The following is a 124,080-nucleotide window of genomic DNA, read 5'->3' on the forward strand; positions in this document are numbered from 1 at the left end:
TTGAGTGAGAGCCAGAGTCTGGAGAAGGGAGAAGGCAAGTTGTTTGCATTGCAACACTTGTAGCAAAATGGCAACAAATAGGAAAATTGCTTCATTAACAAGAAGGACGGTTAACTGCACCTATTTGTGCCTTGGGCTGTGCTGAACGTGCATGGTTTCTTGCAGAACTGTGGAAAATAACATCACTTTTAGGTGACTGAAACATTTCTGGTTTTAAAAAGGAACAGCCTGAGAAATGCCTGCCAATTGCTGTTACCAGCTGATAGGAGAAAATAAGATGCCAAGCGGGATTTTGCTCAGGGAATTCTACACACTAGTTACCTACAAAAATTAGGGTCATAGGCATACCTAGTCAAGCTCTTTCCTCTGGTAGCTGGACTTCTATTATTTGTTTTTATTGAGGAGTTTCATTGGAAATAAAACATCTGCTTTTGTTCCACACCCCACCTCCCTACCAACTTACAGTTACTGAAGTTGGCCTAAAAATGGGAATATATTTCATGTACATTTTTGCCAAAAAATGCCCCTCTTTTTCATTGATAACTTGTGAAATTAAGCAAATGTCAGCTAGGTCTAACAGTTACGTTAATGGCCTGATCCTCTTCCACTGGTGTTCATGACAAAACTTTGGGAGAGCAGCATTAGCTCCCAAATGGTGAAACTAGCTTCCTCCCATGGTGAAACTAGCTTGCCAACCAGTACGTAAACCGCAAGGCATACTTCTCAATGGTGCTGCAAGCACTGGTGGATCACAAGGGATGTTTCACCGACATCAACATGGGATGGCCGGGAAAGGTGCATGACGCTCGCATCTTTAGGAACTCTGGGCTGTTTGAACAGCTGTAAGAAGGAACTTACTTCCCAGACCAGAAAATTACTGTTGGGGATGTTTAAATGCCAATAGTTATCCCTGGAGACCCAGCCTACCTATTGCTCCCCTGGCTTATGAAGCCATACACAGGCAGGCTGGACAGTAGTAAGGAGCAGTTCAACTATAGACTGAGCAAGTGCAGAATGGTGGTAGAATGTGTTTTTGGATGTTTAAAAGCTCGCTGGTGCTGTTTGCTGACTAGGTTAGACCTCAGCGCAACCAATATTCCCATTGTTATTGCGGCTTGCTGTGTGCTCCATAATATCTGTGAGAGTAAGGGGGAGATGTTTATGGTGGGGTGGGATGTTGAGGCAAATCGCCTGGTGGTCAATTTTGAGCAGCCAGACACCAGGGCGATTAGAAGAGCACAGCTAGATGTGCTGCGCATCAGAGAGGCTTTGAAAACCAGTTTCATGACTGGCCAGGCTACAGTGTGACAGTTGTGTGTGTTTCTCCTTGATGCAAACCCCTTTGTTGATTTTAATTCCCTGTAAGCCAACCACCCTCCCCACTTGGATCACAGCTGGCAAAGGAAATAAAGTCACTATTGTTTTGAAACCATGCATTCTTTCTTTATTAATTAAAAAAAAGTGAAATAACTGACAAGGTAGCCCCGGGTGGGGTAGGGGAGGAGGGAAGGACAAGGCCACATTGCTTATTGTAGCCACACTACAAATCAAAACTGTTTGAATGACAGCCTTCTTTTGCTTGGGCCATCCTCTGGAGTGGAGTGGCTGGGTGCCCGGAGCCTCCCTCCCCTCCCTCCTGCGTTCTTGGGCGTCTGGGTGAGGAGGATACGGAACTTGGGGAGGAGGGCAGGTGGTTACTTGGGGAGGAGGGCAGGCTGCACATTTAACTGTACAACAGTGTGCATAATTTTCATTTAACTTGTCTGGATAATATTTATTCAAGCCTAGACAACTGAAAAGTAAGGTAATTTGATTGCTCAGGTTTAAGGAATAGATTACTACTGTATCCAGATGTGAGAAACAACAGACCAGTGATTCTAGACCAAAAAAAGAAAAGGCGTCAGCTCCCAGTAACCTCCTCCTCCCTGATCATTACATTCACAGTAAATCTTTTGAATGTTGAAGTCAGTTTAAAGATTTGTAGTTTAAACTTTTGCCAACCCAGCCTTGCAAAAATTTTACCCCCAAATAAGCTTGAAAATGAATGTTGTCAAAATGCTGACTGCTCAAAAAAGCAGTGTTACAAAGCAAAGCTGTAAATCATCCTTACTGGGAAAAACAAGGCCAAGAAGAAAGGAAGCAATAGGTCTCAGTATGGGTAGCACGGGGATTTGATGCCTGATACAGTCTATACAGGATTTTCAGCAACAGTTACTAAGCCAAAACATTAGATAGTCAGCAATAAAGAAATGCATGATCTGGCTTGCAAGGCTTTCTTCTCTCTACCTCCCCATTTCCCCCCAAGCTAAATGGGTTTTTCTCTGCTTTGACTTCATGAGAAACATGTAATCTCCTTGACCCTGAAACTGTTTCTCTCTTTTTTTCTTTTGCTACTTTGCTTTTCTTTAGTTAGGGTGACTGATAGCCTTATGTTCAATTACCACTTTGACACTTACTCTTCCTCCTCACTGCAGCAGATTTAATTTATTGATATATAGAAATATAGCAAATGGCCAATCAACTCACATGACAATATCAGACAACTTATCTATATTTCAGATGTGTTGCCTACTAACAGTAGGTTAGCAAAAGTATTAGTTATTACCTACATAGTTCTGTTGGTGTGCATAGTTACCATAATATAAATGGAGAAGAACATTTTTGAATGGAAGTCACAAGCAAAACAGTGTAATTATGCGGTCACTTTTTCAAAAATGGCTTCTAAAATGCAGGCTCTATTTTGTGTATGTCCAATTTTCCATCCATCAAAAGTTTGTACAAACAAGATGCCTTCATACGTGCCACTTTGGTATTTAGTATTAGATGTCCAACTACCTGATTTGTATGTACAAATGCAGTACCCCCAAAACCAATGTTTTACTTGTGAAAAATCACTTGCCCAGTTTTAGAGACAAGATTAAATCCCCTTAAAAAGAACAGAATTTGGCCTATTACATGTAAATATCATCACCAAACTGTCAACTGGCTGTTCCTTTCATCTCACTGGTAATGAGCTATTTAATATTTTCTTTTTGTAGTGTTCACATTTTATAACATTTGCTTGTGAAATTCAAAGCAATAATCAAATATATTAAGATTAGAAAGGTGCAAGGAAACACCTTTAGTGAGAATTATCCTTCTGTTACAGAAGACTGCAAACATCGTGGGGTTTCTCAGAACATTTAGAACTAGTTTTGAAGAAATGAAAATAATGTTTTTATAACAAACTAAATGAGTGAATGTTATGGGTCATGGGCGGCGGCAGGGGGGGGGGGAGGCGAGTCTTAGTGCTGGATCCCTTAGAATGCCTCTTGGCTTTGCATTTCTCTCTAATGCTCCTTGGTTTTGTTCCCAAAGCTACATCTGTCTTTTTGTTCCAGGGATCAAGGAAAAGCTATTTGTGCCCCAGCTCCAACTGCTTCCTCTCCTCTAGTCCCTAGAGTTCTCTCTGTCCTGTGCAGGTGACTATATTCCCTTAATTTTTTTCACTATTTCCTAGTCCTTTACCATTGAATGTCAATGTGAGTTAAGTGCCTAACTGCCCTTTGTGCCTTTCAAAATCTCCACATTGTGCCTGTGATGGGGTCCTTCCAGTCACAATGTCCTGCCCCTTTCCCATAGGCTCAGTGCATCATCCAGAACCATTTATAACTAGATTACCCTTTGGTCAGCCTCTCAATCTGTTTTCCTCTTACCCGCTACCAAAGACCTTCATGCTATAGTCAGACCTTCAGAACTAAACCGCGCTACTTTACAAAGCCTTGATGCTTCACTGGGGACTTCTGACATCTTTCCTTCTTGTCTCACCAAATGTCTGCTCCCACCACCATGCCACATAGCGAAGGCTAATACACTTCAGCCCTGGGTTTAGTTTTTACTTAGAATGGCTTGTTATTTAAAGTGGGGGTGCGCATGAGTCTTTATTGCTTGCTTTATGAGTTCTGACTATACCTAACTTTTGAAGATAGCACCTTAATCCCACTCTTCCTATCACTTTGCCAAACAACGATGGACCTCACATTTCACTCCTCTTTCCAGCTTGTATCGCTACTCTGGACAGACATATTTCATAGATATTGATTCCCACTTTTAGGCAGCCACACTTGAATATGTTGGTGTATATACATGTTAATTGATGGCACTGACTTAGTATTTTAATAGCAACACATTGTGTAATTTACAGTGCAGTGGCCAGCATGGGGGCAAAGGAGCGTGAACGGTACTGGAAATTGTAACTAACAACAGTCTAGTTAAAACAACAGTCTTGGGTTTTTTGTCTGCTTTCTACCAGTCCAGAAATTGTGCAGAGTTCTCTTGTTAAATCTCCGACTATGCAACACTGAAAGATCCTTGGATACTGAAATTGCTGAGTACACACTAATGGTGCCACAGTGTCCTCGCTCTGTGCCAAAGCAAATTTCTGAGAGTTACGTAATTCTCCTCCCCAGCATCTGAGTTAGGTAAAAATGTTCCGCACATTTGAGTTGCTGTAAGAGCATGTAATCTGCAGGGTTCTGGAGTTTATCAGAATTCCAAGGCAGACATCATGGCATCGGATTTCACAAAGCCTTCCTCCCAGAGCATTAGCCAGGTTGGCTTGTAATGCTAATTCCCTCACTTATCGTCACTGCATTAGCTTCTACTTTTGATTTCTAAAAATATAGTTCAGCCTCGAATGAAGCACAAGATGCTTCTTTCAGTGGGGTCAGCAAAGCTTACAGAAGGTGAGGACCAAAGAATAACAATTGAATTTCACTAACGGTGATTTTAAAAAAGTCTGCAGTGCCCTCTTAAGAGGACCAAATAACTCCTTGAACTCCATAGATCCCCATGTTACAATATTCAGAGTATTTTACTTCAGGAGTCTGAGCATATACTGTTCCTTTAAGACCTACAAACTCTAGCAGTGGATCCCTAATGTCTTCAAGGCAGATTTTTTTCTCATTCGTAGATTGTTATAATGCAGGGATAGGCAACCTTTGGCACGCGGCCTGCCAGGGTAATTCCCCTAGCGGGCCAGGGCAGTTTGTTTACCTGCCGCGTCCACAAGTTCGGCCGATCACGGCTCCCACTGGCCGCGGTTTACCGCTTCAGGCCAATGGGGGCTGCAGGAAGCAGTGCGGGCTGAGGGATGTGCTGGCTGCCGCTTCCTGCAGCCCCCATTGGCCTGGAGCGGCAAACCCCGGCCAGTGGGAAACGCGATCGTCCAAACCTGCGGACGCAGCAGGTAAACAAACCGCCCCGGTCCGCTAGGTGGCTTACCCTGGCGGGCCGCGGGCCAAAGGTTCCTGATCCCTGTTATAATGTGTATAGCACACGCAAATACAAACCATTCAAATAAACATTACAGATGGGCAATCAATATCCCCAGACTGCTGCCACTCAATGCTTATTCATTAAAACCGAGGTTAAACGGACGCATCTTGTAGCATGCCATAATGGACTCTGATGGATTGTGAGGTCCAGAGATGGCCTGGATCCAGGCCCACCTGTCCCCTATTCATGAAAAGCTCACCTATGGGACAGAGAGCAAGGTTATCTCAGCTGACAACTGTAATATTAGCCAGTTGGTATTTGTGGTGGGTTAGGAATGGGGGATCTTTCAAATGTCTCCATCAGCTTCTTCATTCGGAGACACCTTTTACTGGCTGCTAACAGCTTATAGGGGACTTCTGACTAGCTGATCTGGAGAATAAAAGTGGGATTTTCAAAAGTGCTCAGTATTGCTTCTTAATTGGAGTTTTACCATTGACTTCAATGAGAGCAGAATTAAAACAACAGTTAATGCGTTATGAAAATCCCAGCTCTTAAAGATAAATTTCCTCTTACACTTTTTAAAAAGATAATCTCAGGAGCCAAGTCTTTGAGCATTTACAATTATGCAAAGTTTCAGCTCTTGTTTTCCTTGCAGGTCATCTCATTAACTTTAGATAATCTGTTTATTGGTGAGGGAGTGATATGGGCAGGGGAACATATAGACATTTACTGCTATTTAATCTTTCAACAAGCTTGCTCTTCTCTGTGTTTGCTGAGATCAGAAGATGGGATTTGGTTTAAACAAACACAGACTATGTTACTGTAGGCACCTTCCTCTCCCACTCAGGAATCAAAAGTGGCTTTTTATACACATCATAATCTCTTACCTAAGAGTACAGAGCAATCTTGACTCTGTGTGGGAATCTACTGCTTCTCTCAGTGACTGCCTCCAATCTAAACACTGGTTTGTAAATTACACGCTTACACCCCTACCGCCTGGAACTTCTTCCCTGTCCAATGCATCAGATGCTTATTCCATGAAATCTTTCCTTGCTAATTCTTCATGCATAGCAGTTTGTTTTATTTATTTACTTACACAAACAGGCCAACCTGCACTACCAAGTGCCCTGTGTCTGCCACATAATGTTTGTCAATTTGGGGCAGGAACCACGTCTTCTTCGTTTGTTCTGCACAGTGCCAGTTACTATACAGTAAACCAATCCTGAAGGCCTTATGCAGCTTTTACTTCATTCTTGTGTAGGCAGATTTCCCACTGAGCAGAGTGACAACTTTCCCTGAGTAAGGATTCAGAATAACAAGTGAGGGCCCAGTTTCAAGGAGAGGAAGTATATTTATCGCCGATTGATTCTGTCAAGTAAGTCAGGTGGATGGTATGACTGGAGATGGAAGACTGCAGCGATACAAATTTATTGAATCATTACTTAAATATGGAAGGGAGTTTATATAAAGATTCTTCTCATTAAAGGAAGAAAAATTTTTTTTCGCTTACTTTGACATTCGATACTTCAGGTTGGTGAAACGTGAGGTTAAGAATGTCATTTAAATCTTTTCCTCCTGCTGACCGATCTAGGCAGAACTACCTGATGCAGAGCAGAATTTGGCAGGTATGTTCCAATAGTTTATTGGTTTCGATGGACTTTTAGGCCACAGCAGCACAAAAGGGCTGGATGGGGAAGGACCAGCAATAAAATGGTTATTAGTAAAAGAAGTGATCAGGTTATATAATTAAAATGCCTTTCTGTAGTACAGGGGTGGCCAAACCGCGGCTCATGAGCTGCATGTGGCTCTTTTACAGTTAAAGTGCAGCTCATGGAGCCCCCCACGTCCCTCCCCCCATTCTCCACCTACCAGACTGGGGGAGGGGTGGGAGCTCGGGGCTTCTGCCCTGTTGTGGGGCTTCAGTCCCGTGGGACATGACTGACTGGGCTTGGGGCTTCAGCCCTGCCAGGCACCTCCTGTGTGGCTGAAGCCTCGAGTTCCCCCTTCCCACAGGGCTGAAGCCCCGAGCCCCAGCAGGCATGCCTGGCTCTCAAACTTCTGAAGATTATTGTATGTGGCTCGGACAGTCAGTAAGTTTGGCCACCCCTGGTAGTTAGATCATCTGACCGGGAGTGAGGATTCCAGGGTTCTATTCCCAAAATGTAATGGATCTTAAGTGCTTTGCTGAATAGGGATGGTTTGAGTAATTTGGTGTGTTGGTGCCTATTAACCTACAGTGGCCACACCCTTTAACTACTCCAGATCTGTGTCCATTGAGACTCCTTGAGGTCCAGAACTGATCAGGGTGTAAGGGAATTAGGGAGCAGTTATACACCTAACTCACTGAAAGTCAGTGGGATTTGGGCATCCTGCTCCCCTTAATACCTTTGAAATTCTCCCAACCCATATACGCTTTACTCATAATCTCATCGTGTAGATTTGTCATTACATGTGTTCTGATTGCTAATAGGCTGCGTGCAGTTAAATAGATAGATGTATCAATGTGTTAAAATAAAAGGCCAGACACAGAATGAAATCATTCCAGTCTCCATGAGAAATGCTTCTCCAAGAAGTTAAAAAATGGGGAAAATAGTATGTTATCATGTGCCCACCTGCAGCAGAAATAATCCTTGGTCAGAGATGAGATGCACGGGATATATACATATATATGGTGATACACAATCTGTGGTACATTGCTGTATGTGCATGCACCCAGCAAAACTCAAAGGGGCTACATTACCCCAAATCAGTCTCAGTTAAAATATATATATATATATATATATATATATATATATATATATAAAAATCCTATGGTTACAAAGTTTAAAAGCCAGTAATGCAAGGAAACCAAGATCATGGGCTACACTCTGCTTTGTGGTTTTGAGGGAACCACATCGTTCCAGAATTCCTGCCTTCAGCATCCCAAGCCAGAAATTTTAAAGAAGATCCAATTCACTGATAACTGCGGTGAAAAAGACACTTCCACACGATTGATATTTACAATTTATACATTTTTGGAGGAAAAATAGTTCGTTTCCATACTCACTTCATTGCCCATGGTTAGTAGGAGTATTCTGATTGCTTCCCTCTAGAAAAGCCAATACACTGCTCTTGGGGGATCTGGTCCTACGAACTTTGTATATGCGTAACTCCTGTTGAAGCTTGGGGTGGTTTCACATGTGGAGTTCCTGCTGGATCTGGCTCTTCCTTTGTAACGTGCTTGAGTATAAAATACAGATAATTTTTCTTGTGCATATCTGAGGGAATGTAGTATTGGTGAGAAGAGCTGGACTGACGGTCCTGGGAGCTGAAATCCACCATCCACACAACACTTACAGCCCAGACATCAGGAATACAAGCATCTCTGCCCTGACCTGCCAGTCTGCCAAATCTGACATGGAAAGGTGGCTCACAGCGTGAGAGAGAATTCCAGCCCTTCTATTGAGTCCGTGACCTCCCTAGTTCAGTTGCTGACACAGTTACTAATGTCTGTTACTTGTGATTTCTGTGATGTAGCCATTCGGACTGAGACCACCAAACATAACATCATTATCAAGTCAGGTAACCCACAAGGAAATCCCCTCTCTGTCTTCTATACCCCCCTTTCTGTATCTTACACATATATATTTTTAGAAGCTTTTTACATAATGTCACAATCTGTTATCCGAAACCCTGTATACAACACCATTACCAACAGCAGTACATGCAGCCTCAGCCAAAGACGGTTATGTTTGGGACATTATTTTAGTAAGAAAATACACAACTTGGCAATTTTATATTTTTAGAAGGATTTAAAGAAATCTACAAACCTGAGATGGCTTCCAAAGTCATTAACTTGTGCTGGATTTTCCAGGTAATGCCCTGGACTAAGCTCAAATACAGTAACTCCTCACTTAGTCATTCCGGTTAACGTTGTTACGTTGCTGATCAATTAGGGAACATGCTCATTTAAAGTTGTGTAATGCTCCACTATTACGTTGTTTGGCTGCCTGCTTTCTCCACAGCTGGCAGCCTCCCTGCCCTTCCCCCTCCCCACAGCGCCTCCCGCCCACCAGCAGACCCTGCAGATCAGTGCCTTCCCCCTCTTCCCCCAGCCTCCTGCCCGCGGCAATCAGCTGGCTTGCGGCATTCAGGAGGGAGCGGGGAGGAGCGAGGACACGGCGTGCAGGCTCCCCCTCCCTACCCTACCTCCTGAACACCGCATACCAGCTGATTGCCCTGGGCAGGGGGGGAGCCTGTGCGCCAAGTCCTCGCTCCTCCCTCCTGCCTCCTAAACGCTGCAAGCCAGCTGATTGCTCCAGGCAGGAGAGAGGGGGGAGGAGCTAGGACTGGGCGCGCCTCTCCCCTCCCTCCCCGCCTCCTGCCCGCAGCAATCAGCTAGCCTGCGGCGTTCAGAAGGGAGGGGGAGGAGCGAGGACGCAGCGTGCGAAGTACAGGGGGAAGGGGGGGGGAGAAGAGGTGGGTCAAGGGTGAGGGCTTGGGGGAAGGGGTAGGGTGGATGGGCCAAGGGTTGAGCCCCCTGCCCCCGGCAAAGTCAGTGCCTGTGCTTGCAAGAATAGCAAGAGGAGCAGCCGGACAATCCATCCTCTTCCACTCTCTGACTCCACCACCTCAAGCGTCATACTCAGCAGTGATAATTGTAGTATTAAATTGTTTCTTTAAAATTGTTTAAAACTTATACCTGTATTAAATTGCTTGTTTAAAATGTATATAATGCCTTTTGTCTGGCAAAAATTTTTTCCCTGGAACCTAACCCCCCCATTTACATTAATTCTTATGGGGAAATTGGATTCACTTAACATCGTTTCACTTAAAGTTGCATTTTTCAGGACCATAACTACAACGTTAAGTGAGGAGTTACTGTAGTCCTAGAACAGCCACGTAATTAAATAATGTAAAGTTTCTAGTCTTGTAAAATAAAAGGCCAGATTGATTACTTCCGAACCTTTAAATAAAACCAAACTTGTTAGGACATTCATCAGGGTCACCAAAAATTAGAAGAGAATCTCTCAAGTTCTAATGAATAGTGCAGCTTCCTCTCATAGGTTTTTCATATCTCTGATTGAATCATCTGGATCTCCCCCATTCAATGCCCAGAATCCTTCAGACATCAAATGAGTCCAGAGTCCCTCTTCCAGATGTGCAGCCAGCCCCATAAAGGGTCCAGAAACTGTACATATGCACAGTTTGTCTCACAGTCCCAGAAACCCCTGTTGCGTCCACAGTGATTCTCTTGACATTCTCCTCTCTAGACAGAATGGAAACTTGTGCAGAAGGATGCTCAGCATGGAGGTATGGGGAAGACATAGAGAGGAATGGGGCTTATGGGTGAAGGTGTTATAGTTGAGCCAGAATTGTAGTGGGTTTAAGAAAAGAAACAGTAAAAGTAATTTGGGTTTGAAAGAGAGGGATGGGTCAATAGCTAGTAATGGGTAGGAGGAGAGGCATGCAGGGCATAGTTTATATAGACAAGGAACTAATAAGACACCTACCACGCATCACCATGGTCATTTTACGTGCATGTTGTAGCCCTCTCTCCAACCTTCTGTAAGTTCTTCAGGGCAGAGGCCATGGCTTCCTATATTTCTGTACAGTACATAGCACATTTCTGGTTGCTCCTGTAAAACAGATAGTTAATAAGACTTGGTCTACACTTAAAAGCTAGCTCAATATAGCTACAGCTCTCAGCGGGGAGGGGAGGAAATTCACATACACCCAGTGCTGTAGCTTTGCCGATCTAACCCCGGGTATAGACATAGCTAGGTTGACAGAAGAATGCGTCTGTCGACCTACCTATCATTTTTCAGGGAGGTGGAGTTCCTCCAGCAATGGAAACACCTCTTTTGTCACAATAAGAAGTGTCTACAGCAGCATAGCTACAGCACCATAGTTGTACTGCTGTGGTGCCGTACTGTAGATGTAACTTAAATCTGCAGAATCTCACTTTTTGGTTATAATCTTTTTCAGTCAAAGAGGAAATCCAATTGGAGCCTATTCATGTTGCTCCTTAACTGATGGTGAACTGAGACTGTGGGTCAATTTCAGCCCTAAAATAAGTGAACACAATTGATTTGTACTCTGTAGAACTTGCTTACACCTGGGCAAAATTTGCCCCACCGTCACCACCAGCTGCTGAGCCTGGTACCTATGCAGCGTTTTGGACCAGGGAACAATAAATTAGGATCAGTAATCAAAACCTATTTTTTCGTTAGGCAGTGCAGTGAGCTGCCTCTAGGTAACCAGTTGGCCCAATGGAAATACACTTTGATCAGCTTGATTTGAATCATCCTTCCTTCCCAATAAAGCCTACATTCACCTCTTGCCTAACCAGTTCTCTAAAGCGTGGCAGTTGCCACAGCTTGAAATATAATCTCTGTATATTTGTAATAGCATTAAATCAAATATGTAGCTGCTGTTTTGTTGAAATAATAAAAGAACATCAGTGGTTTATCCTTCCATTAGACTTCAGTGGCTGCAAAAGCAATAAAGATTGTACAAGCCAACTGTCTGCTTTTCTCTGCTCGTGTTGATTCCTCATGCATAAGCCATCAGCGTTAAGGTCTGTTTGTGTGACATGGACTTTATAGTGCCATATACAAACTAAAGAAGCTTACCCCTGGGTCTGATTGAGAGGCTTGATTAGTATTAGGTTTATAATTCAGAAATAACATGAGAGTGTTTTTTCACATTGATTGTTTCCTTTGGACCTTTGCCGTGCACTGTAAAATGTGCATGGAATGCAGCTGTTTCAAGAATCAGCAGTTTCTAATCTGTTCATTCTCTGCAATCTTGATGGGTCTGGGGTTGACTCCCATCAGTAAAGTCACAGCACAAGGCCTGCAGTACTTGACTACGTGACAAAGGGTGAGATTTTTAAAATCACTCATTGTTGGCCTAACTCTTCCTATTGAGATCAATGGAAATTTACTATGGGAGCTGAGTTAGGCCAATGCTGAGCATGTTTGAAAATGCCAGAATGTTGCTTGCAAATATGCAAACAAACTTCAGCTAGACTCGGACTACAACATTTGCATCTGATCTTTCCTAAAGTTTGGAGGTGTTCTGAATCCATGTGGGCCCACCTCTGAAGCATACAAGATTTCATTGTGGTTAAATCAGTTTCTCTCCATTGCTGTTCCTGAAGAGACATTTAAGTGAATGTTTCAGGGGTTTGTTTGTACAGTTTAAAGCTTTTGTGCAAATTGATTGTGATTCAGGATAGGGACAGCTGTCATTCAGTCGTCTCTATGGTGCCCCACCAATGTGTGTCAAATCTGACCTGAAGGCAATCCCTCTGGCGGTGAAAGGGAATGCAGTCTCCATGGCCTAATTCCATCCTTGGCCTCTCCTGAGGCTGCCAACAGGTGCAGATTGTTCTGGTGTGTTTTTTAATTTGGACATAATAGGCACTGCACTGAGATCACTAAAGTTCTCTCTGCGTCCACCAAACAGCCGTCAGATGGTAATGTTTAGTCACTGTGTGTCTGGACTAGATTGAACCTGGCAGTTTAGAGATGAAAAGGCTCTTCTGTTACTAATTGCCCGAGCCAGGCAATCCCTCCAGTTTCCATTTGCACTTGTGGGCTAAATTACGTCAGGTCCCTGCACAGGGGAAGACACAGGGCCAAACACAAATATAACCCCTGCATTCAGGAGAGTGCAGGGACCATTCCCTCCGGATTCCACTAGGAACACCTGGCATGCTGGAGAGGGCCAGGGAAGGGGTTGCATAATTACACACACACACACATACACACCAGCCAGTGGAGTAGGCTGACCACTTGCAGAGAAGTGAACGACATCCTGTGAAGGTGCCCAAATCCTGTGGTTCTGGAGCCTTCTAAGTAGCTACACAGAGAGTAGTAGCGAGCATCCTGTCTGCCTAATCAGGAAGTATAGGAGGCATTCTGGGAAGAGTGCCTTCCAGTGTTTCCCCTGACATCCCCAACTCAGAGCTGTGTCCCAGCTGAGCTCCAAATCAAGGTCCAAATCTGGAACCCTTACTCACACACATCATCAATGGGAATTGCAAAAATCAGACCCCTAGAGAGCAGCGGAACATTTTTTAGATTCACTCTTAAAAATGTGTGAGTCTTTTCTAATACTAGTGATTCTGCAGTTTTAGTTCCTCTTGCATGATCAATGTAGCTCAGTTCCAACTTGGCCAAAGCACCCACCTCTGGCATCAGTTAAATATTTACATTCCCCCATTTTTATATAAATTGTGCTCTCTTAGCATATGCTTACAGTATATCCTTGTATTTCAAACCTCTTTATAAATTTGGCTGTTTGTACATGAATCAATGTCAACCAATGTAAAATCCTAGGTGAGAGGTTGAGGCCATCAAATGTGCAACATATACTGCTTTGTCATAAGCAGGCAATAAGTCCTGCTGAAATGTACGCCTTGTACCAAAAGGATATGGTATAAAATAGAGTGTGTTTACACTAGGGAGACTTCTGTGTATTTAAGCTGTAATTGTTTCAGGACCATTCATTAATTCATGAGCTGACATGGGTACGTTTTTTTCCCTCCGCTACGAAAATAATCATTATGCTGAAAAAAAATGAATTTGAACATTGAAAATATTTATTGTAATTTTCTTCACAAATTAGCAGTGAGTCTAATTGTAGATCAGCTGTAGCCCTGTCCACCTCAATCATCTGTGGTCCCTCAAGCACTGAAACTCAATGAGCTACAGTATTCTACATTTGGGGTGAGGGGAATGATTTCTTGTTTATCTTCCCTATAATTGGCTAGGATTTATTTCTTTTAAATTTTTTGTGGGCAAATTTAGTGCTGTGGTGCTGACATGAGCCGGGGACAGTGCAAGTAGGCGCAAAGCACACCTCTGTCAATGCACTTCAGCCTTGGCCTGCAGGCATACTTTCTTTTCCAGTCCTGGACCTCTCCTCTGCAAACACTGCTAATTGTATCAAAGCGTGCACTGGTTTTATCAGGTGGGCAAATGGGGACTTTTCAGATGTTATGGCAGCAGAGTGACAAATGGCTGCAGCAGGAACCAAAAAGGACACACATCTGGGTGGTGGTAGGTGAGGGGAACAAATCCTTTATTTAAAATAATAAGCAAAACACTCATCGGTCCATATTGGGTATGGGCTGATGTCAATTTCAGACTAGATGTGAATTATATGGGAGTAATTTCACCTCTCTGAAACTGACTCCAGCCCATATCCAATATGGACTGATGGATGTTTTGCTTATTTTAAATAAAGGGTTTGTCCCAAAGGTGTACCTCACAGGAGCTGGTGGCAGGGCATTGTCAGTGATGGGTCCATGTTTCAGAAATTCATGCCTGCCAGAAATGTATTGAAGTATGATTGTAGACACATGTGCACACAGTTCATGTCTACAAAGACTCATTGGTGAGCTCTGAAATCATAGGCACTCGGACAATTGGCACATTTCTTTTCTCTTTTCCCTGTCTTTAAAGCTGTGGGCTGCTGGAGAATGGGGCATTTTGCTCTGAAGTGGAAATGTTAATGACCCCAATGTAAGCAGTGCGCCCAAGTTCCACAGTGATTGTGACTCGTAAATCCATATAACATAAATCAATAATGATAACCTGTAATTAATAACCCTGATGAAAAGCATGTATTAGCTCAGTATTTAGGATCACAGGAGTAGATTCATAGATTCTAGGACTGGAAGGGACCTCGAGAGGTCATCGAGTCCAGTCCCCTGCCCGCATGGCAGGACCAAATACTGTCTAGACATCCCTGATAGACATTTATCTAACCTACTCTTAAATATCTCCAGAGATGGAGATTCCACAACCTCCCTAGGCAATTTATTCCAGTGTTTAACCACCCTGACAGTTAGGAACTTTTTCCTAATGTCCAACCTAAACCTCCCTTGCTGCAGTTTAAGCCCATTGCTTCTTGCTCTATCCTTAGAGGCTAAGGTGAACAAGTTTTCTCCCTCCTCCTTATGACACCCTTTTAGATACCTGAAAACTGCTATCATGTCCCCTCTCAGTCTTCTCTTTTCCAAACTAAACAAACCCAATTCTTTCAGCCTTCCTTCATAGGTCATGTTCTCAAGACCTTTAATCATTCTTGTTGCTCTTCTCTGGACCCTTAGAGTACTTAGAGATAGAATAGACCTGTTAAATGATTGGTAGGTATGTCCTCCTCCCAGGGAGTGATCTAGCGCCCCTGACAGAACATATGTTCAGTAGTAAACTGATACTACATTTGACCTTAACCAAAGGCCACGTTTCTAAAAATATCTAAAGTAAATGATGATATATACATGCCATAAACAAATCTGCTGAAATACATCAAGGTACTTTTACAGTTATGAGTATTGTGTGTGTGAGTATTGTGCAGCAGTTACAATTGGTTTTCTCCGATTGCTAAATAACTGACTGAATATACCCTGACTCTAGTAGCTTTTATGGAATCAGGTTTAAAAAAAAAACAGATTTTTTTTAGCTGCAAAGCCTCATCCAGCAGGTAAAACTTCCAGGACAGGTGTTCCTGGGGTCATATTAAGTGCAGTGGGCCAAATTCTGCCTTTACAGTCCATCTTGGGGCCAAATTCTTCTCCAGTGTAACTCCATGGAAGTCATAAAGAATGAGAAAGCAGACCTGTAAGCGATTAGGCTGGGGTGTTAAGTGCATTCAGCACGTTGGTTTCCTGTGCATAGTCCCCAGGACAGACAATTTTGTGATGCATCATCATAAACAAACACTACAATTCATCCGTCACCCAAAACAGTAGCTTTAGGCATTATTGATGGTTGATTGTAAAGGTTCATAGGTAGAAAGGTTGCTTATTGTATACATAATCATGACAGGTCCAGTGGCACTGATAAGATGCTCTGATAGATTTAATCTGATGTGGTGTAAATGGAAGTTTGTAACAATTAGCCATACTGCACTAAATTAGAACATCTTGTTGTGCTCCTGGTTTTAAGTGTGTTCTCTTGATTATATTTATATTATAAATCCACAGAGCTGGAAACATACGTATCTATTGAAAGGTTTCCCTATGTAAAGTTAGTTATTGATATACCCCACACCTACACAGCAGATAAGTAGTAGATAGATATGTTAAACATTTTAAATCTTAGCATTTTGAGCAAAATTAACCATTTGAAAGCTTCCAGACACCACTGTCACATCATCTCTTTTCCTGTCTGGCCAAAATTATACGAATGGCTTGAGTGGTTCTTGAATCCTATTAACTTAAACTCTTCTTTTTTAAAGACATTTGCTGGATGGAGGTATCGATCCTAAGGCAGTGATACTCTTTGAGGACAATAGTTGCCAGCTCTTCAGTAGGGCTAGTAAAGCATATCTGTCAAGACTTGCTTGTGCAGGACTTTGGCTAAACAAGCATTTGCGCTTAGTTCAACAACAGCATAGGAACCAGATGGGAAAAGGGGACCTACTGTAACTTTGACATTTTGCGGAGAAATGCTGTGGTTCGAAATAGCTCTTCAGCTCAGGTCTGTTCACATCCAGTAGAGGATTATATGGGACTTGTATGCTTTTCTCTTTCAGAATGTTTAAAGGGACATGATCAAGGTTAGCAGGCCTAACCTCACCCCTTCCTGTGCCCAAGTATGTACATGGAAAGTAGAGCCTTTTGCCGTGAAACAACTTACTTTTTAAAGATTAACTTTGCTATAAATGAGGTTTGCTGCATTTTTGCATACCAGAGTGCACAATAGAAGGGGGGGGGGAGAGAGCATGTGCTAGAGGGGCACAGTGATGCCCTCCCCCCCATTGGCCAGCTAGCCAGGAGGAGGAGAACTGATTGGTCCCTTGCTCTCCCCTTTCATTAATTTAAACCACAGCCAAGGCCATGAAGGCTGGGTGTCTTCCTTAGTTATCTCTCTGCCATCTCCTTTTCTGTCTTTCTGCATTCTCTTCACCCCCTCTTATAGATGCAGAAAATAAGGCACAGCACGGAAAGGACTAATTAATTTGGTCACAGAGGCAGAGCCAGGGGTAGAACCTGGAGTAATTTGTGGTGTTGTCCTCTTTCTAATGGACCAGTCTGTCCACACCCACTCAGTGGGCCTACTCATGATATTGAGCACTACAGTGTGAGTAATTGTTGCTCATGACAAGAGAAAGGGAGGAGAGTGTGTGTGTGTGTGTGTGTGTGTGTGTGTGTGTGTGTGTGTGTGTGTGTGTGTGTGTGTGTGTGTGTGTGTGTGTGTGAGAGAGAGAGAGGGGGGGGGGTAACCCTGTGGTTTGAGTTCAGAAGGAGATTTATTTAACTTACAAAGTTTAATTGATCACAAAGGCTCTTACAGGGTTGACTTGTGTGAAATTCAGTCTACACACATGCAATATATTAATCAAATCAGACATTAGCCAACTTCTCTACAGGGAGTATATTTGAACACACCTTACTTGGCTTCCTATCAAGTGTGTATCTGACTGTAGTGATATCTCATTAACCAAAACCAACATTTTAATGAAAGTAAAGGTTTTAGCAGATGTTTATCTTGATATATAAAGGTAGATTTCTTCACTAATTTGAAATCATTGCATTTATAGATAAAATCTTAATGGTATAGTGGTTCTTTCGAGTGATCATAATCCATAGGTTGGCTTTTTTATAAAAAATCAGCTGCTGATATAGTTAAGATTTAAAGCAGGATATAAGAAAAAATAATTTTAAATACTGAGATCCAATAATGGAGGATTAATTTTTAAACTCTCCTTTCCATGTACAAATGCTGAATAATTTTTTTTAAATGGCAAGAGTGAGTGCACTAAGGCAGTTCGATACCCCAGACATATACAGGGCCGGCTCCAGGCACCAGCTTACCAAGCAGGCGCTTGGGGCGGCCACTTCGGAGAGGGGTGGCACGTCCAGCTGTTCGGTGACAATTCGGTGGACGGTCCTTCACTCCTGCTCGGAGCGAAGAACCTCCCACTGAATTGCCACCGCAGATCGCGATCACGGCTTTTTTTTTGTTTGTTTGTTTTGTTTTGTTTTGTTTGGCTGCTTGGGGCGGCCAAAACCCTGGAGCCGGCCCTGGACATATACCAGTATGTATTTTTCTCACACACAGCATAACATCTTTGATTCAAAATCCAATTGAGAATCCTATGTACGTGATGGGACTATTCAATTCTAGAACATCTTTAACATAATCCAATCTATACCTCAGGAACCTCAAATTCAGACAAATACAGGTCAGAGGAGCCTATGCTCTATTAATGATAGTGGTAATATAATCATAAAAATATGTCTAACTGGTGTACTGTAAAATCCCAAACCTGTAAAGACTTAAAATCCTGCATAACTTTGTCAATAGAAATAGTCAATGTGTAAAGCTGAACATGTGCTTAAGTGTTTGCAAGACTGAGGCTAAATCCATACACCCTCATCTGCATGCATACCCTTCTGGGCCTAGATCATGTGAAGACTGCAAGAGTGGTTGTATGCATCTTAGATGTTCATTTGAATTCAGTGGGAATACTCACCTGCATACGTTATTGTGAGATCTCGCAAATTTCTGGAGCCAGCTATGTCTATGAAAAATATTAAAATAACTGAGTGGTTACTGATTTTATTGTCCCCAAACTCCCTTATGCTCTGTTCTCCATTTCAGACACTCCTGGAAAGTTTTCAGTACCTGGGAATCCAGATAATTTCTCAGATCTCGAGTATGTTAAGGCCCAGTTATTCCCTGATCACTTACAGATAAAGAGATTTAGAGGAATGGTTTTTCCTACTGATTCTGTGGATTAAACTGAACTAGATGGAAGTAGTTCCCAGACTACTTTATTTATTTCACCCCATCCCAGGAAATACTTCTACAAAGGAATCTTCTGGCTTCCATCAAGAGTTTTCTAAATATATTTGGAGAGGAGAGAAAGCCAGGATCCAGATTAACAAACTTTGGTTAAGAAAGAAGAGTGGAGAAGGCTACTCATTCCTAATCTAATATTTTTAATGCTTCTGCATCTGAAGGCATATGGATAGGTGGACCAGGTGGAACAGAAAGTAATTGTGATAGGAAGAGCAGGTTTGTCCTTAGGTAGCTTTGATCAGTCTCCCATTCATGACTCAGGCTATGTCTACACTAGCACTTTTGTCGGTACAACTTATGTTGCTCAGGAGTGTGAAAAAACACCCCCATGAGCAAGATAAATTACACTGACGGAAGCACCGATGTGGACTGTGCTATGTTGGCGGAAGAGATTCTCTCGCCGATGTAGCTATCACCGCTCATAGGAGGTGGTTTAATTATGTCAACGGGAGAGCTCTCTCCCATCAGCATAGAGCGGCTACACGAGCGATCTTACAGCAGCACAGCTGCATCACTAGTGTAAATATGGCCTCAGTTACCTCCTTCCGTTAGAAACCGGCTGGCAGCACATCTTTGAAATTTGGCCTACAGCTTAAAACATCCTGTGTTTTGCAGGGTAGATATCTCTCCTCCCACCTTGATTTACAGCAACCCTGGCTTCCCCAGTCAGACCTTAGAGTGGTATATTCCACCATGTCTTATGGAATATTTTCTTAGCTACATTGTTTTTTTATGTATGTACTAAATGGTTGTGTATTCCCACCACATGTAGCTGCTCTGCATGTTCCTTTCCTTCAGATAAAATATTTACTTTAAACAGTAGTAATATTTTGCTCATAAATAGCATAGCAATTTTATTCCTGGGCTATTGAAGCATTTTACCCTGACCCAGGAAGCAAAAGACCCAAGAGGCAGAAATGTCTTTTAAAATTTGGCTTACAGTGAAGCCTATGCTGAGCAACCATCCAAGAGACGAGCTAATGAGAGCCTAGCACTGCTGACTTTACACCAGGGCCGGCTCTAGGTTTTTTGCCGCCCCAAGCAAAAACAATTTTGCCGCCCCTCCCCACCCCACCTCTGGGCTCTCACCCCCACCCCACCCGCACCCCCTGCCGCCCCAGCCCTGGGCTCTCCCCCTCACCCGCCCCCCCTGCCACCCCAGCGCTGGGCTCACCCCACCAGTGCTGACTCCGCCCGCTCCCCCCTCGCCTCCAGCCGGTCTGGCATTGGCAGGGTCGGGGTAAGCAGCGGGGCTCCCGGGCCGCGCCTCAGCCCAGAGTTCCTCCAGCCAGGGCTCCCGCCTCCAGGACCGGCTGGGACCTGGGAGGGCAGAGCCGGGGGACCGCCCGGCAGGGGGCTAAGGAGCTGGGGCAGGGTAGCCCCAGAGGGAGCGGAGCCCCGGAGAGCGGGACACGGGCCCTGCAGCACCCCTCCCTCTATGGCCCCGCTGCTGCTTCTGGCCGCCCTGCCGCAGTCCCTGGCCAGCTCGGGCCGCTTCGCCCAGCCCTGGCTGCAGCGCTGGGGGGGCGGCCGCCCTGCAGCATCTGCAGGCGACTCCGTGTGCCCCGAGGGGCGGCCCCCAGCCCGAGTGTCCCCCGCTAGGAGCCTGCCTGGCCCAGCTTCAAGGTGCAGGCACTGCTCCCCCGCGGCGCGAACCACAGCGGCCCCAGGGCGACGCGCTGCTGCTGCCAGAGTCGGCTCAAGGCTTTTGCCGCCCGAAGCAAAAAAAAAAAAAAAGACGGCCAGAATGCCACCCTTGAAAATGTGCGGCCCCAAGCACGTGCTTGGTTTGCTGGTGCCTAGAGCCGGCCCTGCTTTACACTACTCACTCCTCACCATAGATAGACAGGCCAAGTGACACACACCTTGCAGACGTGTATATGAAAGATTGGTCGCTGGATTCTCCGTCACCCGGTACCCTGGGGGAACATGCATTAACCTGTAAGCCAGCTGCCTATGAGTTCTTGTTCTAGATTTTTTTTTTACTCCTACTTTGGGTGAGGCAAGTATTGTTCACCCATGTTACAGATTAGAAATTGAATGGTCACACTAGATCATCCTGGAAATAGAACTCCACCTTGTAATATAATAGACACAAGTCACATCCATTCAATCATACTGCATTTTAAAAGGAATGGGCCAAATTATGTGCTAGTGTAGTCCATGCTAACACAGAGTAGCTTTTTCCCCCCTGTAGAGGCTGGGCCACATATAGAGGTTTGAGTTCACTGCTGTCTCTGTGATGGTGAGTCTGGTTCCTTAGCTCAAGTGGTAAAAGCCCATGCTTTAAGACCGTGTTTCCAGGTGCAGTCCCTGCAGACAACCTAAACCGGGTATTGTTACACTTGGCTGTTCTGTCTCTGACCCCTGGACTGCTCTGTTCCCAGATGCAGAAACAGAATGCTGATTCATAGATTCCAGTGTCCAAAGAGACCATAGTGATCATCTAGTCTGACCTCCTGTATATTGCAGGCCATAAAACTTCCCCACAATAATTCCTAGAGGAGTATCTTTTAGATAAACATCCAATCTTGATTTCAAAGTTGTCACCATGACGTTGGTAAGATGTTCCATTGGTTAATTACTCTCACTGAATTTGTCTAGCTTCAGCTTCCAGCCACTGGTTGTGTTATACATTTCTCTGCTAGATTGAAGAGCTCATTATTAAATATTTGTTGCCCATGTACATACTTATAAACCGTAATCAAGTCACCCCATAAACTTCTGTGTTAAGCTAATACCCAGCATTCTAAAGGCTATCTCACAAAAAGTGGTGTAACCCACTGGTAAAGTATGTCTTGGGTCTGCCTGTGATGGGTGGTCCTCATAGATAACAGCCTGTTTCCTCCACCAGTTACTCCTGTAGGTCAAGTGAAAGAGGATCTGAAGGTTGTGAATTCAAAACTTGCTGATGACCCTTATTGGGAAAATATACATTAATGTGAGGATAGTGAAATTGCTGAAATGCTTTTGAATGGCAAAACATTTTATTTAGAAATGAATTTCAATCTTGTGTTGGTATTTAGTATTTTTGGCATCTTTAGTGCTTATATTTGCTTAATAGGGGTAGCTGTTTCTGTTACGAGTAGGGTTGGTTGTAGGCAGTTGGTTGTAGTGTTTTCAGGAGACCGAGAGAGATGTATGGGAGGTTTTGCCTGTTGGTGCAGAGTGGAAGTTGCTATCTGGGTGAGCTCTGAAAAGGTCAGAACTTGATTTAATAAATTTGGTGTTGCCAGTTCTTGTGACTTTTTTTTTTTACTGCAAATTTCATGATATTTGGCAGTGTTCATAAAGCCCTAGTTCCTGGAGATACGTGATTATTAGAGAATCTCAGCTTTCATTTTAACAGTAAGTTTCTAGCTCTTTTGATTGTTGAGCAAAGCTTGAAAACATGACTGGAATGTGCCCCGAAGTCTCAGAAGCCAGAGGGCAAATACAAACCCTCAAAAATTAGGTCATATATCTCGTGAGTTTTAAACCAATCTCATGAGTTTTGTGGTGTGACACATGATTTTTGAATGCGTGGGGGTGGCAATATTGCCTTTCCAGAAAATAAGCCTTATTCTCAGAGGGTGTGTAATATTAGCACTGCTTGAGGGACTGGATACTTCAGGGCAATGCTAATGAGCTGCAGCACTTTTCATTTGTAGATCACCAGTTTGAATTAGGCCATCTCAGGAGAAATTAAAAGCTGTTCCTATCTAATGGATGACTGGCAATCTCTACATGAGATGAGTTGGGTGATTCACAGTTCCAACTCCCACATCATGAACTGAGCACCACAGATTTGCACTAATTGGCAAACCCAGAAAAGCAGCCATGGAGACTGAACTATCACTTCTACCCCAGAGGAGGCCCCATGCCCATCAGAAGAGAGCCATTTGGCAAAACAGTGCATGTGGGTTGTTTGCCTGCCTGCTGCCCTGTAGGTAAACAGAGGACTTCATTCACCAGGAATGAAACATTGGCTCAAGCCAATGTTTCTCACCAACACTAAATCCACACAATTTTTGGAAAGTTGAAGGATATGTGTATATGCAAATTACTTCAACATATGCAAATTAGCTCACTCAATAATTTGCATAGATGACACCATTGGGCAGCAAAACATTTGGCAGCTATGTTTAGGAGATGCGTGGCAGAGACAGAGCCACAGCCTGCAGTCTTCTAGCTTATGCTCAGCTGGGCTGGCAGGGGCAGGCCCAGTGGAACTACTGCAACGAGCATATTTTAGAGCAGTACTTAGGCTGCGGCTGCTGTAAACTGTGTCCTGGGCCATTTCAGCCTCTGGATCAGGAAAGTGAAAAGGTGGCACGGAGGTGCCTTTCCTCACCAACCACGCTCCTTATATTCACAGAATGTAAGCTCAGTGAAGGTGAGCACCTAGCTGGGGGACGAAAGGAATTCAGTGTAAACCCACTGTATTTTAAAAGGTCTTTAGGGGTCTTGAGTTTGCTTAGGATGGACATGAATTAAAACAACGTAAATAACACTTCAGTTCTGTGAGAGACAAGGGGAGGTGAGGTAATATCTTTTATCTTTCAAAAGCTTGCCTCTGTCCCTTCCACCAACAGAAGTGGGTCCAATAAAGATATTATCTCACCCACCTTGTCACTCTCATATCCTGGGACCAACATGGCTACAACAGCACTGCAAACTTCATTTTTGTGGGAAACAGGCATTTTTTTAATAACACTTAATATTTAAAATACATTGTGTTTGCTATATCCTCTGGCTGAATCGTTGCATTTAGTGCCACACCCTTCCATGGTTCTTCAAAGGGAATTGCCCTGGCAGGGGAGAGAGATGCTGGGGCAGCCCTGCCTGTAGGCAGCAGATCTGTGTCTGAGCAGTCTATTTCCAACAGCAAGGAAACAGGCTTGTAGCGCTCCCATTTTTCAGCTTTCTTTAGTCTTCCTCATTCTTGTTCCACTGCCTGTCTTGAGGTGAAGAGGCCTGGGGCATGGCTACCAAACTCCTCTGCCCTCCTCCTGCCCCCACTAATCCAGCATCATGGAGACAGAGCCTGTTTTATGGTGGGCTCATGTAGCTGCTGCTCCCTATTCCACAACAACTGTTCCTGCCCAGTGCCGCCTCTCTTAGGGCTAGTCTACACTACCCGCCTGGATCGGCGGGTAGAAATCGATCTCTCGGGGATTGATTTATCACGTCTCATCTAGACAGATAAATCGATCCCCGAATCGACGCGCTTACTGCCACCTCGTCAGGAGGAGTAAGTGCCGTCGACGGGGGAGCCGCGGCGGTCGATTTGCTGCCGTCCTCACAGCAGGGTAAGTCGAATAGGATACGCCGAATTCAGCTACGCTATTTGTGTAGCTGAATTTGCGTATCTTAAATCGACCCCCCCCCCCTTAGTGTAGACCTAGCCTTAGAAGCTCTGCCCTTTACTGGGATGTATGAAAGGAGGTCCCTGGAGGCTCCTTCAGGGAAGTAGCAGGGCTCCCACAAGCCTCTGAGGTGAGGCCTTCCCCTTGCTATGCTATAGCTTATAAGGGTGGGAAGGGGCCATGAGGGCAGCAAACAACCCTTCCAGGAAGCCCATCAACCCTTGTTTAGTCTGCAGAAGAGAAGAGTGAGGGGGGATTTGATAGCAGCCTTCAACTACCTGAAGGGGGGTTCCAAAGAGGATGGAGCTCGGCTGTTCTCAGTGGTGGCAGGTGACAGAACAAGGAGCAATGGTCTCAAGTTGCAGTGGGAGGTCTAGGTGGATATTAGGAAACACTGTTTCACTAGGAGGGTGGTGAAGCACTGGAATGGGTTACCTAGGGAGGTGGTGGAATCTTCATCCTTAGAGGTTTTAAGGCCTGGCTTGACACAGCCTTGGCTGGGATGATTTAGTTGGTGTTGGTCCTGCTTTGAGCATGGTCCTGAGGTCTCTTCCAACCCTAATCTTCTATGATTGGAACCCTTTCAGGTTTTATTGGATTTATTTTTGTTCAGAAGGCCCATTTGGGGCTATAACTGACCCCAGTCCTAACTATTTTTTTAACGGGGTCAACCAACCCCAAGCATTGAAAAATCACGATTCAGCCCCCCAAAACAACAAAGAAATGGTCTTCAAAGTCATGACTTTTTTTTATAAAAGTAATACATTTGGGATTTTTCCCCCCTCTATGTTTTGAGCCTGTATGGTGCCCTGAGGTCATGTTTGTGAACTTTTCTCTGCAACCGCGAGGGCTAGAGCTTGTCAAAATAAATTCAGTGAAACATTTTCATGTTGGAAAATGGTGCTTTGTCAAAATAGAAATTTTCAATGAGGAAAGACTGGGTTTCATTGGAATTTTCTATTCGGGGAGGTTAAAACAAAATGTTTTGAACAAAAATTTTAAACCGTTTTGTACTTTTTCATTCATTTCACAAAAAGTTTCGATGTTTCCCATTTGGGATAAAAATAAATGCTAAACTATTGGAATTTTCCACAGGACAGAAATTCAATTTTTTGCTCAGATCTAGTAAAAACATAATTTTTTTTTAATGAGAGCTGAGATTCTTCTCTAATCACATCACTCTGGGAGGTGGGGCATTCAGAGGAGCACCAACTATTGCAAGAACTGGCAACAGTGAGATTACAGCAGCACTTGAAACGAAGGTCCAACATGAGAGTCATATTAATGCTGCAACTTTAAAGAGGGGAATGGTAAATTCTGAGGAAGCAAAATCTTTGAGGCTGACTGGAAAAAAAAAATCCTTTTTCCCTTCAAGGACCAACGCATAAAGGAATAAACCTGAGCCATGAGAAGTGTTTTGGCTTCCCAGTTGCATTTTAAGTTTCCAGATGGATTCTGCCTAGTTTATATTATTATAATAAAGACACTGCTCAGTGCTGTACGTGCCTCACAGGCTGTAACTGTGCTAACCCTAATGACCAATTGTGCAGCAGCAATATGTATCTCTCAATACACTCAAGGCAATATCAGACACAAGCTTAGTTAACAACATGACTCAGAGCGCTTGTTCTCCACCAAACATTTATATATTTTCTGGGGATTAGGAGGAAACTTTCAGTGTTGCCAACTCTTGCAATTTCATTACAAGTCTAATAATATCTGGTGTTTTCTTAAAAATGCAGCTGCTGGAATAAGGTTATTATTATGGAATCTTGGCTTTAATACTGTTAAAAAAAAAAAAAAAAAAAAAGTACATTTCTAGCCCTTACAGCTGTGAATAAAAGTTTGAAAAGATGAACCCTAAATGCTTTGACATCTGAAAGGGGAATAGATGGAACCCAAAATGTATTATTTTTGACATCTCATTTTTAAGCCCATCTCATGATTTTTGAACTTCTGGGGGGCAGCAATATTGTTTTTTCCTGTTTGCAGGTTATCCCATAACTACCTCCTGTAGGATTTCATGCACCTTCCTCTGAAGCACTTGATACTGGCTACTGTCAGTGACAGGATACTGGACTAGATGGAGCATACTTATCTGAGTCTGTATGGCAGTTGTTCCTAGGTTTATAGTAGTTCTTTCCGGTTTAATCAACAAAAGTTTTTGTTTTTTCCCTCCTAGTTTGCTCTTCTTACAGAAGTCATTTAAGCTGTTAACATTTACACAACAAATGTTAATCCCATTTCAATTTGCTTATGTTGTCGCTGCACAGTAAGATGTAATCATCGGTATTTCTGAAAACATTCATGAGATCAGTTTTCACATGATCCCTAGTTTCATGGGTTGTTTGGGCTTGTTTTTTTGCTAATGCTCTGAAATGTAATGGTCACACACTCCTCTCCTATACTGTTTTGTTCAGTGCTTGCCTATATTATAAAGCTCAGACACTGGCCTGTGGAACACTCAAGACTGCATGTTAGTGATACAGTCTCCTCAGCTTGTATTGAGTGAGAAGAGTTGTTCTATGCTCTGGAAGGTATGTGACTGACCCGCTAATGCTCTGTGACCTATCAGCCCAACTCTTCTCTGAGAAATACAGTCGGAAATTCCCCCCACCCCCACTCCAGTGGGGTTCCTAAGAAGTGATGTCAATGGTGCAGATCCTCCTCGGATGTCTCTTCTTGTTTGGCAGGATCTCCTCAACTGAGGAGATACTTAGGGTGCCTACTAGTCCCAGCCTGAAGGGCTGACATCTGAAACGCAGCTGAATGTCCTCTTCCTAAGGAATAGGATGTGTCAATGGGGGGAAGCAAAGCACCTAAAACCCCTCCAATATCACACATATAAGCACCGATTTTGGGGAAGGGAGGGCTCATAAAGAGCACCCCAGTCTAAGAGCCCCAGTGTTTTCCTCTCTATTTCCTGCATGTGAGTCCACGAGATTATTGCCACAAGTTTACAGAAGCCTCTAGGCTCTCTGAGCAGGGATGACCCAAGGGTCAGGTTCCAAGAAGGATGGACAGTGGAGAGGACAGAGAGTAGCTCGTTTTCATGAACTCAGCCCACTTCCTTTTGAGCCGCATCAGATCCCTGCAGAGTGTGACCTAGCACCCAAGCCTGAGAATCAAGCTGCTGTGGAACTCCCCTGAGTGGGAGACAGGCAGGGGTGAAAGTAACTTAAAGGACTTACTGGTACTCCGGAGTCCTTAGGAGGGGGCGGGGCCTCAACCAGAAGAGGCGTGGCCTCTACCAGAAGAGGTGGGGCCTTTAAATCCCCGGGCACTTTAAATCAGGATTTAAAGGGCCCAGGGATGGGGCTGTGGTAGCAGCAGCTGGGAGCCCCGGGCCCTTTAAATCACTCCCGGAGCTACCAGCTGCAGAGGCGGAGCTTTAAAGGGTCCGGGGCTCCGCTGCAGTAGCGGCAGCCGGGAGCCCCTGGCCCTTTAAATCTCCGCCTGAGCCCCGCCGCCGCTACCCCAGGGCTCCGGCAGGCTCCGGGGCGGTAGCGGCTACCGGAGCCCCAGACCCTTTAAATCGTCCCGGGAGCCCTGGGGTAGCGGCGGCGGGGCTCCGGCGACTATTTAAAGGATTTGGGGCTGCGGCAGCCACTACCACCCCAGCCCTTAAAATAGCTGCCGGAGACCCGCCGCTGCCTCCCCAGGGCTCCGGGAACGATTTAAAGGGTCTGGGGCTCCGGTAGCTGCTATCGCCCCGGGCCCTTTAAATCGTCCCCGGAGCCTGCCGGAGCCCTGGGGTAGCGGCGGCAGGTCTCCAGCGGCTATTTTAAGGGCCGGGGCTGTAGAGGCTGCTGCAGCCCCAGATCCTTTAAATAGCCGCCGGAGACCCGCCGCAGCTACTCCAGGGCTCTGGGGACGATTTAAAGGGCCAGGGGCGGTAGCTGCGGCAGGCACCCTGGGCCCTTTAAATCGCTGCCCGAGCCTCGCCGCCACTTCCCCAGGGCTCCGGCAGCAGGGCTCTGGCGGCAATTTAAAGGGCCTGGGGCTCCAGCCACTGCTGGGAGCCGTAGGTCCTTTAAATTGCCACCAGGGGAAGCCGATCCATACCGGGGCGTACGGGCTGACTTTCACCTCTGGAGACAGGGACCATTTTCACCTCAAGATTGGCCCATTGTCTCTCAGTTGTTGCTGCCTCTCAGCTATTGCCATGAAAACCAAGAACTAATTATCTCAAGCAGGGCCGGTGCAACCATTTAGGCAACCTAGGCGGTCGCCTAGGGCACTAGGATTTGGGGGGCGCCATTTTCTTCGGCAGCAACCGTGGCGGCCGGATCTTCGGCCGCCCCGGTCGCCGCCGGCATTTAGGCGGAGGGAGCTAGGGCAGTGGAGCGCGGGGAGGGCCGCCTGCTGCAAGGGGGGGGGGGTGGCATGCAGGGGAACTCCCCGCCTCAGCTCACCCCTGCCCTGCCTCCTCCCCGAGCACGCCGTGGCTGCTTCACTTCTCCCGCCACCCAGGCTTGTGGCGCCAATCAGGCGGAGCAGGGGTGAGCTGGGGCTGGGGGGTGCCTCAGGGTGGGGGGTGGGGAGCTGCTGCAGGGGGGGCATCTCAGCGCGGAGGGGGGGAGCTGCCGTGGGGGCGGGCGCCTCAGGGCGGGGGTTCGGGGACGGGGGGGGGGGGGCGCAAGGTGGAAGTTTCGCCTAGGGCGCGAAACATCCTTCCACCAGCCCTGATCTCAAGGTCCAATACAGTCACTTAATGTATCTCTCCAAAGGGATTATCTCCATTACAGCCTCAGCTCTAAGGCTCTCTGAGTAGTGCAATTAGTGCAGGGAGGTGTATGGTGACCATGTTTGCTCTCAGCAATGCCATGGGTCTATGCAGTAGACAGCAGTCTGACATTGTATTCAATCAGCAAGACAGACTACTGTTGGGGAAGCCATGAGAGATTCAGAGAACTTGTCCCTAAAATCAGTATGGCATGGTAGGTACTGTATATATGGCAATTGATTATTAAATCTAAGCATTAACATGAATAATACAAGAATCTGGAACAAAGTCAATCTTAGGTTTAATCCCACAAAATCCAAGAAATTCAGACGATAGACTATGGCATCCTGAGGCAAATCTCTCGTGCTTAGGCTGTGCAGCAGAATGGAAGATCCTGTCATCGAGTCTGCGGCTCTGGGAAAATATTAATTTTACACACACACACACACACACACACACACACACACACACACACACACACACACACACACACACACACACACAAGCTAAGAGTGCACAGGGATGTACACGCTTGGCCAAAACTGCAGCTCGTGTAAATAGATGTCTCCACTGATTTAGGTGGAACTATGCCAACTTACATTAGCTGAGGATCTGGCCCCACTGAGTGTGTTTCTATCTTGTATATCTAGTTTAGCCCCATGAAAATGGATGACTTATAATGCCTTCAAATACTGTGTTTACATTGGAAATGCTTGACAGACTCTTAAATAAGCAGTGCTACCAGGTGGGCTTGTAAGAAAGAGGGTATTTATAAGGAAAGGGTAGTGGCCATATCTTATTACTTCGTGCATTTGTGTGAGTTTGCGCATACAATTTATTAAATAAAAAAGCCACTTAAAAGATGGAATAAAAGTAGAATAGATTTGAATATCTTTGTGCTGACAATTTTTATCCATGAAATTATTTTCTAGGTATAGAAGACATACTCTGTTTTGATTGCTTGGAACATGTTAACAGGGCAGTGTCAGAATACAAATCATATACTTTGAAAGAAATATATTCTTATCTATATTAACATCTTAGCTTCCTGATCCTGCCTTCTATTAACTGGCCCTACTGAAATCAGCTTAAGCTTGGGTGCACAGTGAATGCAGGACCATGCTTTGGGTGCACAATGAATGCAGAGTATTAAAACTGAAGAAGTATAGAAAGCTTGTTTACTTTCCACTATTTATTCTGGAAATTTCCTGTGTTTCAGTTTGGAAAGTGAAGCTGAATTCAGTTTCATTTTGTTGTTGTTCCCGCATGTATTAACCCAATCCCACAGTAATGCATCTCCCATCACCCTTGGGTGGGTTATCAGCAGTGAACCTAAACCTCCGGCTTGATCCTCTGACATTTCAGCTAAAAGAGGTGATTCTGCTAGCTCACAGGCTATAGCAGCCTCATAAACTCTGGACCAGCCACGCTGGGGGGCACACGTTGTAGGTGTGGGTTACACCCCTCCAGCTCTGATCCTGCTACTGGACCGGTGCAGGTAGAATCCAATAGTGGGCTCCAAATAGAGATGCAGTACTCTGCCCCCTGGATCCTTTGGGCAGTGGATTCACAGCACTGCATTGGAGTTTACACATTTTAAAAAAGGTTTCATTGTTTTAAAATGTAATGGACACATCTGTGTTCCTACTAGGGGTGTCTTTTTAAAACAAATTTTGGGGACTGAACTGAGTTGTCAGTTTTCTTTAGCAGGATTCTGTGTAATGTTGCTGTGTGCACGGATAGTATAAGATTTAAAAAAAGCAAATAAATATGAAGCCCTGTAGCAATAAATGAAAGAGCCGAGGTTACTGAAAAACATGCCTAGACGGTGTTAAAAATGAAGACATTTCAGACTGACCCTGCAAAATAAAACTTATCCAGAGTCTTTTCTTTTAAAAAAAATAAATTAGTAGTAGCAACTAGACTGTCCAAGAGCCATCTGAGATAGGATGTTGTTGATGCACAGATCAAGCCCTTACCCACGTGAGGAGGGATTGCTCTCACAAGTAGTCCCATTGACTTCAGTGGGATTATTTGCATAAGCAATGACTGTTTCTGTGAGCATGGACTTGCAGGAATAGGCCCCTTAGAAATGTTAATTGATGATACATTCAGCCACCTTGAAGCATGCTATGTTTTTCTTGTCAGAGTACTGGGTGTGATACTGTAATATTCCACCTCCACACAGCTAGAAGAGATGAGCTGAATATTTCCCCCAAAATGTGTTGCTTAATTAATATAAGGTCTCGCAATCATACATTTTAAACAATGACTGCATTGCAAAACAAAATTCCAGGCTGACCTTGCCTTTTTCCCTTGACCAGCACTGTTGCTCATACACTTCAGCATGGCAAGGTGCAGCATCCATTAGATTTTAAAAAAACAGTGGTATTCAAATTATCTTGTTCATAAGGCATTGTCTTTGGAAAGATCAAGTAATTCTTTAAATTAATATATTAACTGTTGTCTTTTTCCTCTCCTTTTCAGGAACAAATTTGTCAGTCTCTGCTGATTTAATGCCGACATCATCATGGAACATTTCAAGTGAACTAGACAAAGGTAAGTGGAGAGAGAAAACAGAAAGATGTAAAACCAGGCTTTACTCCTCACATATTCTTTTTGGCTTTCTTATTCAAATCAGTAAGTAAACGGGAGGAGAGTGGAACTAAGACAAACCTTTGACATTCAATTACATGCAATTCTGTGATTTTTGAAAAATGTTGGGTTCCTCCCCCCACCAACCAATAAAATGTTCCACATGGTAAAAATATTTCAAGATGTGAATTAAAGAAGTTTATGACCTGCCTGACATTTCAGCTGGTGGATCTTAGGATCTGGTCTCAAAATTAATCAGCATTGGCCAGAATCAGTTTGCCTGTATGTGTTTACTATGAAATTTCAAGACATTAGATTAGTAGAAGAGAAAAATACTTCTAAATGTTTGTAAACAGTAATTATGTGAGAGTTTGAACACACCGAAGGACATAAATTGTGAGAAAAGAAAGAAACGTATTTCTCATCCCCTTTCATTTCATGAATTATGCAGCATAGGTAATGTAAGCCAGATTGTTCAGCCTCTTTTAGTCTTTATTGGAAGCCTGTGACCTGCATCTTTCTGGACCAGTCTGGTCTCTGAAATACTTCTAATGTGATTTTATTTTTTTTAGGTGGAAATGGTAGAACGCATTTAGTTAAGTTTGCCTAACACTTTCATTTAAAGACCCTGTTTTCAGTTGCTTGTAACTTTGTCTAACTTTAATAATTTGGGTTGAAATGTCCTATGACAGGTGTCTGCCATTGCAGAGAACAAAGTTAGGGGGAAATATGTTGTTTTGCCCATTCTAAAAAAATGGTACATCTGTTTCATCCTCTTGTCATAGATGTACTTTTTTCCATACCTGTGAAATTCTGCCAAAATCTGACCACCTTAGAAAACTCTGAAAAATCACAGTTCACATATTCTCAGTAGAGTCTTTTTAGAGTTTGGCTGCTAAATCCTTCAACGATTCTATCTGAACTGAGCATGCTCCAGCCCCTCCTAGCTCCTTTGTCCTGGCCAGACTACACATGCATCATCCCCACAGAGCAACTGCAACTGTTAACTCGCAGTGCTGCAAGGGCTCAGCATGACTTTCCCTGCAATTGCATCTGAGAGAGAGATGTGCCAAGCAGCAGAACGGAGAGCAGGAAGATGTCTCTCATGTACTCTTAATGCTCCCACTGCTAGCACCAAGACAGCATGGAGGAGAAAGAAGTAGCCTTTGACTGCGATGCAGAGGGGTGAGGAGCTGGTGAGGAAGATGGGAAGAGCTGTGAGAAGAGGGGAGAAGTAGACTGGAACAGGAACTGGTTTTGTGGGAGGAGGAATGAGATGGGGCGAGCTGGAGAGGACATGGGTAAAATGGATCAGGCTTGTTGGGGGACAGATCAGAAGGCTTTTGTAAGCACTAACACACAGGATTCCTGTGTCTCAATATTCCTCAGCTGTCAGCAAATAGCTGTGAAACCTACTGGCAAAATGTGTCTTATCTCCCTCCAGTGGTTGATCCACAGAGGATGACAACATATTACTTTTCACTCTATATGCATCCGAAGAAGTGGGTTGTAGCCCACGAAAGCTTATGCTCTAATAAATTTGTTAGTCTCTAAGGTGCCACAAGTACTCCTGTTCTTTCTGCTACTCTGAAACATATTACTGTATCAGTTACCCTCTTAGCTCAAGTGGCAGAGGCCTGTGCTATAGATCTAAAACGTTCCACTGCTGATAGCCCATGTGAAGGTCAATATGGTTCAACATGGAGGAATTTCTGGGTTGGGTGGTTTGTTTTCGGGTCAAGCAGGCAAAAGTTAAGAAATTCCAGAACTATGGTTGTGTATGCAACCTTAATTTGGGCCCTTTGTGTGTGTATGCATTATGATACAGCCTTTATTAGGTGATCCCATACTATTTTGTTCCTTAGGACCCGTACACAGGATGGACCATGATCTGGGGATGATTCAGGGTTGTGTAGTGAAGGAGACTGTTGTCTGTAGTATCCCAGCTTTCTTGCAGAAATTGGAAGGTGTGTAGTGAATGAGGCACAGGACCGCAAGAAGAGTAAGGAGGGCCTTTGGCTAAGGCAGTTGAATGCTGCCCTGAGGAATTGGATTCTGTCCCAGTATCTGCTGCAGAATTCCTATCATGCTAAGCGAGTCCCTTAAACCAAACTTTTCACAGGTTGCCACCTCATTTTCTGTGCCCCCAACTTGAAATACCCAGGGTCTGATCTGCAGAAGTGCTGGGCACTTGCAATTGCAAATGAAGTCAATGGGTGGTGTGCTCGGATTATAGAAAGTAATTTAAAATGCTAAATACTCTGAAAAATCAGCCCCTGGCCTCATGGTAGATGCAGTCCAGCTGCTGGGCACTCAGAGTGGGTACCAAACTTAGTGGACAGTTTTTTGACTTTATTCTTTCTGTCCTTCAGTTCCTCATCTGTAAAATGTGGAGGAGGATACTATACCTAACTTTTGAGCACTTGACTTTACAATCTTACATTAAAAAAACTATGTTAAAGAACAGTAATAATGTATATTAAATTGAATGCTGCTTTTGCACAGACTCCAGAAGCTCATCCTCCCTACATGCTTCTGCAAAAACATATTCAGAGGGCAAAGTTCAGAAGCTATATGTAAAATAGAGTAAATTAACCTTCCACTAAGTTAAACCTAATCTACACTGGAGAACTTTGCCTAAATATTCCTACCATTGTTAGCCCCAATGGGAGAGTTTGTGTAGGCAAGACTCCTGTGACCAGAGTCATTTTTATCACTGTTTTGATTAGACTTTTCAGCTGGTAGCAAAAATAGGTCTAGCCACAGCCATTCTTCTACAGTAGGGTTAACACTGCTGAGGATTTTTTATTTTTTTTTAGATGTCTGCAGTGTGGATATGGCCTGTGACTCTCTTAGATAATTTACAGCCATTGTCCTGAGATTCAAAATTGATAGCCAGAAGAAAGTATATCATAAAGGTGTGGGCTACTGCCTACTTCACTGTACACCTACTTCCAGCTCCTCAGCGTGCAAGTTACACCAATTAGAGTCAGCATTTCCCGCTATTGCTGCCAACATTTCAGTTCCAACAGGAAGCAGTGGTAGGAGTGTTAATGTAGACAAGGCTTTGTCTGCTGCTACCATTTTGAGCATCAGGTCATTTTACTGCTCAGAGTAAGGTTTCTGTGATGGTGCTGAATGTGATTGGGTCCTGTCTACACTAGCGGTTAAACTGTTTTCAGCATTGTTTCAGTGGCACCTGTTAATAACATCCATGGCTGACAATGGGTAAAAAGTTCACTGTGCTAATCCACTTGGAATGCAACAGTTATCACCTGCTGAGGTAAATTCTGCATTCCAAGGGGATTACAACTTCATCATTATCCTCCGCTCTTATTGTCATTTCTACAGAACTATACATTTACACAACTAAAACATAGATTTACAGGCGTGGATTAAAACACATTTGCTGCCCCAAAAGCTTACAGTCTCAGAGCCTGATTCTGTAAAAATGCATGAGAACAAAGTAACACACATGTTTTGTCTTGTACAGGATAAAAAAGTTTGTTTTTTTTTAAATGTTAGCTACCATGTCCTAACTAATATGCTCTAAAACGCTAGTTTAGGTAAGGCAAATTGAACTGTAGTACATGCTAGTCAGTCAAGTTGAAGCCTAGGAGGAGGAAATTACATTTACACTTCAATTTCCACCTCACTAGCACCTAGGATTTCAAGAAATCAGCTTCCACCTGTCTTTCCTACAATCTGGCAGGAGATCTCAGAAGTCCCAATAAAACAGATTTTAAAGCTTATGGTTCCCAGCCAAGTTTACCAATTAAGCAATTGTTCCTATTAAGTGGTTCTTACTGTACCTACTGCTGCTTGGAAGTTAACATCCCTTGCTTGAATATTTCTTCTTTATTTTTTTTTTAACACAGTATTGTTAAACAATATTACAAAACTCAATGAGTAATCATTTTAAAGTTTTCTCCCAGCTTGCCGGCTTCTTCAGTAATTGACTCACAACTGAGCCTCGTTTAAGTTTCAATTTCTATTAAATAAGCCAAATCGACAGCATTAAACCATTGCCTGTTTATTCTTTTTAACAGGAAATGAAATTTAAAAGAGACGCAGTCACCCGTGAAGAGCTGTTGAAAGCAGCGATTGATGGGAGGGAGAAGGTGGTTTCTCACCAAAACCTTAAAACAAACAAACTACACATCAAAATAAAAATAATCACTTTTTAAAATAGCAGAATCTCAGCCAGTACCATTTTTTCTCTTTTCTTCTACCCTTCAATTATGGTGTGTTTCCTGCAGGGAAAGAATGTCATGAATGAAACTGCAAAACTAAAACGTGATCAAAAAGATATTTTATTTCAAATGAAAACTACTCTCATGCACACTTCAGAAAAAAGGACTTTGTGGTTGGGAGACAGCCTGGCTCAGGGGATCAGTAACAGGATACAAAGCCCTTCATCCCTTGGTTGCCAGTTCAAATATACTTGAGATGAGGAGTAGCTACAAGCTACAACTGTTGCGAGAGATGTCTGCATATCATAGAGGGCACTCAAGACTATGTAGCATAGTTCCTGAGGTTTGTAAGACCAGTAAAACTGCTTGTTGTTGTGCGCGGCAGATGGCTTCTTTTGTTCTGCAATCTGCTCTTTACATCAGCTCATAATGACCACCAGGTGAGGGCAGTTCAGTGTCTTAGGTGAAATAAGTTGGTGGTCTAAGTCCACCTCTTGATCAACAAGTTTGGCACATCATCAAATCTGGACTGTTGTAACATAATATACCTGGGGATAACCAAGAAGGCCATACAGATATACAGCATTTTAAATGTGTAGTAGCCTGGTTGACGAGGAGGGCAGGCCAGTGAGAATGCATTACGCTAGTGTTCCATACTACACTGTCTGCCAGAGAGTTTGGCCTTGTTATCACTGAGTGGTTGTCACCCTGCTTGGTACAGTAGCCTGAGAGGTAATCAGAAATGATCCCCAGTTGCAGAGGCAGAGACCTGCAAAGGAAAGAGATTTTATAACAAACAGGATAAGGTAGAGAAAAAAATATATATTGGGGGAGAGGGAGGAGAGAATGAGAAATACACCTCTACCCCGATATAATGCTGTCCTCGGGAGCCAAAAAATCTTACCATGTTATAGGTGAAACCGCGTTATATCGAACTTGCTTTGATCCGCCGGAGCGCGCAGCCCTGCCCCCCCCAAAGCGCTGCTTTACCGCGTTATATCCGAATTCGTGTTATATCGGGTCGCATTATATTGGGGTAGAGGTGTACTATCTGGGAAATGGAAATCAACAGTATCTAGGAAATCAGAGTTAGACCAATGCTGAGCACTTTTGAAAATCCTCCCATAGTGCATTTGGCACAATCTCAGAATCATGCTTTCCAACTAAGGTGATTTGTAATTTTGGGTAAGAGGAAGAATGTTTAGAATGGGAAGCAGATTAATGTGGGGCCTTCACACATACAGTCTAATTTTCCAATGCTGTTGTCCTTTCCCAACAGCCACACTCTAGCCTTCCTTCTGTACAGTTATAACAGTGCGGTAGCTTCAGTTTTCTTTGCCATAGCGAGGGATTGTTGTTCAGTTCAGGGGGCTGGGAGTCAGTGATTCTGTGCAAGATACTTAACCTTTCTGTGCCTTAGTTTGTCCTTTTGTAACACAGGAAGTGGTGTAGCAGGGCCGGCTCTGGCTTTTTGGCCGCCCCAAGCAACAAAAAAAAACGGGGCGGCCAGAACGGCAAAGCCAAAAAAAAAAAAAAAAACCTGCAGCGCGGCCGGAGCGCGGGTGTAGGGGGACCGGCTGGGGGGGGAGGGGGTGGGAGCGGGCGGGAGAGAGAGAGAGAGAAGGGGGTGGCCAGGGCTACAGCAGGGGCGCTGCCACGCAGCCCCTCCCGCTGCGCCGTCTCCTGCCGCCTGCCACGAGGGCTCCGCTCCAGTCGGCGGGGAGGGAAGGAAGAGGACTGCCCTGCAGGGCGCTCTGGTTCTCTGCACCGCCGCCCCCTACAGGGCGGCCGGAGCGGAACAAGAACAAAAAAAACAAAAACAAAAAAGTGTCCATGCCGCCCTAGGATTGGGCAGAATGCCGCCTCCAACAATCTGCCGCCCCACGCACCAGCTTGCTCAGCTGGTGCCTGGAGCCGGCCCTGGGTGTAGTCAAGTTGGAATGTGCTGGAACACTGTTCCGGTACTATTTCAAGATTGCCAAAGTAGTGGCCCATGGATTTTTCTGCTTGGATTTTTTTGCAGAGTATACCACATGGAGGACGCTATTTTGCAGAGCATGCTTTTCTTCCCCCAGTGGTGTAAATCTATTATCTGTAAATCTATTATCAATTATAATAAACAACAAACCCATAAGAAACGATATAATAAAACAAGCAGGCTAGCCCTATGGGCTACAGACTGAGTGTGTGAGGTCACGCTGCTGGGGGCAAGCCCACACCATTCCAGTACCTTCAGATTTAGGACTACATCACAGAAAAAAAGGTATAACAACACTCGCTTCCTGAGGTGATTGTGAGGCTGATTAATGCATGTAAAATGCTTTGAATGCCTCTGATGAAAGGTGCTGTACCAGTTTGAAGCTGGATTAAAATGGTGGCTGGTGGGGGTTATTCTCTCTGATATGCTCATCTAATGCCATGCCAGAGGCCTGGGGTCAAGGCTTTCAAAAGTAACTAGTATTTTGAGTGCCTTAGTTTTTGGGTGCCCAACTTGAGACAACTTGAAGGAGCCGGATTTTCAGCTGAGCACTCTCCCTCTGAAAACCAGGCCCCTTAAAGTGTCTCAAGTTGGGTACCAAAAAGCACTAGTCACTTTTGAAAGCCCTGGCCTTGGATTCTAAGCTCCATCTTGGCTTTTGGACCCACAGAGGTCATCTCACAATGAGGTTGAAAGCAGTCTGATGAAAGCAGTCTTCAAAGGAAAGACCCCTCAGAATGGGAAATACTTCACCATTTCTTAAGCAGGAATTCAAGAACCTGGAGGAGAAGCATTTTGATGGGCGTACGTTCCACCTTTCACATAGAAAATGAGTATGTATCTGCATAGGGAACATACTTTTTAAGACAGGCTTGGAAATTCTTCATTCCTGTGCCAGGCAAGATTTCCTACATAAATCCTGAGAAGCCTGTTAATTACAGCATATCTTTAGAACAAAATGATATTACTCCAGGGCAGTTCTTGTCACAATTACAGGTTTAAATATCACCCCTTTTGGATTTCTTCTAGCTTTTTAATTCAAAAAAGAAAAAAAAAAAGTCGTTAGTATGTTGTTGCAAGTTATCCCTTGCTGACAAGGCACTAACTCATGCAGAAATGACAGGTTTTTATGTAACTTTTTTTTTTTTTTTTTTTTTGGAGATCAGTATGAAGTAGAATATTTTCTCACTTGAATATAACTTTAGGTTATTGATGCCTTAGATCAGTGCTTCCCATCTCTTGACCTGGAGCCCCCTGTTTGATGTATCCATTTCTGGTCTCCAAAATGTACCCTTGTACCACTTCCTGGCTGAGTCTGACTTGTTTTTTGTCTCCTCTCCTTCTCCACCTCCCGATCAACAAGTTTGGTGCATCATCAAATCTGGACTGTTGCAACATAATATACCTGGTATGATGGATTTTTCTTTTCTGACCTACATTAGAATAGACAACGGATGTTGGTGACCTTCATTCAGCTGCTTCTCCTCCCACAAAATGCTGCACGCTAAAAAGGAAGAGCTGGCTTTTCCTTTCGTTGGATGCCTGTTTATTTAAAAGGAGAGAGAGAGAGAGAGGCCTGAATATGAAGAGGAGTCTGTCTGTGCCTAATACAGTAGGGGGATTGTTCAGGACCAATACATCCTTAGGTAAAGATAACATCAGTAACACTGCTAAGGAAGAGTCACCTTTGAAATATCCTGCACCCCCCCCCCTTAATTGTAGATATCATTTAACCTTTGCAGATGTTAATAGGAAAATTGGCACTTCTGAGCCAGTCACAACCACTCTATAATGGACCAGAGGGGCCACTGCTGAGAAAAGCCAGGCACTCCATCCCCCCATCCCAAGAGCCACACCTTCTGTCTCCACAGCACTCCCCCACCCTTGCTAGTCTGAAGACTGGGAATGGCTTCTCTCTGTTTTCATTTGTCTCCAGCCTCTCTGAGCTGTGCATTCCTCTCCACATACCAGCCGAGTATCCCATTGTGCAGCAAGAAGCCGGAGTGACTGCCACTTTCTGACACAGTAGAAAAGAGAATCATGGTTGGTCACTTTTCTGTTTTAAAATTACATAAGAATAGGTCAATAGCATTACTTGCTACAGAGCTTCTGCCCACAGAAGTGAAAGATCTCCAGGTACAATGTCCACGCGGGTAGCCATTAAAAGGTTTGCATTTATGAATCATCTGAGTAATTGGTCCATTCAGGCTGGATACTCCTCTTCTTCTCCATACTTTCTTTGAGATTTCTGCAGGGAAAGCTAATTTAGGGTGACGCAATTGGCAATCTCATTCTGCTACTCTGTTTCTTTCACTGAATGTGAACTGCATTTCTGTAGATCCCTGAATCCTTGAAGAGCCTTCTTGTGCACCCTGCCAGGGAATCATGGAATACCCCCTTTAAATGTGGGAAAGAGAGATGCTCATATAGAGCGTTCTCTCGCCCTACAGGTCTTGGAGGCATGATCGGGCCCAAAGTTAGTGATCAGTGTTGCAATAATATGGTGAATGTTTTCAGATCATTGACTCCTTGCAGTCCCAGCAGCTTTTCAGTTGTGTTTCCAATTTCCACAACAAAGCAGTGGCCTGTGACTTATGCAGCTGTTGTTTATCTATTTTTTTTGTATTTCATAGCTCATCTGTTTTGGCAAGGAGGTGTGAAATTGGACCATCTTGCCTGGCTTAGGAACCATTTTTATTTTCTGACTAGCAATGGGCCCAAGCCACAGAATTCAAACTCCCCAAAGTACAGAACTGTCCAGAGCTAGGGTTTTGTTTTCCGCACATTTCTGTCTGACAGGCCCCATTATTATTACTAAATTTTTATATTGTTGTGCTTAGAGGTCAACCAGATCGGGGCCTCATTATGCTAGGTCAGGGGTTCTCATACTGGGGAGGGGGTGACCTCTCAGGAGGTCGCAAGGTTATTACGTGGGGGGGTCACAAGCTGCCAGCCTCCACCCTCAAACCCTGCTTCGCCTCCAGCATTTATGATAGTGTTAAATATTTTAAAAGTGTTTTTAATTTATAAGGGGGGGTCACAATACAACAGTTTGAGAACCATTGTGCTAGGTATGGTACAGACATATAATAATTGACAGTCCATGCCCCAGAGAGATAATTACGTGATGGCAAGAGTCAAGATTTTCCATTGTGGCCAAAGGACATGCCACAATCAATCAACAGTTGGTTAATCTAGTGTGGGCCAAATCTTAGGGTCCCAAGGATCTGTGCACCCAAGGGACCCTCTATGCATTGTTCACACCCTCCCTATGAGGAATGGAGGTTCATTCATCTTTGTAGCAGTCATCCCACACTTAAGAATGAGTAGGAAAGAGAGAGGGAAGGGGAGGGAAGAGAGCAGGAGGTGGAGGAGGACATGTGCTCACTCCTGTTCCTAATGCCTACAGACAAGGAAAGTAAATACAACCTGATGCTGCATTAATTTTTCTGCAGAGCTCTCTCCATGCTGAGGATCCCTCTAAAAAGGGAGCCCCAGAGCGAGGCGCCAGCAGGGAGCTTGCTGGCATTGTGGTTTCAGAATTATGGTGGCCCAGAGCCAAGGCTGATGTGCAGGGCCTCTGTGTGACTGTAACTGCATTGCTGATGTGTACTTAATTTTGGGGCTGGACCCCTTGTGTTTTTCATGGTGAGAAGCAAACCCTGCTCACCCTACTGAAGAACTCAGGAGCGACTGTCCCCATGGCAAGTATGTACAAGCAGGGTCACTATCTGGCCATCAGTTTTTGCACCCTATGATCTCAATGAGAATTAGGCCTGAGTGAGGAATGTATTTAAAAAAAAATTGAGTAAGGCCTTGTGTATTTGGCTCCATATCCTTTGGGGACATCTAGATTTCCCCCCTGAAATATCTGGATATGAATTTGATTCACGTGATGAAAGGGAAAGAATTACAGCTTTCACATTCATGCACCATTTACCTTTTTATTTTCTTTTATTATCTGGGGATATTCAGTAAATCAAGTTCTCCGGATACATCTAGGGATTCTGATTCTATTTGTGGGGTCCCATTAGTAGCCAAAGCAGTAAATTACTGCTGCTGTGTTTGAAAATTTGTTTAGCTACAGTACATTAGCCCCTTTTGTTTGCTTTTCCACTGATGGAGTGTACATTTTTATTTGAGAATTTGTTTCTTGAATGTCTCATTTATGAATAATATAGGGTGTAAATTGTGAAGGCTGTAGAACAAAACCTAAAAAAGAAAGCACCCCAACTAGCATGCAGAATTCATCTTAAAGCCTTTCATAAAATGTTTAATTTGTATTGGGGGTTTTTTTAACCCCAGTGTGAGTAATGAAAGTCTGACCTTTCTACATAAGGTAACGATATATAATAACCTTTTCCTGGGTCATCCAGCTATCTTTGTTTGTTTGAAAGATTGATAGATCACAGGGTCAAGGGACGTGTTTTATTGTAAGTTTCTGTTCCAAATTTCCTGACATTTTTTTTTTTTTTTTTTTTTAAAAAGGACCTCTAAAAGGCAGAGTAGGGGCTAATAAGAACCAGATCCTAAAGTGATTGTATGTCAAAATGTCAAAAATAACAGCTTTTCTTTGACTCCATAACATTAATCTTAAGGCACATACCTTTACATACACACTGTTTTAATAGGTTGAGTTTTTGTATGTGACCATTTACTACAGAGTGACTTCTAAAGTGACAACAAAATCCCTTGATGGTTTTCAGTAGTTTGGTTTATAGCCTGATACAGACATTTGTTTACCTATTCCGAATCACTTCTTTGTGATTAAAATTAGAGATCTCCTACTTGTGTTGTAAAACTAGATCCTAAGTAAAGAAAAGCTTCATTTCCCCCTTGCTGGTTTGTAGTGTCAAAGTTATCACCAGTAAGGCAGCAGACCTTAAACCTGAAAGTTAACTTATAGAAGGAAAGACAGAATGTATATTAAGTGGGAGCTTTCCAAAGGCACAAGGGGCAGTGAGTTGCCCAACTCCTATAGAAAGCCCATGGGAGTTGGGCATCTTACTCCCTCAGGGTCCTTTGCCAATCCCAAGGGGTTTTTACACTATAGCATTTTGTTTTCATTTGTCTAAAAAAAGCAACCAAAACCCTAGATAAATATAAAAGTGGTATTCTGTATTAATTTTGAGCAACAATTGTAACATACACTGTACATCTAAAAGTCATGAAGCCCTGCAGAGCCAAAAAAACAGTAAGTGTGTCGAGAGATCCTTAGATGGTATAGACTACCATAAATAAGACCTGAAGGAGGAGAAAACAACACACAGCTCTAGAAAGTGTTCTGCATACAGTGTTACATACATGCTTCACTGAGAACCTTATTTAAACAAACAAAACTAAGCTGGGCAAGCACAGCCAGTAGTGAACTTCCTGCTGTCCCCTTGCAGCTTGTATCAAATATTTAAGCTCAGTCCTCTGGGCCTCTTTAACTCTCTGATATGTTTCAGGCAGAGTTGCAAAATCATAAAAGTACAGTATCCCTTCCTGTATTGCTCTACTTTTATTAATTTAAAACAACGGAGAGAGCAACCAGGACTCTTTCCCCCGCCCCTTAAAAAAACACAGCTTCTGCTGATCAGACCCACTAGTTTCGGCTGATCTCCTTCAAATATGATAGATAGGCAGATGGACAAATGAATGGCTAGAATTTTTTTTCCCCATTGAGAAGTATGCTCACCCCTGTTTCCACACTTCCATGAGAAATCCTGCTAACTCCTTCTTTAGCATAACTGGAATAATTTAAACCACGAGTTTATTGAACATATGGAACAAACAACAAATCCATCCAACACATTCAGACTGGGTGACTCCAGATTGTTGTATCTTGTCAGAGTAACACAGTTTTCATGTAGAAATTTCCACCAGTCTGGACTGATGAGCTCTGAAGTGTAGTAGTGCTGATGCATGTGGATATTGGGGAAGAACCAAGGTAGGAATAGCTCTGCATCCAAATGCAGAATATGATGAGACTAACATGGCTAATCCACAGTGTTAAATGAATGCCAGTGATGAATTCCAGGTTGTTGCTAAGAAGTCTATTCAACTGAGGCAGATTCCCTGACAGCCCATGATATGGCCAATGACCATAGTGGAATGAGCATTTACCAGTTTAGACATAGGATCTCTTTCTATTTAAGTTTTATTGATGTGCAAATGTATCCATCTTTTAAGCCCTGAGCGAGACACTTTGGGTACGTCTATACTTACCTCCGGGTCCGGCGGTAAGCAATCGATCTTCTGGGATCAATCCCGGAAGTGCTCGCCGTCGACGCCGGCACTCCTGCTCTGCGAGAGGAGTACGCGCAGTCGACGGGGGAGCCTGCCTGCCGCGTCTGGACCCGCGGTAAGTTCGAACTAAGGTACTTCGACTTCAGCTACGTTATTCACGTAGCTGAAGTTGCGTATCTTAGTTCGAAGTGGGGGGTTAGTGTGGACCAGCCCTTTGTTTCTCCTTATCATCAACCTACACTATAAACAAGAAATTCGTTTCTATGGTGCAACCAAGATAAAGCTTCATGATTAGTATGTGGGGCCAGTTTTCAGACGTCATTGATCAGGTAACTATTTTGGGATCCTAAATGCAGATTTGAATTTTCAAATCCAGAATTAAACACTCTTTTTCTGGCTCCTGAGTATGGAAATTGTTCTCCTCATCTCTGTCATTCTCTCTTTGAGTACAGGAAGTAGGATTTGGAGAGCAACTCCAAAGGGACATTTTTATGATGTATACAGAATTCTGAGCCAGCTTGGTGTATGGATCTTTCCATTGTGCACAATCCTAGCTCTAGGATACAGCATACTCTACCTTAAAAAAAGACACAAAGAGAAGGACAAATCAGGCAACCTTTCTACTCACAAAATGAACATAAAAGGGCCTAATCCTGCATTCCCGTCATACCCTAAACTTCTACTGAAGTCAGTGGGAGTTTTGATTGTAGAAGAAATGTAAGATCAGACTCTGAGAGATACATCATATACAGTGTTATTGAAAAGACTATCTCAGTGTGGCAGGCAAAATCCTTCACCAGTGTTATTGCTTTAAGATGTGACTTTGGAAAGCTAAGATAGAGTAACTAGGGGGTTGCAGTGAAGATTAACATTCCTTGGGCAGAATGGCAAACTTTTATTTTGAAAGCCACCTGGGCTCCACTTAAAGCAGTAAAATACATAAGAATTTATTATGACTGGGAAAGTCTCCTATTTAACCAAGTCAAGACATAACTGTGGCAACGTGTGCACGTTTTGCCTTTCAAGACACATACCGTGGTATATTTTGTCTTTGCACAATTACTTTTAGAGCACAGCTGTCATTATTCTATAACATCAAAACAGCACAAAGTTTCAATATAAAGGATACAAAACATTTAGATTTTATATGCAGTGTCTCCAATTTATGCTCTTGGAATTATGAAGATGATTTATGATGTGTTGTGTTTGCTTTGGCAAAGGCTCAAAACCAGAAATATATTTCAGGCTAAGCTCTGCTGATATTATCTCAAGTCATTTAAAAGTTCATTATAGGGCACCCGCTAGTGCTGCTATAGTAAAGGGTCTGTCAGCATTTTTCAAGGGTTTATAACTCAGCCATTTAAAAAAAAAATCTCTGTAGGCTGAAACTCGGCATTCAGGGTCTGGGCCCAGCAGCAAATTATTTTTACAGATTAAAAAAATCAAATAGAATATTTTTAAATTATAGGTGGGTTAATCATTGTTTTGAAATTTTCTACTTTCAAACCGTTTCCCTCTACTTCTCTCACTTAAAATGTTTTCAAAAATTGTTTTATAGGGTGCTACTCTAAAATACGGACAAGCTTTCATTGTGTGTTAAAGCTAGAAAAGGCAGAGATTAACTCCAAATATATCAGAATACTTTGCACTTGCACACTACAGCGCTCTTCAGCTTCAAAGTGCTTTACAAGCATTATCTAATTCATCTGCACAGTGTCTGTGATGCAGTGAGGGCTTATCCCCACTTTACAGTTAGAGAAATTGAGCCAGAGACCTTAAGGCTAGTTTGTTTGTTTGTTTTTAAAGGAGCTTAAGACAGGTGCATAAATCCCATGTGAATTTCAAGTGGATTTGGATGTCTAACTCCCTTAGGCCACTTAGAAAATCCCAGCGCAAGTGCTTCATCCAGTGACACAGAAGGCATCCATTCCGAGCCAGGATTAAAACTCAGGAGTTCCAGGTTCCCAGTTTTGCCGCTACACCATTCAGTTCTCACAAGCACAATAATTACTTCGCACAAAAAATTCAATTTCATTTTTAGTAGCTTCTCATGTATAGCAATGACACTCGACCTGGAGCTTCTCATGTATAGCAATGACACTCGACCTGGAGCATCTAGAGGGCTGCTTCATCACAGGAAAGACCATCAAATTAGCCATGGCACAACACGGCATTGTGCTGTTTGCCCCGTGAAATGCATTGATGTGTAAGAATATGGCATTATGGCTACATGTTGTCATCATCTGTGCACTGGCCATCATAATATTTTATCAGCACCTTTCAGCCTGCTGCTGAAAAGCACTGAAGGAGGTTCTCCTTTTAAAGAAGGGCTTCTGTTTGTAGAAAAGGTGAGATTAGGGAGGGCTTTGATGGAGGTGCAAAGGGGATAAGAGGGAGACTAGATGGTTTGAGAGATGCCTGAATTCAAGAGAGGAATTGAGCTATGTATATTAGTTGATCAATGCTCATTGAAAGAGTGGAATAGATGCAGCAATGTTGTAGGGTGGAGCAGGGAGGGAGTCAGTAGTCTAGAATAGATGCTGTGAGTCACAAGCCTCCTTAATAGGGCTATTAAACAATTGAAAAAATTAATTGTGAGATTAAAAAAAAAATCTTGATTAATCAGAGTTTTAATTGCACTGTTAAACAATAATAGAATTCCATTTATTTAAATATTTTGGAGGTTTTCTACATTTTCAAATATTGATTTCAATTTCAGCACAGAATACAAAGTGTACAGTGTTCACTTTACATTATTATTTTTATTACAAATATTTGCACTGTAAAAAAGATAAAAGAAATTGTATTTTTCAATTTACATCATACCAGTACTGTAGTGCAATCTCCTCATCGTGAATGTACAATTTACAAATGTAATTTTGTTTACATAACAGCACTCAGAAATAAAACTTGTAAAACTTTAGAGCCAACAAGTCCACTCAATCCTACTGCTTGTTCAGCCAATAACTCAGACAAACAAGTTTGTTTACATTTATGGGAGATAATGCTTATTTACAATGTAACCTGAAAGTGAAAATAGACGTTCGCATGCCACTGTTGTAGCCGGCATTGCAAGGTATTTATGTGCCATATATGTTAAACATTTGTATGTCCCTTCATATTTTAACCCCGATTCCAGAGGACATGCTTCCATGCTGATTACGGGTTCTGCGCGATAACAATCCAAAGCAGAGTGGACCAACGCACATTCATTTTCATCATCTGAGTCAGATGCCACCAGCAGAAGGCTGATTTTCCTTTTTTGGTGGTTCGGGTTCTGTAGATTCCACATTGGAGTGTTGCTCTTTTAAGACTTCTGAAAGCATGCTCCCTCTCAGATTTTGGAAGGCACTTCAGATTCTTAAGCTTTGGGTCAAGTGCTGTAGCTATCTTTAGAAATATCATAGTGGTGTCTTCTTTTTGTATTGTCAAATCTACAGTGAAAGTGTTCTTAAATCAAATAACATATGCTGTGTCATCATCCAAGCCTGCCATAACACACAATATATGGCAGAATGCGGGTAAAACCACGGAGCAGGGGACATACAATTCTCCCCCAAGGAGTTCAGTCACAAATTTAATTAACGCATTATTTTTTTAACAAGCGTGGACAAGCATCATCAGCATGGAAGCATGTCCTCTGGAATGGTGGTCAAAGCATGAAGGGGCATACGAATGTTTAGCATATCTGGCACGTAAATACTTAGCAATGCCGGCTACAAAAGTGCCATGGGAACACATGCTCTCACTTTCAGGTGACATTCTAAGTAAGAAGCGGCAGCAGTATCTCCCGTAAATGTAAACAAACTTGTTTGTCTTAGCGATTGGCTGAACAAGAAGTAGGACTGAGAGGACTGGTTGGCTCTAAAGTTTTATATTATTTTGTTTTTAAGTGCAGTTATGTAACAAAAGAATCTACATTTGTAAGTTGCACTTTCTTGATAAAGAGATCGCACTACAGGACATGTATAAGGAGAATTGAAAAATACTATTTCTTTTGTTTATCTTTTTTACAATGCAAATATTTGTAATAAAAAATAATATAAAGCAAGCACTGTACACTTTGTATTCTTTGTTGTCATTTAAATCAATATATTTGAAAATTTAGAAAAACATCCAAAAATATTTATAATAAATTTAAATTGGTATTCTATTATTGTTTAACAGTGCGATTAAAACTGCGATTAATCACGATTAATTTTTAAAATAGAGTTAATTTGTTCTGAGTTAATCACTTGAGTTAACTGCGATTGACAGCCCTAATCCTTAATAATGATTAATAAAAGAAAATGGGGGACACTCACCCACCTCGAACTTCTCCAGTCTGGCTAAGTTCAATAGTATAATGCCTTTAACATATACCAATGGAAGTTCTCTCTTACCATACCTCTCTCAGTAAGTAGGTACAACAGTGTGGGATTTTTGGAAGTGTTGTCAGACCTTTATTTTATTTTCACTTATAAAACTACTTTGATCTATGTGAAACTTTCATTACGAAATGCCAAGCCACATGAAAATTGCCCAGGTTTAAACTTTACTAGAAACTCAAACCTCTATTCAGGTTCACAATTGGTTGTAGCCTTGTCTGATTTATGGTTTGGATGCAAGATTTATGGATGTGAAGCTAAACTGAGTTAAATTCGGCAGATTCACCGTGTGTTTTAAGGTTAGTGTGATACTTGGGAGGGAAGAAACTAAGCACTAAAACAAATAGAAACCTTAGAAAAGGGTTGGACGTTCCTCAAAACCAAAATCACCGTTTTTTAAAGCTCTATTTCCATTTATAACTTCAGAATAACCTTTCTGTATCCTCCATATAACCAGTACTACATCACTGTCAATTATGACTACTACTTTGGTCTCTATACACTGATTCTCAAGCTTGTTGAAATCTACTCAACACTCACTTCATTCCTGACATCTCATGCCTTACTTCTTAAGAAACATTGTGTATATGGTATTAGTTGTCTGTGGCGTTGTCAGCAAGATGGTCACAAGGAAATTAATATTCCACTTTCTGACTGTATTGTATAGAAAGCAGCTAAATTGCTGCCTTTGAAATACAATGAAGAATTATATAGATCAGCATGGTATAGAAATGTTATATTGGATAATTAAATGTGGTTATTCAGAAATTCCATGCTATTAATGTGATTTTATTAAATGCAGATTGCAGTGAGAACCCAAGAATGTGTGAGCTGATGTAGATTACACTTCTGCGTTTTGTAAGATAGTGAGTCGAAAGTATTTCTAGTCCTGCAGAGAGGCATGCAGAAATGATTAAATATGATATTAGGCTTGTGTGGAGAACTGACTGGAAGTTGGGGGACTGAATCCTCCTTCCCAGCCCAGAGTCAGAATTGCAGAGAAGCATGTCTGTTACCCACCTTGGTGCCTACTCTTACCTGTGGGCTGGAACAGGGATTGCTGCCCCTTTGTACTCATTGCACAGGAGTTCTTGGATCACCATATCCATGACAGCACAGATCCACTGTTGTCTCGCCCAGCTCCTGTCAGCACATTAGAAGTTCACCTAATTGGCACAATGAGTGTGTAGAGATTTCCTTATTAAAATTAATAATGCCTAGGGACCAACCAAGAGCAGGGATCCATTGTGCTAGGTGCTGTACAAACAGAGTGGCGGTCTCTACCCAAAAGCGCTTACATTCTAAATAGTCTAAGGATCGGGGGAAGAGATGGAACACACAAGCAGAGTGAACAATGTTGACTGAAACGTCGTAATGGCGCCACAATTTTTGGAGGTGGTTTAGTTAGGAAGGTATTAGCTAAATGGAAAGGTGAAGGAAGGGAGAGGGGGCAGCATAGAGGGCAGGGGGTGAGACTGACGAGACTGAGTAACCACAATAGAAATAAATAATAATAATAATTAGTAATAGATTAAGACATATGTGTTCATCATTCCTGTGAAGCCAAAGATGGTATTTAATGGAGTTGTACAAACCATGTTGATCATTTTGCCAGTAGTCAGTATATGCTGCTTTACCAACCTTTTCATTGGTTTTTAATGCTGAGCTTAATACATGATAATCAAAGATTTTTTTTTATTGTAATTAAGTGGGTTTAGTGCTGGTGTTAGAGTGCAAACAAGGAGATTGAACTTTTCTGGGTATCTATAGAATGGGCACAGCATAAATAATACATCAGAAATTTCCCCACCAGTATGCTTCAGTCTTGACCTGAAAGGTTTATTCCCAAGTATACTTCTTATGGCTCATTCATTCCTTGGCCTAGCTGCTGAGACAGCTGACAGATGGTAATACCTTTTGGGCACTAGTGCCCAAAGTTGGCTTTGAACCTGTGACATTGAGTTGAAAGGCTGCGTATCCCATTACTAATACCCCAATCCATCTAGGTCTCTGATTTGAAAGGACTTAATTAAACCTTGAATACTGTTAACCAGAAGTAGTATTTTTACTGAAAGATGTTGGATAAAACAGCCCTTGACGGAAGAAGACAATGTTCACAAATGGATTAGAAAAGATTAACATGTCTCCAAATTTTTATTTAACATTCCTCATCTTCAGAAAATTAAAGAATTCTTCATCTTATAATTACACCTATCGTGTGAGCTACTTCAGAGTGAATCCTGACTTAAACAGTCTTTGCAAGATAATATCCTGAAATACCAAAATATGTCCCCATCTCCCCCATTTTGAATTTTGGCCTTATTCCTTAGTATACTTAAAGATTATAACACTTACAAAGTGCTTTGCAAACATTAATGAAGATGTATTTAAATCTTATTTTTTTTCTCTAAAATGTATGCTATTCTGCAACTCATTTTAAAATTGCTCTTTTTTAGGATCATTTCATATTTAGATCCTAATGCATAAAGCGCCAGATTTTTAGAAGAGCTAAGTACCCACTTAATCAGCAAACTAAATGGTCAGATTTCAAAAGAGTTCAGCCCATTGAGTGCTGGGCTCTTTTGAAAATCTGTCCAGAAGCGTCACACTGGGAGCTGTTAGGTGCTGAGCCCCTTTGAACATCTGGCCCCGGTTGTGGGCGCTGAGCACTTGAAAATATCCTTCCTGATCTTATTTGAAAATCTCCCCATAATTGTAAGGCTATGAAGTGAGGCAAGAAGAGCAATGAACAAATTACTGAATGCTTGTTATGTTGAATGAAGCAAAGTAATATAACACTGGGGAAAGCTAAGAGAGAGAGAGCTCACAACACCCATTTTTCTAACCACATATCTGTGCGGAGAAAAGAGAAGTTGCAAGTATAGTGTGCTGCTCTAAATAAGGCTAGGTCTACACTGCAGCGGGGGTCCGACCTAAGATACGCAACTTCAGCTACGTGAATACCGTAGCTGAAGTTGCGTATTTTAGGTCGGCTTACCTAGCGGTGAGGACGCGGGAAAGTCGACCGCTGCCGCGCTGCCGCCGACTCCGCTGCCGCCTCCTGCCGAGGTGGATTTCCGGAGTCGACGGCAGAGTGATCAGGGATCGATTTTACCGCGTAAGTCGATCCCCGATAAACCGATTGCTACCCGCCGGATCGGCGGGTAGTGAAGACAAAGCCTAAGATACATTGTCCCTAGTGAAGGCCCCTGAGCTTGTTCCTTTTACTACCACACGACGTTATAGTGGATATAATGCTGGCTGTGAAAAGCATGGCCGGTCTACTCAGAAGTGCTGAAGTTTGTCATTGTCTGATTTTGTTTACACTCATTTCTCTTCTGCCTACATAAGGCAAGAATGAGATTTCTTTAAAACATTGTTCTGTAAGTTGGAATTCATTGTTCACCATCTTTCCCTGTATTTATTAGATTACTTCTTGACTCTTGATGAGCCTATGAATAACATAACCACCACCCTCGGCCAAACTGCAGAACTGCATTGTAAAGTCTCCGGTAATCCTCCTCCAACTGTGCGTTGGTTGAAAAATGATGCCCCAGTCGTTCAAGAACCCAGGAGGATATCTTTTCGTGCAACAAGCTATGGGTCTCGATTACGAATAAGAAACCTTGATACTACGGATACTGGCTACTTTCAGTGTGTTGCTACTAATGGCAGGAAGACTGTTTCCACAACCGGCGTGTTGTTTGTAAAATTTGGTAAGATTTCTCTCCCTTCAAACTTTCTGGTTAAACAATTGCTTATGAAAATTACCAAGTGAACAACTCTGGAGACAACAGTCCTGTTAGCTGAAAAGGTTACACGGACCCCCGATTACTCATTTGAAGAACTCGGCAAATAATATGTATGAATAATTTATTTGATAACTTTTAATTTTTTTCATAAATTATCCAGATTTTCCTCAAATTTACTGTTTTTTCAAAAATTTTCAGTGAATAATGTCTGTGAATAATTCTTGGCTTTTAGATAATTCACAAATAGTTGCTTCTGAGGATGCGGTATTTGAAAGTCAGGCTATTTTGTTTGGACAAATACATAGAATTCTCACTTTTACAAAGCTCTCTGGTAATAACAGACACCTGGTATGTTTCTGTTTTCTGACAGGAGCAGACTAAATCTCATAATCAGATTTCTGGAGCAAATACTTAATATCAATTTGAAATATTATGCAACACTAATTAAAATTTGCTGATTCAGTGAGCATTCCTGCCAGTGAACTCAGTTGCTAGGATATTTGCAGGAAGTGCAGAAAGCGAATACAAAAGGGGTGTGCAAACAGTCAAAGGCCCTGATCCAAAGCCTGTTGAAATCAACGGGAATCTATCCATTGAGTTCAATGGACTTGAATCAGACCTAAAGAGAATTTTTTTAAAAATTCAAAAGAATATTCACACGAACAAATGATGCAGTATTCATCCAGTTATAGTTTCTAGGTGTTGCAAGTGCATAGAGCCCTGCATGGATACAAATTTGTATCCACAGATATAAATCTGTATCCACGGAGGTGTAGGGCTCTACCGGGAACTGCAGCGGGGAAAGGAGCAGCATGTCGGGCCAGCACCCCGCACCGGCAGCTCCTTCGGCGTGGCTGTACCGCCCCCAGTCCTGCGGACTGAGGTGGGCACCAGGCTCACCGGCAGCTGTCCCTGGTCATGCTCGTGTGTTCAAGTGGCTCACATGCTCCCAGACAGGAGCTGCTTCCATGCAGCGGTCTGTGTCTCCTCTTATGGGGGTGAGGGGAAGATATAAGACCTGGGGATTGAAAGGACTGTATTGAACAGTGTGCCACACAAGCATGGACTTTTGGAACAAAAAGTGTTAAATGGATTTCCTGGGGAAAGTCTAGGGAGAGGTGAAGCTATGCCCTGAAAAGGGGGCCATTGTCTGCTGATTATCTGTGATTACATGAGGCCAAGATCAAAGGCCCAAGCTGCGTAAAGGAAAGATTGAACTATTCATGGTGGTTCTGACTCTGAGACAGTTATGAACTTGTGACCACGGGGAAAACCCCAGTTGTGGGTTTTGAAGGACTGACACCAACCAGAGTCCAAGGCTGGAGTTGGGATGACCTTCTGTAAGCTTTTTAGTATGCATGTATATTCTTTTTTTGTTTTTAATGTGCTTTCTCTGTAATGCTTCACCTTAAGAATAAATAGGCTTTCTTAAAAAGAGCTGTGTGGTAACTTGTGACTGCTGGCAATTATAGCTATGCATAGCCTTTGGAGAGACAGCAAAGCAGAGATGCTGGCCTGTTGAGGCAGTCTGGCTTGCTGGGGCTATAACAGTGTAGACAGGGAACTCCGGTCAGGAGGGAGAGAGATGCAGGTTTTCACCCAAGAGAGGTCATGGCTGAGGATCCGGGAGCCTAGAGTGGGCTCCCTTGAGGGACCACGGAGCAGGAATAGATAGAGGTGCAGTGTCCCTAAACTGTGACATTTTGTTAGACAGCTTCTGATGTATGGTACAGTTTTGTCTTCTGCTTTTGGAAACTGAGAATCACCTGCTAAAATAAATAAACCACATTCCATGTGATATACCATTGCTTTCATCTTTTAAAAGGTTTGCTAAAACTTTGTGTTAGCTATCTCTTCATAACTAATATCTGCTGTTTTTATTCTGTCGTTTCACCAGGTCCCCCGCCAACAGCAAGTCCGGGATCATCGTAAGTTGTTTCATGTCTATGATACTGGTTTATTAATTCTGGATTTGAGCAGTCAAACGTTAACTCACCATTTTATGTGATAGAAGCAGTTATACATTCTGCTTAAATTCAGATAATATATAGTAATTTAGGATAACTGTATGATCTATTCCATAGGAACATTTTTCTATTATGATACTGATTCCTATTTCTTACACCAGACTCTTTTAATTTTCAACATTATTTTCTTTTATAAATGCTTTGGACCACATGATACGCTTAATGTTCTCACAGGAATCCCATGGACTTCAGCTGGCATAATGAGCATGGAATATGGGTAGAATATGGCCCGACTATGTGTTAGAGCCCAATCTTGCAAACACTTGCTACTGGGTGTAGTTCTTATTACCGCGAGTAGTCATACTTATTGCAGGGGTCAGCAACCTTTCAGAAGTGGTGTGCCGAGTCTTCATTTATTCACTCTAATTTAAGGTTTCGTGTGCCAGTCATACATTTTAATGTTTTTAGAAGGTCTTTCCATAAGTCTATAATATATAACTAAACTATTGTTGTATGTAAAGTAAATAAGGTTTTTAAAATGTTTAAGAAGCTTCATTTAAAATTAAATTAAAATGCAGAGCCCCCCGGACCGGTGGCCGGGACCTGGGCAGTGTGAGTGCCACTGAAAATCAGCTCGTGTGCCGCCTTCGGCACGCGTGCCATAGGTTGCCTACCCTGTACTAGAGGATGGTAGTAAGCACTATGCCTATTAGAAGTGTTCACTGGATGAGGTGCTTACACATGAAATGTGCACTTGGAAGTGGTGTTTCATTATGTCATGGCAACATTACATACTGGAACTTAGGGTATGTCTTCACTACCAACGTTCTAGCGCTGCCACAGCAGCATTTTAACATGCCTGTGTAGTCACGGCACCAGTGCTGGGAGAGAGTTTTCCCAGCACTGTAAAAAAAAAAAAAACCCCACGAGGGGAGTAGCTACCAGCACTGGGAGCGCGGCTCCCAACACTGGTGCACTTTCTATACTGCCACTTTACAGCGCCGAAACTTGCATCGCTCAGGGGGGTGTCTTTTCACACCCCTGAGCGAGAAAGTTTCGGCGCTGTAAAGTGGCAGTGTAGACCAGGGCCGGCTCTCCGGAGGGGCCGCCCCAAGCACCTGCTTGGTAAGCTGGGGCCTGGAGCCGGCCCTGGTGTAGACAAGGTGTTAAAGCCTGGCCCTGTAATTGGCTTCACATAGATGTACCCTCATATCTGTAGGAGGCGCCATTGACTTCAGTAGTTCTCACTGGCATAAGGATCCTCCCACATGAATCCAGTTATGGGATAAAAGATGCAAGTTGCTGATCTTGTGTTATTACCCTAACTTTTTCTTTTTAAAAAGTATCTTCAACTGTTCTACAGTTCTGAAGTCAAGTTGCTGGCCCTGTATTATGTGTACAGTTTATTACCTGCATGCACAGGGGGAATAAAGCTGAAACCTGACCAGTTGTGACATTGAGGAAGCTGCATTGGTTAAAAAAATAAATGTAAGAGTAACCAAAACAAATACACTAAACCACTAAATACATTTATTAGGGGTGTGAAATCTGGAGGCTGGTGAATGTTCCGTGTATAAAGATGATCAGGTAACTCTGTCCGTATTGCAGAGAATAAATGTGATTGTTGCAATCTAAGGAAAACAAGCCTGTAACCGCAAAATGACATGCTATGATGCCCTCTAATGGAATATCACAAAATGTGTCTTTGTCCTTCTTTCTGAAGGTAATTTAAATAAAAGCACCTTGGTTTGTTTAGGAAGGGAGAGCTTTTTATTTCCACTTAGACTTCTTTTGTAGCTTTCTAACCTTGAGGAAAGTACTGCTAAGTGCCTGTTAAATCCCAGTGCTGGGTAAGGTTGTGTTCCTCTGCAGTTCAGGAGACTTGATTAGTAACTTGCAAAGACACAATCTTCTGTACGTTTGTGTTGGGCTTCTATTGAAAAGAGGTTTTGCGGTTTGGATGAGTTAAACTGGGTGTCACTGTCTGGTGAAGAAAATGTGCAAGAAAACAGAGGTGAAGCAAAGAAAGAAGAGGAAGAAAGGCTAGCTTTTCACTCTCTTGGCCAGTCAGAATTTTAAGTGAAATATATTTGAGGACTTCTTCCAGCCTCTCTCTTTATGGCAGCTTCTATGCGCAGCTAGCTAAGGCCCTGATTTAATCACACTGAAATAAATGGGAGTGTTCCAACTGATTTCAGTGAGTGCTTACTGAGTTCTAAGGGACTAATCCAAAACCCATTGAAGTCTATGGAAGGACAGTCACTAACTCCAAAGTACATTAGATTGGGCACTAATTTAGGAAGTGAAAATTTTATTGTTTGCTCCTTAATAATAAAGGATTTCATTTAATTTTCAGCACACATGACCCATTATTTTGCATGTGTACAAATACAAAAGTGTTAAAAAGAGGAAATTAAAGAGAGAGTTTATTTCCAATAGCTGTTTTTTTATCTGTGTATATTATAATTTTGTAACCAAAAAATAAACTTTAAGGAATCACACCTCATCACCCCAGAAAAGTGTAGATTGACTCTTAAAGGGGATTATGCTGTAATACACATTGTGGAAAACATGAAATATGAACAGTAAATGGAGTGTGCTTTGTTTGTAGAAAATTTGCGCTATACGGAACTTAACTATGTGTAATTATTGGGGGAGGGGGGCAATCAGGGAAGATGCTTATTGAAAAGTAATGGTAAACTAGTAATCCATACTAAACTAGAATAAAAACCTCGACAAGGGGTCCTGAAGACAGTGGGCCAATTTTGCTGCCAATTACATGAGTGCAACATTTAACAGAATAACAGCAAAGTTTGGTTCCAAGAGTATTAACTTGATAACTAGGGGGAAAATAGTGTGATGAGAAAAATTAAGGGAAAATAGAGGGATAAAGTAGACTCCAAAAATGAAATCAACATTGCTTTTCTTATTATTTTTCCTAACATGTTTTTCTAGAAAATTATTTAATATATTCAAACATGTTCCTCTCATCGCAAGCAAGCAACTAAACAAGTCTGATAAAATTTGATTTAAACCAAAATGCTAGCTCCTCATTAGGGAAGAGCCAGTTTTAAAAGTAAAAGCACAGTGCATAAGTTAAGTGCCATGTCTCTTGCTTGAATCTGTGATCCGCAGAGGTAAAGAACACAGACACTGCAAATCTCCTGTACAGGGACATGGAGCATTTTGTCCAGGAAGATAAATCTTATGGCGGCATATTTGTTTGTATAGCAACAGAAATTGTCCTGGAGTGTCTGATATTTTGGTTGACACCTTCTTCAAAGACACATAGGTTCTGGAGTCTGTCTCTTCTGTGTAACATCCTTCTCCATTGATTGCATCTGCCCTCAGATTATTAAATTGGCTCACAACCATGAGGTTCTTTTAGAAACTTCACGGCTGTTGGATGCCCAGATGGTCATGAGTGTGAGTAATGCCTACTCCCATCTGTGACTGGCCAGAAAACTCAGCCCGACTCAGTTTGACTCAGAACTGTGATTTGGTAGATGATCTGTTTCCCTTTGAGTTAATGTGATATACTAGGGAGCGTATTACCTTGCTAGTGGAAGTTCTTTCTTCCAGATGAGACATAGAACTGAGGTCCTGGCTGCTTGGGCCATATAGATCACATGGCAGGAATTAGTCCTGAAGTTCTGGCCAAATTCAGTTTGGGTAAATGCATTCAGCTTACCTAATATCCCCATAGAAACGGCAGTAAGATTATATTCTTCTTCCCTTGCTGTCCAAAACGGTTGTGTAGTTAGCACATTTCACTGTATGTAGCGGTGATTGCGTCTGTGAATCAACATTTAAATTTGTAAAGTATTTTGGGATCCTTCTGGATGAAGAGTGCTATATACATGAAAGGTATTAATTCGTCAACACTTTAGTCTGATCTAATTGTGTTTCTCCCCTTACCCACAGTAACACAAGCTGCACTGGTAACAAAATAGATTGAGGATAGTGATGTGCTTTAGTGGGCATGTTTTCCCCTGTTGTCTTTATTTATCTTCCACAAGTGCCTGGTCATTCATGTATTTCTTTTGAGAGCAATGTTAAAAAGCCACATACTCAGCACTTTTTCTTCACATAATATATAGGTTCATAACTCTGCAGTGACGTGGTACCAAAAAAAGATGGCCCAGCTCTTGCATACGAATTTTAAAAAAGAGAGCTCGAAAACTCTTCTGTAAAAGATGGCAGCAGTAATAGATGTCTTGACAATTCATGCATGCTTTACATTGTTATTCTCTCTGCTTGCATGAACAAATTGCATTTTCACTACAGCTACTGCCAAATGCCTGTAATCATTCATTAAGTTAAAAAGTAAATAAATAAAAGAAACCCCAACAAGAACATACCACTGCAGGTTATAAGCAAACCAAGAAACCATGGTACTTCTGTGCTACGGCACTGGCAGTCCTTTCTTTCACGTTGTCTCTTATTTTAACACAGAGTTTAATGCTCTTCTTATTTGTGATGTTCTAAGGATACTGTAGCTGCATGTTGTAGCTATCTACTGTGTATACCCTGGTTTGCAAAAGAAACTTGTATTTCAAAGAGTTTAAAATGAAGGTCCCTTCTTTATAAATCAAGTATTATTTTAGCATTTACATAGTATCTTTCATTTTGAATGAAGGTACTTTGCAAATGATATACATGCAGCCACTGAAATGCAGCCACCTCTTGTGCTGGAGGCAAGAAATTCTGTCTACACAACACTGGATGTAGAAATGCCTACTCAAAATAAAATTAAAAAGTGCCAAAGGATCGTTGAGATACAAACAGAGCAGACAGGAAATTGGTTGTTAAAGACCCCTTTGAAATGCCTACATATGGCAAACTGCATAAGTGGGCTGTAGCCCACGAAAGCTTATGCTCTAATAAATTTGTTAGTCTCTAAGGTGCCACAAGTACTCCTGTTCTTTTTGCATGGACTTGATCTTTCTATGAACGGTGAAAGGGCTAGTCAGCCCTATCCTACTTTCAACCTGTGGTACCAAGGAATCTAATTACTTTTAAGCCGGAGCGTTCTTCCAGTGATGTCAATGAATAAACTGCCACTAGTTTAAAGGGAAGTATGAGCTGGTCCCCTGGTGTTTAGAGCAGGGGTTCTCAACCTTTTTCTTTCTGAGCCCCCCCCAACATGCTATAAAAACACCATGGCCCACCTGTGCGACAACAATTGTTTTTCTGTGTATAAAAGCCAGGGCAAGGATTAGGGGGTGGTAAGAAGGGCAATTGCCCAGGGCCCCACACCACAAGGGATCCCACGAAGCTAAATTGCTCAGGCTTCGGCTTCATCCTCGGGTGGCAGGGCTCAGGCCCCTGGGCTTCAGCCCCATGTGAGGGGTCTTTCGGCAAGTCTAATGCTGGCCCTGCTTGGTGGACCCCCTGAAACCTGCTCGCGGCCCCCCAGGGGGCCCGGACCTCTGGTTGAGAGCCACTGGTTTAGAGAACTAAGCATCCATTCTGACTTCTACTGGAAAAATTGTTCATGCATACCAACTTTCATACAGTTCTTTTTCTACTGAGTTAATGAAGAATATAATATAAAACCATACAGATTAATTCTTTTTAGGGCTGCCGATTAATCGCAGTTAACTCATGCGATTAACTCAAAAAAAAAAATTAATCACGATTAATCGCAGGTTTAATTGCACTGTTAAACAATAGAATACCAATTGACATTTATTAAATATTTTTGGATGTTTTTCTACATTTTCAAATACGTTGATTTAAATGACAATATACAATACAAAGTGTATACTGTTCACTTTATATTATTTTTTTATTACAAATATTTGCACTATAAAAATGATAAACAAAAGAAACAGCATTTTTCAATTCATCTCATACAAGTACTGTAGTGCAATCTCTTTATTGTGAAAGTGTAACTTACAAATGTAGATTTTTTTTTGTTACATAACTGCACTCAAAAACAAAACAGTGCAAATCTTTAGAGCCTACAAGGCCACTCAGTCCTACTTCTCGTTCAGCCAATCGCTAAGAGATAATGCTGCCCACTTCTTATTTACAATGTCACCAGAAAGTGAGAACAGGTGTTCGCATGGGACTTTTGTAGCCATCATTGCAAGATATTTACATGCCAGATATGCTAAACATTCGTATGACCCTTCATGCTTTGGCCACCATTCCGGAGTACATGTTTCCATGCTGATGATGTTTGTTTAAAAAAATAATACATTAATTAAATTTGTGACTGAACTCCTTGGTGGCGAATTGTATGTCTCCGGCTCATTCTGCCATATATTTCATGTTATAGTAGTCTCGGGTGATGACTCAGCAGATGTTGCTTATTTTAAGAACACTTTTGCTGCAGATTTGACAAAACACAAAGAAGGTACCAATGTGAGATTTCTAAAGATAGCTACAGCACTTGACACAAGGTTTAAGAATCTGAAGTGCCTTCCAAAATCTGAGAGGGACGAGGTCTGGAGCATGCTTTCAGAAGTCTTAAAAGAGCAACACTCCGATGCGGAAACTAGAGAACCTGAACCACCAAAACAGAAAATCAACCTTGAGCTGGTGGCATCTGACTCTGATGATGAAAATGAACATGCATTGGTCCGCACTGCTTTGGATTGTTATCGAGCAGAACCCGTCATCAGCATGGACACATGTCCTCTGGAATGGTGGTTGAAGCATGAAGGGACATATGAATCTTTAGTGCATCTGGAATGTAAATATCTTGCGATGCCAGCTACAACAGTGCCATGCGAACACCAGTTGTCACTTTCAGATGACATTATGAACAAGAAGCAGGCAGCATTATCTCCTGCTGTAAACAAACTTGTTTGTCTGAGCTATTGGCTGAACAAGAAGTAGGACTGAGTGGACTTATAGGTTCTTAAGTTCTATATTTTATTTTTGAATGCAGTTATTTTTGTGTACATAATTCTACATTTGTAAGTTCAACTTTCATGATTAACAGATTGCACTACAGTACTTGTATTAGGTGAATTGAAAAATACAATTTCTTTTATCTTTTTTACAGTGCAAATATTTGTAATAAAAATAAATATAAAGTGAGCACTGTGCACTTTGTGTTCTGTTTTATAATTGAAATCAATATATTTGAAAATGTAGAAAACATCCACAAATATTTAAATAAATGGTATTCTATTATTGTTTAACAGTGCGATTAATCGCTATTAATTTTTTTAATTGCTTGAGAGCCCTAATTTTTTTCTACTTACCATTTGTTCTGTTTCTCACATTTTCTTTTTTTAACTGAAAAGCTTGAGAGATTAGATTTGGTGGGGAAAGGAGCAGGGCCTATGGGACAACATGAGAGAGACTGACAACTGTGTGCGCGCATGTGCAATCTAGAACAGCTTCATTCTATTTTATCCCATGCTCGTCCCCCCAGGGCCGGCTTTAGCAGGTGCGGGGCCCCACGCCAGGACGTGAATTGTCTCGCACCCCCCCCCCCCGCCCCAACTGCGCCCCGGCCCCGCCCCGACTCCACCCCTCCCTGCCCCATTGGATCCCTCCCCAAATCCCCGCCCTGGCCCCGCGTCTTTCCCAAGCATGCCGCATTCCTCCTCCTCACCCCATCTCCCAGGCTTGCGCTGATCAGCTGTATGGTGGCGCAAGCGCTGGAGGGAGGGGGGAGAAGCAGGACGTGGCTTTTTTTTTTTTTTTTCCCCCCGCTCCGCCGGCAGCCCCGGACATTGCGGGGCCCTCTTAGGCGCGGGGCCCCATTCCAGGGAATCGGCCGAATCGACTTAAAGCCGGCCCTGCGTCCCCCAATATCAGAGTAACTAAGCCACCATTGCTGTCACTGTTCCTGGGGAAGTGTCTTAAAGTCAGTTGGAATTAGGAGCATTCAGCACCTCCTGCTCCAGCACACTCAAGGCTATGTCCTAAAAGAGCCTAAAACCTGCTAATTGCACAGAGCTGCTGTGTCTCACATTTGTTTTTGGGACAGACACATTTGGATAAATCCTCAGCCAAGTAAAGAGGCTCTAAGCCACAATTCTGCTCCCGGGATTGTGGGTGTAAGTATGCTTTACAGAAATGCATTATTACAACACTTCTTGAAATTTCTCTTAGTTTCCATGGCCTATTCAGTGGTCTGTTCCTTTAAGCACCTTTGAACTTTGCCACTCACTTAATCTTTGAGCTGTTTGGCTGCTGCTGTGGTAGAGTAGCAGACAGGGAAGAGACAGAACAGCTCAGTACAGCAGCAGACTTTGGAGACATGGCACAGCAGATTCCAGGAGATAAGAGGATTTAATATTTAAAAAAAAAAAAAAAAACTTCAGCCCTGGAAAGTAGTTGAATCCCCAGCCACCTCCCTTGTCAGGTGATTTTGCCCCCTGTTGTCACCTCTCATGGTTTCCATTAGTTGGAGTGATCCTTTTACAGTGGTTCTGATTATGTATTTTCTCACTCCAGGAAAAATTAGGAAGGCAATAGAGATGTAACACATTTACGCTGGTGTAACTAAGAGCAGATCTACCCCAGTGGAGTTTCATGGGTGTAAAACTGATGTGAGAGGAGAATCAGGCCCATTGTAATGAGCCCTTTCTCCTAGTAATCATGCTTCTGTTTCAACCTCTGTCATTTCAAGAGTGTAAATTGGCTCGGGACAGGAACTCCATTTTCAAACCAACAGATTCTGTGCAGAATGAAATTCAGTCAGGAACTAATGGTGCTGAGAATTTCAGCATGGAAAAAAAACATTTTTCATTTAAAATCAGATCAAATTTTAAAACCAATTAAGATGAAACATGCATGCATGTAGATGATTGTGATGAGGTTCATTTTAAGGAAGCTTAAAAAACACTGTATATATTTTGTGCAGAAGCTCTGCAAACTGTACAAAAATCACAGACTGCCTATTCCTTGGAAACTTTTTCTACAGTTGCATGCCAAGCACAGCTAAAGAAAGCCCTGTTATCCTGCCATGGCTGCACATTTTAACTTTCCAATGTGGAATTTTGATTTCATCATCCTGCAAACGTTGCATTAATGATGTGGCACCACTTCCACATATTTTGTAGGTGTAGGTGGCACACGGTTTTATATTTTGAAGAAGAAAACAGTCCAGTTTATCTGTATTATTAACCAACTCTTGGAACTGCAATGCACTGAAAAGACACAAGGGCACCTCCAAAAATTAAGTCAAATGTATATCATGCATGGGGCACCTTCTTGTATCAGCTTAGCTATTGAGAGGTTCTCCTATCCTTAATACATAGCATAAGGCTCCACATTAGCTAAACAAGTATTGTTTTTTAAATTTAACTGCCTTGGAGAAAAATAGACATGGACTGTAATTAAAGGAGGAATTGGGTCTTAATTTCCAACTTGTTTTGTGAACCCCAGAAATAGTTTGCAAAACCACAAACTCCATAGGGTCTCCCCATCCCTATTTTCTAATGATTAGTGTTTCTTTAGTTAAACATATCTGCAGTATCTTTGCTTTTACACAGTGGCTCTCTGTGGTTGGATGTCAGCATGGTTTTCTTCAACAAAAAATGCATAACCACTGGCTGGCATCCAGGTGGGGCTCGGCCAACTATGTACTTGATCATGCATTTCAAAGAGAAGCAGAGAGAATCATCTGTGTTGACTACAGAAGCTACTCTTTAAAGAAGAAAGAACACTGATAAAGAATCAAACTTCAATCATGTGCAAGAGGCAACAGATTAGCTTCAACTGACATCCTCATTCTGATGTTCGTCAGGCTCCCCAAAACTAGTACTTCGAAAACATCTGCCATTAGTGCCCCTCTTCACTTGGGCAGTGGATCAAGTGACATCGCACAGATCATCAGCTGATGAGGATTATCCAATTCAAGACATACAAAATACAGTAACTCCTCACTTAAAGTCGTCCCGGTTAATGTTGTTACGTTGCTGATCAATTAGGGAACATGCTTGTTTAAAGTTGTGCAATGCTCCCTTCTAATGTCGTTTGGCAGCTGCCTGCTTTGTCCACTGCTTGCAGGAAGAGCAGCCTGTTGCAGCTAGCTGGTGGGGGCTGGGTGGACCGGCAGCCCCCCTATCAGCTCCCCCTCCCCTAAGTTCCCTGTGCAGCAGCTGCCCAGCAGGCTAGCAGTTGCCGCTGTCCCTCCCCCCACCGCCATGTGCTGCTCCTGCCCTCTGCCTTGGAGCTGCTCCCCGAGACTCTTGCTTGCTGTGCGGCGGGGAGGGGGACTAATGTCAGGGTGTCCCCCTCCCCCCTGCTCCTGCACCCCGTTTACCCCATCTTCCATAGAGCAGGGGGGACACACGACAGGTCTCGGGACAGAGGGAGCTTGCTGGTAGCAGCAGCTGCAGTCTCAGCAAGCTGATCTAATTAACAGGCAGTGTACTTAAAGGGGAAATGCGCATCTCTTTCTCACACACACACACACACACACACACGTGTGTCTCTGTCTCTGTCTGCGATGCTGTCTCCCCTCCCTCAATTCCTGCTGCCTTGTAGACTGTGAGAGTTAACCCTTGAGGGTTCAGCCAATTGCTAGTTCATCATTTAGCAGTAAGGCATTCCCTGGAAAATATCCCACCCTCTGACTCCTCCACCTCAACCAAGCTTCACAATCATCATCACTGTGTAGCAGTATTAAATTGTTTGTTTAAATTGTTATACTGTGTGTAATATAGTCTTCTGTCTGGTGAAAAAAAATTCCCTGGAACCTAACCACCTCATTTACATTAATTCTTATGGGGAAATTGGATTCACTTAACATCGTTTCGCTTAAAGTCGCATTTTTCAGGAACATACAATAACTCCTCACTTAACGTTGTAGTTATTATTGCTGAAAATGTATCAATAGTCACTGTTTCTCAGTGACAGTGGAGACTTGAAGGGGGATTGAAGCCAGATCTTTTACAGCCTTAATGCACTGTGGTATAGTAGCCTGTATGTAAGACATGGGATCTCAGCTACAAGTGGAAAGTGGAATATTCTTGGCAGAGGCCAATAAAATATATTTATGCAATAAAATAAAGTGGTGTGAAAATGAAGACCTGAATGCCCGATGCTGAGAGAAGTCATGTTCTATTCTAATACATTACTTCATCTTAGTAAAAATAATACTCCCACAGCCCTGCCAATGTATGGGCGAGCCAGTGTTACCTGCTGTGAGAGTCCTAGTCACATAAATGAAACTTTCCCAGGGGATAGTTGAACTCACGCTTGGGAATGTGTTTGCGCTGGTGCACATTTCTTTGTTATGCCACTTCCTCCCGTTTCCTGTTGGTTTGTTCTTCTAATTCCACATGAAATTCCTTCTCCAGCACTCCTTCCCTTCCACCACCCAGCATGCACAGTAGTGTAATAGCCTATGCTTCCGCTATGTGCATTTTGGATAGAGGCATGTCCTTTGGCCTTTCTGAGCAAACTACAGTATATGAAAATCCCCCAGTAGGTATAATACAGTACCGAGGAAAGCATTCTTTGGTATTATAATAAGTGCATTCTTATTGTGTTTCATGGCACCTGTAACCATACATCTCCACTGGTTTTAGTGCAGTGGTTCTCAAACTTTTGTACTGCTGACCCCTTTCACATAGCAAGCCTCTGACTGCGACCCCCACCCATATAAATTAAAAACACCTTTTTATATATTTAACACCATTATAAATGCTGGATGCAAAGCGGGGTTTGGGGTGGAGGCTGACCGCTCATGACCCCCCATATAATAACCTTGCGACCATCTGAGGGGTCCCGACTCCCAGTTTGAGAACCCTTGTTTTAGTGGGAGTCACGCTGCTAAAACCCAGCAGATCCCTTTCAAAACACGGGGGTATTTTCGGTGTAAATTGTGCCCATAATTCAGAGAAAATTCTTTGCTACAACGGTCAAAATGTTTTCATTTGGAGTCTGTCATGAGGTGCTCTACTCTCCACAGGGTGTGCCTCTTTCTTGCGCTCAGCTCCACCCAGTTCAGAACCCCCTTTCTTCTCTGCCACCATTGCAGTTCTCCTTCTGCCCCCAGAGTCACACTGTGATTTGCCTTCCAGGAGTGTCTTTGAAAGTCTCTCTCCACTAGCAGCATCAAGCAGTCCTTAAACCCGCTGCCCTGACTATGTCACTCCCGTAGTGACTCAGGCAGTTGTCCCATTCACTGCCCTATGCCATAGCACTCTGTAGTGGATAGTAGGGGAACCCCGGCCTGCCTTCTACTCTGAGATACAGTCCAGGGCCCTGTAGTGAGCAGTTCAGGTCTGTAGCTACATCTACCTTATTGTTCTCTCCCCTGGAGTACTTCCTGCCAGGCTTCTCTAAGCTTTTCTTTCTCTAGCCTTCCTAGTCACACCCCTCTCTCTCTCTTAGGCCTGCTAGATAAACTCTTTCTCAGGGATTCCTTTCCCCCACTTCCTTCTCCCTTACCTTGGGGAGAGAGACGGCAGACTTCCTCCCGGTAGCCTAATTACTGTTGCCAGCCTCTTAGCTTTATGGAATCCCTGCCTGTTCCCTCATAGGTGAGCTTCCTTTTAATTAGTCTCCTCACAGCCTAAATCTCCCCCGTTCTCAGCTTAAATGACTGATTGGGTCTGCCTGGCCTAATTCAACTTTCTCAGGTCTGGTGTGGGGAATGCATCCCATCACAGGATCATAATGTGTTCATATTTAATGCACTGGGTTGAATTCTGCTCTCAGTGACACTAATACAAATCCAGAGAAACTCCATTGAAGCGTGGCTATGAGCAAAATGGGGCCACAGAATGTTTTTCATTTTTGGAAGGGAGATGTGATAAATATTTTCACATCTTTTTGATCTGAAATGTTCCAGTGGTAACTCCCCCTGTTGTGCAAATGAGAAGCCCCCCTGTCTTGGTGCAGCTGTTCTTGAGAGAAAGGGTACGAGAGAGAGGTGTATTATTTGAAGATGAATTAACCAGCTTCATGTAAATGAAAGTGGGAGTAAGGAGAGGAGGATAAATTACTGTCAGGCTTTGATGCAGGATCCCAAATTTCCTCAAGAAATGTGGAAATAGGAACTGTACTAGTTTCCACCCCACCCCAAGTACCCACATTTAACACCACATTTAACACCATCTATAGAGAAAAGTGTTTCTCATAAAAGCTACCTTCTTGGAGTCCTGTACCCTGTATTGGAAGAGGAGTTGCATGTTTATTTCTATTACTCTCTTGGCAAACTCAGTTGCATCTTCAGCAGCTGCTGATGTAAATGTACCATCACGCACACATCACAGTGAGGTGCTGTGAGATTGATACTAGGAAAATTGGCTGTAATTATTTCATCTTTATTATGAAGCTGACCCATTAGTTCAAAAATGACACTGCTGCCTGCCCACCAGGCCTTTTCCAAGCCATCAGATACATCGCGGAGAAAACAGACACAGACAGTAAAGAGCATGGCCAGATTTGAGAGGGTATTCAGGAACTATCCAGGTTTATTTGTGCAAATGGCAAGCTGCACCTGTTTTCCTTCTGGTCTCTCTGAGTGCACCACCTCAGGTGTTAGACTTCTTCAGGATGGAAGAATCGGGGGGAGGGCCTCTGCAATGGAAATATGGGGGGGGAGGGATCTGTGTTTCGACACCCTCAATGTCCCATGGAGGCAAGAGCGGGACCCAGCTATGTTTCACTCCTGGGGTGGGGAGGCAGAGATAAGAGTGTGACTGGAGGAGGGGCTGGAGCAGCCACTGCAATGCATGAGATCAGGCCAGCCACCAGGAAGCAGGGAGGACTCCCTGGCCCTGCCCAATCCAGCCTCACAGCCACCATGGGTCCTGGTGAAGACACCTGGCCCGGGGGAGGGACAGGAACACTTTAGACAGCTGCCAGGGTGTGGGACAGGACATGACAGTGTCACCTGGAGGGGGTGGTGGCAGGTGGGCTTTGACACATAGAATGCCAGCTACAGGGGGATGGGAGGGAAGGAGTGGGCACCAGCCACCAAGGAACTGCCATAGGAAAGTCAGTAGGAACTGCTAGGACCTCCCTTCCCAGCTTAGAGCTGGCTGCCCTGGCTATACCACCTGCTTATCACCCTCCAACTTTTTTGACTGTGTAAGAAAACGTTTGACTGTAAGGAAACACATTTATTTAGCTTCTATCTCTACCAGTTGCCACAATGGAAGCATATTATAATGTTTGCAGATCAATGCAGATGTTATCTCTGGGGAATATAGTAGTGGAGGGTTCTTAGGGATATGGGGAGGGAAAGGAAATAATGTGCTAAGCAATTTGTGGTGTCTCCTTCCTGGATAACGTCGGTGTTGTCACCTAATGAACACAGTGACAAGTATAGCTAAGTGGGCCAAAGGGCTGGCTTGTTGAAATTGACAATCAGTCATTTTTATATGAGTTTTCATATAATAAACTTTAACCTTGTCCGATGAGGGCAACCATGTTTGAGTCTTGGATGCTCTCACCCTCTGCCCGGGGAAGGCTCTTTCATAACCTCTAGGATCTGGTTACACCGTGCTCTTACAGCTGAGAAGGTGGTTACCTGCCATTCCAACAACACAAAAAAACGCAGTGATCCTGATTGTGGATCAGGCACAAGGGATAACAGAAGAACAAAGAGGTGCTTGAAAGTCACCAAAGCTAATTAATTTCTTAAGTCACGCCCTTGAAGTGACGTTTAGCTGTGGTATTGTCATTTGTGAGGATTAATATGTTAATGGAAGTCTTTGCTTAAAAGCCTAGAGCACTCTGAAATTGCAACAAAATGTGATAGGTAAAGGGGTAACAGTGGGACAAATTCTGATGTCCTTACTAATTTTGAACTCCTCCTTTACTCAGGAATAAAATACTGATTGAAATACTGTGTGGGCTGGGTCAGGGATACTTCATAAACAGCTCCTCTCTCTTGCTATTTTCACTTCCTGTCATGATGAATGCAAGAGCAATCAGAAATGTGTTTGGGTCCCCTGCAGTCATAGGACATGGATCCAAAATCTCCTGCCTTAATCATTCGCTATATAAATATAGATGTTCTTGCTGTTCTGAATGATCATGGGGTGACAGAAGGGGTCTCTTCTACCTTCAGTGGGGCAGTTAACTCCCTTAGCCTCAACAGGATTTTCACATACATTTCTACAGGAGAACAGATCCCTTAATTATTGAGAGAGAATCATTGCAGATCCAACTACAATGAAACTGTTTCTTCCATGAAGACCACTGGACTACAAAAATGCACTGCCTCTTCATGAGAATGAGCGTTATACAAGGCTCATTCTTTCGGCACATAGTACCATTGGCAGATGCTGTATAGTTAGCTAATATCAGTGAGTGTTATAATAGAGTCTTGCAATGCATTGGCAGATCCTGTAGAGTTAGCTAATATCAGTGAGTGTTATAATAGAGAGTCTTGCAATGAAAGTGCTGTAAAACCTAATATGAAGCTGAAAAGAACAATTCTCAGTTTGAGCTAACAATGCCTCTCGTTGTAAAGAAGTATAAGTCATGTGGCCCCCAACTTAAAAGTTTCCCCTGTGCTTCTGCAGTCTTCAGGATAGCCAGTGGTTTCAATCCTGGAGAATGTGTTTATTCAGTCTAGTAAAAACATTAAAAAAGGGGATAAATCTCCACTGACCTGAAATGCTTTTCATTACTGCTATAAACTATAAAACATTTAGAAAGGAGTTTAAGAGTAAAGATAACATAGTTTGCATGGCCAGAGTGTATGACCTTGAGTGGTAGTAACAGAGCTCAGTTGCAACTTGTAGTACTTCATCGCAAAATCATTAAGAGGAAGGGGGAAGATTATAAGGTGTTACATTGATTCTGATAATTAAAAACATGCATGATGCTAGAGGCTTGGCCACTGAAAGTAGTAAAATTGTGTAAGTTCAAATACTGTAAAAGGGGTTAATCATTGATTTCAGAATGTGGCAAGTTTATTGATCTTGTTAACAGCAAAAAATGTGTGTGGTTACCTCTTTTGGAAAGAAAAACAGCTATCTGACCTGTTACTAGTTGGATGCTGTTATTGATGGCTTGAGCCAACAAGGACCCATGCTAATCAAAAATGAATTGAAACTGTTACTCCATTCCATTTCCTGCCAGAGTCCTTGCATTGGTAAATTACTTAAATCAGCACAAGCCATCTTTCAAGACCAAACTTTGTGTTCTTGTGCTACAGTTCTGTCCAGTACCTAGTGGCAAGGATAAAAATGCTTAGCCTTTAATCTGTAGCAACATTATTAAGACTAAGGGCTAGAATTTAGATTCATAGATTTTATGAAAATAAAATCTGATAGGATCATTGTGATCATCTAGTCTGAGCACCTCCATAACACAGGCTGTAGGACTTTCTTGAATTACTTCCCGCGTCAAGTCCAATGTCTGTTGTTGAACCTAGAGCATATCTTTTTAGAAAAACATCCAATTCACCGCAAGTCTTAGTAATTTGTTCCAATGGTTAACTACCCTCACTGTTAAAATTTGCAACTAATTTCTAGCCTGAATTTGTCTAGCTTCAACTTCTAGCCATTGTGTTTTGTTTGCTAGATTGAAGAACCCTCTATTATCAAATTTTTGTTCCCCGTGTAGATATTTATAGACTGTGATCAAATCACCCCTTAACCTTCTCTTTGGTAAGCTAAACAGATTGAGAATTTCACTATGGGCATGTCTGCACTGCAGCAGGGAGTGAGCTTCTCAGTTCAGGCAGGCAGATACATGCTAGCACACTAAAAATAGCAGAGTAGCCACAGGTAGTACAGAGATAATATAACTTCCCTACTCCTACCTGAAATACCCCAGTTAAACATCCAAGGATTGCATTAGCCCTTTCGGACACAACATCGCACTGAGAGCTTATGTTCAGCTGATTATCCACCATGACCTCCAAGTCTCTTTCATAGTCACTGCATCCCAGGATAAAGTTCCCCATCTTGTTTGTGTGGCCTGCATTCTTTGTTCCTAGATGTATGACCTTACACTTATTAGCCACGCTGCAACAGATACTGTTCGATTTGCTTGTCAGTGACCTGTCTTCCTCATTATTTACCACTTCCCCCAATCTTTGTGTTATCTGAAAACTTTATCAGTAATGATTTTGTTTTCTTCCAGGTCCCTGACAAAAATATTAAATAACATAGGGCCAAGAACAGATCACTACAAGAAACACACCTACTCGATGATCATTCCCCATTTACAATTACATTTTGAGACCTATCAGTTAGCCAGTTTTTCATTCATTTTATTTGTGCCATGTTGATTTGTATCATCCTAGCTGCTTAATCAAAATTTTGTGTGGGACCAAGTCAAATGCCCTACAGAAGTTGAGTACTTTACATCAATGCTGTTATCTTTACCGACTAAACTTGTAATCTCATAAAAAAAATATCAAGTTAGTTTGAAAAAATCTATTTTCCTCACATTTGAAATTTTGGTTTGGGCAATGAGTCTTGTTAAAGGCTGCCACTGTGGTTCAAATTCTAATGTCTGTTGTACCAGTATAAATCAAGAGTACCGCCTTTGACTTGGGTAGAGTTGCTCCATATTTGCAACCATATGAATGATATAAGAATCTGCTCCTCCATCCCTGACCTATAATGAACCTTTGTGAGAATAATAGGCAATAGTAGTTGTTGCCTGATCTATTGATTGTGAATGAATTATATTAATTATTTAAGAATTCCCAATTAACACTGAGGTTTGGTAGGTTCTAGTCCTGAGATCAGGCCCAGTGTTGCTAGAATTTACTGTTAAGTTGGGAACCCCGATGTGCATGGTTGCAACGCACTCACTTAGGGAAACCCTGCTGTATTTGAAATAGTTTTATTAATAGTCAGCAAAGTTACAAACACTCCAACCCAGCAAGGTAGAAATAATACAGAATATGCATTTGAGCATCCATAGACTCACACACCATCCCTTGCTAAATAACTTGAAGTGTTAGTTATCAACTTCCTTGTCATCATCGTCAATGGGCATCATCCTGGCATATCCCAAGAGCTGCATCTCTCAAGGCACACAGGCCAGGATACAACTTTTATAATGTGTTATACTACAGCCGCTATGCCTAATGCATATTCAGTAAGCCTTTCATCCTCTTTTCTTTATTTGTATTTCTTCACCTTACTAATATTGGGGTATCTTCTCCCATAGTTTACATCCATTTACCTCAAGCTTATTAGCATATACATCAGTCAGTTACCAGGCTATTCCTGTGGTCAGACATCTGCTGTTCCTAACTTTAAAACATCTCAGGCTGGTATAAACTAGCGTCCGGTGGTTGTCTGTCAGGAGTTTAGTCATTACAGCATTCTGTCTGGTAATGTTTTATGATCTAGAGTTACTCCAGGTTATCTGCTTATGCTAAAGCTTTTGCCATGATTGCTTTAGCTAAGCTATTATCTTACAGGCTGTGAGGCTTGTAGGCTCATTGTATTACTGCCTTAACTTATGCCTATGCCTGGCCCATAGGCTACATAGTCATGCCAAAATCAAGCCTCACAGTTGGCTAACAGGAGCAAAGGTATATAAATATCAGTGTTTCCTTTGATTTGCATCTCAAACATAGTAAGCATAAATTGCTCTGCTGTCTTGATAGTATATATGTATTCCTTTTAAAATAATATTTGGCTTAATCCTCATTTAATATTTTAGACATTTGTAAAATACATGTTTTCTATTACCAGGTCATGGTAAGAGTTAACATTGATGTGAACCAGCTCTCCACCTAGCTGTAGATAGAAACCAGCTTTTAGATTTGATAACGTGCAACTGCAAAAGTATGCCAACAGACTTTATCAAAATAAGATTTTTAAAGAACAATTTCTTTGAAGCAGCTTTTAACTTTAATAATAATTTTCCAGTGAAAGGACAGATTAATAGAATGCTTAATGTGCAGATAGTCTTATCAGTAGCAAATGATTTCAGAATTATATTAGACTTTACCCTTGTCATGCAAATTGAAGTAAGCAATACTTTTCTCACCATGTACTATGTGACAAATTTGACAGACACTACAGTACTTACTTACTGAGAAATCCTTGACATGGCGAATACTCAGGAATATACTGTGCATCAGAGCACAAGATAAATAATCATCTGTAAAATGTGCTAAAACTTTATAATAAACTTCATAGTGGCAAAATAATGGAATTGCTTCCTGTGCACAAGGTCTTAACTGTTCACTACTTTATACTGCTGACATATTGACAAAATGAAATTAAAACAAAAATAAAATAAAACCCTACTCTAGGGGAATAAATCTTGGGATGATGTTCTGCGGTGGTGGAAATCAGTAAGTGACATTTGTTATGTCCAGTAAAACATGAATGATTTCTTTCTGGTGCCATTAATTCATTCAAGTACTTTGTTTTTTCTTGCCTAAAGGGAAATTATATTGTGAAGAGGGGCTATAAAAATGGCATTGTATTCCATGATTGCTGTAAAAATACTGTTGTGGATTGCTGTCTTCTCTTTTTGCTCAGTTATAGCTAATTAAGCTCATAATATCTGTCAGTCTTGAAAAATTAAGTCGGGTTCCTTCTCCTTCATTTTACCCCAACCATCAATAAAGATTTTACAATTGGAACTTATTTGGACAAGTCAGAAACAGGATCTAACTTGCTTTCTAATAGCAATACTGATTCTTTTGTGCTAACAGGAGTAAAAAAAGCAGGAAATGTTTTGGTTTTTTTGGTCTGATATAAACAAGTGTTATGCTGAATACTATAAATTCAGGGAGCAGAAAAATGCCACTTTTTACATGGTTACTTTTCAAATCATTACCACACTTTCAGAATTAAAGACTACATGTCTTCTCAGGGATCACTGAAATATGAAACTTGGATTTAAATGTAGTTGTTTTATACTGGTCCATGCAGTCTAAGTAGTGCAACATAGTGCTTTTAAAGAAAACAAATACGTTCTTCTTGCCCTAATCAATTACCAGTAGTGAGTGGATAGACAAGTCTTAATTTTCACTGACATATGTTTTTACAGATGTTTGTTGCTTTAAGAATGAGTTTCTTATCTAGAGAGCAATCTTTTTCACAAGTCATTCTACCTCGATTTAATAGCGCTCATGAGATCCTCAGAGTAGACTGCTTATTCCCAAATGAGTAGCCTCTATTTATATGTGTCTATCAGCAGCAGAATTTATGAAAGATACACAAGTTATGTGGACTTTAAATGTTTTCACAGTTGTTAAACTAGTCCAACTATTTCAACAACAATCACTGCTTAGAACAGTTTTGGACTCACCAGCTGCCCAGTTGAAGTTTGAAAACTCTGGGTGTAAACCAAGCAAATCCCAGATTGCTTGTCAACTGCAAAAAACACATTCTCGTCTTGACATTTCCTACTGAGGAAACCATTTAGAAGATATTTTCTGTTTGAATTATTCAAACCATCCTCTTCCATGCCAGCTGTCCACCCATTGCCATGGTTTTGCAATGAGTACAGGGGGGAAAAAGCCTTATTGGCAAAAAACACAGTATGGTACTGGCAGACTCTGAAAGAGGAAATTTCTACAAAACTATGCCACCACCATGAAGAAGGCAAGAAGATCCTACCACAGAGGCAGCAAGGTCATGGCTTATGGAACTTTTCTGGCTCATAAATTGCTTTATAATTCGAGGCTGCCATACTCAACCACAGAACATGGTACCTCTTGCTGCAAGGAATCATCATCATCTTACTTCACAGAGAAGGTCGCCTTCATCAGAGAGGACCTAATATGCCATCAGCAATAAACTGAGGGCAGGATCAAAAACACAGTGCCTTCTCTCCCATAATCCCATAATCCCATAACACACAAGAAGTTAGATAGCCCTTATTGTTATTGATGCTTCCCTATCACCTGTGATTCTCAGCCGCCTATTCTCCCGGGGCGTTGAGTGTAGCTCATACCTGGACTCCCTATTAATGAAGATTATTTTTTGTATGACAGCAGTGCTTAGCAGTCCCAACCAAGACCCATTTTGGTAGGCACTGTACCTGCCTCAAAGAGATATGGAAGGGGAAACAGAGTCACAGAGTGGTGAAGTGAGATGACCAAGGTTATACAGCAAGTCATCTGGTGAACTGGAGATAGATTCCAGGTCTCCTGACTCCCAGTCTAGTGGCCTAGCCACTTGATCAAGCTACCTCATGGCCTGCACATGTTTTGATGAGGGGGATTTAACACCCATCCTACCACATGCAGTGGTCTGACCAATACTAAAGAAACCATTGCTCACCACTGGCTATCTTGTAAACTACTACAGAGAAGAAGCTACTAAAATAAAATAAAAAGTCTCCAGTGCTGCTTCTTAGCTTCCACCATGCAAGGTTCCTCTCAGTCAGACCTCAGGCCAAGATATGGTACAGAGACAGCATTTGTTGTTCTGGTAGATGGCCTCCTCCTCTCCGTAGACAAGGGAAATGCATCTAAATTCATCCTACTGGATCTCTTCTGTGCTTATCAAGAGCTACAGCAAATCACTCCCAAAGCCAGTAATTGTCTCATTCACAATCACCCAGAACATTACCATTTAACTGATCATCTATTCCATGTATTTTATGTAAGCAATAATGCATGATCATTACGATGCTGTCATATTTCAGGTGCATTGGGCCAAGCTTTACTCTTGGATTGTGTGTGGCTCATTCTGAAGGTCGTCGGAACTGCATGCACGTATTGCAGGGCAACATTTGGCCTGTTTTGAAGAACAAGGCTGTCTTCAATATCCATAAAGTACATGCACAAAACTGTAACTTCATATGATATAGTGTTACAGAACGTATCTACATAGTCTACTGATTCAACTCATGACTTTTGCCCAGTAGGAGATGGTCTCACATTGCTCATAATAATTTTCAATCTATGAGATTGCTCTAAGTGTGGAGAGGACCAGCACAAGGTGTGTGTATAATTTAAACCTTGTGGGATCCCCCCCCAAAACCATTCTGAAATATTAATCAATGTATTTGCTACCGTGTATTTTTACAAGTTAGTTGCTAACCACTGTATAGTGGTGCTGTTTAAAATTATGGCATTGGTGTTTTTATAAAAATGTCAATGTGCAAATTACAGAGGAAAGTATGGGAATGTGTTCTACTCGGTTGATATAGGAAACTTTGTTCTTAAACTTGTAATAAGGCTCTCTAGTAGTCATTTGAAGTCCATTTACAACTGACTTCTTAATTAGAGTTCCTCAGATGACGATCTTCATGTTGAAGGTTTAATTGTTCTAAACGTCCTTGTTGGCCACTATGCTGCAGATGTCATGTTCCATATTATGGGACTTCCGCTGTGATTGAAGAGAGTGTCATTGAAATACAATGTTAATTGGCAGGCTAATAAAATAGTGTTTATGGCTAGCTCTAAATATCTAGTGGACAGTAAAAAAACTCAGACTATAATTTCCAGCCTATTTAACAGTTCTTTAACAGCATTACAGAAGAGAGGTTGTAAGCATAGAAACAGATCTGTAGGCTGGATTCTCTAGACCGTCAACTGTGGTGCAAAGTAAACTTAAAGCCGCTGGAGATTTGGACTTGAGAATTCCCCTTGTGTAGGGGGAAATCTCTGCTGCCCAAAGCTGACTATACCACCTCCTACACACTACCTCTTTCTCCCATCCCATCCCTAGCATAAGACGGAAGTAGGGGCAGGCTGGCAGCATACCAAGGGCAGGAAAGGAGCATAATGCAGCCAAGCTCCATTGTGCCTAATCACCTGATGGTGTAAGCTCTTGTAGGCTTTATTATCTGATTAAGCCAGGCAGCCAAGAATTACGAGTCTGTAACCAGCTTCCTGCAGCCCCCTCTTTCCACTCCATCCAATCACAGTTCAGTCGTAGTGGAGAATTGAAGCTTGGGTATACTTTTTTTTTTTTTTAATGTTCCAGTGAACTAAATGAAACCTAAGGACAAAAATTCCCATTTTCCATAGCAAAAGAGATGTTAGAAAGCACCACCAACCCCCAACCTTCTATGGGAAAGTTTCCATCTTACATGTGGGTTAATTATATTATTTTTTAAAATTAAGGAGTCTTGTACTCCTGACAGATTTCAGAGTAGCAGCCGTGTTAGTCTGTATCCGCAAAAAGAACAGGAGTACTTGTGGCACCTTAGAGACTAACAAATTTATTAGAGCATAAGCTTTCGTGGGCTACAGCCCACTTCTTCGGATGCTGTAGCCCACGAAAGCTTATGCTCTAATAAATTTGTTAGTCTCTAAGGTGCCACAAGTACTCCTGTTCTTTGTACTCTTGAAGCTTTCAAAAATTGATGGGAAGGGTCCACATGAGGAAGAATGGGCTCACTACAGTACTTAGCTGGATAAGTGGACTGGAGGAAGAAGGGCCAAGAAAAGGACACTAAGAATTATGTGCCTAGCCCTCTTTCCCCAATTAGATCATGTTGTTTGGCTCATATAAACCTCATCTTCTCATTTTTTCACTTTTTGGGATGGAGGGAAAGAAAGGGTGTGGGGTGAGTTCTGTATGCCCTGTTGTGCTTTTTCTATCCCAACAACTGAGGACTATTCTCCTTATCTGCCTCATACATGACAGAGATTCATACTTGGCCCAAATTTTGAAACCGGTAAACCTAAAACTGGGCTCCTAAATCCATATTTAGATGCCAGCCTGGTTTCCAAAGTTGCTAGCTCCTTCAGCGCCAACTGGAAGTGTGAGAGAGACAGTGTTTGTGCTGTGAAAGACCATCTGCCATCACATATATGTCTCATATACATTGCCTAAAAGGCATGTCTAATATACTAATGAAAAAAATGGTTAGAACACTGTGCACCCTAGCATGGCTATAAACATGGTCATCTACAATTGGAAACTGAATTAATCTGAGGCCCTCTAACTGCATGGCAGAGTGCAGCAGTAAAAGGGCTCAAGACCATCATAGGTCTGTGTGCTAAAATGCCTAATTTAGCCAAGTTTTCCCACACGTAGGCAGCTCTTGTAATACACTGTGCATTTCAGAATACCTTTGGACGTGCTTGGAGATGCATCTTGGATTGTGCTTGGATATCTTAAAAGGAATCTTTGAAAACTGAGCTGAACACTACTGTTAAATAAAAAAGAGGTTAAAAAATAGCTAATTTTTGCAGTAAGCTTTTCCTTACGGTAGTAACTGTTATTTTTTTTCCAGTAATTCTGGCTTATAGAAGTTACCAGTAGATGCAATTTTTCAGTTGAATAATAGTTTAAGCAAGTTAACATATATATTATTTTTAATTGTGCTGATGTATGTATTTCACTTCTAATACAAGTGTCAGATTTATGTCATCTGTTTATTATGTTTAAGTTTAAAATATTGACTCACCAACACACAGGACAAATTAAAAGTTAGCTGTAAGACCAAATCAATTAGTCTTCTCCCCCACCCCCACCCCCCACACACACACATAAACACACACAAAAACAGAGCAGAGAAGGAATTAATAATAAAAATTAATCAGAATGATAAGATAGGGTGTAAAAGTTACAAACAGATGGACTCACTCAGGTCAGTCTAATTTCTAGTGTCTCAGGTAGTGACATCACAGAATTCTTCATCTAGAATGAAGCTGGGGCTATTTCAAAGCCTTATTTGAAGTCTCACCAGAGGCCAACAACGAACTGAGTGGACCGTTCACCTCTAGAGATGGTCCCTTCAGGTACGGTTTCCGCAGATAACCTAAGGCTGATTGTTTGCTATCAAGGTAGGACAAGAACTTTAGGATGGCAATATCAAAAAGTGGGATAATTGGCCACTGTTTCATAGGAAAGGAGGAAAGAAAAGCATTGGGTAGAAAAGTAGGACAATCCTATGAAAGTAAGACACTGTCATTCCACTGAGGCTTACAAGTGTATTTACAATATATTTATTAAAAAAGGGCACTTGCCTTAGATGAAATGTGCTTTCCTTTTGATATAGATCTGTTATACCTTAACCCCTACAAATTCCAAAGTTTTACTAAGGCTTACAGAAATATCTGTGTATTGTGTTTCAAGCTATTATAGAGTTGTAAACCCAAAATCATTAGTGTTGATAATGGCAAAAACCTGTGTTGTTCTAACTCCTCAGTCTTGTCAGTTGTCAGCAGTGAGTACAGTTTTTCTGAGAGAGACAGAAATCAGTAGTAGAGCTGGTGGAAATTTTTTTGAATTTCATGCATTTTAATGCGAATCGAGACAGGTTTTCACACACAAAAAATTTACTTCAAATGGGCCCGTTATTCTGACCAGCTCTTTCACTAAGCCTTTGACATATCCTTGTGTCCATTATTCTGTCAGACCATAAGATCTTCAAGGGCCTTAACCTCATTTATATTAAGGCCCCTTAAAATGGGTGTTAATTGTATGTACACCCACTCTAAGCCCCCTTTACATTGCCAGAGTGGAATAAAGAGCCTTCGTGTAAATGGGAATTAAGGCCCTTTCATGTCTAGATTCACCTTACTGATAAGGTGGTCTAAACTATAACTGAATTTTTTCATGTTTCCTAACATTCCTGTTGTGTTTAAGGGTTTGATTTATATGTTGCACTGAGACATTTTTATGTAAATTCCAAGAGAAATATGGGATCTGTGAGAGAAACATGGACTCTACAAAAAAATTTGTTTCTGTGTTCAGTCTTGTCTAATTGAACTCCTTTTTGTTTGCATACAAATAGAAAGATGGGCCTTATCTGACCACTCTTCCTAGTTAATATCATCCTTTACCATGGGGTGAAAGCAGTCATGACTATATTAATATCTATTACAAAAACAGAATTATAAAAAGTATAGTGTACATAGTAAAAAGGTCAAATCCTGCAGTGCTAAGTATAAGGGAGTTTTGTTTGAGTAAAATCTAAGTATGTACTTTGGGATTTGGTCCAGTGTTTGTAGTGATATATACAGATATAGAGATATATCCTTCTGGGAAAACTCTGAGAGGTAAAAGGTATCCTGTTCTACACCTCCTATGCCAAAAAATGTGCAAGTCTCACACTATGTTAAGTGCATGTATAATAATTCTCACATATGGCAATAGTATACATGTGTAGTATCCCTCTAGGGAATATCAGCTTCCTGGTCAAACAGGCCCTTTAAACAGCTTTTGTGCATGTAAAAACAATTAAATGTTTAACTAAGGAGATCCTCAGATACATTGGACTGATATTATTTTCCTTAAGAAAGCTACACCAAGCCATGAAAGATCTGAATCTGGGTGGCCGTTGAAGACACAGCAGTTTGACTGTAAAGTTGTTACAGTTTGTCACTGTTAATAAAACATGTTTAAAAATGTATCATGTGTCAGCTATTAAGGATTTTGGAAGAATTCATTGTTAGAAACAACCTCCGAGGGGTAAAGCTTAACTAGTTACACAGGGGAAGTCCTTTCTCTCACATTTCCATTTTAATTGGTGTTTAATTTAGACTTCCTAGCCCAATGGCTGAGTGGAAGCATTCCTTACTGTCACCTAAGAGGCTCTGGCTAGAACTTACCCTCAGTCCATCAGGTATTGGGAGTGCTATAGAATCAAGGAGCCCATCTCAAAATGGGTGGAAAGTGAGTCTGGTATCACTCAGTTAAGACTCATTGCAACCAGTTGATGGGAGTTCCATCAAATATTCCTATCTACAGGTCAATGTCCAAGGAGTGTTGGATAAGTAACATATATGTGGGATCATCAGAACTGTGAGAGAGAGAGCCCAGCATAAAGGTTTGATAGAAGACACAATGGTTAGCACTTATAATTTTATCCTATTTGATTAATCCTCAGAATCTTTGTATATTAGTTTTTCTTCTACATCCAGAATCTGCCTTCCAACATAACCCTAAAATATCTTTGTCAAATAAAACATGATCACTAGGAGTTTCCTGCCATTTTCATAACTGCAAGCACTTTCATAACTGCAGTTCATATTGAATCATGATGTAAGAAATCTGCCAGGAAAGATCCAAATACTGTTACTATTGCTGTTTCATAACCAGTTACAGCTGCTGCTCCACTGAGTAAGAACACAGTTGGCTACCATATTCTGTGCCTCTCCTGCTTGCAAGAATGTGACTTCAGTTTCTAGAAAGAGTTTTAGTAGGGAAGAAATTACTGTAAAGCATTTAAGAGGAGTGAATCTCAGATGCTAGAATTCCAGCTGAAAAAATGTGTCAATATTTAAATCAAATGCATGAACACTAAATGTTTTTACCTGAGGATGTTACTGAGATTTTCTAGGCAGCTTTTTCTTTCTAGAAATGAATTATGTAGATAGAGGTACTGTAAAACTTTCTAACAACGACAAAGAAAAACATACAGTAATTGCTAGTATAACCTTGCCAAGAGATTAATTGCGTAAGAAATATATTTTATTCAGCTTCCATTACTGCCTTGCTTTCACTAGTAGAAAACACGTCAGCTCTCACCAGTGATGTTTGTCTTTGCACAAACCTGCCTTCTTTCAGCAGAAAAACGCTCTAACGAGAAATGACTGCAGGTTGGGGGGAGGGAGTGAAATGTTAGGTAGAACTGAGTAATACTCAGAACATTATGCTGGTGAAACTGTAAGAAATGTAAGTGACTGTGTCACTGTGTTTGCACAGGGCCAAGTACAATGAAGGCCCCAATCCTGATCTGTACCACTGTCCATTAAATAGCAATCTGAACTCACATTTATTTTTAGATGCTTTATTTGCCCATGCATCTGAGGCAACATTTTTAAGGTACCTATCAGTGTAATGTGCAACAGTCAGCAGCGAAGTAGAATAATAAAGAAGCCACCTGTCAAGGTAATATGTAAAATTCACTGAAGTTAGGAACCTGAGTATTCACTGGTACCATAGGACCCCCCATACATTAATGATGACGACAAAACAGCAACATTATTCATTCTTGTTATTGGTATCCCTCTGTTGTAGTTTTGTTTCCTGGACATTAAACCATAACCAGATATCACTTTCCCTGAAATTGCACAGTGACATACAAGCCTGGACAATTCTTTTCCCTTTCCAAACTGAAATGCAACCCTTGCATTTCTGAAATATTGTTATGAAATAGGGCCAATATGTTCCCATTTTCTAAATTAGACACAAGTAACTGTTTTGTGCTCCTTTGGAAAGTATGAGAGAATATTATTCATCTGTTTGCTTTAATGGATTCCTGCCAAGTAAAAACGTATAAATTTTATTTTATATAAAGTTGGAACAAGAATACAGATAAATTTTATGATGTGATTAATAATAATGTAAAGATAAATTATGCAGGATTAATCTGTATATATGGGTAAACTGTGCCATACATAATAATAAAAATAGCCCATCTGATTGCCCACACAAATAATTATATAATTAAATGGAGCAGATTTCTCTTTTCCATTCTGTCATTTCTTACTATTTATTATGAACTCAATTCCTCTAAAGCAAAATATCCCCAGTCTTGGGTCACGTGTGTTCTGAAGTGTGTAACTTTTGGGAAATAAAATTAAGGACTAATTCTTAGTTACCCTCTATTCCCTCTTCTCCAAGGGAAAAGTGACGAATGCTTCAATTGGGACAACCCAAAGCTCAAGACCTTTGAGGGCTCAGATCCTGTGGTCCTCATACAGCCAAACCTCCCATCAGTTTTACTGTGAGTTTTGACTGCACTGGGAGGTTTGCCGATGTGAGGACTACAGGATCTGAGCCCTTAAAGCTCTTGAACTTTCTGTTGTCCCTCTTGAAATATTCTGCACTTTTCCCCGGGAGAAGTGGAGTCATAGAAAGTGAATTAGAACATTCAGTCATCTGTTCTATTTTCCCATCAAGGCTCAGCTGCTTGATGTAAGTAACTCAGATTAATGCCTGGGTCTGTTTAGTTTAGTGGTGCAGTAAGACAAAAATAATTCTTTAATTGTTTTTCTCTGTCGATAAACAGTGCCTCCAATTCGCAGATTTACAAGTGGAAAAAAAGCAAATAGACTATATTTAAGATTAAAGTCATCCTATCTATCCACTTGGCATATCTCAGGGATAAATTCTGTTTCTTGTTTTTGCCCTCAAAACAGTTAAAAATGAAGCATTTTACTTTGCACATGTATTGTAGCTGTCTGTGTGTTTTTTGCACCATCGTTGTTGAATTTCACTGGCCATCATGTTGCCCATTCACCTACCTTTGTTACATGGTTCTGAGGTTCATCTCAGTTTCCTTTAATATAACCTATATAATTTAGTGCTATCTGCTCATTTGGCCATCTCAGTATTGGCAGCCCAGCTGTCTAATCTAACTAACCAATTATATATCCAAGCATTTACACCTTATTCATCACACTAGTATCTGAGCATCTTAAAAAATGCTCAACACAATAATAGGCCTAGATTCCTCCTTACTTCTTCCAAGATCTTTGGGGTATTTTCTTCCATGTCTTTTCCTTCTCCTCTTCCACTTTTTATCTTCAGGTACTGTCAGTAGCTTAAGTACATAAGTTTCCTACCTTCATTAGTGATATGACAAAAATAACTGACCCTCTTATGCTGGTTTCTATGTTTTTTCTCTTAATGCATTGGAAATCAGTAGTCCACACACCAAAAAATAAATAAAAACAAATCCTGAACCATCTAACTCCAGTTTCTCTATTGGTTTAGTAAATACATCTAAAGTTAACTCACATTAATGTCTTGATCTTAAAGCTACAACTATTGCTAAAGCAAATCCCTAGATCTAGTTCCTTGCATTAAATTTGCTGAAATTTCCTTGTTGCTGAAATTAATGACCATATGAAAAACAGTGTTTTATAGGAGGTGCTTTAATTGGAGTTTGGCAATTTCTGGTAATATAGAAAAGGACTGGAATAGAAAAGGAAGTATTTAAAAAACTAGCTTTAAAATACAAATCTGGATCTGCAGTGACATTCATATTTCTAAAATGGAGTTGGCAGACTTGTTGGATAAAGTGAAGAGATAGCTAATCTAAATCCAGACTACATCATTGAATAGAAAACAATAAATGGGGTGCTTAATATTGAGAACAGTTTGTCACTGAACCACTGAAAAAGTTGGATATTTCAGCCCATTTCTACTTAACTTATTTTCTGCTATCAGCACATTAATGGGGTTTGTCTGAGGCTACTAATAAAGGAGCAGTTGTTTCATGTCACAAGGTACACTAAAGGCCGTTTAAAAATTCCCAGTGGCAGCACACTGCAACAAAAAGGCAGTGAGGTAGTTTTGGTTCAACAGAGCCATAGTGCAGTATGCTGAGCTGACAAAGAGCTTTCCAGTTATTTGTACCATTGGATTAACTTCTGTCCCAGTGCGCCAATACAAACTCATTGATTTCAGTAAGAGGAGAATTTGGCTCTATAACTTTTTTCATTCACCCTCCCCCTTTGATTTTTCTTTTTTCTTTTTCTTTTTTTGTTACATTTTAAACCATACACATCTCCATCTCAAATAAGAAGTGACCCTTATGAAAAGCCTTTATTTATGGACTGCCTGTCTATGAGTGCCTGCTGCACTCAGTCCTTCTACTTCTTTTGGATGATACTTACACAGGGTTCACCTGGAAAAGGGCCAGAAAGTTATGAGGACTGAATGGAACTGGAATCATTGGCAACTGAATAACCTTTTTAAGAAACAGCACCATGAATTCACATCATAAAGCACCTTTGCATTTTGACATCACAGTGCTGAAGCTGAGCTAAATTCGTGTTTAAACCCAGTGATGGATGGCTTTGTAGTCTGAAACCATTTTGCCTCTTTGAATGTGCTTTTTTATTCTTCCTAAGACCCTTGTGTAAGGAGCCATAGCTTATAAGCTCCACTGGGCTTTGTTATCCTTCCTGTTTACATTTTTAATTTGTCAAACCCAGATGGAGTGAAACAGGATATCCCAAATAGGAGAAATTAGAGTAGGACAAAACTATAAAACATATTAACACTGGGAAAGCACCCTTTGTGAGAAGCAAAGAGAGAAACTGAGAGTATGAAATATTCTGGATTGGTCATTTTCTGGTTTGGGGGCTTTATTTTGTATGTGGGTGTTGTGTTATTACATGGAAAGGCCTCAACTGGAGCATTGTATCCAGTTCTGGGCACCATATTACAAGAAAGATATGGACTAATTGGAGATAGTCACAAGGAGGATGGTGAAAATTTGTTCTCCTTAACCTCTGACAATAGGACAAGAAGCAATGGGCTTAAATTGCAGCCAGGGAGGTTTAGGTTGGACATTAGGAAAAACTTAAGTACTGGAACAAATTGCTGAGGAATCTCTAAGATTGGAGGTTTTTAAGAACAGGTTAGACAAACACCTGTCAGGAATGGTCTAGTTATTACCTAGTCCTGCCTTGAGTGCAGGGGACTGGACTAGATGACCTATTGAGGTCCTTTCCAATCCTACACTTCTATGATTATATGATTACTGCAAAGGCAGCTAGTGCCCAAGATTGATATAAATGTTGCAAATGGAGAGAATTCTTTTTTTGATCCAAAAATCAAAAGAAAGCTAATGGGAAAAGAACAATCCCAAGAAAGTATAGTAATTTCTTTGCCAATGGTTCTCAGCCTTTTACATGCTGTGACCTTTCCCCAGGCCCATCTACTTGGAATATAGTCAGGACTACCCTCGTATCTACCAATATGGGGAGGGGAAGATGGTTATGACCCCTCTGACATGTTTTCACAACTGTAAGCTTGCAAACCCATGCTTTGTGTGATGATCTTGTGTGGCAGTAGAGTAGGCTACATGGAACATGTTGCATCGGCAACGTAAAGCCAAATTTCTCCTCTCTACTCAGTACTAAAGATATCAACTGCATGTTCTGCATTTGCTTTGCATACTGGACTTCTGTCACCATCAGTAGGAATTCCATAAATGTAACAAGTGCAGAATATTCAAATGAAACCCATACTACAATTGAGAAATCTACAGTGCCGCTCCAAGTAGTGACTTTTACTCTTGGTCTTTTAAAATGAATGTGCATTTTTATTTAAATTAGAAAGGTGCAGGTCATTTTTCAGAGATACCAAATGAGACATAAGGAATAATATGCAAGCAGCTATCTTTTGCAAGCTTTGTTCAATCAAATGTTACTGTCACCTGAGAATAGTGTAAATTCAATACAGGGTGCTCTTATATGTAGCTAAAAGTAATGACACATGGGAAACTCCAGCAGAATCCAAATGCAGTGGGAAAGTTCCAAGATAAACATCCATGCTTTTGCAAAAATATTAAAAGAACCAAATGAAAAAGAAATGGAAAGTAATTTTTTTAAAAATCACCTTACAGCAATGCAAGGATCATCTGTCAGTAGTTAAAGTTCAAGCCTTCCCTTTTTCTCTCCTGCTCTAAACTGACATGTGAACAACATATAAATTGCCATTGGTATATGGAGCACTGGACGTAAGAGATGCAAAATCAACTATTTTTATGTGTGTGCATGTGCAGCACCTAACACAATCAGACTCTGATCCTGATTGGGTCCTCTGAGTGCTACTGAAATATTAATAGTTTAAACTAATAAAAAAAGAAATAGAGGTGAAAAGTACTTACTGTAAACGGACTTTTGTAACTTCTAAATGCCAAATAAGGTTAAAGGCTCTAATTCAGCAATGCACTTAAGCACATGCTTAGGTCCCATTGACTTTGACTTCAGTGGGACTTAAGCATGTGTATAAAGTTAAGATGTGCTCAAGTGCTTTGCTGAATCAGGTCTTAAAGGTCTGATCCATCTCCCATTGAAGCCAGGATCCATTCTATTGCTTTTCATGGGAATTGGAGATCAGGCCTCAGAAACATATTGACATTTAAATAGTGAAGCAGTGATTAGATTACCAAAAAGGGGTTGAAATATGTGGAACCTGTAGTATATAAAATGAATTGGTGATCTCAGTCCTGTTCCTAGTGAACAGATATCTGTGTCTTAAAGCCAACCATCACAACTTCTCAGTCCCTTCTCGGTCAGGGGTGGGACTGGGTTTGGGAAATGTGCATTGAACAGCCAGTGTGGTCTTTGTTCCATGGCTAAATAAATAGCTTCAGTTCCCAGGAATGTTGACACTGCACCTTTCCCCAAAGATAAGCTCCCTTCAGTCACAATTGAATAAGCTATAATTTTCCATACTCCATAAAGTAACATGTAATTTTTGCTTAAGTGAAAGAAATTGGCTGGAACATACAAATCCATAAAGCATAATAAAGTATTACCAGGATCTAATCAAGAGTCCAGTTTTGAACTGTTAATGGTAGTCGATATAATAGATATGCATGTCATAGTCCATTACCTCGTAGGGCTTCTCTTGCACTATCTCAGTTCACCCCCACCTCCCCTTAGGCTGGGGGCTCTCAAAATGAAGTCCAGGTGGTTTTCTAATCCTCTCTTTTTTTTTTACCAGGGATGTGTCTGTCAGATTTCAATACTCCTATTTCTTTCAATTGATTTACTCCACTGCCCTTTTACTGAAGCTCATTTCCAAAATACTGCAAAACAGTGCATGCACCGTTTGAGCTACTAATCCTGTTTTGTCTAAATAAATTCTCCTCTGGTCGCCAACATCCAGAGGGAGGGCCTTTTGGATCCAGTCTGTTCCCTTTATCTGTAACCTTTATATACCTAAGATTAACTCTTTCTTAAAATCCTGTACCTCAGGGCATTGTCAACAGATAGAAATGTGTGTCCATACTCCCTATTCATTCACATTCCTTTCAGCATTCAGCCACTTGCATTGGGTTAAATTTTCTTTAGTACAAGAGTGAATTTGAGAGTGAGGTGGAGCAGCCTTGTTAATAAAACTTTTCTTTGGCTATGAATTGAAGTAGTTTATACATCCATCAGATTTCTTTCTGGTTGTATGTCTCATTCCAATGCTTGATCACCTTCAAAAGGACTTGCTAACTTATCTAGTCCCTAGGTAAACTCCAGTATAAGCTAGAAATATGTATGATTTGATGGAGAATTCACCAGGAAAATCACCTCTAGAGTCCAAAATAGATGTTTGTTTCTTTCAGTCCAGGTTCTAAATTATATTCTTTCTTTAGTTCTTCAAAAGTTAGCAGAGAGTCCGATGTGTAGAAAGAATAGTAAATATGGCAGGCGACCAGCTTGGCTTAACAGTGAAATCCTTGCTGATCTTAAACACAAAAAAGAAGCTTACAAGAAGTGGAAGACTGGACAAATGACCAGGGAGGAGTATAAAAATATTGCTCAGGCATGCAGGAGTGAAATCAGGAAGGCCAAATCACACTTGGAGTTGCAGCTAGCAAGGGATGTTAAGAGTAACAAGAAGGGTTTCTTCAGGTATGTTAGCAACAAGAAGGTGGTCAAGGAAAGTGTGGGCCCCTTACTGAATGGGGGAGGCAATCTAGTGACAAAGGACCTGGAAAAAGCTAATGTAGTCAATGTTTTTTTTGCCTCTGTCTTCATGAACAAGGTCAGCTCCCAGATTACTGCACTGGGCAGCACAGTATGGGGAGGAGGTGACCAGCCCTCTGTGGAGAAAGAAGTGGTTCAGGACTATTTAGAAAAGCTGGATGAGCACAAGTCCATGGGGCCGGATGTGCTGCATCCGAGGATGCTAAAGGAGTTGGCGGATGTGATTGCAGAGCCATTGGCCATTATCTTTGAAAACTCATGGCGATCTGGGGAGGTCCCAGATGACTGGAAAAAGGCTAATGTAGTGCCTCATCTTTAGAAAAGGGAAGGAGGAGGATCCGGGGAACTACAGGCCAGTCAGCCTCACCTCAGTTCCTGGAAAAATCATGGAGCAGGTCCTCAAGGAATCAATTTTGAAGCACTTAGAGGAGAGGAAAGTGATCAGGAACAGTCAGCATGGATTCACCAAGGGCAAGTCATGCCTGACTAACCTAATTGCCTTCTATGATGAGATAACTGGCTCTGTGGATGAGGGGAAAACAGTGGACGTGTTATTCCTTGACTTTAGCAAAGCTTTTGATATGATCTCCCACAGTATTCTTGCCAGCAAGTTAAAGAAGTATGGGCTGGATGAATGGACTATAAGGTGGACAGAAAGCTGGCTAGATCATCGGGCTCAACGGGTGATCAATAGCTCCATGTCTAGTTGGCAGCCGGTATCAAGCGGAGTGCCCCAAGGGTCGGTCCTGGGGCCGGTTTTGTTCAATATCTTCATTAATGATCTGGAGGATGGCATGGATTGCACCCTCGGCAATTTTGCAGATGACACTAAACTGGGAGGAGTGGTAAATACGCTGGAGGGTAGGGATAGGATACAGAGGGACCTAGACAAATTAGAGGATTGGGCCAAAAGAAATCTGATGAGGTTCAACAAGGACAAGTGCAGAGTCCTGCACTTAGGACAGAAGAATCCCATGCACTGCTACAGACTAGAGACCGAGTGGCTAGGCAGCAGTTCTGCAGAAAAGGACCTAGGGGTACAATGGACGAGAAGCTGGATATGAGTCAACAGTGTGCTCTTGTTGCCAAGAAGGCTAACGGCATTTTGGGCTGTATAAGTAGGAGCATTGCCAGCAGATCGAGGGACGTAATCATTCCCCTCTATTCGACATTGGTGACATCTCATCTGGAGTACTGTGTAGTTTTGGACCCCACACTACAAGAAGGATATGGAAAAATTGGAAAGAGTCCAGCAGAGGGCAACAAAAATGAGTAGAGGGCTGGAACACATGATTTATGAGGAGAAGCTGAGGGGACTGGGATTATATAGTCTGCAGAAGAGAAGAATGAGGGGGGATTTGATAGCTTCTTTCAGCTACCTGAAAGGGGGTTCCAAAGAGGATGGATCTAGACTGTTCTCAGTGGTACCAGATGATAGAACAAGGAGTAATAGTCTCAAGTTACAGTGGGGGAGGTTTAGGTTGGATATTAGGAAAAACTTTTTCACTAGGAGGGTGGTGAAGCACTGGAATAGGTTACCTAGGGAGGTGGTGGAATCTCCTTCCTTAGAGGTTTTTAAGGTCAGGCTTGACAAAGCCCTGGCTGGAATGATTTAGTTGGGGATTGGTCCTGCTTTGAGCAGCGGGTTGGACTAGATGACCACCTGAGGTCCCTTCCAACCCTGATATTCTATGATTCTATGATTTTCAAAAGTACATAAGTGCCCTAGGACTCCAAGGGCTAGATTTTTAAAGGTATTTAAGTGCTGAAAGATGCAGACATCTAGTGGGATTTTTAAAAGTGTTTAGCTCCCACAGAAAACAAAGGGAGTTAGGTGCCTAGGTGCTTTTGAAAATCCCACTAGGTGCCTCTCTGCACCTTCAGGTGTCTGGATTTATTAATATAACGATAAGAGGTGAAACACCAGCTGAGCCTTTCTCACCACACTTCTATACTTTTACTGTGAGACAGAGCATGTGAGTTGTAATTTTATTTCTAATAGAAAAAGAAGAACAAAGCACGAAAAATGTCATTAATTGTAGCTTATATAACTCTTCACGTGCCAGGCATGCTTAAGCAACACAACTGTTCAATCCCTTTGCAGCCATCTCTCCATGAAGCTGAATCTGTAGGCCCAGTAATTTTAAATAAGGGAGAGCATCTCCTCAATTCCCTCCCTTCCTTCACAGTTACTCATTACTTAATTTGATTTGTGGCTTCTGGTGTCTCCATATGAATGTAGAAAGCCTGCTGTGTTCATCCACAGGCACCACTGTGTTGGGATAGTTACTAGAAAGTGCTGAAAAATATATGGGGTGGCCTGAAAGATGCCTGAGGCCACCTCCATTTTAATCCTATTAACTCCCCCAGGTCACTGTGCAAGACATTGGGCAATCTAGGTAATAAGTTGTGCATACAAGTGGAAGGCATCAAGGAGTCAAGTTGTAATTTGTATTTCCAAGCACTTGCATCCAGTGTCTGTGGGGGAGAGGAGAAAAGTATCTTTGCATGATCTGTGTGTTGAGGTCTCTGTATAAATGCTCTATCCATCTTTGCAAGCCTTCCTCCAACATCAGATTTTCTCAAAATGTGAAATCAAAAGGGCCACACAATGCATGTAAGTGCTTTTTCCACATCAAGTGACCGACACAGCCCTCTCCCTGATTCCTTCCGAAAAGGAATTGCATTACATGCCTATTATTAGCTGTTGGTTCTCTGTTCAAACTAAACAGTGTCTGGTCCCTTTGTCTGAGGTTTGGTAACTTCCTTTCCTAGTCTTGTTTGAAGAATATTGGCAAATATTTTCACATCTGTATTTATGTATTAAATGCCTAAATACAAAGTAATTAATGAAGCAAACGTGTCTGTGGGGCTCCCATTCTAGCTCTTGCTCTGTTTTATGAACAATTTTATAGCATTTGCTAAATGTGGAAGGAGCTCCTCCCCATTTATACGTATTAACTATGAGTGCTCAGAGGGCTATGATGTTTTACACACCCTTCTGTTTCTTTCTCTGTCCAACGTTACTTTTACTGCTGCATTTAGGTTCAAATGATTAAAGTAGAAGATTTGGAAAATGCTTTCCCAACATCACAGTTTAAGTAGTAGAAAGAGCGTCTCTGTTATTTAAAATAAATGTAAAGCCATTTTTTTCAACCAATCCCAGTTTGCTCTTCCGATTGTGACTAGACATCATTTCCAGAATACAGTCTTTCCCTAATGTAGAATTCATACACTTAAGACAACATGAGCCTGGGTTTTGACTGACCTGTAATATTGTGTTACCTGCATTCACAAAGATTGAAGGATAAATGTGTATGTTCCGTGTATTTCACTCTGATGCTTTTTCAGGGTATTGAAAACCACCAACAGAATCTTTTACCATTATATTCAACCAGGGTATGAAGTCTGCAATGTCCTCTGCACCACCTAAATACCATTTAATCCTTTAACACAGTCTTAAGTGGTGTGGCAGGCCATATCCGGGCTCTCTGCACTACCAGACAAACTTAGTAGAACCCTCAAAAACATCTATAATAATATAAATGTGAACTCCCTCTAGTGACTTCTTGCTACCGATTCCATTTAAAATATGTTGTGTTTTAGCCTTTTGTGTGTATGATTGTTTTTAGTGACGAGTATGAAGAGGATGGTTTTTGCCAGCCATACAGAGGGATTGCTTGTGCAAGATTTATTGGGAATCGAACAATTTATATGGAGTCTCTACATATGCAGGGTGAAATAGAAAATCAGATTACAGGTAGGTAAAGCATGTTGCCCCTAGCTCTCAAAAATACACACCTTTTTCCAGAGAACTGCTACAGTCTCTTGCCACTAACATTATTTTTTTCCTTATATCCTCTTTTGTTACCTTCCCACTTGCTGTGAGTTTCGCCACAGCAAAGCCTAATCTGGATTGGTATATAGCATGTTTTCAGTGGAATGGGTCATATCAAATATGCACAGCTTTTTAATATGCTGTATGTCTCTGCTGATTGGCTTCCTCAACACACACACACACACACACACACACACACACACACACACACACACACACACACACACACACACACACACACACACACGGTATGGCTCACATCTGGTCTATCTTGTGCTGTGATCCCAGCATATTTTAAAAGCTAAGCAAGGCCAAGCTGGGTCATTACTTGGTTGAGAGACTGTTGAGGAAAACCCCAGGTACTGAAGAAGGCTGTGTAAGTAATTCAACAGGTGGCATTCTTGCCTCTGACTTAGTAAGGGACCGATGCCCCAGCACTGTGTGAGGGAAGTGCCCTGTGTGCGACGAGACATAAAACAAAGATCTTGATCTCTTGTAAAGACTTCATGGTACTTTCCCACAATTTTAGGTGTGTTGCCCATGGCCAGATTCCAGCCAAGCTAATGACTTTCCAGTGGTCTAAAATGCTCCTGTGGTTTCAATTGGATAGTGTGCTTGACATCTTTCCATAAAGTGTTATGCATGCGCTGTTAAAACATTGCAACACAGCAGTGATGGAAATGTTCCTTAAATATACAGCAGTTCATACACTCTATCGGTTTGTTTATAAAGTGATTTGGGATCCTTTGGGATGAAGGATGCAATATGTAAATGTACAATATTTTTGTTATTATGCATTCTGTAGAACCTGCTGTTCTTACCTATCCGGTAAAAGTAATCCAAGAAACAAAATATTTAGACGACTTTACGAACTATCTGGGGAAAAAAGCAAATAAAAATAAAATTTAATTTGTAGTTTTGAGACAGCTTAAAATCAATGCAATGTTGACACCAAATGTAATTTCTTTTTCACTGAAATGAACATTATACCAACTTTTAAAATAATTGTTATCCTGTATTTCTAGAATGTGCATTTGTCCCCGCTGGAATTTAGTGTTCTGAAATAATAGTTATTACTGTAATTGCTGAGAAAATGAGTTTGTTCTTCTTACTTTAGTAACTTGCCATTGTCAAATGTGTACAAAGTATGGATTATACTGTTGAGCCTAAAACTCCTGTCATGTTAAATAAAATCCTTCTGTGTGTTTTACAGCTGCCTTCACTATGATTGGCACTTCCAGTCACTTATCTGATAAATGCTCCCAGTTTGCCATTCCTTCTTTGTGCCACTACGCTTTCCCATACTGTGATGAGACCTCACCAGCCCCAAAGCCCCGAGATCTGTGCCGTGATGAATGTGAAATTCTGGAAAATGTCCTTTGTCAGACAGAGTATATTTTTGCAAGGTCCAATCCTATGATTCTGATGAGATTAAAGCTGCCAAACTGTGAAGATCTTCCTCAGCCAGATAGCCCAGAAGCTGTAAATTGTATCCGGATTGGAATCCCCATGGCAGATCCTATAAATAAAAGTAAGTGAAAGTTGCTGTGCAAGAATTATCAGGTCAGCATGTGAAGGTTTTATCTAATCACTCTCTGCCCCCAAATGGGTTAGTCATGAACTCTGAAAACTCACAATCATTATAGTCTTGCATCAAGTTGGTGGAAGACTGAGCTGGTTATTCCAGAACCCACGGAAAGTCGCAATAACTTTTTCAATATTTTCTTAAATTGCCTCTGGATTTACGCTACTAGCAGTTTATTGGCTTCAGATTTTTTTTGTTAATATTAACTAACAAAAAGGATGGTTTCACTTGTAACATTTTAAGATCAGTAAACATCTAAGATCCCGGTCCTGCAACCCTTACACATGTAAGACGTCCTTGCCACAGTAGTTCAATATATTCTAATGGTACTGCTGGTGTGATTAAGGACAAGTCAACATGATTAAGGCTCACAGGATCAGGTCCATGACTGTACTTGCCTAAGATGTTGTTCTAAGGCATAACTACAGGCATTGACAGGAGCGCACTCTTGGTCACTGAGTTACTGCAATATCAAATGTTTGTGTCCAAAATAAGAAATATTTATTTATTTATTGTGTCCCACGTATTCTCTACCTTTATATTAAAATAATTAATGTGATTCAGGTTCCCACTGTAGGCTTGACTCTTCTTATATATTTTTTATTAAAAATACTCAGAGTAAGCTGTTTTCATTACTAAAGCATAAGCTTTAAATCCTCCCAGGAATGTGAATGCAAGGCAGGCCAAGTGTTACAGCCGCAACAAATTGGGACCCCTTACTCCTTGAATTTGGTTTCCAGGCCCCAGGTCTGCAGAATTGTGCTTAGTCTCCAGGAGGTTAATTATGCACTCCTAGATCAACTAGTGGTCAGTATGTACGGTAGCATTCTGACTCGCTGCGATCAACTATTGCTTTAATGTTTTTCAGATCACAAATGTTACAACAGTACTGGAGTAGATTACCGTGGGACCGTCAGTGTGACAAAGTCTGGACGTCAGTGCCAGCCATGGAACTCTCAGTATCCGCACACACATACCTTCACCGCCATCAGATACCCAGAGTTAAACGGGGGCCATTCCTATTGTCGAAATCCAGGGAATCAGAAGGAAGCGCCATGGTGCTTTACCTTAGATGAAAATTTTAAGTCTGAGCTTTGTGACATCCCAGCATGTGGTAAATACTGAACCATCCCATTTTATTTCTAATTGTTTTTTAAAGGGGAAACATTGGAATTACTTTATTGAAGGGAAAAGTGTAACATTTGTCTGATCCATACAGTTGTGCCCCATCACATACGTTCTGTGTAGCTGTGCACAGAACGCCTTTGTTGTGTCTGGAAAGGGAGCTCTGGTAAAGAAGACTACATGCAGTGTTTGTACCTAAAGCCACAGAATCTGAAACAGGAAATTCCCCAACAAGGGAAACCTTACAGTTCTTACCTGTGCATCTGGTAAGCAACTGAAGCAACAGCATGAAAATATTTTATTAGGAAAGGTTGTAAAGCTTAAACCTTCTCAATGAAGTATAAGTGTTTCTAGCATGTCATGTGTTCTACATTTTCAAAGTAATCGTTAAAATTAATATCACTTTTTAGTGAAGTAGAATTGGCTTTGTTGGCACTGATCCTAAATGCATTATAAAATTGTTTCCCTTTGATTTATTTTTAATCATTTTAATAAATGCAAACCTAGCTTAATACAGTTCAGCCTTTGTTTTAAAAAAAAGGGGAGGGGTTGCAAAACACTTGTCAGCTGGGTTTTGGTTTTAATTTTTGTAAAACTTCAGCACCTGGATTTAGGTTTTACAAACTCAGGGTTAGCTGAGATCCAGGTCTCATTTTATCTGAACTCCTGATATTTGGAGGGAGTGGGAGGAAGATCTGAATAAATAGTTCCCATTTTATTAAGTCTTCATTAAAACTAATAATACAGATATTCTGTAAAGAAGAGAACACTGCTACTTGTGGGTACATGTTGGAAAATGCACCTAGCAATGAGTCTTATGACAATAGACTCTTGTTCTGGTAATTTGTGGTAAAAGGTTTCATGCAAATGATTATGTTGCACACAAGCGATGGCAATAATGATGACTTGCCCCTTGGAAGTGAGGTGCTTTTTCATGTTCAGTAGCCAATCTTGAGTTTAAATTAATTTTGATTATGGTTACGAACATTTATTAAATCAGACTATCTTGTGGATCGTATGCATTCTGGGTCTGATCCAAAGCATATTTAAGTAAGTGGGAAGATTTCCAATTACTCCAATGGGCTTTGGCTCAGGTTCGTACTGAGATTTTTTGTTAAAAAGGGAACATATACATTACATAGTCAAAACTGTCTCTCTTAATAGTTGTAATGCCCTGTGTTGAATTCATATGGTGGCTGGCAGACCATTCTCTGGGAGGATTGCAAGAGTCTGGAACTTGCTCCCTTCTAGTCTGAAATAGACCAAATTTGGTGACTTCTAGGGTACACTATAAAAGACGTCTGGTTGATAGGGTCTAAGGAGAAGGCTGAGGTTGTGCTTCCTAGATGATGAAGGGGTAGGTGTCTGGCTGGCCTGCCCACAAAATTCCTGTGGAAAGATTTTAATGCTGCTAAGGTTTAATTGTATTTACTGCATGATTAATTATATTAGGGTGTCTAGATCCTGAGACGGGGTCCCTATTTAAAATATAAATAAATAGAATCCTATTAGGTGGCTGGTTGTTTAGTTAAAGGTGCAATTGTTAGGAGCTGTTCTGCATTTTTAAAATGTAAAGAGCTGTTACTACTCAGCTCTTTTTGTACTTGCTGAAAAAGCCAATTCAGGCACATTTTAAAAATATCTTACACTCCACCTAATTGGGACCTTCTTAATTGGGAAACCGACTTAATTGGGATGTCTCCCAGGGAACCAATTTAAGCCTAATGAGGCTTCATGGTAGTGACTGCTGCTTAATAGGAATGGTAATTCCACTTGATTGGGACACTGCAGGGGATGAACCGGTGCCTATGCCTCTGTGTGTTTGTCTCCTGTTGGTTCTAACCAGAGCTTAAAGTGGTCTGAAAAAAGTATTGGGGGGGAGGGGAAGAGGTCTATCATCACCGTGACATCTGCCCATCCCCCTGCACAACAATTAACATCCCCCCCAACTCCAAATGAATCCTGCCACCCATCAGTTCTGCCCCCACATCTGTTCTGTCCCATTGCCACCTCACCTCCACTCCTCCGTCAGCTCCTGGGGCTTTTAATCCCCTCTTTCCCAGGCTGGGGAGGGGCTGCAAGAGTTCCTTCTCCCCCTTCCCAGGCCGGGTGCTGCAAGGGGGGAGGAGGAGAGGCGCTATCCCCTTGCTCACCTCACAGGAGGGAAGGGGAGGGAGGAGGGAGTGGAGCTACCCTGACCTGCTGGGCTCTTTCTGCTCCCTCCTCCCCTCCCGTGAGAACGGCTTGGGCTTCTAAGGGGAAGGAGGAGAGCTCTTCCTGCAGCAGCTCCAATTGGTTGCTCTTCCCCAGGAGAGGTGGGCAAGTGGGGAAAGCAGCCACCCCCAGGTGCCCCCCCCCCCCGGCAGTACTAAAAACAGGCGCCCCTTTAGCAACCCTGCTTGCTTTTTGGCCATTTTATTTCCCAGGTCTGCGACCCGTTGTGAGCGGCCCGCTTCAGCTGTCACATATGCAGCAGTTGATAAAGCCTGTGATGTCTTTTGCAGACAAATCTGTAGTGTGGGACAATAATCCAAGTGCGAGGCTGTGGAGAGACAAGTGTAGGAAGCCTGGCCAGAGGATTGGGGGGAAGGGCTGGGTGTATAGGCACCGGTGTGGAGTAGCATGAAAGGACACATGAGGCAAAGTGTGGTAGAGACTTCCTTAATGCAGTTGTGAGGGGAAGCAGGGACCAGAGGTGCCGACTTTCTGATTTCCCCAGAGGTGCTTGACCCCGCCCCTGCTCCACCCCTTCCCCCAAGGCCCCACCCCATCTCTTGCTGCCCCCCACCCCCTCCTCCCACCCCATTCCGCCCCCTCCCCTGAGAGTGCCCCACCCTCGCTCCGCCTCTTCCTGCCCCCCTCCTCTTTCTCCCCCCCAGCACCTCCTGTCCGCCCCTGAACAACTGATCAGCGGCGTGCGGGAAGTGCTGTGGGGGATGGAGAGGAGCTGATCAGCGGGGCCCACCAGTGGGTGCTGAGCACCCACCATTTTTTTTCCAGGGGTGCTCCGGGGCTGGAGCACCCATGGAGTCCGTGCCTATTGCAGGGACAGTTGCAGTCCTTGTACTAGGTGGGAGCTCCCTTCTAGCAGTCCTGGGGATGGAAGTCACTACCAAAGGAAGGGATGAGGCTATGGATCAAGCCACCCCTCACCAGTCCATAGAGCCAGATAGATGCATGGGGAACTGTTCCTCAGTCCCCTCTCTTCACCCCCTGCTGTGGTGTTGTGGCCCTCAGCCAGTGCCTAGATGCCAAATCTGATCTGAAAGGAGCAATTAGGAGAGAGGCTGCAATGGCAGCATAAGGAAGGGGAGAGGGCATAAGATGGGATAAGATGGCAAATATGGGAAGAAGAAGAGCTGTGTAAAGTTATATCTGAATTCATTTGAACTTTGCCACCCTCATGATCTGAACTGGACCCAAATTTCAGCTCAAGTGTGCCTTTAATTAGATTTGTAATAGGCATCTGTATGGCCCTCTCAGCACTTGCACAAATCCAGCTTTGAAAACACAGACACACTCAGCTGGCCCAGTGTCAACAGTAAAACGCTCCCTCCCAGCCCTTCCACAAAATACTAAATGCTACCCTGCCTCAGCCCATTGACTCCATTGAATTGGCCCTCTCAGAAAAAGCTGGGGCCTACATGTCAAGAGACTCACCCGCTGTCAAAATGTGTATGATCTGCATTTGTGCCAATAAAATGCACTGCACCTGCCCTAAAAAAACACTGACTTAAAAGACAGTAGGACACAGTACTCCCGAAGAGAGACGATGGCCTTCAGTATGGCAGGGTGGGGCCTAAGGACATGTTAGAACAGGGGGGCTTCCAAATAAATAGTTTTGTTTTTGTTTTTTTCCTGCCAGGCAAAGTGGGGAAGAAGAGAGAACACAGGTGATAATTATCACAATGTTTGCTGCAAGAAGCAGGGGCGCCATTTAGGGGGGACAGGGGAGGGCTTTAGCCCCCCCTGAGTTTCGTAGGGGAGGTCTACTCACCCTAGCCCCAGACGGAGCGCTTAACTGTAACAGCTTGAGTGTGAGATGTGATGAGTTCAGAAGCTGGGAGCAGCACAGCCTTTGGGGCGGGGAGTTTGTTTATAAACAGAGGCAGGGTGATTAAGATAACAAAAGGCTTATCATTAAAGTAAATTAAGGATCATTAGATGATCCTGAAAGCACTTCAGAGCACTTCAGTTAAAAGATAGGAAACAAAGGGTAGGATAGAAGATGAGAATGGAAAGAGGTAAATAGTGGTGTCTCTCAGGAGTCTTACTGGGACCAGTCTAAGGGCATGTCTTCACTAGCAACGCTGTGTAATCGTGGCACGACTAGGGTGACCAGAGAGCAAGTGTGAAAAATCGGGACGGGGTGGGGGGTAATAGGAGCCTATATAAGAAAAAGAACCAAAAATCGGGACTGTCCCTATAAAATCGGAACATCTGGTCACCCTAGGCACAACACAGAGAGCTGTCCCAGTGCTATAAAAAAACCACCTCCACAAGGGGAATAGCTACCAGCGCTGGTGCACTGTCTACACTGTGGGTGGGCAAACTACGGCCCGCGGGCTGAATCCGGCCCATCAGGACTTTGGATCCGACCCTCAGGATTGCCCCCCGTGGTGCTGTGGGCCCCATGCCGCTCTCAGAAGTGGCCGGCACCACGTCCCTGCAGTCCCCGGGCCGGGGGGCAGAAGGCTCCGTGTGTTGCCCTTGCCTCCAGGCTCCGCCCCCCGCAGCTCACATTGGCCAGGAACAGGAAACCGTGGCCAATGGGAGCTTCAGGGGAGCGCATGTGGACCCCTCCGCTCCCCCCTCAGGGGCCGCAGTGCTTCCTGGAGTGGGACGGGGACATGGCAGGCAGGCAGGGAGCCTGCCCTGGCCCCGGTGCGCGCCGCTGCCACCCCGGAACCACTTTAGGTAAGCGGCGCCGGGCGGGAGTCTGAATCCCTCCTGCACCCCACCCCCCAACTCCCTGCCCTAAGCCCCCTGCCTGCACCTCGCACCCCGCCTGCACCCCAACTCCCTGCCCTGAGCCCCTCATACATCCCACAACCCTCCTGCACCCCAACTCCCTGCCCTGAGCCCCCTTGTACACCCTTGTACACCCCGCACCCTTCCTGCACCCCACCCCTCTGCCCTGAATTCCCTGCTGCCCCCTGCACCCCAACCTCCTCCCCTGAGCCCCCTCCCACACCCAGCACCCCTCCTGCACCCCAACCCCCTCCCCTGAGCCCCCTCCCACAGTCCACACTCCTCCTGCACCCCTACCCTGAGCCCCCTCCTGCACTCCGCACCCCTCCTCTGCCCCAATCCCTTGCCCTGAGCCCCTTCCTGCACACCGGACCCCCTCCCACACCCCGCACTCCCTCCCACATCCCAACCCTCTGCCCCGGCCCTGCATACAATTTCCGCACCCAGATGTGGCCCTCGGCCCAAAAAGTTTGCCCACCCCTGGTTTACACTGCTACTTTACAGCGCTGAAGCTGGTAGCGCTCGGGCAGCTCGGCTCTTCAGCTGCACAGAGCTGAGGTGTCTGGGGGCAGCAGCAGCAGCAGCAGCCGCCGCCGCCACCGCCGCCGCCGCGGGGCAATCCGCCTGCAGCTCCTCCCAGACACCTCAGTTCTGTGCAGCTGAAGAGCGGAGCTGCCCGAGCGCTACCGGCTTCACGGTTTGCCGGGCAGCCCCCAGACCTCCAGACCCTGCGCCCCCGGCCGGGCGCTTCCCCTCCCAGGCTCCGGCTGCTGCTGTGCTGGGGAAGCGCCCGGCCGGGGGCGCAGGGTCTGGAGGTCTGGGGGCTGCCCGGCAAACCGTGAAGCCGGTAGCGCTCGGGCAGCTGTTTCGCGTGGTTGGGAGGGAGGAGGGGGAATGCGGGGCGCTCAGGGGAGGGGGTGGAGTTGGGGCAGGGACTTTGGGGAAGGGGCAGGGAAGGGGCGGGGTTGGGGCGGGGAAGGGGCGTTGCCAGGGCCCCGTGGAGTGTCCTCTTTTTTTAATGTTTAAATATGGTAACCCTAGATAAATGCAAAGTAATGCACTTGGCAAAATATAATCCCAACTATACATACAAAATGATGGTGTTTAAATTAGCTGAACCCGTCAAGAAAGAGATCTTGGAGTCATTGTGGATAGTTCTCTGAAAACACCTGCTCAATGTGCAGTGGCAATTAAAAAAGCTAACAATATTGGAAATCATTAGGAAAGGGATAGATAATAAGAGAAAAATATCGTATTGCCTCCATATAAATCCACAGTACGCCAACATATTGAACAGTCCATTCAAATTTGGTCACCCCATCTCAAAAAAGATGTATTGGATTTGAAAAAGGTACAGAGAAGGGCAACAGAAATGATTAGGGGTATAGAACACCTTCTGTATGAGGAGAGATTAAAAAGACTGGGACTTTTCAGCTTGGAAAAGAGATGACTAAGGGGAGATATAATAGCGGTCTATAAAATCATGGATGGTGTGGAAAAGTTGAATAAGGAAATGTTATTTGCTCCGTCACATAACACAAGAACCTGGGTCACCCAGTGAAATTAATAGGCAGCAGATTTAAAACAAACAAAAAAATGTGTTTCTTCACAGTCAACCTGTGGAACTCTTTGCCAAGGGATGTTGTGAAGGCCAAAATTATAACAGGGTTCCAATAAGAACTAGATAAGTTCATGTAGGATAGGTCCAGCAATGGCTATTAGCCAGGGTGGGCAGGGATCCAACACCATGTTCTGCATGTCCCTCGCCTCTGGTAGTGGTAGAAGCTGGTAGTGGGCAACAGGGCAACTTGATGATTACCTGTTCTGTTCATTCCCCCTGGGGCACCTGGCATTGGCCACTGTTGGAAGACAGGATACTGGGCTAGATGGACTATTGATCTTGCCCAGTATGGCCATTCTGATGTTCTTATATAGAACCCAGATGTATCTGCTCCCCACTGCTTCCCACTAGACCTCACTCTCCTCCCAGAGCTGGGATAGAACCCAGGAGTCCTGACGGGGTCTCTCTCTCCACGGAGTTAGTAATAAAGTAAGAATATACATTAACATTTTAAACCTAACCAGTGTCCCTTAAATGATTTGCCACAAGATGTCAGAACATGTTCTTATTAAAGCTGAGTGGGTCTAATATTTATTTAAATTTCTTTCCTTTATAAAGGAATTAGATACAGGGCTCCTGTCAGCTAATTGCTAAGTTATCTGTCAAAAAAATAGAGTTTAAGTGCCTAAGTAGCCCAAGGATTCACTGTTAAAGTTGCCCCCACCTACCAAAATCTGAAATGGTGCTCCTGGCAAAAAGATGTTTGACCATTTCAAAGGTCTCACTTCTTTTCTTACCTTTGGTGATTTATCAGCTGCTTCTGGTGCTGGTGATCTGTCCCTTCTCCTTTGTTGCCACAGCACCTGTGGTTTCTTTGACTCAGTACTTTGGACATTCTCGTCCTCCTGATCTGGCTGATGTTTCAAGGTGTCTTGTCATAATGGCCCTGCTCTCGCTCAGCCTCCTTTGGTAGAGCTTGAATTGGACTGGGCTCCAGCAACATGGTGGCATAGTCCTTTTGGCAGCAGGCCCTTACAGGCACTTACATTCTAGCCTGCTCTTGCTGAGGCAGCTCTTCCAAATGGCAAACTCCTCCACTACCCCCAAATGGAATTGATGTTTGCACCTGCCCAGAGTTTTTTTTTTTAATGGGAGGGCAACTCATGCACGAGTGTGCACACAAAAACATTATCTATAGAAAGCACCCCCTTCCCATCCATTCTGCAAAAAGCCAGATCAGAGGGACTAGTAATGACTCTTCAACCAACCCCTGCTGGAGGGGAATAGGTAGCAGCTAGCAAAAGGGCAGAACAGCTAGCAATCCAAAAGTGAAGTGTGGGCAGCAGAAGCACAATTTTCTGTGAGCAGGGAAACTTTGGAGAGTCAAATGAGTGGAGGTATAAGTGCTGGGAGGGAGGGAAACAGTGACTTGCATGAAGGAAAGAAGAGGGAGACTAATTGCAGAAGTGGGTGGCATAGAATGATTTTAGAGAAAGCAGAGCAGGGCAGAGCCAGCACTCTCAAAGGCATAGCTAGACTAATATCCAGAAACATTTGGAGTAGGGGAGAGCAGGTCCATAGCTAAAAGACATGCATGGAGAGTCTGTGGCATGCTGGTGGGGAGGTAATGTAAATTTAAAGTCAGGATCCTCCAGAGGGAACTAGAAAGAGAGATGAAAGACATCTAATGAATAGCTGTCTGCAAATTATTTGTCCACCTCGGTATATGAGCCAGCCAATGTCCATTTAGTTCTCTACAGCATTATAACTGTTCACTGCAGGTTTTCTTTAAAAACTGTGGGAATTTTTCCCATTGACTTGGTTTGGCTTAAACATTAACATAGTGTTGGGCTTGTCTGAATTTATTTACATTTCCCCAGTGGAATCAAAATGTCTCAGCCAAATTTGACTTGTGTGTAAGGGATACGGATTCCTAGGCACTTGGCCATCCTGTGTGATGCATACAGGATTTATACGTGTAGCTTATGTTAGCATTGAAGAGGAGTTGCTTGCATAAGTTCCTTGTGCACTGAGAGGAGAAGAGACTCCTTTGTTAGTAAGTCAGTTATAAGCTGCAACTTTCTTTGCCAAAACATGCATTAGAAAAATAATTAGCTTTGCATTTAGCACTAAATGAGCCTTGTTAATGACTACTGTCACAGGGCAACCACATCCTGCTTGGAAGGAAGAAGGGCTTTCTTGGCCTACCTCATCTCATTTTAGCTCAACAACTGTCAAGTCTTCACTAGAGAAACACACTCGATGGCCTCCAGCCAGTGTCATGCCCTATTGGAGATACATGAAATCTGACACTAATAATGTGAATAATTATTTGCTGGGGATTTAAAAGGTATTCTCCAAAGTTTACTTTGTACCCTGTAGCTACTGTATTAATTTGTTATATATGCCGTATATACTCGATCATAAGCCGGTTCATTTATAAGCCAACCCCCTCAAGATGGATAAGTAAAAATGGCAAATTTTTATGACCCATTCATAAGCTGACCTTATAATTCAGGGGTCAGCAAACTTTGGCTCCCGGACCATCAGGCTAAGCCGCTGCCGGGCCGAGACAGTTTGTTTACCTCGAGCGTCCGCAGACACAGGGGTAAACCTAAGTAAACAAAATGTCCCGGCGCACCAGCTGCTTACCCTGATGGGCCAGGACAGTAACTGGTGGGGAAATTTTTTGGGGGGGAGATGCTGGGGGTCAGGGGAGTAACCCCTGTGACCACCCCCCACATGACTCCACCCCTAACCCGGGACCTCCCCACATGACCCCTCCCAGTGTAACCCCTCCCCATCCCGCCCCTAGCCCAGGATCCCCACACTCTCCCCATCCCATCCCTTCCCACCTTACCTGGGGTGGGCCGGGAGGATGTCTCTGGCCCGGCCGGAGCTGCTCCAGCAGGCCGGGCAGCGTGGCTGCAGCCTGCCAGCCCCGGAACTGCAGCTGCTTCGGAGGCTGGGGGGAGAGCAGCGTGGCCAGAAGCGGAGAGACTCTGGCCCCGCCTCTTCCCTTCTGGCTCGGCTGCCTCTCCTTGCCCCCCTCTGTTGGGGGGGGAGCTGTGTCCTACCTCTCCCCCTCGCTATACCCAGTCATAAGCCGACCCCCTTCTCTGATGCTCCCCCTTTTTACTAAAAAAATGTGGCTTATGAACGAGTATATACAGTAATCCCACTCTGAGCTCTTTTTGGCATGCTCTTGCAAAGTGTCAGATTGACTACTTGGAGACCACTGCGTGTCTCCATGGTAGTTGTCTCCATGCTGGGATCATGAAAGGCAGCATAGCCCACTGGAAAGGGCACTTCACTGGGACTCAGGAGATGTAGGGGTCTGTTCCTAGCCCTCCACTGACTCGTCAGAGGTGGGAGAGGCATGGTCACGTACCGCCCCACCCCCAATTTGCTGCTTGGCTCTTACTGAGCATGCTCACATGGGCTGAGCATGCTCAGTAATACTACTGAAACCAGCTGCTCTCACTCTTCCTCTCCCCTCTCCCCCCCCCCCCCCGTATTGGCAGGCATGGGTCAGCTGCTCTCACTCTTCCTCTCCCCTCTCTCCCCCCCCCCCCCATTGGCAGGCATGGGTCATTATGATCTTGGGCAAGTGCTCTCCCTATGCTTCTATTTACTACCCACTTCCTACCTAGGGTTACCATACGTCCGGTTTTTCCCGGACATGTCCGGCTTTTCGGCAATCAAACCCCCGTCCGGGGGGAATTGCCAAAAAGCCGAACGTGTCCGGGAAAAATACCGGCCGGACACTTCCTCTCCCGCGGCTTCTCTGCTCCTCCCCGGACTCAGACTTCGGCTCTGTTTAAGAGCCGAGCTGCCCGAGCCAGTGCTACCGGCTTCGGGCAGCCCCCATGCCTCCGGACCCCAGCCGCCGGCCGGGCACTTCTCCTCCCCGGCTCCAGCTGCTCTGCTCCTCCCCGGACTCAGACTTCGGCTCTGTTTAAGAGCCAAGCTGCCCGAGCCAGCGCTACCGGCTTCGGCCAGCCCCCGTGCCTCCGGACCCTGCGCCGCCGGAGCAGAGCAGCTGGAGCCGGGGAGGAGAAGTGCCCGGCCGGCGGCTGGGGTCCGGAGGCACGGGGGCTGCCTGAAGCCGGTAGCGCTGGCTCGGGCAGCTTGGCTCTTAAACAGAGCCGAAGTCTGAGTCCGGGGAGGAGCAGAGCAGCTGGAGCCGGGGAGGAGAAGTGCCCGGCCGGGGGCGCAGGGTCCGGAGGCATAGGGGCTGCCCGAAGCCCGAGCGCTACCGGCTTCATGGTTTGCCAGGCAGCCTCCAGACCCTGCGCCCCCGGCTGGGCGCTTCCCCTCCCGGGCTCCAGCTGTGCTGGGGAAGCGCCGGCCGGGGGCGCAGGGGTCTGGAGGCTGCCCGGCAAACCGTAAAGCCAGTAGCGCTCGGGCAGCCCTTTTCGCGTGGCTGGGAGGGAGGAGGGGGAGTTAGGGCGGGGACTTTGGGGAAGGGGCGGGGAAAGGGCGGAGTTGTGGCGGGGGTGGGAAAGGGGCGGGGCCAGGGCCCGTGGAGTGTCCTCTTTTTTTATTTTTTAAATATGGTAACCCTATTCCTACCCCTTCTGAAAACAGCCAGAGAAGAGGGCCTAGTGACCCTGACAACAAAACTCTGCTGGGAGAGTGGCAATCCAGCTTTCAGTCCAGAAGTGTTTGCCTTGTCGGTTTAGGTTATAAGCTTTTCAGGGCAGGGACTGTCTCTTAGGTGTTGGTGCAGTGCCTAGCACAATGGGGCCCTGATCTCAGCTGGGGCCTCTAGGCAGTACTGTGATACACATAATAAATAAAATCTGGACCTGATACTCTGTTCTCTACTGAGGCTGCCAATTAATGTGTTAATTCTGAAGTTACTTTTGCCATAGGCTTTGGTCCACGAGGAACTAAAGCCATACTATCAACAAACACATTTCACACCAAGTGGTTAAGATGATAATGACTTGCAGCCATTTTATGACCAGGACCAGATTTGAAGTGATACCCAGAGAAGAATGTCTCCTTGGCCTTAGAACTAAGTCATCCACTCCCCTGTTGATATATAATTGTTGAGTAACAAATAAAGTAATTATGTTAATTTTATAGCAATACAACACCAGCAGTAAGTGTTCCTCCCATTAAAATGTTTTTGGTGTAGAAGTCACTATGTATCATAATAATACTATCCACCATTTGTTTTATCATTCTCAAGCATTTCCAGCACATACAGGAGTTTACTATTTTGCATGAGATATTTTATGCCTCATGTGTTTTCATTATTTTCACCTTCTTTTTCTTTTCTGATCCAGATTCCAAAGATTCCAAGGAGAAGAATAAAATGGAAATCCTATATATATTGGTGCCAAGTGTTACTATTCCCCTGGCCATAGCCTTGTTGTTCTTCTTCATCTGCGTCTGCCGCAACAACCAGAAGTCTTCCTCCCCTCCAGTACAAAGACAGCCCAAACACGTCAGAGGGCAAAATGTAGAGATGTCCATGCTAAATGCATACAAACCAAAGGTAATCGGGCACCTGATTTCTGCCTTGTAAATTGCTGTTTCGAAGAGCATGGAATTAGCATGGTTTGCTCAATCCAGAATTGAAACATTACCCAATTGATTTCTATCACACCGTCTCTGTCAGTGTCGTTGGCTGCACTTTTTGAACGCCTTCTGTTGTCATCAGCATACTATACGTTGTACTGTGCAGCATAAAGCTAATGGTCTATATATCTTTGGATGAAAAGAAACTCAAGCTTGCTTTAACGAAGTAAGCAACTGCTTGTGAAGTTGTGGAGGCCTTGTTCTAGTTAGTAAGTAAGGGGGGAGGAAGATGCATTCTTTCATTTTATTGGCTGTTTCAGAAAATACTTTTTAATGGATCATTTGTATCCTTGCCTCACCTGTTATTAGCTGAAATCACTTTAAAATGATCTCCTCCTTGTATGTTCAAGTTTACACATTCTTTAGAGAGATTTGCAAACTGAAGCACCAAAACCTATTCATATTTACAGCCCGCCTTATTGAAACATAGGGCCCCTCTTCCCTGACTCCTAATATTGTTCCTCTTTACTGAAACTCCAAATTCATGAAGCACTTTTTTCCAATTTAAAAAAAAAAAAAAAAAAGCCTCACCGAGCAGGTAAGACACTGAAAAAATGATTAGCAATGACCTCATTGTTTATTAGCAGGGCAGGTGCTGGAAATGTCCAGAGCAGCCACCTGCTTGGCTGGACATGGGGCTCTGCCACTTCCAAGCAGGAGAATATCCTGAGTATCTAAAACATAATGCATTAGAAAACTGTGCAGAATAATTTACATCAAATTGTCTAGACGTACCTGTTGGCAAGTTATTTTAGTTAGAAAATGATATAGCAAAATGAATCCAAATTCAGGCATTAGGAGCAATGCAAACTGTGCTTAACCTTCCTTCTATAAATATTGCTGTACACGCCAAAGATATTCTTTCAGAATGATGGCAGTTTTAGTCGCTCAGCCTAAGAAAAGGAGGTTACACTTACGTTTCAGGATCTGTGCTCTCCATATGTGAATATGTTTGTAAGTAGAGATCTGTTTTAGGTTTGATATAGCAATCATGAGATGTGCCTACTGCTTCCTCTTCAGTGTCAGCTTCATAGTCTTAGGTTATGAAGAATTAGTCAGCAGAGGGTCCAGGCAAAATTGTTTAAATAATCCATTGTGCTTTGAATTTGCAGTATGCCCATGTGACAGGGAGTCAGGCTTTAGGACCCCTCAGGGGGAGAGAGGCAGAGCTATTCTGCTGACTCATGCTGGAAATCTGACCGGGGTAGTTTTTCTCTCTCTCATGGGCAGAAGCAACTGGGGAAAGAGACGGATATAAAAGGACCTTGCAGGGACAAATCCTAGGAGTAAGCCAACTCTGCAGAAAGTTTAGATTGAAGTTTATATTTCGTCATTAAGTTAACAATAAAGGTAATCCCACAGCATCTACTGTGTGGAGAGAACTGAGTGCTGACTTTGCCAGTTCAAGTCATTCATTTTGTATTGTGAAGTCTTGTTATAATTTCATTATGTGAACCTTACTTAGAAAAATTTAACTGTAGAACCTTATTTAGAAAAATAAGTTTGTGGATTCAAGAAGGAAGATGGGTTATAAGAAGACAAAAGGATACTGGAAAAAACAGAGCTGGGGCCCAAACCAGTAAGCATCTGGTTCTGAACTTCCTCAAGTTTCAGAAGTGTTTGAATCCAGGATTTTCATTTGGGTCACTCGTTAGTGAAAATACATAACTGAAGAAGGCTGAGAAGACGGCATGCCATGGCTGCCCTGCATGGTTACACATGTAATGCAAACAACTGTTTTTAGTTCATATTTTATTTAATCTTCCTTACCTGAGATCATGCCTTTGACTCCATGTGAATCTTTATACCATCATTTTATCATTCATGGGTCAAAAAACTATGCCAGCTCCTCCTCTTCAAGATTTGTACCAGGGACAGGGAACAGTAAAAGGTTCAGAGGTTTCATACAGCAAAGCACTCAAACATTCTAATATTAACCAAGCCTTAGTCTTTAATCGCTAGAGTCTGCAAACATTAGCTGGAAATTCTAGAGGAAACCTTCTTTGTGAGATTTCTGTTTGTTTTTAACTGGTTATTATCGCTGCTGGAAAGCAGTTAGTTCTAACCAGGTATTAGACCATTTGGGGAATGTTTGTGTTCGGGATGCACTATTCTACACAATTTATAAACCATACATGCAGTCTCTTGCTGCTGTGTTATATAGGTGCTAAATCATCCAAAATTTGATCTATGGTACTTTACATTACAAATTAACTGAGTCCAATAAACACACAGAACATAGTCCCTCATTTTCATCATTCTGCCCCTTAAAGTAGAAGTCAGTACGTTGAAAACCAAAAACTAACCTAACCCTAACCGTAACTTCTACTTTAAGGGGCAGAATGATGAAAATGAGGGACTATCTGTTAATACCCATAGAAAATCACAATATAAATCTAGTGTGCAATACAGTACACATTAGATTAAAGATGTGCCTAAACCAAACCCCATGTCCAAAACTCCCCTTCATTGGATCCAAATTTTGAAACTTAGTCCTTTCTTTGTATTAGATACTTGGGAGGAAATCCTGGCCCCACTGAAGTCAGTGGGAGTTTTGCCATCGACTTAGTGGGGTTCAGGTTTTACTCTTGACCACCAACATATTAATGCTTTACGTACACAACGTGGGCAAAGTGTCTTGCCCGTAAATGTCTGGAAATATAGACCACAGTGTTTTCTTTTCATGTTTAAAATGATATGCTGCAAAAACCACCTGATTTCATTTATGACAATTGTATATTTTCCTGTTGGGAGAGTGGCTGGCTGTCCCACTGACACAACTGTTTTGGCTGCCTTTCAAACAAATTTTTAAAAAAGAAAGGAAGTAGAATTCTATTTTAAAATATTGTATCCAATACCAATGTCAACATTGGTTAAAAACGTTCTAGCTCATACTGAGGTGGAAGTATGTTTACTCTTCCAAATAAAAATGTTAACATTTAAACCAAAAGCCTGTTTCAGTTTTAAGGTACTTAATTGCCTTACAGAATATAATAAACTGAGTCCATCTTGTCATTCAACTAATGGAAGCAACTGATAAAGAGATAGAAGCAGTGGGCTTCATTCTTTGTATTTTCCCTTTGTACTTGGTTTACTTTGGCGTGATGCCTCGTATGTATTTTACACTTCTTTACATTTTGTACACCACTGTATGACAAATACTTGTCAAACAAAAACGAAGCAGATTTATAACCGCTTAACTTGAAATGAGCCTTCCTGCCAAAACTTTATGACTTCATTTTCTTTCATAGTTTTCCACTATGTTGGTTCAAACAGACAAACCCTGCCTGAGGTCAGACAGAGGTCATTTCACTTTCATTACTAAAATATAATTTACAATATGCCAGACCTAAACAAGTTTTAGCCTAAAGGATTTATATAATATAAACCATCTGTTCTTCAACAATACAGCTAATTTCCTGCCATCACCATACAGTCTACTGGCTGCTTGTTTAAATGTCTTTATGATTTTATTTTTTTACTTATGAAATATTTATCTAAAATTTGTAAGTGGTCAGTACAACTAGAATTCATTTACTCTGAGTGCGCAACTTTAAAATTATTTTTTTAATGTCAATTTTTCCATATTACTCATGCAAAAAACTGCATTGACAATATTCCAGGAAAGCAAATGCTAATGTTTCTGACTACACTGTTTTACTGAATGTGGATTCCAAACTCAGGTGCCTACCTTTAGGCTACCAAGTCCATAATTTAGGCATCTCAGTAAGTGACCTGATTTTCAGAGGTGCTGAGGTGCCCACTGACGTTAACTTCTAAAAATAAGGTCGCTTATTTAAGTGTCTAAATATGGATGTACCTGCCTAAGTTAGGCAACCAAGTTTGAAAAAGATTTGGCCCTCATTTCTATTCTCCTTTGACCAAAGTCTGATGTTTTCCCAGCTGATTCTACTTTCTTGATTTTTTTGGGGGGGGGGGGGGGGAGCTTGTACACTCACTCAAGTATACAAAGAACTAATCTCTTTTGTACCCCAAGGGGTTAATAACTAACTCTAGGATGAAACTTAACTGAGTCCTAAGTCAGAGTTAAAACATAAATTTGCACCTAACATTATATGCCCTGGTCTCTCAAAGCTGGACTTAAGCATGTGTGTAGCCCAGCTGCAATCAATGGGACTAGTCGTGTGATTAAAATTAAGTCCATGTTGAAGTTCTTTGCCGCACTGTGACCATAACCGATCCTATATTCAGTCTTTGTTCACCTGCATCTAGTCTTGTGTAAAGGATGGAAAGTTATTTTTAATTTTGATATGGGGAAATCCTCCTCCCTCATACACAGCAGGAGTAAAGAAGCATTCAGTGAGGAACTGCATGGGTACTAGAGTATTGGAATCCCCAGCCTCAACCAGGCTCCCAATACTTCTGCAATGTGGTCACAGCAATATCTCTGCTAGTGGTGGCAGCCCACACTTCTGTGGACGGAGCCACTACAGAGCTTGGATCAACAATACAGAGTGTCCCTAAATGGCTTCTTCACTGTTTGGTCTCCCTACACAGCAGAAGCACAATATTTCTACTGCCATTTGAGTTATAGATACTATTGCAGGGAGCTGCAGGTTTGTGGCCTTGCTGAGAGAATAAGTCTCTAATTTAGGTACCTTTTTGACGCTATTATTATAACCTATTCTTTGATTTGCTGTTTTAACAGAGCAAAGCTAAGGAGTTACCTCTTTCTGCTGTTCGTTTCATGGAAGAACTGGGTGAATGTGCTCTTGGAAAAATCTACAAGGGGCATCTCTATCTTCCAGGCATGGATCATGCTCAGCTTGTTGCTATCAAGACATTAAAAGACTTTAACAATCCCCAGCAGTGGACAGAATTCCAGCAAGAAGCATCTCTTATGGCAGAACTTCATCACCCTAACATTGTCTGTCTCCTAGGTGTTGTGACTCAGGAACAACCCATCTGCATGCTTTTTGAGTATATGAATCAGGGAGACCTCCATGAATTCCTTATCATGCGATCGCCACATTCAGATGTTGGGTGTAGCAGTGATGAGGACGGTACTGTCAAATCCAGTCTGGACCATGGGGATTTCCTGCATATTGCAGTTCAAATTGCGGCAGGAATGGAATACTTATCCAGTCATTTTTTTGTCCATAAAGACCTTGCTGCTCGCAACATTTTAATTGGAGAACAACTTCATGTGAAAATTTCAGACCTTGGCCTATCAAGAGAAATATACTCAGCAGATTATTACAGAGTTCAAAGTAAGTCCCTACTGCCGATTCGCTGGATGCCACCAGAAGCAATTATGTATGGCAAGTTCTCTTCTGATTCAGATATTTGGTCCTTTGGTGTGGTCTTATGGGAGATTTTCAGCTTTGGACTCCAACCATATTATGGATTTAGTAATCAAGAAGTCATAGAGATGGTCAGGAAACGACAATTATTACCATGCTCTGAAGACTGTCCTCCCAGAATGTATAGCTTGATGACAGAGTGCTGGCATGATCTTCCATCTCGGAGGCCAAGATTTAAAGATATCCATGCCAGGCTGCGTTCTTGGGAGGGACTTTCAAGTCACACTAGCTCTACTACTCCCTCTGGTGGAAATGCCACCACTCAAACAACTTCACTCAGTGCAAGCCCAGTTAGTAACCTAAGTAATCCTAGATATCCTAATTACATGTTTCCAGCACAGGGTATACCACAAGGCCAAATTGCTGGGTTCATTGGACCACCAATACCTCAAAACCAGCGATTTATTCCAATCAATGGATACCCGATTCCTCCAGGATATGCTGCTTTCCCAGCTGCCCACTACCAACCACCGGGCCCACCCAGGGTAATTCAGCACTGTCCACCTCCAAAGAGCCGTTCGCCAAGCAGTGCAAGTGGATCAACTAGCACAGGTCATGTGACTAGCTTGCCTTCTTCAGGATCCAATCAGGATGCAAATATACCTTTGCTATCTCATATGTCAATTCCAAGTCATCCAAGTGGAATTGGTATAACAGTTTTTGGAAACAAAACTCAAAAACCATACAAAATTGACTCTAAACAGTCATCCTTATTAGGAGACCCCAATATTCATGGACCTAACGAATCTATGATTTCTGCAGAGTTGTAAATAAGTCAGGCCTTTGTACATATAACTATTTACAGTACAAATTAGAAAAACGTAGAAAAGATTTATATTCAAATATTTTATTAAAGATTTTTCTGGTTGTTTAACAGACTTTTGCAACAAGTATCTTCTGTGAAGTTTAACTGTGTTTAACAGGATAGGCAGACACCAACCAGATAAAAATCATTGTGGTATTAACACGCAACAATGTGAACAGACATTTTTTTTACGTACCAAACTAATGTTTATTTTAATAAGGGACAAAAACAAAAAAAAATCTTTGTGATGACCATCATACACTTTGTCACAGCTGTTTAAAGCTCTGATATGGTTATATCACAGAAACTTTATTATTCTGAAAACATTTTAATATTTGTCAATCACTTTTTTTTAAGAGATGCAAATGTTCAGAGATTTATTGGGTATGCAATTCACTTCCAATATCTAGTTTAAACATTTGTAAGTTTTTTTCAGTCAAGAATGGCGTTTCAAATACGTGACTCAATGTTGACATCTGATGGCTGGATTAGTTATTTCAGGTAGGTTTTTGTTTTTCACCTGAGGTGAGAGTCTGAGTTCATATTTAAACCAAAAAAACTGCATAAAATGTCCTGACATTCAGTAGAATGAGTTATCAACTCACAGGCTACTAAAATAATCTGGTAATGTCTGCTAAAAATAGATGGAGTTATAAGAAATTGCCTTTAAAGGAAATTAAATTAAGAATTTTAATTTCAGAGCATGAATCAACTGGTTCAACGTTAACATTTCATAATTTTATATGTGTAGTTATAACAGAAATTTTGTATCCTTTTGTTGCTATGCAACTGTTTAATGAAAAAGCTCCAAACCACAATTTTATATAAGACAATCAGTTTTCCCAAGAAGTATTTATTGTTTCAGAGCAGTACATAATTTCAGTGACTATGACTCCAGAAACCCCTAAAAATGGGAAATCCACATTCCATCAAGGGTTGAAAACATTTATGGCAACTTTGTCTATCAGTTAAAATAATGTGAATTAAAGTTAACTTTTTACTTAGAAAAATGACATTTGTATTACTGAAATTAATTCAGGTATAATCAATCTAGATTATTCATTTTGAAACCACTTTAGTGATTTACAAAAGTACTATGTACATTACATCTTTTCACAATGTTATTTGTATTAAAATATCTTTTGTGTCCACACAATGAAAACAACCCTTTGCTCAGTTGACAATGTTGTATAATATGACTTTATTTTTCACATCTTTTTGCACAAAAGTGTTTTGTATAGCAGAAGTGAAATACATCTCTGCATTTTATATATTGGTCTGTTTCTTTTTTGTTTTTAACCTGCTGTAGATGTTCTTGAAATATATTATGGTGATATTCAGCCACTACCTTATACATATATTTTGTTTTTGTTTGTTTTCACTGCATGCATTTAATCACTGTATTGATGATTGATTTATTAATTATGGGCATTTCAATTAGGCAAGCATGAAAATGTAATACCAAAGGCTATTTTATACTGAAAATATGTGCATTTTTGTATTTCACACACCAGAGATGATATTAAACACTGATTATTTTATGCTGCTGTTTATTAAAACATTGTTTTAATATTAAAATCAGTATTTCCTGAATCTTGGTATAATAGGTATTTGGAAAACCTAATCTGATAGAAGGCCAAATCCTGCTCACCTTACTCAAGCAAGGAGTCTATTAAAAGCCAGAACACCTCATCAGCTGAGTAAGACAAGCAGGGTTTTGCACATCATATTTTATGACAATTGATTTGGAAATATACGAATCCTTAAACTTTATTTAAAACCTGACCATGCAGATATTTTGGGAAGATACTAAAAAGACAGCAATAATACAATTACACTGAGGAAATAATGCATTCTGTGCTCTTCTCTGTGGGTGACGTTCAACCCTGGAAGAGAACTCCAGCGTACCATTTAAGCTCCTTGTTAAGGTCTTAAGTGAGACTTCAGTGCTGCATATATGCCAAAGCTCTGCACAGTGTGTACGTGTGGGGATTTATGGCCCAGATCTTCAAATGTATTTTGGCACCTAACTCCCATTGATTTCAGTGGGAGTTATGCACCTAAATACCATTGAGGATCTGGGCGTACGTGTGCCACAAGAACCTCATTAATAATTTGCAATAAGTACTTTTATGACCATGTCTTCAATTTTTCATATATACTGAGCCCATGGAGCTGACATGTAATTTCCAGGTTAATTGTATTCAGATCTTGAATTGCAATTAAGACGTTTGCTGTATTTAAGGTTAAGTTTTGTTTTTGAGGCAAAGATCAATCACTAATTCCATCTATACTAAACTTCCACCTGGCTGCAGGCTACTATTGCTCCAAACCCTAAGTGTTAGAAAATGGATATTTTGAACACTGGAGTTTTGTGTCCTTTGATCAAACTTTTATCTCTGTGCCCGTACATAACAAACTATCATCTCATTAGTAAAATCAAAATGTTTGGGAAGATCACTTTCTCGTGCACATGTGACGCACACACCTTTTTTTTTTTTTACAATCTTGTTGATGTCCTGCTCAATGCAAGATGAATGCATTCTCCTTCCTGGTTTCCACTTTTCTCCCCACTCTTCTCCCATGCGTTTATTAAGTAGTTGCATCACTGCAAACGTCTTATGCATCCTAAGCCTCAAACATGCTGAGAAAGTGGAAGCTAAAATTTTCATCTGGAGGTTTCTTGGCCTATGGCATTAAGGGCTTGAAAAACACCAGTGCCATCTTGAAGTCAATCTGCCACTTTATAGGCATCTGTTTTGAGTACAAAGGAAAATGCATGCAGATAATTAAGCGTTGTGGTACTGGAGTTATGTTGCTGTTATAAAATCTTCAATAAATAAGAACACAAACTGTGACTTAAAAAAACACCTTTGTACTGTGGCTGGCGCATGGCTCTCCATGTAAAAAACATGTTTGAAAGTGATACCAAGATTCTTAATTTTGGTTATTCTTATCAAATGAATGCCCTCAGTGAATGAGAGTATGAAGAAACCAAAAGCATCCTCATAACAACTCCTACCACCTACTATACTACTACTACTACTAGATTCATTGGTTTGAGAACTTTCTCATGTCCACATGACAAGAGAAAGTCTCTAGTTAGCTAGATCCATCACAACTGGTGTACTCCTATCATGCATCTGACATATACCACAGCAGGCTAACTGTGTCCCCTAGTTGCTAAAACAACCCCCAATAGTCATATCAAAAACTGCTGTGAAATCAAGTCTAAACCACACATAAGCAAAAATGTACAAATAATAATGCTGCAGATGCTTAGCACCCCAATAAACATATCGCTTGTTTAGGTGCCTATAGATATAAGTGCTTAGCTTTATACATACCAGTTTGAAAATGTGCCTACTGGAGCAGCAGTGGCAGGCTTGAAAAGAATCTTTCACATACTTTTTGGTTTTGCATAGAAATACATTAACTCCAACCCCCACCCACTCACAGTTCTATGTAGTTTTTTCTTTACTAGAAGGTTACCCGCAGCAGAGATCTGTCAAATAATCATATACACTTACATTTTGTAACAGCTGTAAGATCTGCTTTGAGCAGAAAGCCTGTAAACCCTCAGGCAGAGCTTTTTGAATTCTGGGACTCAAATCCTAGACTTGACTCGTAGCTTGCAGTGAGTTAATGAATGCTAAAACAGAGACACAAGAATTCACTTGGGAGCTAAAAAGAAAAACTACTAAAATAAATTGGATAATGTGGAAATTAAACTGCCAAAAAGTATCAGAATGTTGAATTCCTGTTTGGGTGGAAATTCAGAGAACCAAATATCGTTTTTGCATCACGGACAAAGGAAGAGAAAATTTTAGAGACTTTCTAATGGTAGAATCAGCATGGCAACTTTCTTCAAAGAACTATTATAGTTGTTTGTGAATCTCTGGAGGTTTGGAAATAAAACTTAAGAATTCTGACATGAGAGGGCAAGAGACTGTCTGTTCAGTCTGGCTTCTCATCCTTCCCAAATTAGTCTATCTTTACATAAATAGAAAGAAAACTTTTGGTGTTTAAAGGCCAAAATTCATGTCAAAATGGGAGTTCGCATTACTATATCCTCCACAGATAAGGATTAATTATGGTGGGTTTGTACAGAATGAAAACTGCTGATGTAGCAGAGAACTATTCCACAGAAAACTGGGTTGGAAGACTTGGATATACAATGTGTATTCCAGGGCCCGAGATATTTAACAGTAAACCAAAGAAGAGTCCATTACTGCCTTGCATGAATGAAATTGTACAAGCATTTATAGGTTTAGAATATCCCTACTACATTTGCTAGTTGTTTCAGTATTGTTCTGTTACCTTTGGTCATCAAGAGAATTTTAGAAAGCTCACCTAACTCAAAGTACTGCAGATGGTATTCTTATATTCATACTTCAGTGCTGTTATAAGTACTATTATACTGGTCAATTTGGATCCAATACTGCAAGATGTTGAGTTCCCTCAACTTCCATTGAATCCAGTGGGCATTGAAGGCCCCTGGCACTTAGTGGGAGATATGTGGCGCTTTGCCTAATCCTAATACAGGATTAGGCCCTATATTTTTGAGAATCTCGAAGGCAATTTAGCCTCCTCACAGGACCTGTATTAAGACAATTGGCTTGAAAAATGCTTAAGAGATTGCAGCTTGCATCATTGTGCCATGTCTATTCAAAGTGTAGAGCACTGACATATCTATCACTTTAGCATCATCTAACCGATATGGTCTAGGAATTATTTTGGGGAAATTCTATTGCCTGCATTACTCTCGTGGTCAGACTAGATCGGGGTCGGCAACCTACGGCACGTGTGCCGATTTTGCCTGGCACGCGGCTGCCAGCTGGGGTCCCGCCGCCGGCCCCATTCTGCCTGCTACCGGCTGAGTGAACAGAACCCCAGGCCGGCAGGAGGCTGAGCAGGGCCGGCGGTCAGGACCCCAGACCGGCAGCAGGCGGCCAGGACCCCCCGGCTCCCCCTCTCACCGCACTTGGGTTCTGCGGCTCCCGGGAGTGTGAGCCACTGGGGCGCGGGGCCCTGAGCCTGCTGCGGGAGGGGCGGCGGCTCACACTCCCAGGAGCTGCAGAGCCCGAGCGCGGCGAGGAGGGAGCTGGGGGGTGCACGGGGACCACCGCCCGCATGCATCCGCTGCAGAAGCCCCCCGGGGGGGCACCGGGCCGCAGCCCAGGCAGGTGCACCCCCCAGCTCCTCCCTCACCGCGCTCGGGTTCTGCGGCTCCCGGGAGTGTGAGCCGCCGCTGCTGCCCCTCCTGGAGCTCCCCCCCTCCCGCTGCCTCAGCACTCTGTGGGGGAGGGGTTGTTTTGCCTCCACATGGAGCCAGCGTCTGACCGGCATGGGCATGGTAAGGGGAGTCCCAGGGAGCAGGGGGAGGGTTGGATGGGTTGGGAGTTCTGGGGATCCTGTCAGGGGGTGGGGAGTGGGAGTCTCGGGGGTCTGTCTGGGGGCGGGGGTGTGGATAAGGGTTGGGGCAGTCAGGGGACAGGTAGGGGGTAGGGTCCTAGGGGGGCAGTTAGGGTGGGGGGGGTCCCAGAAGGGGGCAGTCAGGGGACAAGGAGCAGGAGGGGTTGGGGGTTCTGACGGGGGCAGTCGGGGTGGGAAGTGGATGGGGGAGGGGCTAGGGCAGAGCTCTCCCCTCTTTTTTGATTGTTGAAATATGGTAACCCTAGGCAAGGGGGGAGTCAGAGGGGCGCATGGGGGCTGGCGCCCACATACATCCACTGCAGCCTACAGGGCCCCCGGGGGGCGCTGGGCCGCAGCCTGGGCAGGAAGGGCGGGGGGGCAGCTGCTCCCCACTAGCGGCGCCGCTGCCTTTGCAGGGTTACTGCCCCCCTGCACTGCACTGGCTCCTCCATGGCTGGGGCTCGCTGCTGCCGCAAGCGGAACGCTCTGGCTCTCCGGTGCCTCCGGAAGGCGGCTCCTCCCTGCCGAGCTGCTGCAACGGCCCAAGTCCGGCAAAGCCAGTGAGTGGACTCGGGGCGGGGGCCACCGGGATGGGGTGGGGAGGGCTCGTGGGGGGGCTGTGCACCCTCCAGGGGAGTTCAGGGGGCGGGGAGGGGGAAACCTGGTCTGGGGAGCAGCCCCTGGGCACGGTTGGCCCCTGGGCAGGCTAGCCCCTGGGGTCTATAAAGGCTCGTTGGGATTTGTCCCTCAATGAACCGATGTGCAAGGGGGGGCGCGAAAGGTGGAAGTTTCGCCTAGGGCGCAAAATATCCTTGCACCGGCCCTGCCCCAGGGGGTGCGTGAGAACCACTGCACTAAACTGATAAGATCTGCATTTTAATTTAATTTTAAATGAAACTTCTTAAACATTTTTTAAAAACTTGTTTACTTTACATACAACAATAGTTTATAGACTTATAGAGAGAGACCGTCTAAAAACGTTAAAATGTATTACCGGCACGCGAAACCTTAAATTAGAGTGAATAAATGAAGACTCGGCACACCACTTCTGAAAGATTACCGACCCCTGGACTAGATGATCATAATGGTCTCTTCTGTCCTTGGAAATCTATGAATCTCTTACAATAACCTGTGAAACGTATTGATGGATTAACAGTTTATACATGATACTTAGATTTCAGCAGGGCCGGCTCTGGCTTTTTGGCCGCCCCAAGCAAAAAAAAAAAAAAAAAACGGGGCGGCCAGAACGGCAAAGCAAAAAAAAAACCAGTGATCTGTGCGCTGGAGCACGGGTGCAGGGGGACCGGCTAGCGGGGGGGAGGGAGAGGGAGCGGGCGGGAGAGAGAGAGAAGGGGGGCAGCCAGGGCTACAGTGGGGAGGGCTCTGCTCCGGTCGGCGGGGAGGGAAGGACGAGGACTGCCCTGCCGGGCTTGCTTCAGGGCGCTCCCGTCCTCCGCGACGCCTACAGGGCGGCCGGAGCGGAACAAAAAAAAAAAGAGGCCGTGCCACCCTAGGATTGGGCGGAATTCCGCCTCGTTCAATCTGCCGCCCCAAGCACCAGCTTGCTCGGCTGGTGCCTGGAGCCAGCCCTGGATTTCAGTAATCAATTATGCATGTGATAGAACTGCAAGATGGGAGGGTGGAAAATCTACAGATGGCTCACAGGCTAATCCTGAAGGATGGACTGTCTTGCAAGGAGCCAGTTTTCTTCTTGGTCTCTTCATGACTTGATTCAAAACCCATTGAAGTCAATGAGAGTCTTTCCCTTACAGCAAGTGTTTAGTGTATTTCATGCCCCAGGTGAGAGCTGGTTCTCAGATCCGTATGGATGGGAAATACAATCTTGTATGAATGTCTTTGCAAAGGGTCCTGTTATGTATACTGGGATTTGTGATAGAACAGGTTTAAAATCCAGTACAAAGAGAAATTAAATCATTGTTCAAAGAGGATAAGCTATTTTTTAGCTTCAGGATGCTTAAAAACTAATTAGTTGAACATGTTTTTGATTTGCTACCAAAAAACAACAGCATTTTAACTGAGCGTCACAAATTTATTACGAAAAATTCATTTATTTAAAGTCTGAATTGGCAAGTCCCTACCATGCTCGGGGGACAGAAGGGTGCCCCGAGAGCTATCATGCTCACCCCTGGGCTCACAGAACAGAAGCCCCTCTGTGGAAAACCAGCAGAGCTGCGATTCTGTGTGGATTGAGTGGGGCATGGAAGATGTGGGATGGCAGCATTGTTCCCAACACAGAAGCACTAGCTGTGTTACAAAAATGGAACATAACTAAGTTAAATCACCCTGAGCAACCTTCTTGTTCTAGCACAGGGGTAGGCAACCTATGGCACGTGTGCCGAAGGCGGCACGCGAGCTGATTTTCAGTGGCACTCACACTGCCCGGGTCCTGCCCGCCGGTCCGGGGGGGCTCTGCATTTTAATTTAATTTTAAATGAAGGTTCTTAAACATTTTAAAAACCTTATTTACTTTATATACAACAATAGTTTAGTTATATATTATACATTTATAGAAAGAGACCTTCTAAAAACATTAAAATGTATGACTGGCACGCGAAACCTTAAATTAGAGTGAATAAATGAAGACTCGGCACCCCACTTCTGAAAGGTTGCTGACCCCTGTTCTAGCAGCTCTGACTGCGGACACTGTCTTCTGCAGCCAGCATCTTAGTTCCCTGTTGAGCAAACACTGACAGGCATCACAGTACATGGAGAGCTACAGATAGATGGTATGTATGCTTGCACCTTTGTCCCCTTGTCTTCTCTGCACTTGCTCTGGAATGAATGACTACATTTTACCCAATCAAAAGGAAATGCATGATTTTCTGATGTTCTGCTTACAGAGCGCTGCTTAACCAAGAAGGTTTTATGATAGGAACCAATCCTACAGCCCGTAGTCATGCAAGCCATATCTATGGGTTCTCTGAGAGCACTCTGTCCCCTGGCTGTATCTTCAATAGCTATGGTTTCTTGTGGCCACAAACCTACTTTCTCTGTGGGCCTGCAAACCTCTCCCTTCCAGAATATAGTGTCCATGGACTATCACAAGTAATTTTTACCCTCCTGTAGGCTTTTTTTTTTTAATGAGAGGAGAGCTTATCACCTCCAAGTCACTCAACATATAACCAGTTGTATTTCTTCCTGTTTGATCTTTAAAGATTAAAATGTAGTATGTTTTAGGACAGTTATATTATTGAGGTAATATAAAATTATTAAAAATAGAGAGACACAATCTTCTGATTATACACCAAAAAGGTCTTTAAGATGAAGGGGAAAAATTGATTTTAAATTGGAATTATTAAAAGCATATGTGGTGTCCTTTATTTTCTGTTTATCTGTGCAACACACTGTAGAACAGTGTCTAAAATACTTTTAATAGCTGAGTTAATGCAGGTTTTGTGTTCCAGACCCTGCTCTAAATGAGAATTCCTGCTCATTGGGGGAAATTCAGCTACACAGACTGCTTTTGGATAACCAGTGTACCCAAAGTTATATCATCAGAGCAGCACATTGCATTGCTTTAATCTGTAGACTGTGTGAAGAAAATGTTGGGTTTTTGAGATCATTCAAAGAGTCTAAATAAAACTGAAACCATCTGTTTGATTCATAAGAAGTAAATGAGTTCAGCAAACATTAAAAGTGCTTGGAATACATATGCATATGTGTTTATACACACACACACACATTGTTGTAACTGATTTCCATAAATTATAAAGATCTACATAGATGAAATAATATTTTGAAAAAGTACAATTATATAGGATAATATTTGCTTCCCAATCACCTTTACAACTTCTACAAGCACCAGTGACATGAACTTTGAGCAGATCTGGGACTCCTGAAGGTGGAAAGTGCTGGATCCAGGGCATTGTCCCTAATTTCTGGCTCCTTTTTACAGAAGGAATAATATCACATAGATTCATTGGGACTGGATTTTGGGAATCTGTGCAACAATTAATGGTCAAATTAGGCATTAGGCTGACAGATGACTGGGGAGAATGAGCATGACCTCCTTGAGGGACATTCTTTATTGGATACTTCTGCTCTGATAACTCATTGATTTTAAAGCCAAAAGGGACCATTCCATTATGGTCATCTAATCTGACTTTCTGCACAACACAGGCCACAGAATTTCAACAAGTGATTCCTGCATCAAGCTTATAACTTCTGGTTTAGCTGAAGCCTATATTTTAAAAAGCCATCCAACCTTGATTGAATGACTTTGTGACCGAAAATCCACCACATTCCTAGGTAAATTGTTCCAATGGTTAATTATCTTCATTGCTATTTCTAGTCTGAATTTCTCTGGAGTCAACTTCCAGCCATTAGAGCTTGTTATGATTTTGTCTGCTAGATTAAAGAGGCCTGAACCATCAGAAATCCCCTCTTCATGTAGGTATTTAGAGACTGTGACCAACTCACCTCTTAAATTTCTCTTTGCAGATCCCCCCTTACACATTCCAAATCCCCCTCCTGAGAGAGACCAGTCATAGAGGAACGGCAAAACAATAATTCAGATTTTCCTGACCTGAGCATCCATTCCTAGATGTTTCTCTGCAGGAGGGGATGATTGTGCCCCTAAACCATAGTTGACACTTCCAGGAGAACTCTAGAGACAATTCTTTTCAGTGAATTTCTACTTAATCATAGTATCATATTTTCGGGTATGTATGTGTGTGTCTGTGTGTGAAGATCTTCTCCTTATTCCTTAACATCTTGTGCAGGATCAGGCCCCTGGTGTGACAAGACTGTGGGAACCTAACACCAGTATCAGTGCCAGGAAGGTACAATATCTGTGCAAGGAATGTTAGATCTCTACATGCTGCTCAGAACATCTGGGCCACCTTCTGGACAGTGTGGAAAACATATACTGCACCTTGCAAAAGGATGTAGTAATAGCAGATGTAGCCATTCTGGGCATTCACCCAGTCATTCCTGGGGGCATTGTATCTAAGCAAACACACTGTCTCAAGGACCTGCTACCATTATCCCTCCTTCCTATCTCTCCTCAGCACCAGCAGTGTCTTAATGACACACCTAGCCTTTATGCTTTATCTCTGGGATTCTGATTATCCTCCTACTCTGGAGACAACAACTAGATTTGATCCCAATCATATGGATACAAAACAGCCAAATTATTTTCTGATATTACATGTGCAGAGCACTGGTAAACCCAGAGGGTTTTGTAATGTTGAGGGCCCCATCTTGCACAATTTATTCCTAGAAGTAGCCTTATTTCAGTCAGTCAATAGGACTGTCCTCGCTTGAGTAAAGGTTGGAGAACTGGGCCTTTAGCAAGCTATATCCAACATGATGCTAATTATCCATTTTTAACTAAGGAAGGATTATCCCTCACCCCACCCCCAACGGTATGGGCATTATTAATGTATTTATTAAATA

The 124,080-nt window shown here is 42.6% G+C and overlaps 1 protein-coding gene across 1 annotated transcript; it reads left to right on the top strand.

Moving 5' to 3' along the window:
- The first annotated feature begins 8,741 nt into the window (after positions 1 to 8,741).
- ROR1 (receptor tyrosine kinase like orphan receptor 1) lies at positions 8,742 to 113,212 on the top strand. The gene is made up of 11 exons (XM_065409301.1): positions 8,742 to 8,817; positions 9,042 to 9,109; positions 10,509 to 10,548; positions 31,623 to 31,694; positions 51,928 to 52,215; positions 54,149 to 54,179; positions 92,079 to 92,206; positions 93,498 to 93,815; positions 94,738 to 94,983; positions 106,824 to 107,035; positions 111,788 to 113,212. The coding sequence occupies exons 1-11, from the start codon at positions 8,742 to 8,744 to the stop codon at positions 113,210 to 113,212; spliced, it is 2,904 nt and encodes a 967-aa protein (XP_065265373.1).
- The last annotated feature ends 10,868 nt before the right edge of the window (positions 113,213 to 124,080 follow it).

The sequence above is a fragment of the Emys orbicularis genome, chromosome 8 (genome assembly GCF_028017835.1).
Source record: "Emys orbicularis isolate rEmyOrb1 chromosome 8, rEmyOrb1.hap1, whole genome shotgun sequence".
In the NCBI taxonomy this organism is placed as follows: domain Eukaryota; kingdom Metazoa; phylum Chordata; order Testudines; family Emydidae; genus Emys; species Emys orbicularis.

What these genes read in the sequence shown, in the direction of transcription:
- ROR1 (XM_065409301.1), top strand. Translation starts at nt 8,742, where the DNA reads ATGTCTGTTACTTGTGATTTCTGTGATGTAGCCATTCGGACTGAGACC. An exon ending in ACTTGTGCTGGATTTTCCAG is followed by an intron (nt 9,110 to 10,508) that starts GTAATGCCCTGG and finishes TCTCCTCTCTAG; the next exon opens with ACAGAATGGAAACTTGTGCA. An exon ending in TTGTGACATCCCAGCATGTG is followed by an intron (nt 94,984 to 106,823) that starts GTAAATACTGAA and finishes TTTCTGATCCAG; the next exon opens with ATTCCAAAGATTCCAAGGAG.